This window comes from Sparus aurata, chromosome 4 (genome assembly GCF_900880675.1).
Source record: "Sparus aurata chromosome 4, fSpaAur1.1, whole genome shotgun sequence".
Taxonomy (NCBI): Eukaryota; Metazoa; Chordata; class Actinopteri; order Spariformes; family Sparidae; genus Sparus; species Sparus aurata.
In genome coordinates, this window is record NC_044190.1 from 11660821 (window position 1) to 11804999 (window position 144179).

Sequence of the window (144179 nt, forward strand, 5' to 3'; positions counted from 1 at the left end):
AGAGAGCGAGAGAGAGAGAGAGAGAGAGAGAGAGCTGCCTCGTGGAGAACTCCACGTGCACGTAGATGAGACGTGACAGCAACTTAAGCCTTTGTGAGTTATAAATCCATTAACATAACTTCCTTGTGGGGACTAACAAGTCGCTTTCCACTTATTCAACATGCTTAAATATGAGTCATATTTCAGAAGAGCGCCCATTTGTGCTTGTTAAGCTAACTGCTTGTTAATGAGAGTTGATAATAATCTGACAGCTGTCTGTGTCGGCTGTTTATCTTGCCACAAATCTTAAACTTCTTTCAGATATTAAGTTTACTGCGACTTTGCTATTGTAAACATTACTGTTCCTACTAACGGTTTTGTCACATTTTTAGATGTGTAGCATGTATTTCTAGTTTGCCCTCCAATAAATAGCCTAATAATAAACCAGTGTTTTATTGCTTTTAAGAATCGCAGCTGAATTGCATGTCTTCCAAACCCCATTATTATGATAATATGAATAAAATCATGTTGACAATAATTTGTTGACACAAAAGAAATGGCAATTGCATATCACTCACAGCTACACAGGTTACACAGCTAAGTAGTTAGTTTTCTATGAGTACTTTGTTTATTATTTTTACATTAATTAATCTACATATTGTGTTATTAAGGCCTGAAAAGAAATTGGTGCGCGCTGTGCGTGCGCACGTCCTGGCCTTTCTTGACTTTGAGCCCCTGCCCCTCTATAATCATGTGCATGTCCCTGCTAAAGAGAGAATGAAATGTCACGTTGTGGATTAATACATTATTAGTAAATCAGTATGGGAGCTTAATCTGAAGACAAACTCTCATCATTTATTTGTTTTAACAGGTTATGACTGAAAAACAGGAAATCAATAATCTATTACTTAAAATAAGACTCTAACTGTTCAAAGAAAGAAGTTATTTGAATATCTTACTAGACTTAGACTTTGACAAAAGAACTTTGAGAAAAGAGGAAGTCTACAAATGTCACAATGACAAAAAAAGTCAAGTCACAATGGTCAACAAGTCAACTGACACAAGTGGAAGCGAAACTTAGACCTGCACAACATACTATTTTCCAAAACTGGCAGCGCAGATGGGGAAATGAAAATAAATAATTCAATGATATGACTTCAATGATTCATAACACCAACTCATATGACTACAATGATTGGCAACATGAGACCATTGCTCTACACTGATAAATTATAACTTTATTCAAAAAACAAATGTACAACATTCAGTAGCAAACCGGTTTATCTTAATGACAGGATTGACTTTAAGCTGACAGAACCTAAAGCTAATGTTTTTATGTGTTTATGTTAGGACAGTTTTAATGGTACAGAGAAACAGAGACCTAATTAATTACATGACTTTTATATGTGTGAGTTACAGCTGCTATGGATAAAGGAAGTGGGATTGCTATCAGTAAAGTGCACTTTAACATCTGGACTAATGGCAGGAAAGGGGATCTAATCAGATTTGGTTCCTGAAGTCTTGCCAGGAGATGAACTCATTCTGTCCTCCATATCTCTCTTCCTCTGCTTCTTGGCTGACAGACAGATCCACAGAAAGATAAAGAAACCTTGACAGAGAGACAGCATGAATTGAATTCTAATCTTGTCAAAGGTAAAATTAACAAACAAACTTAAGGCATAAAACATTTTTTAACAGAGACAGACATGACTGCAGACCTTGTGTGGAGTTGAGGATGCAGAAAAGATAGAGGATGGGGTAGTTGATGTATCCTGAACCCAGGAAGGCCAGGCCCCAGGTAGTCCCCATCAAGCAGGTAAGACCTAAAATGGTGAGGCCACTCCTGCAGGACTCTCTGAACCTCTGTGGATCTCCCCAAGTCTTTCCCTCAGCCTTGCCTCCAAGCTTTGAGTTGCTCCTGAATGCCTGTTTCATCTTACAGATGCTAGAGGCCACTGTCATCAATATGCCAGTGTTGAAGATGAATATAAGGGTGAAATACACCAAGGTCAGGGAGTAGAAGAAGGACTCATCTGTGATCCAGCAGCTGTTAGACAGGCAGGAAACCCAATGGACAGTCAGAATACAGTTTGACAACATGGAAGAAAAGACGGCGAATATCCATGTATACAGGATAAATAAATACTTGTCTTTGAAAGGAACAGAAACACTGTCTCATATTTAAAGTTTCAAAGATTTTTATGAAATGAAATTCTGGGTTTGATATTTTTAATAGTTGGCATTCAATGTATTTGTAATTTGTAACATTTGTAACATTTATAATTAATTCTGTATCAAATAATAGTCCGCCATTTCCTGGCTGGATTGAGTTTACTTTCACTCGCATGTTAATATTTTTTGTTGCAGTAAATCACACTTAATGTTACAGCCAGTGCTTACAGGTGTTGTCAAATGAACCAAGATATTGATTTTATCCCAATGTATCTTATATTTATATTTATATTTATATTTATATGTATGGATGTAGTTATGTATGAATGAATGAGTGCATGCATATACTCATCTGATGTACTGTATGTATGAATGTATGTACCCATTTTGTATTTATAAATGTATATATGTGTGTATGTGCATGTATGTTTGTATGAATGTATGTATGCAGGTATGTATGTACGTATGTTTGTATATATTTATGTATGTATGAATTCATGTTTTTTTTTCTAAACGTATGTATGCAGGTGTGTATGTATTTATGTATGTTTGTATGCACATCGGTTGTATTTAAAAATGTGTGTATGTGTGTATGTATGTATGTATGAATGGTTATATATGTCACACCGCGGTGAGGGCTGTCCTGTCTTGGGTTTTCTGTCTTGTGAATTTCACGTTTTATTTTGAAAAGTAACTCTCCTCTCATTTCAGGTCACTTGCCCTTCCTCTTGTGTCACTGGTCTGACGTCTCCCCTGATCCCTGATTTTTTCCACCTGTGTCCCCTACCCTGATATGTATATCATATACCCTATATAAGAGCTATTGTTTTTCCTCCTTCTGGAGCGTTTTTGATTTGTAGTTTTCTTAGCTCTGTGTAGTGTAGTTTCTGTTTATAGCCATTTGCTTTTTCCTCATTTTGAGAGATTTTCTATTGTGTAACATTTCATAAATTATTCGTTTTTATTCAGATCAGTGTAGATATTGCCTTTTGTTTTTCCTCCCTCTGGAGCGATTTTCTGTTTATTGTTTTTATGCCTTGTGCCGTGTTTGTTCTTGTTGTTAGATCCTCGTCTGAGCAGACAAGTTCAGAGTTTATAGTCTGTTTGGTTATCACTTTATCTATCTGAATTAGATACGAAGAATTTCAGAATAAAAGCCTGTATTCACCGTTCTCTGTCTGCATCTGAGTCCTCATTTTGCCCAGTCCTGACAATATCTGAATGTTTGTGTGTGCATGTATGTATGTGTGTATGTCTGCATGAATATTTGTATGTATTTGCGTGTATGTATGTACATATATACGTGTGTGTGTGTGTAAGAATGTTTATATGTATGTTTGAATGTATGAACATATGCATATGCAGGCTATGTGTATGTATTTTATGTGTGTGAACATTGTATGCATGTATGTACCTGTGTATGTACTGTATAAATGTGATATTGAGATGTCATATGCAGAATAATCTTGTGTACAAATCATGTACAAGAACATTTTGTACTAAAGCCATATGAAAACAGCCAAAACCCTATAATACAAACATAATTATATGAACGATTATCATGTATGGAGGACATAAATGCAATACTTCCCATGCTCTGTGATTGTATGTGATCAGATTGGGATTTTTCTTTTAAATGCTTTGGATTCATGGTGCTAAAGTTGATTATTTCTATTGTCCTACCCAAAATATGACAACAGAAATTATCAATTTATTGAACACAGTCAGGATTTGCTTACATGGCGCTAGTTTGGTTGGTATTGGCCATGTTCAGTTGTGTAACTCCATAGAACTGTTTGAAGTCCTTCAATCCCAGAGAGACTGCCACAATTACACCAGGGATCCCTGAGAATCACATGTAAAGACACACACACACACACACACACACACACACACACACGGTTTAACAACATGTTAATTATAAGGAATCCCATCAAGATATCTATAGCGACACTACAATGGAGTTTGATAGCAGAATCAGTCATCTAAAACAAAAAAGGGAAATGATCATCAGGTTTTTAGGGATATTTACCAAGTGTTGAGTACCCTTGAAAGATGTTAAACAATTACATTTGAAGGATAAAGTCCAGCTATCCTCTAGGTCAGTGTCTTTCAGTGACAGCTCAGTGGATTTTCATTTGTTTATCAGTCATTCTGAAAAACCGAACATGTTCTTGGGGCTTCCTGTCCTTATTCTAAGTTTAACTGCCGTCATCATTTGAGTCATCACACAAAACCCAAGCATGTATCATACAGTAGATGCTCTTGCAGCACTCACCCCAACCAGCCAGAGACAACTTGACCAGGTAGTGTTTGTAGTAGGTGTTAAACACCTTTATCAGCAGTAGATAGAGGTGAAGTGCCTCTATAGCCATCCAAGTGAAACAGCAGAGCAAGGAATAATGCATTAGCGCTGCGATAAACACACACACCCAGTCTGGCTTCACTGTCGCCCCCCACTCGGTCAGTAGGAAGGTTGTATTGAGCAGTAACAGGGCCCCGCTAAGAGATACATGGATAGAGATGGAGTAATCCATTTTGTGGTTTCTGCAGGAGGGAACGAATGGAAACAGGGCATGACAAGAATACCAGCACAGGCAAGATCAGTGTTTTATGATAATCAGTAAGGTTGTGTTTGGTGCTTCATGTGATGACGTAATCTGCCTCTGCGTATAGACAACACTGAGACTACCAGCAGTACTAGTAGTGTTTAATTGATGTCTGATGTCAGTGCCATTTTTTGGACATCAGCTATCATCTGGTCTGAAAAAAAAGCTTAGATTACATGTATACATACCGGCTGAAGACATACATCACAAGGGACAAAGCAGTGAAGAAGGCAGACAGGCCGCAGCCTGTGTAACTGATGTATGACAGTATTTTCCAGTGGATTCCTGAAATGTTTTCTCTGATCTACAGAAACAATTTGATAGTGGTTACAATACGGAATAAAGATGATCAAAGATAACATGATAATCTGCTGTGTTTATGTCTTGTATGAAAGATGCCAAATTAATAAAGCCTTGACTCATTGGTAAATATTTCATCAGGAACAAGTCAGTCCAATCAAGTGTGTCTCCTTACCAGTAGGACAGCAAATGGCGTTGCATGGTTACAGTTGCAAATAATGTCAGTCTGATTATTATTGGTAATGTTGAGTGTCTGACATCCATCTGTTTTCCACCTTTTTCCTGGGACTGGCAGGGAAACAGCAGAATTTAGTTAACTTAATCAGGCCTAATTCTGCTAATTCACTTTTTGACAATTCTCTAGATGGACAAGGTATACAAAAGGCATACCATTAGACTATAGACAATCACACAGAAAACTTTTCATGTGAAAAAAGGAATGGTGTGAAAATTATTTTATCATCTAGTGCAACCTTGACACATGAAAATAAATACTCCACCTTATGTCATTAAATTTCTCGTCATGCAAATTAAAATGTTCTCTTTCCATACAATATACACGGCATAATTCAGCCTATATCAAGAGTGATCCTGCAAATATGTTACCTCAAAGGCATTATATGATTGTAACATACATACATGCTTGGATATTTGGAGATATACGTTTATGATATATATTTAATCACAATGAAATAACATTTGTATATGTACATATATGAAAAATGGTTATACATTGATTTTTTTATATGGTATTATATGCTGCAGCCATACATGTTAACAATATGTGATTAATATGTAAAGACATGTCTTTAACATATATGAAATGCCAATAATAGAATTAGTAAACACATGTATTAAAAGAATGATGCATTTTCCATAACATTCTATGCATGTGTATATAGCTGGTGTGTACATTTATACAAATACATATATGTAATATGTATAAATGATTATATACAGTATGTGACACATGCCAAAATATGTTACTAAGATACATAAACATACATATTTGTATGGGCTGGACATATATCAATGTATGTATGAAATTGCTCCAGTTTCTATTAGGTTTCATACGTGATCTGTACACTGTTTGACTTAAAAATGACATTTTAACATAGATAATTTATGGCTGATAAAACATTGATACTCTACACACGATTGTGAAGCTGTCTTAAGATGTATCCTGCATTCATTTTTTAAAAACTGACAAAGTTTAAAGGATCATATTCGGAAAGTGAGGTTCCATGTCTTTTTTAAGTTATAAGCAGGTGAAGGTGCTATATGACTTATGTCAAAGTGTGAAAACGCTCAGTCCATGTAGAAATGCAAAAAGCCCATCCTCATAGACTGTGCCCTTAAATGAGTTGTGAGGTCTTACAACTTGTGGGGTTGGATGTCACACGAATACAGTCACTGCTAGTTAGCCCCAAAGAACCAGCTGTGGTTGGTGGTTTCAAAAACACCGGTAGAACGGATGTGAAAAGACAGTGGACGGTGCCTGCTCAGGCTTGTTATAGTTGACCAATTAGAGCAGGCAGGGATTTTCAGGGGCCCTAAAAGAGACCTTAAGGATGCACTTAGTAGTTTTGGGAAGAGGCAGATTTTCATTGATTAATTTCTTTTCAAACTTTCTTCATATTCATGACTGAATAAACAAACTGATCTTAAAGGACTGAACAGTGTGATGTGATTTCCAGCAACAAACTTGAATGTCTTTCTAAGAATGTCTTTGTCTCTTTCCATAGTGGTGTTGTTGTGGGCAGGTGCAACTTCTACGAAAAAATCACCTAAAATATATTAATCAGTACACCTCAATGACTAACGTATTATGGGACCTTTATATTTTCTTCAATTTGTCAAAGAGTGATAAATGTAATAAAAATGATAAATAGTAACAATACAGTAACAATACAATTTGAATGTTTTTCTGTTTATACTGTAAGCTAAAACTAATAAACACCTACCACTTAGATGACGTTCATCAAAGTAGTGACACTGAAGCCATGAGTCATTCTGTAAAACAACAAACATTTGGAGCTACGTTGAAAAATACAAGAAGCTGCCCAGCCAAAAGAAGAAGTCAAAGAAGCTTATCTTGTCTAAGGTGGTTGAAATAAAACCCTAGTGGCACAAAATTGTTATAAAATTCAGTAAAATTAGTTCAATTCACCCAGTTTCCAAAAAAGTTGAGACACTGCATAAGGGAAATGAAAACAGAATGCAATCTCTTGCAAAAAAGCTATGTTTACCAACAGTGGTTTCACGAATGTCCCAGAGGGCATGTAATAAATTCCTTCAGAAATCATTTGTTTCCCCTATATATATATATATATATATATATATATATATGTATATATATATATATATATATGTATATATATATATATATATATATATATATATATATATATATATATATATATATATATATATACACACATATATATATTTAAAAAATCATCAGAAAAATTTGAACATTCTGTTTTTATACATCATCCCATCGTGATTACGCCCTCAAAAGGGATCCACTTATCAATGAATATCAATAAACACATAGTCCTTTAGATCTGATTAACATTGACTTGGAGTTTGATGAACTGCAGATCTGAAATTGCTCAGAGTGAAATTGCTCAGATAGTATCATTGAGGTGCAACTAACTTTAAACCAAATTTACCAATGACCAACTCTCTAAAATGCTGCATCAGCAATGCCTACCATTTGCTATACATCATAAAATAGCACAGCATGCATGCAAAAATAGACTTACATCCATGTTTCTGAAGATCATCTTGATATGGCTCTTGAGATTATGGAGACTTTCCCCAAGTACCTCTATCCTGAGAACCATTGATGAGATAACTCCATCACCAAACTAATGAGGAAACAGTTTCAGTGCAGTCATGAAGAGAAACACAGAGCACTATAAAATATATATTCATATACTAAGAACATAACCATGCTAAATATAAATGTAAATTAGAGATTGTGTCATGACAGCTTGAATGTGTATTGGAGTAAATTGGATAAAGGATGTACTTGGAACTGGCTGTGCTGCATGTAGCTGACCAAACCAATGATGCTCTTCTTCGTCAGGGCCTCCACAGGCAACCAAACGTCAGGGATGGTTGACTTGTTCTGAGGCAGCAGCTAACAGTGGGAATAAGAAGATGTCAAACTAAGGAAGTCTGTGGTTTCCAATTAAAGGGTAGCTACACCACATTTTACACATTAAATTGTGTTTACAGGTCTTGGGGACTACTTCTGCATATGTGAAGAAAGTAGTATAAAGCCTTTTGTGGCTCCAGAGGAAGCTGAATGTAATCTGATTCACTGCCTCCAGTATGATACTCAGTGGCTTTGGTGCATTATGGGTAATAAAGGTGCCGGGTTCTCAAAAGGCAGAAGAATGTGTGGAATAAAAAGGTTGTATCTCTGGTCCTACTATGTCGATTTTCATCAAATACTTTTAAACTGCCACAATGAGTCGAACAGCATCATAGTAGTGCAATGCTAGACCAGTTGACTGCTTTTTAAAACCTATTGCCTAAATTACCCACAATGAGTGATATCACTGAAGGCAATTTATCAGATTACATGAATTTTCCTCTGCTGCCACAAATAGCTTTATATCACTATTTTCACACATGTAAGACCTAATGTGTAAAATTGGTGGAGCTATCCTTTAAAACAAAATTGACACAGCACAGCCAAAAATTACGACAGCACCATTTATCATTCCAAACAGCTCATGTACCTGTGGAGCATCCATCGATATTAAGGAGTTAGTTTCCCGAAAGTTGTGGTCAGCCTCACTGACGTTGGTCACATTCAGAGACAGGACCTTCAGGTTATAGTGTTTGGAGCCTCCAGCCTCTAGCTGGGTTGCTCCCATGATGTTATGGATTATCTGCCTTTCCACACTACACAGGGACAATAAGAAGGAATTCATTTGGATTTGAATTGTTAATTTCTCTTCACCATCTTCTCATCATCACAGTTTGGCAATTTACTGAGGTTATAGTTTATATATTTAGAGATACATTTTTAGAATGTTATTTCATGCAGTTTCCTCATGTTCCTTGTGATTTTCACATTGAGTGCTTTCGATTCTGTTAATAAAGCTTCTTCTTGCCATCAACTCCTGACCCAGAGACTGATCAAGGTTGGCCATTATCAAGGATGCTTTTAAATTCAAGAAAGAGGAGAGAAGAGGCTTTTGTTCTTCCAGTAAAAAACATATTTCTATCAGTAACATTCTGTGACACTGATGTTAAAGTGCATCTATATCCTGTAATGTATGTCAGGTGCCCTCAAGTGGGCTGTGAGAGTACTGCAGGTATAGAGGTCTTTAAAATGTCGATAACTAATAAAACAAGGGAGTTAAATTACATGTTATTCTTCATTTATCTGATCTTTTTAATCTGGTGCTGTGTTAAAGTTTTTTTTCCCTTTGATATGAAGGCCATCTACCGACCTTAACCTGCAGTAATGGGTGACATTGTAGAATACACAATTATAACTGGAGGGCAACATAATTTGATTTATTTATTGATTGTTACTTGTATTGTATGAATTCTCAATTTGCACTGCATCTGCTGCTTTAGGCCAACGTTCATAAAGAATTGTTCCTGAACGGACAAAAAAAAAGGAAAAATTCTTCATCTTAGTCTTGTGTGTTGGTCAGAGTTGTGATTAGAAGTTTGGGTAGGCCCACGAAGAAGATACTAAATCTGTCATGTTTTTGACCTCTGATATCTGACAGCAGGGGAAGAAACCAAAAGTGAGAGATGAATTTTTTTTTCCCAGCCTCCATTCATCCTCTGGGAACCATGAATGTCTGTAACAATTGTTTTGTTGTTATTGAGATTGAGACTGACAGACAGAAACAGTGTGAAGTAATGTATAAGTCTACGGAGCAGCAGACAAAGGAGCACCTGCAACAGGTCTGAAACTTACTTGATAAAGGATGTGTTGACCTCAGAGCTGCTACTGAAGAGCTGTGGACATGAATCCCGTGCGGAGTGGAGATATATAATTTCCTTTTGATAAAAGCTATTTCCATCCAGTAGAGTAATCAGGGGTAAAATAATATTTGCCTTACAGGGGTATAGAGTGCACTTTCCTCTATCTGAAAAGTGAGAGAGGAATCAGACTTGAGAAGCAGACACAAAGTAAAACCACCCTGATTTTGGGGATAGTAGTTGTGGATGGATATTAATCAGAATCTCAACAACAACATTCATGTCTGTACGGACTGTACTGCAGTTTCTGAGACCTGTATGTACAGAGTCAACGATCTATTTGAGGTACAGTACACTTACTTTCAGAAAAGCTGTAGACGATCTTGTCAGTAAGGTTATTCACATCAGCCTCTAAGTAAACAGATGATCCATTGAACCATGGCATGCTCTTGAACTCAACACAGTGAAAGAAACATTGAAGATCTCCCGCCACACATTCGACATTACCAGATAGGTCATCTACGATGTCAACCCCCGTCATGTTAACACGAATGCTACTATTTAAAAAGTGGAGATAAACTGGAGACAGAAACAGAAGGAAAAGGCACAAATGCAATTTTCTGTATCTGACATGTCTTCAGTCGCAGTCTTAAATCATGGTTTACTAGATGTTTTATTGTAAAGAATTCCAAGTTCTCACAAAAAATCTTGTTTGAGTTGATTTAGTTTTTCTGAGTTAAAGGTGCACTATATAGTTTTGGGGAACAAAAATTTAGTGAGAAGACAAAGAGCTTCATTGGCTGCTTCTTTTCTGCTTAAACACACCAAATAAACAAACACTCCTTGTTTTCATGACTAAATAAACTGAATAAACAAACTGACCTCAGAGGGCAACACAATATCATGCTGTTTTACTTTTTTATATGTGGTGGACCCTGCCACTTTTCTAGCTTCAGACAGTGTTCTTGGGACCCTCTTTTCCCCTAACAACAGCTTGTTTATCCAATTATGGAAAATACATACAGTGCCTGGTAAAAGTATTCACCCCTCTTGAACTTTTCCACATTTTGTCACATTTTAACCACAAATGTAAATGTATTTTTGGGGGGATTTTATGTGATAGACCAACACAAAGTGTAGCATAATCGTGAAGTGGAAGGAAAATGATACATGGTTTTAATTTTTTTTTTACAAATAAAAAACTGAAAAGTGTGGTGTGCAAAAGTGTTCACCCCCTTTACTCTGATACCCTTAAATAAAATCCAGTGCAACCAGTTGCCTTTAGAAGTCACCGAATTAGTAAATGGAGTCCACCTGTGTGTAATCTAAGATCAGTGTAAATACAGCTGTTCTGTGAAAGACTCAGAAGTTTGCTAGAGAACATTAGTGAACAAACAGCATCATGAAGCCCAAGGAACACACCAGACAGGTCAGGGATAGAGTTGTGGAGAAGTTTAAAGCATGATTAGGATATGAAAAAATATCCCAAGCTTTGAAAATCTCACAGAGCACTGTTCAATCCATCACCTGAAAATGGAAAGAGTATGGCACAACTGCAAACCTACCAAGACATGGCCGTCCACCTAAACTGACAGGCCGGGCAAGTAGTGCATTGATCAGAGAAGCAGCCAAGAGGCCCATGATAACTCTGGAGGAGCTGCAGAGATCCACAGCTCAGGTGGGAGAATCTGTCCACAGGACAACTATTAGTCGTGCAATCCACAAATTGGGCCTTTAGGAAAGAGTGGCAAGAAGAGAGGCAATGTTGAAACAAAGCCATGCAGTTTGCCACAAGCCATGTGGGGGGCACAACAAACATGTGGAGGAAGGTGCTCTGGTCAGATGAGACCAAAATTGACATTTTTGGCCTAAATGCAAAATGCTATGTGTGGCAGAAAACTATCACCTTGAACGCACCATCGCCACCATGAAACATGGTGGTGGCAGCATCATGCTGTGGGGATGCTTGTCTTCAGCAGGGACAGGGAAGCTGAACCAGAACCATTGCTCTGGCCTTTGGATTAAAACTGGCTCTGCGCTCCAACTATATTTCGCACGCTCAGCTCCCCGCTCGCCGCTCCGCTCACATGCCCTGACACAGACAGCTGGGTCACTCACTGCTGCGAGCACAATTTCACACTTTCGGGGCAATTCACGTAGTCATTTTACCGGTTGTAAGAGATTGAAAAAGGCATGTTCTAAGTAACTTGCTGAAAAAAAGTGGACAGTGAAAGTTGGCACTTAAAGGAGAACTTCGGTCGATTTAAACATGCAGCTTCATTGCTCAAGCTACCCTTGACTTGCGAGTACCAAAGACGCAAACAAATTTGGTCCAGCCATTACAGAGCTCCGTGAACGGAGATGTAGCATTGAACGCTATCTGCATGGGGTCAGAACTTCACGCTGTGTTTTAAGCATCTTAACATGCTCCACATCTCATACCAGAAGTTATGCAACATCAGCAGACACCTTAGCACACAGCACTGTAGCGTGTATGACTCAAAATGAATAAAAAAGTAGTTAAAATAGTGTGTTTGTGCAAGGAGCTACTTACCTGTTTGTTGACATCCGTGTGTTCCGGTAGCTAGACCAAACTAGTCAATCCGTCGAGCGTGCACTTACTCCCTCACTGGCGGAGACGGAAACGTATTCCAGCATTTTCGTGTGTATGTTCATAATGTACATGTCCATGTTACAACCTGTCATGAGCCATGAGCCTTACAATAGCCTGTTAAGCCTGTTAAGTGCACACTCGGTGGATACGCTAGTTTGGTCTAGCTACCGGAAGACGCGGATGTCAACAAACAGGTAAGTAGCTCCTTGCACAAACACACTATTTTAACTACTTTTTTATTCATTTTGAGTCATACACGTTACAGTGCTGTGTGCTAAAGTGTCTGCTGATGTTGCATAACTTCTGGTGTGAGATGTGGAGCATGTTAAGATGCTTAAAACACAGCGTGAAGTTCTGACCCCATGCAGTTAGCGTTCAATGCTACATCTCCGTTCACGGAGCTCTGTAATGGCTGGACCAAATTTGTTCGCGTCTTCGGTACTCGCAAGTCAAGGGTAGCTTGAGCAATGAAGCTGCATGTTTAAATCGACCAAAGTTCTCCTTTAAAAGACGTAGGGAGATAACATTAGAATTTATTATCTCTCCAACCAGGACAAGGACCACATAGCTATCACTACAGCAGTCATAGGACATTTCCGGAGAGTAATTTAATAACATCCAGTTTAAGACTCATTAGATGTTTCTTCGTAAGACCATGAGCTTTACAGACGGGGAGTCTCTCCCGGCAAACACCCTTTCACTCGCGGTGCCAAAATTTTTATCATCCTTGTTAAAACTTCCAATTTGAAACGGCATTTTGAGACGAAGCATAGGAATTTTGAAGAGACATTTCCTCAAAATTCAGAGGTAAGCACAACACAAGTAAATGCACTGAAATCGTCATATCAAGCTGCAAGCAGGATTCTTGTCACATCTATGACACAACAACAAAAAGCAACAGAGTGCTCACTTAGAGTGGTGTGGATTTTGGGTAAGCACAAGAAGCCATTCTCAGATGCAGAAATAATAAAATAATGCGTGACTGAAGTGATGGACACAATGTTTGAAGGCAAACAAAAAGAGGAAATATTCAACTATGTATTTTAATTTATGTTGAAATGAAAATGACATTATATTTTAGTTCGTAATTTTCTTGTTGTTTTGAATGAAAAGGAAATTTTGTTTTGAATATTACAGTATTATTGCACGTGGCCTGACCGACCTCAATACATGGACCTTTGAGTCATTGAAAAAAATCTTTGTGGCCCTTTAAGATTTATATTTGAGTACCCCTGGTTTAGATCAAAGAATATTCATGTGTTAGAACAGCCCAGTCAAAGTCCAAACCTAAAACAACTTGAGAATCTCTGGTAAGACTTGAAAATTGCTGTTCACAGACACTCTCTATCCAATCAGACTAGGCTTAAGCTATTTTGTAAGGAGGAATGGGCAAATATTTCAATCTCTATATGTGCATCGCTGTTAGAGACTTATCCCAAAAGACTCGTGGCTGTCATTTCAGCGAGGTGGGTTCCACAAAATATTGACTCAAGGGGGTGAACACTTTTGCACACCACACTTTTCTGTATTTTATTTGTAAAAAAAACCCAAAAAATTTGTGTTGGTCTATCACATTAAATCCCAATAAAATACATTTACATTTGTGGTTAAAACATGACAAAATGTGGAAAAGTTCAAGGGGGGTGGATACTTATGCAAGGCACTGTATTTCTGAGTTTGTATTAGTTCCTCATTAATATTGTAATTGTTACAGAGCTTGAACTTCTTATCCAAAAAGACATTGTGTCCCTTTCATTAATAGTTTAATAGATATTTTATGGTAAGGTCAATCTGAAATTCCAAGCAGAATATACAAGTTCAGCATTTTTAGATTTTTAGTTTCAGACACAGGCTGAGGTACATGAACAGCAAGCTAAATGACTTTTACTAAAGGTAAAACATACTTCAAGAGAGAAGCTTATTTACTTCTAACTTTTGTCTATCCGTGTTTTATAACACACTGATTTAAATACAGATGGATGGCTTAAATAGTATTTACGTCCCTAATCTCATTATTCATTCTTACATTCAGAATGTTAAACATCACTCTCAGATGTCGTGGAATTCTGTGTAAGTTTCTTTATTTCAACAGAAAGATCACAAGAAATTCAGCTGCAAATGTTCTCACTGAAAATCTAGTTTATCAGGATTTTTTCTCAGTTAATGTGTGGGGAGTTTCAGTGCTATCTCAGTTTAAGTGGAATTACAGTACTTTTGTCACTGTCACTGAGTAAAGTTACAAGCTCTTCTTGTTTTTCCTTTCCTCTCATCTAACCAGTTCTCGGCCAGTTCTGTTGTGTGCTGTTTCACCTCTGTTATGACTGATGTAGGTAATGAGATAATAGTTGTTTTTTGTTTTCAGGTACCTTGTTCCTTTTAGTTTTGGATTAACAAAAATGTATATCACAGCTGGCTTCAAATAAATATATTAAAACATCTGTCTTACCTTTGTCAGCCAGCGTTTCTTGGAGCAGCATGAGGAGCAGTAAGGGGACCATTGTATTTCCACTGAACATGTGACCGATGAAATAAATAACAAAAAAAAATAAACCACATTTTTGTCGCAGATACATGCAGTTTATCTCAGCAGTGAGATGCTGATAACAATAAAACATCAAAAGTCCAAAAGTTTTGTAAGTTACAGGAAATTTAATTAACACAAATATTACAGTCCAGCTCCCAAAATCAGAAAATAAACCTTAAAGAAAAAAAAAGATTTTAAATATTCAAAAAGGCACAGAAGTTTTTCTTCCATTTCTTTATAACTCCCAGTAGTCCAGCCCACTCCTAAATAACATAGACAAAAATGGGCGAAATTCTCTGAATGGTAAAACAAAATATTGAACAAGCAAAACTTGAACATACTTGCCATGGATGTAGACCATATCATTGACCAAATAGAGGAAAATTTGTCATACAGCTCCAACCAAAGGAAAATCTTAAGTCCATGATCAAGATTTTGTCAAAATCCATATAAATAAAACTAATTGAAATATCAACTTTTAAACCTTTAACAATTACTCAGTCACAAATTTCACAATATGATCACAGAAATACCCAGTGTACACCCAAATAATAAAAAAAGACAACATTTTCAAACATTTACATCATTACTCAGTGAACATAGAGTTGTTCTCTTCTTACCTCTGAGGTTACCCAGATGAAACAGACCACTGAGCAGTGCTGGTTGTGTTACTTCATGATTGGGAACTTAAAGTCAAATACAATTGTGCTTGTGTTCTGATGGAGGTATTTGTTTTATGCAAATATTAGTTTTTATCACTGCAACAAAATGAGTGCAGGTAAGTTTGTTAATGTTTACAGGAGAAGAACTGATGTCACTGTCAAAACTCCACTATTACAGCAAGCCAGGTCTGTCAACAAAGATGTGATATATTCTACAATAACATCATGGTTTGGAAAAAAAAGTTTCATGATGTTTGCATTAGGTATATTAACTTTGGTGAATTATTAATGGTTAACAAACTGCACTGCAAATATTTAAATACACACACACACACAAACACACACACACTGGGATTGTGGAAAATATATAGGCTAAACATGATGAAAATGCTGAAGAGCTGCTATGTACTCAAGATTGGCAAAAAACCCTCAGTACATTTCATGAGCACACCACCATGTGAGACAAATGACAACATTTGTTGTTGTTAGAATAATTCATGATATCATTCAAGAGTCACCTACATGAGTCAGGTCCACAGACACACACACACACACACACACACACACACACACACACACACACACACAAAACACTTGGTTTGTTGGCTTCCGGCTCAGCTGTTGATGCTGTGTGTTATACCGCTCGTCTCAGCTGATTTACCAATCTTTCTCAGCGACATCGCAAACCACAGGAAGATGAAGAAACCTGACAGAGACAGCTAAGTGTTAGAGAGCGAACACACAGGCGGACAGGGTCATGCAGATCATGCAAATGCTTCTGATAAAATCTGACTGTGTCTCTTCACTGTTTATCAATATACAAATAGTAAGGCCAATGTCCACTGCACACAGAAGTATGTATTTTAATATGACACATCATTTATTATTGACAAGGGTCTCTCTGTCCTTAGTATTCTTTTCTCTTGACATTTGAGTGATTTTGTCAGTTTGCAACGTGAATAAAAATCCTCGACCTGTCATAAGATCCAGAGACTTTGACCATTTATTTTGAAATATGATACAGCTATACAAAGTAGTGACTGGGCATAAACATGTAAGTAGTTGCTATATTAAGCTTTCTGTATAAAAGTTACACACTGTTGTTTCCCATCGGACCTTGATAAAATGTAAAACCAAGAGGATCAACTTTGCATTTACAGCATTTTTAATATTTGACACATATAACCCTTTCTGTCATGCTTGAAGTAATATCACCACATGCAGGATAGAACTGAACATGTGGAGGAAGGCTGTGCAGACCTTGCAGTGAGTTCAGTATGCAGAAGGGATAGAGGCCCGCAGTGGTCAGGTAGCCGAAGGAGAAGAAGACAAGGCCCCATGGTATGCCAAGCAGAACAGTGATTCCTAGCAGGGTAAGGATCTCTCGCTTGGCTCTGTCATGGTTCCTCTGTCCAAACTGCAAAATAGAGTGTAAATTGATGCATTAGCACGTAATACCTCTGATGATCACAAACCAGATCAAGAAAAGTCTCTAGTCCTGAAAACCCCTCTTGAGTGGAAGCAGAGTTCCATCCATCCATCCATCCATCTTCTTCCGCGTTATCCGGGGCCGGGTCGCGGGGGCAGCTGCCTGAGCAGGGACACCCAGACTTCCCTCTCCCCGGACACTTCCTCCAGATCCTCTGGAAGGATCCCTAGGTGTTCCCAGGCCAGCCAAGCAACAAAGTCACTCCAGCGTGTCCTGGGTCTTCCTCAGGGTCTCCTCCCAGCGGGACATGCCAGGAACGCCCCCCGAGGGAGGCGTCCCTGGGGCATCCGAAACAGATGCCCAAGCCACCTCAGCTGGCTCCTCTCGATGTGGAGGAGCAGCAGCTCCAGCCTCTCTCAAGGTGTTGGGTTCCAGAGCCCGGACTGTGCGTGAAGGTGAGCCCGACTATCTCTAGCCAGTACCGCTCAACCTCCCGCACTAGCTTTCCCCCCAGCGAGGTGACATTCCATGTCCCCATGTCTAGAGTCACCGCCCAAGGATTGGGTCGTCGGGGGCCCCAGCCCACGACTGCCACCCAAATCACACTGCGCCAGCCCCTTCTGAACTCTCCTGCGGGTGGTGAGCCTACTGGAGGGCGGGCCCATGTTGCTCATTCGGGCTGTGCCCGGCCAGGTCCCGTGGGGACGAGCCCCAACCACAGGCCTGGCTCCAGGGTGGGGCCCAGTGACGCCATTCCGGGCGAGGAAACAGAGTTGTCTTCTTAATTTGTTTAAAATCAGGAGTCATCCATCACCATTTTGAATGCCTTACATGCAGTGTTGGGCAAAAAAAAAAAAAATTACTTAAAAAGTAATTAGTTATAGTTTCTAGTTACTTCTCCCAAAAAGTAACTGAGTTAGTAACAGAATTACTCCACTATAAAAGTAATTAGTTACCAGGAAAAGTAACTATTGCGTTACTTGTATTTCTTCGCCCTTTTGAGCTCGGCAGTCATTTTAGCGTACTCTGCATCTACATATGTATTTAGAAAATGTATTTCTGCATGGCGGACCGGCACCTGCTCTCCCCGATATTAAACCAATGAGTGCTCTGAAGGAGTCTGAGTCAACTGTTGATAACGGGAGCAAGTTCTCAACAACATACCTGTCTATCATTGCATTCAGTTCAGCCTGTGTCACAAGTTTTTGTGAAGCTGTTAGCGGAGCTCACGTAGCCACACCTGACCTGCTGTCATCATCAACAGCGTCAGCAACAGAGTTTTTGGCCAGTGTTAGTTTTGTGCCGTTGAGAGATGCTTCATTAGATTAGAGTTGCTTACAACAGACGTGGACAAAGGAGATTAAAGTAGTGTCTGAACTTCCACTTAGAGAACGTTAACTTTCCCTCCGGACTCGCCATTGCTGCAGCTCACCTCTGCTAGTTTGTGTGTGTGAGGCTGCTGTGTGTGTGTGTGGCTTATGTGTAAACCAAACATTGCCACTGATTGGCTTAAGAACTCTCACTCAGTGTTAGAGAGCCAATCATCATCACTTATGCGGATGTCTCACCCCTCCCTCCTCCCTCACCGGAGGAAAAAAAAACAGCTCTGCAGCTCCAGTGGCTGAGAGCCGAGTCGGCTGACAACAGCTTCAATGATCAGCTTCAGTTTGTAATGCGCCACATTTAATAGTCGGTAACGGTAACGGCGTTGTAACGATGGAAATAGCAATTAGTTAGATTACCCGTTACTGAAAAAAGTAACGCCATTAGTAACGCCGTTTATTCTAACGCCATTATTCCCAACACTGCTTATATGAGAGACTGTAGTCCACCTTTACAGGTTGTATGCGTAAGTTCGGCAACTATGATTTTAACGAGTACATATTTAACAAATTTAAACAAAGTCCACTCCATTAAATGGAGCTTTATGGCACAGAGGAATAAACCGAAAGTACTTGTTAGAAGGATCAATTAATTGTAAGTTGTTTGGTTGTTTTAGGAAGGCTGATAGTGAGAAGTGAATGAAACATCAGACTCATCCTGCAGATCATTTTTAAAGACAAGAAGAGCTGGCCACACAGAATGCAGGTTCACTCTCACCTCTTTGCTGTGGCGGAGGCTCAAAACTCGTCGGACCATCACCCCCAGCATGATCACATTAAAGAGGAACACCAAGCTGAAAACTCCCACTGTAGTCACCTTCTTCACCATGTCGTTGCGTAAATAGCATCTATAAAGAAAGGGAGTATAGATGTTGTCTCACACTGCATAATCAAACGTGAATTCTGGATTAAAAAGGTCGGTGACATTTCATTTTACAGGTCCACAAATATCTTGGTGAGTGGGTGGTGATTGCCAAGTGGCATATTAGAATTTGTTTTTAATTACCAGGTATACAAAACTCTCAGCAGTAGACAAAGACCAACTACGAAGACAGTCAAAGTATGGACTGAGGAAGCCACCTCAGCCCTGCAGGACTGCTTCGAGGACACACACTGGGATGTTTTTGCTGAGGGGACGGACCTGCAGGGACACACACCAGCTGTCCTTTCATACATTAACATCTGTGCTGAAACCATTTCAGAGACAAAAACTGTTACAGTGCTCCCCTACCAGAGACCGTGGTTAAACAGACCCTGCTCAGAACACAGGATTCTGCTTTAAGTCTGGGGACCTGCAGGCCTACAAGCAAGCACGGCAAAGCCTGAGGAGAGGCATCAATGAGGCCAAATGCAGGAATAAGCAGCGCATAGAGGATCACTTCAACAGCAACAACTCCAGAAGCATGTGGCAAGGGATAAAGACTCTGACTGGCTACAAGGACAGCTACACAGCCACCAACTCCACAGACCACACATTGCCAGACTCCCTCAACTACTTCTTTTCTTGCTTTGACCACCTGATTGCTGCTGAAACACATCCGGCACTACCAGGTAAGGTCAACGCCATTCAGCTAGGCCAACATGAGGACAGATCCACCCTGCATAGAGTCAATGTGAGGAAAGCAGCTGGTCCAGACGGCAGCTGGCAGGATTCTCAAGGCCTGTGCAGACCAGCTAGCAGAGGTTTTCACCACCATCTTCATCTCGCTACTACAATCTGCAGTCCCTACCTGCCTGAAGTCTGCAACCATCATCCCAGTCACAAAGAAAAGTACAGTGAACTGTCCTAATGACTATCGCCCAGTTGCTTTCACCCCCATAATTACCAAATGTTTTGAGAGACTCATCCTCTCTCACATCAAATCTGCCATCCCTGCTGACCCGGACCAACACCAGTTTGCTTACCGTGAGAAAAGTTCAAAAGAGGATGCTGTCAACACAGCACTCCACACAGCCCTTACACACCTGGACCAACCACCAACACGTATGTAAGAGTGCTGTTTCTGGACATCAGCTCAGCATTTAACACCGTCATCCCCCACAAACTAATCTACAAACTGAGCAACCTGAGCTTAGGCAATTCACTGTGCACATGGATACTGGTCTTCCTCAGCAACAGACAACAAAACGTGAGGATGGGAGGCCACTTATCATCCACCACAGGAGTTTGTCCTCAGTCCCCTCCCCTCGACCGACCTCACCTAGAGCACTCACATCTCTCATCAGGTGGGGAAGGCCCAACAGAGACTTTACTTCCTCAGGAAGCTAAAGCACGCTCACCTCCCTCAACACCTGCTGTCCAGCTTCTATCGGTTAACGATAGATAGCCTTCTGATCAGGCACGTGCACACATAAGGCCCAAGGGGTGCTTGAGCCCCTGCCCTTTTTGCCTCGTATTAAAAAGTGCCCTTTTTGTGTGTTTTTTAAATATATATCAGTCACAGCTACACAGGATACACAGCTAAGTAGTTAGCTTTTTATGAGTACTTTGTTTAATAATTTTGCATGAATTAATCTACATATTATGTTATAAAGGCCTGAAAAAAAATTTGGCGTGCACGTACTGCCCTTTTCTGACTTTGAGCCCCTGCCCCTCTATGATCATGCGTACGTCCCTGCTCCTGACCTACTGCTGCACAGTGTGGTTCTCCAGCTGAACAGCACAGGACAGGAAGGACCTACAGCGGGTGGTGAGGGCAGCGGAGCGTGTCATCGGGGTGACACTACTCCCTCTCAGAGACATTTACACTGGCTGACTCAAAAAGAAGGCCAGCTGTATTGTTAAGGACCCCAGACATGACCTGTTCTCCCCTTTGTGCTCTGGGAGGAGATATAGATCTATCAGATCAAGGACAAACAGACTGAATAACAGTTTCTTCCCACAGGCAGCTTCTTTTTTTTTTTTACTGTATACATTTCCAGGAAGCTATTCTGTGCTTAAGTCCTGCTGATGATGTCATTTTACTTTTTAACTGGTTGGAAGTTAAGATGCAGAAAGTTTAGCAGAAACCAGATGGAAGTTTCCTGGAAATCCATTTTTTTTTTAAGAAAAATACCAGTTATTTATTAAATGCTTATTCAAAATAGCAGAATATTACTATCAAATAATATTGATGTAATCTTCAAAACATTCTGAGGTAATTATTCTGGTTATTTGAAAGAAAATTCAAAAATACGCTGCTTGGTAATTAACACTTATTTACCCTGAAATTTTAAGACCTGTGAAATAAAGTGTTACCAAAATGTGAAAAAAAAAATGTGAAAAAAGCTTCTGCTGTATGCAGTCAAAATATTCAAATTCCAAAACCCCCAATGCACATGCAACACCAATAAATACAAGTTAATTATTAGTCTAGATTCCACATGCTTGCAAATTTTGATCCTGCTACTCCCGTACATCGCAGTGCTGTTTGAGTTAGATAAGTCCAGAGGCACGCGTCCATATGTGTCAGTGTCTATGATGACCACCAGGGATACAATGACTGCAGGGACACCTGAAACAAACAGATTAAGAGAGAGATTTATCTTTTAACTTAAGGGTTGAATCAGTCCAAAGTTTGTTGACTGATACCTTCATCTCACATGTCCCTGTGCTTGGTGGCTCTACTCACCCCATCCCACCAGGCTGATCTTGAGCAGGTATCTCCTGACATAGATGTTAAAGACTCTGATTAACAGAAGATAGAGGTGGAACCCCTCAATTGCCATCCAGCTGAAAGTGGCCAGCAAGGAAAAATGAAGAGTAAGGGCCACATACAGACAGAGCCCTGTGGAGGACAGCTCTGCCACTGTGTGACTGGGGAGGAAGTGCAAGTTGAGGAGGATCAAGGCAATAGCTAGATTGATGTGGACCTTCATGGAGACGTCTGCCCTGATTGTTCTGTCAAACGGAGGAGAAATTATCTGTGGTAAGTGCTTGATAATGTGCAGATTTCATTGTCATACCATGGTTTTAATAAAATTAGGTCATATAAAGTGGAGGAAGAAAAGAAGGCTGGAAGGAAGGATGAGAGAAAGAAAATAAGGAAGGAAGGGCACACAAAATGTGAATAACAGAAAAGAAGGGAGAGCACACTGTATTCACAGGTTAAGATAAGAGAAGAAAACAATTGGACAAAGTCATCAAGAAAGCGCAGCCAGAAGTCGAACAAAGGAGGAAGTAGAGAGCTGGAGAAGTGATGGGAACAAGGAGAGAAGGGTGCTGTTGTGCCTGAAAATATATCAGAGCCGAGGTCAGATGAGGAGGAATGAAGAACAATAAAAAATGACAGGAGAGTCATGCACCAGGGAAGAATATATTACTTATTTGTGATGAAGAGCAGGATTGTGAGGACCAAGGCAAAAAGAGAAATACTGCAGCCTATCAGAGTGATTAATGTCAGAATCTGCTGGTCTTTAGGGCTGATATTAGCAGACACCTGTGGAGAAAGAACAAAGATACAGAAAATGTTGGCTTTAAACTTAATACATTTATAACTTAAGATGCGGCATTAGTAATTAAACCACTCGAATGGATATAATGTAAATTAAATTAGCTCCACTTTCTCTAGCTTTAGTACAGAGGCTTTGTGTTGATAAATCAGTATGTCAGTGCATCAGTAATAATAATCTAATAAATATAATTATAGCATCTGTGTGCATGATATAATGTAATAAAATCAGAATACCCAGACATTTTGCTGATGATGGAAATACTGATATCTTTATGTGTATATTGTATGTGCAGTATTGCCAGTTTTACTTAAAGTCACTTACGAGTAGAATTGGATTTGTTTTTCTTTGTCTTTGACATTTAGTGGTTGCAACAAGAATGAAACTACAGTACATAGTAATTCTTAATTCCACGAAGCAATGCAGAGTATCACATTTCATAACAATGATGTTTCAATGAAGCATACTTTTTAATGTCAGAGAGGCAGAGTTAGCAATTTAAAAACAGTTTGATTCTTTTAATATTCCACATAATTAATTCACACATTTTAATAAAACCCAAATGCTATCCCTGCCAACCTCCCCTATTAAACAGGATACCACAGGGCAATTCATTGTAGAATGGCTACAGTATCTCTGCTACACATTTTGCAGTAGCCTTATTTGCAGCAGCCAAAACTGCACAATTAGAATAATAGGAGGTGACTTTAGAAACTATTTTAGCAAGGAGCACTGTATGTAGGCCATGTACCATAAAAATCAGTAAATAAGACATACTGATCTTAATATGTTTGCAAACATGGGTTGTTCTAGAAACTAGATAGACTATTCTAACTACTGTCAGTATAATATCACATTCTAATTTTAAAGTAAATACAGTTTGTAGTGTACAGTACATTTTATGTCCTTGGCTTTTTTTTCACAATTTCACACCAGAACCAGCAGCAGCCAGTTTCAACATGGAGAGAAAAGTGTTATTTTTTGGGTATCTAAATTAATCTGGTCACTCTTGTAGTCTGCTGTTTACATTCCTTTAATAGGCTATTTTCACTGAGAGATTTCACCTTGTCACAGTAGAAAGAACACAGGTGGAAATGATAAAAACAATAGTGGTTATATTTGATTAAGCTACAGAGCACTGAGATGAAGAAGCGCTCACTTTGGGAAGAGCCTGATCCCATCAGCTATAACTACCCTAAATGATAGGCCTCACTGAACAGACCCAACCTGAACAGTATGGTTTTGTAGCTGCTGTTTGTTATTGTGTTTTGTTTATTTTTTCTTTTTTAGTGTTACAGTTGTTGTATGTACTGTTTTTGTATACTGTCTGTTGTATGTACAGTTTGACTGATGGGTATAGTGTTGTGAAAAATAATTTCCCCTTAAGATAAGAAAGTCAAGTCCAACTCTAGCTGCTCCAGTGTCGGGTCCTGGTTGAGCATGCTGGTTAATTGTCACAATGTCAGGTACATTTGAATAGACACATTGTTAATCTTCTTATTAACACCTATGCTTTTCCTACTGTGAAGTCAGAGTGTCTGCTATGAAAAATATCTTTTTTGCAGAATATTTGTACTGTGTTTTATGATAACAATATCCCATTTTACTTTTTAGACATTTTAGAATGGAGTGCAGATTCAGTTTCATATTCACTTGTACTGAAAACGCAGTCTTGATAAACTGGTTGCTTTGTTGGGATTCTCTCTGTATAGTTCCTCTTTATGATGAAAAAAGCCAAGCCTACCATGAGCACACCGAAGTATGTCAGGTGGTCACAGGAGCAGGTGACGTGATTCTGACCATGTTTCCACAGGGTTTCACAACCATAGCTGCTATAATCTGGTAAGTCAAACAAACTGATCATTAAACAAATGATTCTGTTACATTTCCACTACATCATGTGGTTGATCATGTGTGAAAGCATAATAAATCTAATTTATCTTCTTCATAACAAATACATATTATTGTTATTTATTATGACAGATGTGATGCACTTACTTTGTGTTGAAAAATTAAAGAATGCACACATGGGTTCTCTGGTCTCCTATGAAGCAACAATACATCAAGTTTGCATTATATAGTTTTTATATGTATACATTATATATATGTTACAGAAAAAGTGGTGAATGAAAGTTGTTGTTACATTTTCTTTCAAAGTGAGATTCATGGTGATGTTGACACGTTCCTGTAGTCCGGATACGTTCTTGCCACGTACACTCAGGCCGATCAGTCTGCTCTCGTATATTTCACCTGGGGCTTCCCATATGGTCTATAGTACAACACACAATCAGTTAGCTGGACAGTTTCTCCAAGACAATTATAAACCATAATCATTTACAGTCATTTACATGTTCTAGAAATCTTGTACCCTTTACTGTCTACCCATTGCCATTCATTGGAACCTCTCTCAACTAAAATGTTGTTCTATTACATTTTGAACATTACTGCAACCCCAATAGTGAAGACCAAAAGAGAAACTACCTCTTAGTTACAAAAGAATTCTGTTTGTGCACGAAGCAACATGTGTTGCAGCATTTGAGGATATTGATATATTTAGTTGGACATTAAAACCACTTCCTCTTTTGTGATAGACTTCCGCCTGTGTCATTGTGGCACAGTTACTAACCTTGAGAGACCTTTAGAAACACATAAAAAACACCTAGTTTATGTGTCATATTACTACAATATTTGTCCTATTACATTCAATAGCAGCTTTAGTGTTTAGTGTTTGTCTATTTATGTAGTTTGTAACTATATTTTATCTAATTTATTTAATGAAATACAACTCTGGTCATAGTATCAGCATTTTGAAACAGCCCATTTGCCAGAATATAATGTTATTTTTACATTTCTGCAAACTACAGATATCTCAGGTTGATGTAGTAAATTTGGTATATCACATTTACATCTTATGCTTACTGTTTTAGCTGACTCCAGGACATGGAGGGGAAAGTGGAGGTGTTATAACAGCCAACAAGGCTGTCAAATGACTGACCGTCTATTGACCAGTGGATATTTTCACTAGCACCTTAAGATATTTCCTCCCTTTTTTTCAAGTCAAACCATCTCCATCCATTATCGTGGTGACCAAAACAGGTATTTTGTGATGTTTTCCTAACCCTGACCAAGTGGATTTCATGCCTTACCTAAGCTGAGCATTAGCACAGTGTTGTGACAACAGAGAAATAGAAAATTCAACCTAAAAAGACATAAAGTTACAACAGCAAAAACATTTATCCTGGGAATTGGGCTGCTTGAAATGAATAAAGCTATGCCCAATTTATCTCACTTAACTTTTGTTTTTCTGTGGTTAAAATGAGAATCTAGTGTCTAATTGGAGAAGAAACATTGTGTCATTCCAAGATCAATTAAAGCTGCAAGTAGCGATGAATGAGCCCTCGCTCGCACGTTGGGCTGCGGCGCTGTCGGAGGGCACGCTCACCTGTTACTTGCATGTCATGTGGTAGTGTATGATGTGGAGAAAAGAAGCAGTAAATGTCATGTAAATTGGATGATGTTTGTGTGTCTTCCTGTGTCAAGTGGGTGGCGCTATGGATATGACACAGTACTGATGCATAGACATATTCAGGGCGACAACCTCTACATGTTCGAGCAATTTAGAACGTTTAAGTTATAAGGTTTTCCTGCTTTATGGTGAAACATCGAAATGGACTGCCATCACCCCCACCAGATATGACGTATTCAAATGTTTTTGACAACTTTTCATCCTCAAGGTCTGAGAATGAAGCAGACAGAATGTGAAGTCTGGAGGAGTTTGTTAAAGTACGAGGTCTGGAAATGGGTCAAAACGGCAGCGAAAATCTAAATGGCTGACTTCCTGTTTGACTGTGGGTACGGGTCTAAATAGGTATTTTGTGCGTCTGGTCATGATACATATGCATATCGAATTTTGTTCATATATGTGAATTTTGACATATTCCAGGGGTGCTATAGAGTCCCCAGGCCACACCCACTTCAGAAATCACTTATAAAGTTTCTCGAGGTGAATTTTTTATAAGGATGACAAAATAGCGTATATTGGATGCTGCTTCAAATATTTCTAAATTTTATATGTTTATTGTCAATAAAATGTTGTCGACTTTTATAAAGGCTGGTACAGTGATGCCATGACAAAACAGTACTTTTAACAAGGAAAGAAACAACTTAAAAGTGTCAACGGTGATTCTGGAGAGAGATAGCTGATTGTAAAGTCTCATTCCAAGGTTGTCAGTTCTAACTAAAAGTGTTCGTACTTGACGACCTGGGAATGAGATCAATCAACTTTCTTTCACCACATTCGCCTTCCCTACCTTTGATTATTGCACTTAATGCTAAATTTAACAAGGAGGCATGATTAATTTCAAATTTGCCACAGCTGTTTCGCAAAGTTTTATTAGTTTACAAACTGCAAATAATGCACTTCAGTGGGTCTGGGTATATGGCGCAACTAGTTCAATGGTTTGATCAGGATGGTTAGATTGCACCTCAGTGAACCAAATAACAGAATCAGAGAGTTCATTATCCATTATGCCGCTATTGTGACTTCTTCTTGTTTTGCAGAGGATGTCATTTGAGTTGGTGATCCATCAATGTGGCCATGGGCACATGTCTGTACACACTGCTAAAAGAATGTGCTCACATGCATTTCAAACCACCTCCGAATTTGGTGTTAGTGATCAGATCTAAAATGCGTCTTGTTAGCATTCAAACCTGTACTGAGATCTGTCAACTTGTGATCAGATAACTCAAGATAGATTTGCAACATTTCACAGTGTTCCTCTTTTCAATTACAGAGCCCCAACCTTGTTCACTCTTCTATGAGGCACAAAAACTGCAATTATTAAATCATGCATGCAGTAGAGAAATTTATTCTGGCAACAAAATGATTCCTTATACTGCTGTAGGGTAGATTGTTCCTTTAACCACAATTGACATATTGTGTCAAGTAATAATGGAACTTCAACTATTTGGTTCATTTCCAAATGAAATGAACCTGTAATATGAGTGTGAATACAAAGGTATCCAGGCCCAAGTAAGTTTCGGCGCCTACATCCTGTGACATATAACACACATTTGTTTTTCACACATTGATTTAAATTTCCTGTATCCTGGTCGGAGGCAGGCATGTGCACACATAAGGCCCAAAGGGTGCTTGAGCCCCTGCCCTTTTTGCCTCGTATTATAAAGTGCCCTTTTTGTGTGTTTTTTAATGAATACATAAATTCCTGTTGTGCAAAGGGATGCCAAAAAACCGGCGGTATAAAAATCTACCGTACGTATTTCCTCATAATATGGTGTTGTGAGTGTGTTGAGCCTAAAGCCGCTTCTCTGTCCGCTGCGGCTCCGCTCTGTCTCTCTCTACGAACTGTCGCTACTTTCAAATTAAAAGCCCCCCCGCTAAGAACCCAGTTCTAAACACCAATGGGGTGCAATGTAAAGCTCTTATTTTGAAGACAAAGATAGAGAGAGAGAGAGAGAGAGAGAGAGAGAGAGAGCGAGAGAGAGAGAGAGAGAGAGAGAAAGAGAAGCCGCTGCCTCATAAGAACTCCACCACGCACGTAGATGAGACGTGACAGTGGGGCGACTTGAACCTTTGTGAGTTACAAACCCATTAACATAACTTCCAAATCGCCTGTCACTTATTCAACGTGCTTAAATATGAGTCACATTTCAGAAGAGTGTCCAGGTGCTTGTTAAGCTAACTGCTTTTTAATGAGAGTTAATAATCTAATGTGACAGCTGTCTGTCGGCTGTTTATCTTGCCACAAATCTTAAACTTATTCCAGATGTTGAGTTTACTGTGACTGTGGCTGTTCCTACTAACATTCCTACTAACATTCACAGTAGTCATTTCTTGGTTTTGTAACATTTTTAGATGTTTAGCCTGTATTTCTAGTTTGCACTTGCCCTCCAATAAACAGCCTAATAATAAACCAGTGTTTTATTGCTTTTTAAGAATTGCAGCTGAATTGCATGTCTTCCAAATCTCAGTATTATGATGATGAGAATAAACTCATGTTGACAGTAATTTGTTGACACAAAAGAAATGGCAATTGCATATCACTCACAGCTACACGGGATAAACAGCTAAGTAGTTAGCTTTTTATAAGTACTTTGTTTACTAATTTTAAGTTAATCTACATATTGTGTTATTAAGGCCTGAAAAAGATTTTGGCGCGCGCACGTACTGCCCTTTTCTGACTTTGAGCCCCTGCCCCTCTATAATCATGTGCACGTCCCTGGTCGGAGGCATATCTACAACATTTTAAATGGGATCCCATTTAAAATGTTGTAGATATGCCTCCGACCTGTTTGAGGCCTGTTTGCAGTAGAAGGTCAGGAGATAATTTTTTTTTTTGTATCTTTGTAAACAAGCCAATGAATAGAAATGTTTAATAGAAGTATTATAGTCAAGGTCATTCAGAAACTTAAATCAGAGACAAACTCCTATGCATGTTTTAGTTGATTTTTTGTAATTTACTTTGACTTCGATACTTCTATAAAACATTTTTTTATTCAGTAGCTTTTAAAAAAAATTATCTTCTGACCTTGTACTGCAAACAGGCCTCCCATTCAAAATGTTGTAGATATGCATCTGACTAGTATCTAATAGAATAGTATAAAGTTAATAATGTATATAAAATTAATATACACTTATTTGAACTATAGCTATAGATTATTGTCTTTAAAAACAACATAAAAAAATGTAGTCTCTGACCCCGTTTGTTTCAGGCCAGGTAAGCATGCAGAACACAATCGTGTTGTCTGATCCGACGCACAACTCTTTTGGCAGTTGAACTCTCACTTTGCTGTTGGTGACAGCCACGGCTGACATTGCCTACATCAAAGGCACAAAGCAAAAACAGGGAGAGGATTTAAAAACCTGTAAAAACCGCAACTCCTACATCTAAGTTTGTGTCAATGCACACTGCATAATACATTCATAATTCATACCCAGTCTTGTAAGTTGCATCACATCCTAATTTTTACACAAACACATCATGTGGAATGGATTTCCAGTAGGCAGTGCGTTATCGTTTTAGAACTAACACAAAGCACAGCTGAGGCTGATGTGAATGTGTAATGCAGGTATTTGAGTTACAATCTTGTTTCTTTTCTCCTGATGGTGCTGCTAGAGGCAATGTTAGAAGATCAGCAAAGTAATTTGATTGCACCCTTTGGGAAGCATGAATGACTGTAGCAAAATTCAGTTATTGAGGTTAGTGACATATGCCGCTGGCACCACAGGACATGTCAGAGAATCACCAAAGTCATGAGGATGCATGGTCTGCTCACCATGACTGTCTGTACAGAAGTTAATGTGTTCATGCCAACCCATCCAGTAATAATCAATAAATGTGCAGCTTGGATCAACAACCAAAGCATGCATTGCAGACAATACAATAGCTTAAGTTATGCTGCTAACATGGCAAAAAAAAAGAAGAAACAAAAAAAACTCTACAACGAAGTAAAAAAAATATCATTCTGATTTTTAATTTTAATATAGTCTTACCTTTGTCTCATTTGCATTAATTTCAAGGCCTCTGAAAAGGCCTTTGGGTCTGTGCAGGATGGCCACTAAGCGTTTGACGGATATGGGTGTAGTCTCATTCACCTCTGTTTCCTCTAGCATTCGTTCTAGACTCTTTATGGCGCTTGTGAAAAAGAACAATAACATTATAAGCAATAAGCCGTTATAAATCCTAAACACTGGACCTTTGAATCTGATTTTCTTTTTGGATTACTCTAAAACACACACACACAAAACAGATCTTTACATGACAATAGGATCTTAACACTTGTCAAATTGGTTACAGAATCAAAATACATACTCGATAGTATTGCGCCCAGTTCCCTTTTCCAAAATGTTGTTTATATCTTCCATACAACAACTGGTATCCCAAATCCCTGTAGAGTAAAATAACGATTTAATCATATTCAAGATATACATTAAATGTGTATTTCCAAATACAATCCTGATAATAAAAAAAAAAGAAAAGAAAAACCAATTAAAGTGTATGACCTGCTTTTTTTCCTTTGGAGGGTGTACAGCGACTTGAGCCTTGACATTGTTTTGAATTTCGATCCTGACATGAACTAAGACTATTTTTATTATCCCGGTTGCAACTTTGATTGTTACCCTTATGAAACACCAAATACAGCACCAGCCAACAGAGGAGATACCGCTTCACCCTGTTAAGTGAAAAGCATTGATTTAGAATAAAAACCGTTACTTACAGACATATGTCATTGAAAATGTATGGCAAAGAAATAGAAATAAAATCTGACTTTGAGATTGAAATAAAAGAAGGTCAAGTATTTGTGCCATTTATTCTCAAAGGGAAGTAGAAACAGAATCACTCAACCAAATATATTGATGCAATCAACAATTGCAGCAACAGGCCATATCCATAGTCTTAGTTAAAAAAAACAAACAATAGATGGGTCTCATATGAGCATCGGTATAAATAGGTAACTTTAATGACTCTGAGAGACACATCAAAACACAGCTTACCTTTTCATGTTGCTGAGTTAATGTCAAAATGATGTTGTCTCACAAGAGTACTCTGCAGTGCAGCTGATATGATGGTGGAGCAAATGCAAGTGAGGAAACCTGTTGAAATCAAAGAGGTTCACAGGAAGTACAAAAAAAACATGTAAATGACATTCTGAGAAAAGAGGAAGAAGCAGCAGACTGAACTCCTGTTTTCCTTGTCTCTTGCATCTGTATCCACTGCATTTATACTGAATATGGGATCACATTAACATTATATTCAAAACTGGACACACAGATATGTTCCATTTAGAAGCTAATTTATCATAAACTTCATAGCAGTTGAGCATTGGTTAAAGGGCAACGCCACCAACACAGTACAACTTTTCAAATGACTCCTTCCTTGTTTTTTCACTGTGGATTTACTGCAGGTTCACTGTGAAAAATTTTAAAAATAATAATAATAATATTTGCATTGTAGGTAATAGGCACACAACAGGAGTGCAATCCTAGACTAGTGGAGGGTGGAAACCTGGTGAAAACTTGACCCCGACATTGCAACTTAATCACTGATTGACTTCACTGGAGAAAATGTATTATAACATGCAGCTTCCTCTGAGCCACTGAGAGATTTATACTATTTTTGTCACATATGCAGATGTACTCCCCAAGACCTGTTAACACATTTTAAAGGTCTACTTTGTGAGAAAGTTGAATTTAGTCTCATTCCCAAGTAATCAGATACTAATGCTTTGGAATGGTGGCCGACCCGGCCTACAGCGTTTGACGAGTTAGGAATGCAACTCATAAATCTACTTTCTTACAAAGTGGAACTATAATGAGTAAGATTGGTGGAGTTACCCTATATTGCACAATGCTCGGCTTATGGCTGCATGTCACAACTGCAACCAGCAGAGGGGAGTAGCACATCAAAAAATCAAATGAAAGCATGTTGAGAATTAAGCATGCATTTAATCCTGGTTATGTTGTGATTTGTTTTCCCATTGTAAGAAGAATTCAAGTTGAAAACAAAGCCTGGAGAATCAGTAATTGCACAAATGTATTACTGTAACTGGGAAAAAATGTGAAAGTGAATTGTGTGTTCCCTGATAATTTGATCAACAATATATATTTCTATTATGACATTCAATGGAGCAAATAAAATAACTCTCTTCATAAAACTCACAATCATTATCATAATCATTATTTTTTCTCACTTAAGAATAAAATATCTGTGGTCCACTGACTATAGAAGGATCTCAAATTTTTACAAAATTAAATGAACTAAAAATAATTAATAAATAAACAGGACAATATATAAGTAAAACTAACATGAAATCCAGGTGTTGGGACAATTACATTCAGGAAATTTATACAGACTTTTGAAAAAGGCAATTTTGAAATAAAAAATTGTAATATGAAATAAAAAGGTTGAGCTATAAAGACCTTTAACAAAAATAAGAAGTTTGAAGACATATAACATTTAAATGTATGATAACATTCTTATTCAATGTAATGTATTAGTTTTTGACCATTCATTTAGCTTTCATGAACTTAATTAATATTGAACAATTCAGAGGTCCATGGCCAACTGACTTGAAGAAAAAGTGATGGTGATGGATAAGAGTCTGAATTCAAGCCATCTGTTTAATGCTAATACAGACCCATGTGTTTATGGACCCACCTGTAGCTTCTGACAATGTGCCTGCGTTCCATGGCTGTGTATGTGTGTGTGTATGTGTGTATGCTTTTCTCATCAGCAAGTGTAGTGGCCATGCAGGTGGCCTGCCTGCCAGGTGGCCAGCACAGCTGCATAGTGTAAACAAAACAGACAATAGCAGAACAAGTTAGACTAGACAATTCCCCGCCGGGAAATCGCGAGAGTGGGCTGTGCGCTTTGCCCCGTGACGAAAAAGCAAACATGGCATCAGCAAAGTTTCCTCACCATCAAGCGGGAAAGGCCTTAAGGAACACACACATCAAGTTTTGTGGTCCTAGCTTCAGAAATGTGGAAATGGCAGCGAGTTAAAAAAGGGTGCAGTTTTGAGATTCCTCCTCCCGATTTACATCGGAGTAAATGGAGCATTTGAGAGCTACTCTTGTCGGTTAGCGGTCGATAATTCAAAAACAGTAAATCCTACCGATAAAGTAGACACACTGGGAGAAAGATGACAAGTGTGGCTACAACTCTGGAAAATATCACTGTTTTTGAGCCTAATTTGTGGCCAGGATCCTCACGGAAAGAGAAAATTTCTGAGCAAATTTTTTAGTCTCTCTCACTCTGTCAGTTGGCCCTCTCCACTCTGCTGCACGAACATTCCGCCATACACAATCATTGAAAACCCTGAATTTTTCCAAAATCACTCACTGTCATTCAAGGATCACAGTTCAAAAACTACACATCATAGCAAAAAAGTTCAAATACAACTTAAATACTCAGGACTTGTGCCTACATTTTAAAGCTGAAATGGTGTTTCTACGTGAACGTATGCCAGAGCAGGAGATGTTTGAAAAACGTTGCAGATTTGTGACTTTTTTGACCTTGCCCCCTTCATTCCTTATGGGAAACTTATCGCAGTTTTTCGCGACTTATGTCGCGAAAAATTTATATTTCGTAAAGCTGAATAATTAGCAACCCGAGTCCGAATGAGCCGCACATTGAATGAGCGAAAAAATAATCATTAATGTAGTTTAAATGTTAGGAAATATACTGTGTGTGTGCGTTTGCATGTATGTGAGTGCAAGCTTAAGCATTGCTGTGTGTGTGTGTGTGTGTACATGTCTCTCTGTCTGTCTGTCTGTCTCATGTGTGTCTCCTGTCTGTCTGTCTGTCCGATGTGTGTCTCCTGTCTGTCTGTCTGTCTGTCTATCTGATGTGTGTCTCCTGTCTGTATGTCTGTCACTCTCTCTCTTTGCCCAGCTGATTTCGGTTGCTAGGTGACAGTTGGCAGGGGCCGTAGCAACGGACTGTGAGGGAGTCAGTTGGCCCTCTCCACTCTGCTGCACGAACATTCCCCCATACACAATCATTGAAACCGCAGAATTTCTCCAAAATCACTCACCATCGTTCAAGGATCACAGTTCAAAAACTACACATCATAGGAAAAAAGTTCAAATACAACAAAACTACTCAAGACCTGTGCCTACATTTTAAAGCTCGAATGGTGTTTCTAGCTGAATGTATGCCAGAGCAGGAGATGTTTGAAAAACATCGCAGATTTGCAAGTTTTTTGACCTCATCCCATTCATTCCTTATGGGAAGTGTCTCGCAGCTGTTCGCGTCTTACGACGCGAAAGATTAATATTCTAGAAAACTGAATTATAGCATACAGAGTCCGATCAAGCCGCACATTGAATGAGTGAAAAAATGATCGTTTAATGTAGTTTAAATGTTGGGAAATATACTGTGTGTGTGCGTCTGTGTGTGTGCGTCTGTGTGCATGCGAGAGCACGCTTAAGCAGCTCTGTGTGTGTGTGTGTCTACATGTCGCTCTGTCTGTCTGTCTGTCTGTCTGTCTGATGTGTGTCTCCTGTGTGTCTGTCTGTCTGTCTGTCTGTCTGATGTGTGTCTCCTGTGTGTCTGTCTGTCTGTCTGTCTGTCTGTCTGATGTGTGTCTAGTGTCTGTCTGTCTGTCACTCTCTCTCTTGGCCCAGCTGTTTTTGGTTGCTAGGTGACCGTTGGCAAGGGCCGTAGCAACGGACTGTGAGGGAGCTGATTTGAGAGCAATTTCTGCCTCACATCTATGACGTCAAACTAGTGCTATTTGGTCAAAATCATACATGATATCTACAATTTTTTTTCACGATCGAGCCAGAAAGGCCTTAAAGAACACACTCATTAAGTTTTGTGGTCCTAGCTTCAGAAATGTGGAAATGGCAGCGAGTTAAAAAAGGGTGCAGCTTTGAGATTCCTCCTCCCGATTTACATTGGAGTAAATGGAGCATTTGAGAGCTACTATTGTCGGTTAGCGGTCGATAATTCAAAAACCGTAAATCCTATCGATAAAGTAGACACGTTGGGAGAAAGAAGACAAATGTGGCTACAACTCTGGAAAATATCACTGTTTTTGAGCCTAATTTGTGGTCAGGATCGTCACGGAAAGAGAAAATTTCGGAGCAAATTTTTGAGTGTCTCTCACTCTGTCAGTTGGCCCTCTCCACTCTGCTGCACGAACATTCCGCCATACACAATCATTGAAAACCCTGAATTTTTCCAAAATCACTCACCGTCATTCAAGGATCACAGTTCAAAAACTACACAACATAGGAAAAAAGTTCAAATACAACTTAAATACTCAGGACTTGTGCCTACATTTTAAAGCTGAAATGGTGTTTCTACGTGAACGTATGCCGGAGCAGGAGATGTTTGAAAAATGTCGCAGATTTGCGAATTTTTTGACCTCGCCCCCTTCATACCTTATGGGAAATTTATCGCAGTTTACGCGACTTACGTCACGAAAAATTGATATTTCGTAAAGCTGAATATTAGCAACCCGAGTCCGAATAAGCTGCACATTGAATGAGCGAAAAAATAATCATTAATGTAGTTTAAATGTTGGGAAATATACTGTGTGTGTGCGTTTGCATGTATGTGAGTGCAAGCTTAAGCATGGCTGTGTGTGTGTGTGTGTACATGTCTCTCTGTCTGTCTGTCTGTCTCATGTGTGTCTCCTGTCTGTCTGTCTGTCCGATGTGTGTCTCCTGTCTCTCTGTCTGTCTGTCTGATGTATGTCTCCTGTCTGTATGTCTGTCACTCTCTCTCTTTGCCCAGCTGATTTCGTTTGCTAGGTGACAGTTGGCAGGGGCCGTGGCAACGGACTGTGAGGGAGTCAGTTGGCCCTCTCCACTCTGCTGCACGAACATTCCCCCATACACAATCATTGAAAACGAAGAATTTCTCCAAAATCACTCACCATCGTTCAAGGATCACAGTTCAAAAACTACACATCATAGGAAAAACGTTCAAATACAACAAAAATACTCAAAACCTGTGCCTACATTTTAAAGCTGGAATGGTGTTTCTAGCTGAATGTATGCCAGAGCAGGAGATGTTTGAAAAACATCGCAGATTTGCGAGTTTTTTGACCTCATCCCATTCATTCCTTATGGGAAGTGTCTCGCAGCTGTTCGCGTCTTACGACGCGAAAGATTAATATTCTAGAAAACTGAATTATAGCATACAGAGTCCGATCAAGCCGCACATTGAATGAGTGAAAAAATTATTGTTTAATGTAGTTTAAATGTTGGGAAATATACTGTGTGTGTGCGTCTGTGTGCATGTGAGAGCACGCTTAAGCAGCTCTGTGTGTGTGTCCGTCTGTCTGTCTGATGTGTGTCTCCTGTCTGTCTTTCTGTCTGTCTGATGTGTGTCTCCTGTGTGTCTGTGTGTCTGTCTCTCTGTCTGTCTGATGTGTGTCTCCTGTGTGTCTGTCTGTCTGTCTGTCTGTCTGATGTGTGTCTCCTGTGTGTCTGTCTGTCTGTCTGTCTGTCTGTCTGATGTGTGTCTAGTGTCTGTCTGTCTGTCACTCTCTCTCTTGGCCCAGCTGTTTTTGGTTGCTAGGTGACCGTTGGCAAGGGCCGTAGCAACGGACTGTGAGGGAGCTGATTTGAGAGCAATTTCTGCCTCACATCTATGACGTCAAACTAGTGCTATTTGGTCAAAATCATACATGATATCTACAATTTTTTTTCACGATCGAGCCAGAAAGGCCTTAAAGAACACACTCATTAAGTTTTGTGGTCCTAGCTTCAGAAATGTGGAAATGGCAGCGAGTTAAAAAAGGGTGCATTTTTGGAAATCCTTCTCCCGATTTACATTGGAGTAAATGGAGCATTTCAGAGCTACTCTTGTCGGTTAGCGGTCGATAATTCAAAAACCGTGAATCCTACCGATAAAGTAGACACATTGGGAGAAAGAAGACAAGTGTGGCTACAACTCTCTCTCTTTGCCCAGCTGATTTAGGTTGCTAGGTGACAGTTGGCAGGGGCCGTAGCAACGGACTGTGAGGGAGTCAGTTGGCCCTCTCCACTCTGCTGCACGAACATTCCCCCATACACAATCATTGAAAACCCAGAATTTCTCCCAAAACACTCACCATCGTTCAAGGATCACAGTTCAAAAACTACACATCATAGGAAAAAAGTTTCTACGTGAACGTATGCCCGAGCAGGAGATGTTTGAAAAACGTCGCAGATTTGCGACTTTTTTGACCTCGTCCCATTCATTCCTTATGGGAAATTTGTCGCAGTTTTTGCTCCGCACAGTCCACTATGGACACCTATAGCTCTGCTATAGAGGTGTCCATAGTGGGCTGGTGAGCACAGCCCACTAATAAGAAGAGGCGCTCCGCACAGCCCACTATGGACACCTATAGCTCTGCTATAGAGGTGTCCATAGTGGGCTGGCGAGCACAGCCCACTAAATATGGGAGAATTTATAGAACAGAAAGAAGGGCATTTGAGATCAGATATGACACTTGACCAAGTAAGTAAACAAGTAAGACTGCTGGCTCACTGAATGGATGTATGATTACATTTCAAAAGTTTTATTTTTAATTTTTTTTACAATAAGTTAACATTTATGTGGATGCCACAAAGTCATCCAATCCAAGACCAAGTACACCTCCCCATGGCAACGGCACTCCCAAATGCACCCTGACACACCACAAAAACTGATCAGGAACATGACAAAGGGATCATAACAAAGAGCCCTAGGTGTGGTTCTGGCCTCCAAATTCCCCAGATCCCAATCTGATCGACCAATCTGATCTGATCTGTGGGACCTGCTGGAACAAGTCCAATCCATCGGGGCCCCACCCACATACAGAACTAAAAAGGTCTGCCACAAATGTCCCATAGCCAGACACCACTGGACACCCCCAGAGGTTTTATGACCACATTGACGGGTCAGAACAGTTTGGGCTGCACAAGGGGAACCTGCACAGTATTCAGTAGGTGATTGTAATGTTGTGACTGATTGGAGTAGAATAGCACTCAGTAGAGTGCATGCCTCTGTCAAGGCCAAACAGTCCCCTTTTACTCATTCAAGCCTAATCCAATTTCAAACTTGATAGCTCTGTATCATTCTAAATTTTAAATCACTCATAACTGTTTAAAAATATTTATGGATCTGTCACTTTATTCAGATCCACACTAAAAGTCGAAAGGGTCTACTCTGGGCTGAGATTCCTCCTTCATCTGAGTTTCATGCAAATCAGTTCTGTAGTTTATGTGTATTCCTGCTGACAAACAACCAACAAACTAACATGCCATCCAAACAGACATTGTTATTGTATCTTTCTAAAGAAAAAAACATCAAAGGGTCAAAGACAACAATAATACATACAGTATTACTATTCTAAATCTACTACGCCTAGGTCATTGTCTTATGAGTGAAAGTTTTCTTGTTGGAAAAACAATAAAATACAGTTTTAAAAACTCAATCAAGATGGAGTCTGTGAGTGGGGGATTTCTTTGTGCTGTGCATGCTGATGCCAAGACAGGTGAGGTCAGGCATTGACTGATGTTAGCCTCTGGGGTTTGATTGTACCTGTGACAAATCGCTCACCTGGAGAAAAAGCAACCAGCACAGCAGAATGACTCACACGCAGCAGCTGATGATGCTCATTATGACTATTGGGAAAACCCTGGGTGATAAAACACTGTCTCTATTTGTTCACAGTATTTTTAATTGTCAGCAAAAGTGGCCACATTTTATAAGCCAAGGTTTGGAATTTCCAAGGTTTTTACCTCCATCCCAAGTTGTATTGCATGAACATTTGATGTTTTGTATTGATTCACTTTGTACAAACCTACATCATACTACATTTAAAACTCTAGCTGGGACACATAATAATTTATAACAGGCTGAGGCTCAAATACTGAGGAAAAGTATTTTAAGGAGGCTTTACCTGCCACCATTGTGTGTGTTCAGCTGACTATGGCACCTATTTCCCTGTAATGACCTCAGGCCACAAAGATCAGTGAGTGGTTTGGACATACTGCCCTCCAATACCAAGCAGCAGAATGTGCATAACTGGTGACTGCCTGCCAAAACATCTCTTCAAAATGTATCTCCTGGTCCTAATGGCTTCACATGGTCCCATCATGTTTTAGGTTTGAGACCTTCATCATAGACTCCTTAATGCATGAGTAATATGACTCTCATACAACGTCACAATTATTAGCCTTTAAACTATAAGGATAATCTGAATCTGCAAAGTTACCGTTAGCTTAATTTATCAAATAAATGTAGTGATGGGTAGTATAAAGTATCAGAAAAAAGGAAATACTCAAGTAAAGTACCTGAAAATTGTACTTAAAACAGTACTTGAGTACATTGTGCTTGAGTTTATGTCATCACTGGTTGCTTGATATTTTGACACAAAGAACTTAATTCTTTATGCAAAAGAGAGTTAGTTTCAAATAATCAGTATCAGTATCGACGAAGAAAAAGACGAAATCAGTTGACCCCGATAAACCAGTAATCATTGCATATCCATTCTGGAAGTAGCTACTCCCTTTGCCTTAGATCGGAACCATTGATAGGGATTTATTTAGACATGTCTCTCCACAGACACTATCAAACTGAGGAAGCTAATGACAGTGACTGCCTGAGGAACAAAGATCATTCTCTGCTATCCTTTTAACCAATCTGCTGTGATGACAGGTGTTTCCTGCTCACCTGTGCACATGCTGACCACCACTATTCGATACCCATGCCAAGAGTGTTATGTTTTCACCTGAGTCTGTTTGTTGGTTTGTCAGATAGACTAAACAAAAATTAGTGTACAGATTTCCAACTTGCATGGAGGATAGGTTTGGGCCCTGAATAGACTCCATTAACTTCTAGTACGGATTAAGAAAGCTCTAGGAATTTTTTGCCCCTTTCTTTAACAATTTAAGATGGCTGGTATTTATGAGTGAGTACAATTTGAGGTGGATTCTAGATCTGGTGAGCGAAGTTTATAGTTAAGCAATTATGGGTGGTTTAACATTTATAGCTATACAAGTCCATCAAGCTTTTTGTGAAAAAACTAAACAGGGCTGCCTCATTTTATGATAAGGATTTCAAAGTGACAGATGTATAAATGAACACGTAGTTACTGGAGAAATTACTTATTATTGCTTACAAACATGGCAATTAATGGAACAGACATAGAATATATGCCATTGCAAACACAGAGTGTAACCATTGCTGTGTATTTGTGCACATGTGCATCTGTGTGTGACTGAAGGAAGCATACAACATTGCTATATAAGTCAATGAATTGTGAGTTTATAATCAGTTTATCACAATTTCGGTTTTAAATCTCCTATCTTGTCGGTACTTTCCTGTTAGATTCAGATAATGAACGTGTGCGTGCGTGTGTGTGTGTTTGTGTCTGTGCCCTCCACCTTGTAAAGGAGCTACAAAGTGGGGGGAGGGTCATATTTGCTGGCGTCCGCCTCGGGCTCTTTCTTTGCTCCCTCCCCACTCCCACCTCCGTCCGTCCGGTAGATAAAAGCCTTGTATTGGTCACATCTATCAAGTCAGTAACAGAAAGAAAAGACAAATCCGGAAATAATTTGCCTTCAAAATAAAATAGAAATCGTATTAATACCTGGGGGAAACAGCTTTCATGAACTGCTTAGCTTAGTTCTTATTACCGAAGACATGGGGGTTTCAGTTACTACATTATCGATTGCTGTCTATGTCACATGTTGGCACATTTATCAAAGAAGCTAGTTCCATGACTTCCTGAATACAATTTTAAAGTTTCAAACGTTAACATTCGCTGTTTTTAGGACAAGCGGTGTTTAGGGGACACTCAGTTTCGTAAGCTATAGATCTCTTTTAAGGTTATGTCTTGTCATGATTGTCACTACGAGCAGAGTAACCTTTTACTTTGAAAGTCACAACAGCTTGTTCCCGTGCTCTTCAGCTTGACGCTGACATCTCCACGTTTGGTACCGAAACACTGCGAACAGAGGACCACTTCACCGCCCTGCTCCGGTAGGAAGACCATACAGAGACACTGACTCGGGACGTGAATGATAGCAACTAGCTAAGTACTGGAGTCCGACAACATTACCTATTTGAGAAGGGAGAAACCGGACACAGAAGGAAAAGAACCCGTGAAATAAGTATATTTTACTCGAGAGGTCGCGATCTAACACAGCGGAGTTCGCTTACAGCCACGAACCCAACGTTACTTGATGCTGCTGCTCAAGGAGTCGGTCAAGTGCGGTGAACTTTGGTCTTATAATATTTGGGTTGTTGTTTTATAGTTTGTAACGTTCTCAGGGTGAAATTAACCGCACTCCATCGGACATCACGAGGGGATGTAACTTAGCTAACCTAGTGAAGTTGAACATGTTAGCTGTAAATGATTTACTGAGGCATTTCTCTCTGATTTCTCTCTCCACTCTGCTGCTAAGAAGGCATTGGGGGTGCCTTTGAGGCTCTGTTTAAAGTGCACACTCAAGGTCACTAATTAGGCAGCGACTTTGGTGTGAAGTGAATAAAACTGAATGAAGTGTGTTCAGAAAGGTGAGGCGCGTCTTTCAACGGTGCAAAACAATTTGAATAAGAAAGCTTTATGAACTCAGCCTCACAAATGAGTGAAGAATATTCTCCGACATATATGGAAAGCCAGTGTATCATGCGGCTCTGACTTTAAATCTGGAAGGGAGCCCTTTTCTAGGATGCAAGTGCACTGTTGAAGACTGTTGTGGCCTTCCTGCACGGGAATAGTTCGCTACGTTTTTTTTCTTATATCTGGGCTTTTTACCGAGCAAGATAGTAAAAGAGCGACTAAAAACTCAGTGACATCTTATCGCACCGTCGAGATTGAACCGCAACGGACGTGTCTGGTTCCCCTCGTGCCCAGACCATGGCCTCCATCTCGCGGAACAGCTGCCTCTGGTTGCTCTGGAGACGGACCTTCCTCGCGCTGTCCATGTGTGCGCTTGGGGCGCGTGGAGCGGAGGATGAGAGCGCCTTCAACGCAGAGGTAAAAACACATCAGCCTTATTAATGATAGGACTGAGTGATTACTCATTACTCTCTGCAAAAGATGGAAATTCACTATTCCATCAGAAAAACAACAATTCGACATGTTTATTGATCTAGTCAGATACATTTTAAGAACCATGGAAAAGTGTTCTGAAATGTTACTCCTTTGGTAAGCAATATAAGGTAGGATTTTTTTGATAAACATGAACCAAAAAACTTAATTAATGCAGGATTATCCAGTACACAACATTTGGTTCATGTCACTGATGTTAATTGCTATTATAATACCTTTGACACACACCTACATTCTTATGTGGTGACTTTGGGTAGCAAAGTATGTTGAATGGCATGTGCACAAAAATATAACCTAATCCTCAGCAATGACACTACAGAGTTTGTGTGACATAAACATTTATATATTTAAATTGTTGACCTCACAAGGGTTTCAGAAAACTTCCGGTCAGGACCCAAACTTTAGACCACTTTAATGTACTTTACTTTCCTCTATATCTATGAGAGGGTGCTTAGTAGTGGAATGTGTGTTGGTTGACACAGACAGATGGACAGACCGGCTGCCCGGTCATTAGAGGTGAGCTTGCATTACCAAACTCAGTGACCAGGGGCTCTAGTTGCCAGTCAAGTTGTTACATGTTCTGATGGGGTATTAACATAGCTGTGGTGTGTGTGTGTGTGTATGTGTGCGCACGTGTGTGTGTGCGCGCATGCAGGTGTGTGTTAATGTTTCCTACTGAGACAGACTGTTTACACAATGTGTGGACTGATGAGAAATTCCTAAGCACTTGTTGCTCAATTTGCACATGTGTGTCAGCTGAAATTTGTAACAATTGCACTGCCAATGTTGTCGTTCTAGCAGTTGATTGCACCATACAAGCATAGATCTCTGACAGTTTAGAGTTTACTTTTAAGTGTTATATTTAGAGCTGTCCCAAACGATTATTTTTCAAACGATTAATCTAACGATTGTTTTTTCTAACAATTAATTTAACGTTGCATGACCAAACAAATGTAACGTACTAACTGTAACTGTCATTGGTAACTTAAATGAGGAAAAAAATACCGCAGTTGTAGGCGGAGCAGCGTCTGTCCTCCTGCCTGTCCTACCAACTCTTCATCACATTTCTGCCCGAAAAACAGCGTTTGTCACTGGCAAAAACCTTTAACTCACTTAAGTGGTTGTGTTGATAGAAATCACCGCAATGGTCAGCACTCCCGACCGAGACTTAATCGAACTTTCCCCCAGAAAACAGCCTCCGTCCCCGCAAGTGACAGAGTCACGCAGCGACCAGTTTAATGATGGCGATTATGTAGTAATGTAATTTAGTGCGAAAAACGTAACTCTTTCACCTTCCAGGATGTTTAGGGGGCCGGGTTCTCAATCACTACACATTATAAAAGGTCCGTGGGTTTAGATTGACAGGAGGGACACCTGGGAAACACCCCGACGTCATCATCATGACGTGTACTGTCACATCTCTTTAGGAGCGGCAGCGCAGCTTTCTGTGTCGATTAGCCTACATGGCAGTTCGTCTTTATTCCAGCGGTGCTTGGGTCTGTGTGAATTGACGAACCGCCGCTGCGGCGTTAATGCAGCGTCTCTGTGTGAGAGGGGCTATTCTCAGCCTCCACAGGGACTACCACTTCCTGTTTGGGACGATGCGTTGACGCAAATTATTCATGTCGACGAATTTATGTCTTCGATTACGTCGACTACTTCTATGCGTTGTCTCAGCCCTAGTTATATTGTAACAAGTCACCATAGTGTAGTTTGAATTAACATTTAATTTACATTGTGTACAAATTATAGGACTGCCTTTACTTTGGAGTTACAACTGGTTTCACCATATTTTCATAACATCTATATGAGGGTATCCCAAATGTCAATATTTTCAGGATGTTGCTGCCATGCCATATCTGGAGCAGATGTGACTGAAGCCTGTGATGTAAATTGTAAGGGATTTCACAGTAATGAAATTGCCTCGTTGGAAATAGTGATAAGAACCAGTTGTCTTTAGCTTTCTATTTGACAAGTTCAGATGATGTTAAGGTGCTTAATATCAGCAGTGCTCTGACAAATCTGTGAAAACACGAAGGAGTCTATCTGTTAAATTTAGGTAAGACCTACCATAATCTTTATGGCTGGACAGTCCCTGTTTTTATGAAGTCACTGATGGCCATGCAGTGTCTTTGTGGGTGATGAATGCTTCTCTGTTATATGAGAAGAACATTAATTTTAATTTGCAGCAGCTACAATAGGGGTTTTCATGTGTGAACAAGCTGAAAAAGGTTTGAATTTCACCTGCAAGTAGGTGGTAAAGAACCTACTGTATAGTCTATTGCTCAAAATAAAGGAATGGTAAGGCTGTCAAGCTAAGGATGGTGAGGAGGCTCAATTTAATCAACATATACATACAATTATATAACATGTTAAACTGATACTTTTGGTTTGTTGCAAAGCAGCCTCTAACATGTAAATCAAACACAGGCTTTGTTGGATTGTGTTGAAAATACATCATACACCTACTCAACAGTATTTATCATACTGAAATACATTGTTCTGAGTTTAATCTGATCCTCACTTTTCAGATGGAAGGCCGTCCATGTGTAGCAGTTGGTCTGAGACCTCAACTCCTACTCTGTCTGGAACAAAAAGAATGAAGTAGGAGGGAAGAAAAATGAGGGAAAAGGAATTAATAGTGTTTTGATTGAAAAAGGGAAATGTCACAGTAAGAGAAGTCTATGGAGTAACCCGTGAAAGAGAGACAAAGATGGAGGGAAAGTTGACGGTAATGGTAGCGGTCACTCTCAGCTGTGCAGCATGTGATGGCTGAATGTGACAGCTGTTTTCGAACTGGGACACACACACACACACAAACACACACACTGTGCACAGGCATGCTGGGCCTGGGACTCCGAGGCATCTTAGGAAACACAATGGACACTCTTGTCTGAAGAAAGAGAGCTGGCGAGAGAAACCTGTGAATAGGAGAGAAAGAGGATGAGAGAGCACGGAAAGAAACATGGCCATGATTTGACAGGCTGTGCAGAGAGAATGCAGAAAAGTGTGCGACAGCAATTTGTAGAGAAGGCGGAGTAATATTAGAAAGGAGAGGGGTAATCAGTGACTTAATTCGACACATAACGAGACAACTTCCTCAATCCTCCTTGTATCCATTTAATCTGCAGCGTGCGGTCTCTTCACATTCCTGCCACATCCCCCCTGCTCCCCTGTGATTGGCTATCACCATGTCCTAAAAGAGTCACGTTGCTACAGTGATGGGAAACGACAGCATGCCATAAGATAGGATGTATCTCTAAGAATGAGTTAATTTATATATTTTGGGATATTTCCTGCATTTGTTGCGGGCATCAGTCTTGAGGTATGGATAATTGTCTTGTGTACATAAAAGGAGACATGTCTGTTTGCCTGTCTTACTCCCGTGTGCTTCATGAAATCTTCGAATTGAACACATTCAGTTCTCTCTGTCCTGTCTGTCCATGTCTCTTTCTTTCTCTCTCACTACTCCATTTACTTATCCATCCTCTTGGCAGGACTTTGGGGGGTAAGAAATGGCAGCAGACCAAGCCTCGGAATAAAAGCTCTGTTAGTATCTTGGCTGACATTGTGGTGGACACACACACACACACACACGCAAATGTACACACTCACACTCTTGGCAGGTTTTACAACTCCTTGTATATTGCTCGGTCTGGTTTTGGCAGGTAAGCTCAAGGACTCTTTGAAAGACCATTTAATAGACGAGGCTTAGTGCACATGCGCACGCACCCACACACATACGAGCACTTCCCTTTTCCTTGTGTTGTCTAAGACTTGTTTCGTATTCAGCCCAGCTGATGAGGGAAGGTGAGCAGCCAGACTGAAGTACTTTACTGTTTTAGACGATCGGTGTAAGGGGTGGCAGGGGTTCATATGCCTCCATACATCTTCCAAACAGCACTGCAGCTCTGCCCTTGTACCTGACTACAGCCAGTTGTAAATACCTGCTACGAAGGAACAGAAAAAGAGTATAGAGAGACACAAAGACACCCAACACAAAGACTCAAATGTCAACAGATATGAATGCATTTCCTTCTCCCTCAAGAACTATCACTGCAGCAATGAGGACCATGTGGAGATGCTGGTCACGGAGGAGCAGGGAGGAAGTGGACTGAATAATAAGAGATGCATCTTGGAGATTACATAGGACAATAACTTTGTTTACTTTAAATTATTTTTACTGGAATTCTGCTGGGAATTGCAATTTTACTCCAATGTTTCTCCTGCAGTGTCTGTTGTGATTGGACAACTGTTAGTGGATACATTATAGTGAGTGCTTGTTTTTATCAGCATGAAATATGAATGGCAGCAGCTGACATGGAACAACAATCAATATGGCCCATTACTAATCAGCTATTGAAAGACTTTCTGTCTTTTCTGGACATGTTTCGTGTCATTTAAGGATTTCAGTTATTTGCTTCAAACCATCTACTGGAATCCAACGAAGACTTAAAAAGGTGTATGTATGCAGCTCTTGTGATAAAATCAAAGCTGACAATGATGACTGTGTTCAGTTATTTATTACCTGATACACTGATGTTGGTGGTGGTGCCTACTTAGGTGTTGTGGAATAGCAGAAACATGTACTCTGAAGTTATCTGAGTTGAGAAGAGTGTTTCCCTCACCTTGACTTGATGGTGTTTCAGGAAGTGCATATTTGTATTTCAGTGTTTGTGTGTGTGTGTAATTGTGTGTCTGAGTGTTTGAAGCTTTCTTATCTTAAGGCAGAGGTGGGTCATGGTCATGCCCATGTTAGCCCTATCTACAACTCTTCCTACTCCTAAACACAAACACACACTCACCGAGCTGATACAACTACTACATCCACTCCCAGAGAGCTGTAAACAAAGAGGAGAAATAATGGTAAAATATAGAATATTCTGGGTTCCTTTTACAGCTCTACTCCCACAAGAGAAAACAACAGAGGTGTAAATAACAGACAAGTAGGGGCTTTAACATAACATTTTCTTGATTGGTGATGTTGGGGCATACATTGTATTTCTTGCAATTGTTGTTTCAAAGCAATATTAAGGTGCGTGTTCAGGACTGACTCCTATCATGTAGTTTCACATTTGGGGGAAAATGTAAGTGGAATTATATAATATAATACAATATAACAAACCTTCACAGTCCTTATTGTGGCAATTTTTGTTTCTTCACAACAGCTTTTTTAGGAAGGTGCCAGGTAAACTACTGTTGGTTTGGGTCTGATCCAATTAATGCAGTGGAGATAAAGCTACTTAGATTACGAATTATATCGTGAATATACAACAGGCATTAGTAAAAACCCATTGGAGGGAGTGAAACAAGCAAAACCTGATGGAACAACAGACCACAAGTGTGTTTGGAGATTTGATATAAAGATGAAGTAGGGTTTGAACGTTGGAGCTTCTCAAGCTAAGTGCTCCAAAGCCTGAGGGCTTAGATACTGGAGGTATACACCCTTGACCACCTGATGGCTCGACTATAAAGACATGACATCTCAGGTGGAGAGTAATAAAGAATTTTGCCTCACTTCTATGAGTTTATCGTCATTCCACTTATGTTTGAATTTGAAGAAAAGTCTTCTGCATTGACTTTATTAAGTTATATAATATTCTTTGTGAATATGTATTCTAACTTTAAGTACAGAAAGTCAGAAAAAGCACAATATTGCAGTAAGGTAGTAGGGTTGGGTGATGTCAGCCAAGCTGTTGGATGTCTGTAGTGAAACATTGTGATGGACGATGACATCGTTGTTCACGAATTTGAGGCAGCATGTCCCCTCAGTGTTGTCATAACTTACCACTGTACTGTAAGCCATCGGTGATGGATGTTTGAATCATCAACCTACAGTGCCTTGCAAAACTATTCACCCCCCTCGAACTTTTCCACATTTTGTCATTTTGACCACAAATGTAAATGTATTTTATTGGGATTTTATGTGATAGACCAACACAAAGTGGTGCATAATCGTGAAGTGGAAGGAAATTGATACATGGTTTTAATTTTTTTTACAAATAAAAAACAGAAAAGTGTGGTGTGCAAAAGTATTCACCCCCTCTAAGTCAATACTTTGTAGAACCACCTTTCACTGAAATGACAGCTGCAAATCTTTTGGGGTAAGTCTCTAACAGCGATGCACATATAGAGACTGAAATATTTGCCCATTCTTCCTTGCAAAATAGCTTAAGCCTAGTCTGATTGGATGGAGAGTGTCTGTGAACAGCAATTTTCAAGTCTTGCCAGAGATTCTCAAGTTGATTTAGGTTTGGATGTTCAGGCTCACTGTCCTGCTGGAAGGTGAAACTCCACCCCAGTCTCAAGTCTTTTGCTGACTCTAACAGATTTTCTTCCAAGATTGCCCTGTATTTGGCTCCATCCATCTTCCCATCAACTCAGACCAGCTTCCCTGTCCCTGCTGAAGACAAGCATCCCCACAGCATGATGCTGCCACCACCATGTTTCATGGTGGCGATGGGCCATTCAGGTTTTCTGCCACACATAGCGTTTTGCATTTAGGCCAAAAACGAGCACCCCAGATATTTTTTCATATCCTAATCATGCTTTAAACTTTTCCACAACTTTATCCCTGACCTGTCTAGTGTGTTCCTTGGGCTTCATGATGCCATTTGTTCACTAATGTTCTCTAGCAAACCTCTGAGGCTTTCACAGAACAGCTGTATTTACACTGAGATTAGATTACACACAGGTGGACTCTATTTACTGATTAGGTGACTTCTGAAGGCAACTGGTTGCACTGGATTTTATTTAAGGGTATCAGAGTAAAGGGGGTTGAATACTTTTGCAAACCACACTTTTCTGTTTTTTATTTGTAAAAAAAAAATTAAAACCACGTATAATTCCTTCCTTCCAATTCACGGTCATGCACCACTTTGTGTTGGTCTGTCACATTAAATCCCAATAAAATACATTAACATTTGTGGTTAAAACGTGACAAAATGTGGAAAAGTTCAAGTGGGGTGAATTCTTTTGCAAGGCACTGTAAATGTGCGTGCTCTATGGCATACAAGCCTGATAGCCACCACCACAATTGAAGTCTGATTCTGTGGGAAACACTGCTGATTCCATGCAGTTCCTTACCAGAGCTTAATATGCTTTAAAGATATAAAACCTAAATGTTCAGAGAAAAAGAGGAGAGTTGCTTCTTCAACAAAGGCTATTGATGGGTGACAGTCGTCATTAACTACTTAAATTGATCACAGTGCATGAGATGCCTTCACAATTTGTCAGACTCTGCTCAGCAATTGACAGAGATTGATTGATCATCAGCAGACTAGAAGGAATGGTCTAATGGTGGTAGAAGGACACAAAATATTGATTTTCTCTAGCTGGGAATGTTGGAGGCAGAGTACTTGTGTTGAAGTTATGTTGAGGGTTGATACCACCAGATGGGCTGGTATTTTTAAGGTCAGTAGCTTTGTGTTGACAATATCAGGTCCTCTTATTAGTGGGTGATTTCCAAGAGCAGCAAATGCCCACACTTTGGCCATTTGCACTTTTTATTAGATCCAGTCATATTGTAGTTTTGTAGACAGTGTAGAATGTGCAGGGCATTCAGGCAGAGAGTCAATAGAGTGAATCAACAAAGGTGTAGGAGACCATTTTTAATTAGTTTTTATTGGACTGTGAGGATATTTGGTATGTGCAGGACACACGTAGATCAAGAACTAATAAACCCTTCTGAGGTGGGTGGTTACCACCTCCACTAACCCCATCTGGTTGGCAGTACATAAATGTGACAAGAGCATTTATGACCAGTATTTCATATTTATTAAGAAATGTTTTCTGTGAGAGAGATCGGAAGTGATGAGCTTGTATTTATGGTTTATGGCAGTCGTAAACTACAGATTACCAAGTATTGTCGTACATTGTGAAAGATTGGCGTTTAAACTGGAGACCTGAACACACTTACACTCACACAACTACTGTACATGCATGAGCACAAATGCACAATCAGACACACACCCTTTTACATACCCTGCACCACCATGGAGAGTGTGGGTTATCTAGTATCTCAGACTACCCAATATGAAAGTGTGAGTGGGTATGCGTGTGTTTGATATTAGGTTTCTACATAACAGGTGGGACAGACTTTGTGTCATTCCTGATTAGACCAAATATCACGTTTTCTCCCTCAAGTCTGGCATCAACCCCCACCCCCTAACCCCCTCACTTTCATACTCGTACAGGGTTTCCTGCAGGAAAAAACTTTGGCCAGGGGGGGTTCAACCCAAGAACGGTTGCCAAGAACTGTTCTCGGCGGAAAAAAAAGGATAGATTAATTAATTAGATTGTTCTATTATTATTTTTGCCCTCAAAATGAAAGAGAAGTTGCTTAATCAATTATCATTTTTGGCTCTCAAAATATGAGAGAAGTTGCTAAACAACGAACCCAAAAACATGATGATGGAAAACACGAACTGTTTATTTTTGGGGTCATGGCCTAATAAGTTTGAGAACCCTTGGCACACAAAGCAAACAGAAAATTCAGAAAACAGAAACAGAAACAGGTATGTGACGCTGTTACTGTGATGATAAATGACACTTAAATATTGAATCTGTGTCTATAATAACTACACCCTGACATGTAAATGTGACATCTGTCTTGGTTCATTTAATTTAACTTAAAATTTGGACAACTGACTGCATAATATATGAATCAGAAGCAGAAATGCTTTACAGCAGCTCCCATTCAAAGTCAAGAATATGCAGAAAAATAGTAGTCGTAATAAAAAATGATAATAATAATAGTAATAATGAAAAACTATATACATGCTGCATATTTATAATAGAAGTCTCCTGCAACTGTACTTTTTTTTTTTTTACCATTAAATGTTATTTTATACATTATCATATTTTATAATGTTCTGTCATGGACTATGTCACTTCACTGCTAACAGAAAAGAAAGCAGGCTCACTGCCAGTTGCAGCTTCTTATCTTGGTCTGCAGTCTTTGTTAATTTTTTGTCATGATTGTTATTAGTACTTAGATTATCAAAAATCACAGTTACATGTCAGGATGTGGTTATTATAGACAGATTCAATATTTAACTGTCATGTGTCATCACAGTAACAGCGTTACATACATTAGCAGCTGTAAACACATAAACACATAATAAAACACATCATGTGGTCCATCATGTGGTTCGCCCTTTTTACGTATCGCGCTGCTTTCTGTCAGTCATCACACTGATGATCGCCATGACTCAAGTGCAGCAAACTTTCTGTCTTAAAATATGCAGAGGAAAACTCGGTAGAAGCAGCCGCTAGATGTTTCTCTGTCAACATCAAGAGAGCGAAAAAATAAAACTGAGCTTCAGCGTCTGTCTGGTGGAGGGAGGAAGAAGGCTGGCGAGGAGCTTCAGATAAACATGTGGGGATGAGTTATCAGCAAACGAGCACGCCACGTGTCCTGCAAAATGATCAGGTCCACGGAGAAACAAATGTCCGCCACCGTGAGTGACAGCAGAGATGAGGAGTTTACAGCGAGTGCTGGTTGGCTGAATCGTTTCCTCCGCCGCAACAACTTCACTCGCAGAAGACTACTGTTGCCCAGAAGGATGCCAGAGAATTCACTGAGAAGCTGGAGAAGTTTGTGACATTTTCATCCCGGATTTTTGTGAGGAGGGAATTAAACGCCTGTCCCAAATAAACACCTGGTCTGCTAAAACCTATTGGTGGTTAATGGCGGTCCTACGCACCCCCACCACCGTGGATTTGCATGATTCACGAGGGTCGCATTTTCATGTCGAAAAATCCGGAAAAATCACATGCCTGATCTATGTGCGCTGGTAGATTAGTTCTTAAGCGCTGCCGTGTTGCTTGCATGCATTGCATCAATTTTTTGTTATTTTTTTTTGCCCGACATTCTAGCCCGGGCGCTACAGATTTCAGGCCGGGCGGGGCGCCTGGCCAAATAAGGTCTGCAGGAAACCCTGTCGTATAATACAGTCAGAGACAGAACGGTATCCTCTTTCAGGCTTCCAACTTGTTGTCCACTATACACTCTTGCTTTTCTATACAAAACTTTTTAAAATACAAATTCAGTCTATTCCACAGTAAAATGCATTGTTACGTCAGTGTTACTTCACATAACTTTAGTGTAAACCCTAATAAGTTCTGATTCAAGTGAGTAAGAAAAGCATGACACAAAAAGATGATACCTCTGTATTCCTCCCAGATTCCTTAATGTTTTTCTTGCTGTATGTCACCAGTCATGGCTGAGAATGTATGGTTACCTGCCCCAGGCCAGCAGACAGATGTCAACCATGCGATCGGCTCAGATCCTGTCCAATGCTGTCAGTGACATGCAGCGGTTCTACGGCCTAGAGGTTACTGGACAGATGGACCCTCAAACCATCAGGTCAGCAGGGTGTTTAATGTTTTTGTACATTTAGGCTTACTCATAAAAGAATATGGCCCGGTATAGTAACATTGTCCTGAAACTCATTTTGGGTCCCAAACTCATGTACAATTGTTACTATCATTTTTTTTAAATCCCCTAGAATGCATAAATAGGATGATCTGACCAAGAATTTAGAATTATAGAAAGGGTTTGCTGGTCAACTCATGAGTGGGGTAATGATTTCCTGTTAAGCAAGTTTCCCTCAGTTGCTTATGAGGAGCTGCTCAGTAGCCTGGCTGTTTTAGCCATCTTGCAGGTGGACTTTAAATTAAACAACAACTACTGAGACATCGAGAGGAGAAAGTTGGGGTTTTAGCGACATTCTCTCCTTCATCTCTAGTCATGGATGATTTTTCCTTTCATCACACCCGCATGTATTTTTTTTCATGCTCCTGACTTCTTTCAACTTCTTCAGTGCCATGAAGAGACCCCGCTGTGGTGTGCCTGACAAGTTTGGTGGCCAGATCAAAACCAATGTGCGGCGGAAACGCTTTGCCCTCACTGGACATAAGTGGCTCAAGAGCCATCTCACTTACAGGTAAAAAAATATGCTCTATTTGTTTAGAAAGTCTTACCTGTCAAAAATCCACAGCTATCTATTATCTGTCTATCTAACTATCTAACTATCTATCGATCTATCGATCTATTATCTTATTTAGTTTAAGTTGTGTTTTTCTTTGGTTTTGTTATTTTGTTTTTTTGCTTAAGAACCAAAAATGGAAAATGTTTTGAAACTTGTATGAGTCTATATAAGATTGTTTTCCTCTTCCCCTTTTTGTTTTAATAGCATCCAGAACTACACTCCTAAGATTGGAGAGTATAACTCATATGAAGCAATCCGGCGGGCATTCAAGGTCTGGGAGGGGGTGACCCCATTGACCTTTGATGAAATCCCCTACCAGGAGATAAAATATGGACGACGCAAGGAGCCCGACATCATGATCTTCTTTGCCTCGGGTTTTCATGGAGACAGCTCTCCCTTTGATGGGGAAGGAGGCTTCCTAGCTCATGCGTACTTCCCTGGACCTGGAATGGGTGGGGACACACACTTTGACTCCGATGAACCATGGACCATAGGAAACCAGAATGTACAAGGTAAATAGATAAAGTCAGTATAATTTGTACTTTCTATCATCTTATAAATTTTAGTAATATAGCAATTTAGGGAAAAAAATATTCGAAAGCAAAAATAACAACTGGAAAAGAAAAGGATGATCCGGGTATCGTTATCTACAACAAACATCTTTCTAGGTAGTTAGAACTTTAAAGACACAGTCTCATGAAGCTTCAGGTGGGTGGATGTTGAGTTGAGTTGCTGTGTAGTTTTTCTTTACATGTGTGCTTTAGGCTGCAGCTTGCTGTATTATAAAGCTCTTGAGGGCTTGGATGATGCAAAGGAGTCATTGGTAGTGAGAAATGGAGGACTGAGAGCTTCTCAGGTCATGGATCATTTCCGTGACTGTTCGCCTGATGAGCAGTCTGCAGCACTTTCATTATGCCATGTTGTTTAAGTTGTAATGGTTCTATGCAATATTGCGAACAGCTGTTCCCATCACTGTCCTCCACACCTAACTAGACTTGACATGGTGCAGCCTGATACACCATCTCTCATTTGTCAGGCTCCGCTATTCCATTTACCGCTGTAAAAGTTCAAAGGTGACATAGTCTTTGCCCCAACTGCACCTCCTTATAGTTCTCAAAGTTACCCCAATTATGTTGCTTAAGATTTTATACTGAATTACACTTATCCATAAAAGCTGTGATTCATTGACCATGGTCTGCACTAGGGCTGTAATTAACCAAAGAAATCCTTGGTCGACCAAAGCCGTGAAATTTCAACTCAAAATCGACTAATTGGGGGGGCGGGGGGAAAGGGTTAATTAAAAATAATTAATTAAAGATAAACATTAAGACTAGTAGTGTATTTGCTTTAGATTAAAACATTTTGACCCCATTATTTTTGCACTGAAATTAATTAATTTAAATGAATTAATTAATAAACACACTCGAGTCTGTAGGCTCTGGCAGCATTTTGCATCACGTGCTGGGGTTGCTGCCGTTGCGGGTGGGTGCGCCTGCAGTTATAAAACGATTATTATACTAAAACATTGAAATATGCCAATTCTGATATGTTCATATACTTAAAATGGATGGAGCAACCATACACAGACAAGTTAGCTTACCGTTTTTAGGTGATATGCCATGTTTGTAGTCAAGCTGTGATATACAAACTGTTGTTTGCAAACTTTGCATTCAACTTTCTATTTTTATAAAATGCTGCCACACTGCTGATGTCTTTGCTGTAGTAGAACAGGAATGACTGTAAATGAAACGCTTAAAAATAAATAAATATTTAACAAACCACCGGACCTAGGCCTTCTAATACGTTCTTCAGTCTGTTTGTCTGTTGTGGGTTGGGCTAATCCAAAATAGTGAAAACAAGGGGGGTGTTCTGAAGACACACTGTTACATGTGAAACAGGTCCTCTGAAAACTCCCCCATTAGCACTTGGTACTTTCCTCCTGAAGTCAAATGCCACATGCAGGACACACAGCATTGGAATGGATAGGACCCGCTGCGTGTTTACGCACTGCCATAGCAGCATGTAATTAACACCAAAAATCGACCAATCAGAATTTTGGTCGAGCCAGAACGTATCGACAAATAAATCTACCAGTCGACTAGGAGATTACAGCCCTAGTCTGGCACAAGATGCATGGGAGACAAACACACACCCATGCAAGGTATTCGTACTTGTGTGCTTTTGAGGACTTCTTTTTTGCTTAAATCATTGCATCGATTGAACCACATCCTCCAAACCTGTGCACTTTTTTAAAGATGAACTCTACAGTCAGTGACAACTCACACCAACACCAATGTCTATCACTAATCATATGCAGAATTACGGATTAAGGTATTATCTTCACTTTTAAGAAGCTTCCAGTGTTCCTCTCCTTGTAGTGCAACCATTAACCTTGCTGACTAGAGAGGGTTATTTGCGACAATGGGCTTTCCTGCCCTGTTATCTACATACACACAGCAGACACTGACAGCTAAAATGTGTGTGTATGGACAACTGACCATGTGTGTATGTGCCTGTATCTGTGTGATCAGCTGTGTGTGGGATGTGTTGCAGGACAGATCACAGGGATGGTGCAATACCACAGTAAGTGGGAGTGTGTTCCACTCGGGAGATCCGTAGACGGCTCTCTTTGTTGCACCACGCTACTTACACAGCTTAAAAGCAAAGTCCAAACAAATTACAATCTTGTCTGACTTAAGTTAGACACGTGTCCAATTAGCTGAACCTTTCACAGATGTAGTCTTCATTCAAATCTGGCATTTGTGCTGCCTTTCAATTGCATTTGTGCTGAAACAAATCCCCTGCCCTTTGTGAAATTTAAATGTGTAATTTCTTTCTGTAAAACTCACGAGATAAGTCCATTGGCTATCTGACAATACAACAAAACTGAGAGTGTCTAGTAGTCAGCATTCAGAACTCACAACAAAACACAACTTTGAGTTTGTGTTCTATCAGAATCAGCTTAAGTGGCTAAAAATACACAGAATTTGATTTTTTTTGTATTCTCTCAGTGAACCTTCAGAAAAATAGACATACAGCTGAAGTCTACCGCAAGCTTGATGGTTTTGCTGATATTGAGCTTTAGATCCATGTGATGAAGCTCCCTATCTGTCTTTCTCTATCTGTATTTCTGTTTCAGACATTTTATAGACTCGACTGTTAGTTGCTACCGTCAGTATATTGAAATATTGTCTTTTTTGGGTATGTTAAAAAATATGGATATTCCTCCTGAACTACCACTTTTCATTTGATGGTAAAAAACAAAATTAAAGGAGATTATACTGTAATCTCACATGAAGCAGTAGAATTGTATGAAGTAAGAAGAAGACTTGAAGAGCCTCAGGTTGGATCATCCCTGCTGAAGTGTCCTGAAGCAAAAACAGCTCTGACTTCTGACCTCCTTTTGGATGAGGTTAAACAAAAACAGACTCAAGCTAAGGGATCAATATTTACACATTAAAAATAGATATGCGGGCCATTGATTGTAAAAGCACAAATCCATTGAATCTGTTCTTTGCAGTAACCGTGTCTTTTTCCCTTTTCTGTGACCTAAGTTTTATGAGTCAGTGAATAAAAATTCTATTAGACTAATCATTTCTGGTGTAAACCTTGTGATAGGCAATGTGATTAATCAGCCCTCCTGCCTTGGATGCTCTCACAAAAACAGATTTAGGGTTTATCCAACGCACTTGCTGACATGCACAGTCAAACACACCTTACGCAGATGATATGCTATAGGCCAGTTGTGGGAAAAGGTCAGACTTTTTTGTGGTCCTTTGTGGTCAGATGAGACCAGTGTGAGTAATTCAATGGCAAAAATCAGAGCAAACTTGGAGAGTGCATTCTGGTTGTCAGGGTGCTGCTTTTGTGCTTCTTTTTCTTTACTGGGAACCCCCACTACTGCTGATGAACGAGGTATGAGACATGGTAAACAAATGAACAAAGTTTCAGAGGGTTTAGATAGGACTTGATTGACAAAGTGTGTGTATATCTTTGTCTGTGTGTGTCTGTGGTGTGTGCGTGTGTGTGTGTGTGTGTGTGTTTGTTTGTTTTAGTGTAGGCAGGTTGCTAGTTTAGGTTTTAGTCAGAATTAGCAATAGATTCATTGGCTGAACTTCTAACTTTGTGAAGACTATTGAAGTTTACTCCTTTTTTCTGTCCAACTGCATGTTGTCATAGTTACCTCACAAAGGCATCTTTATCTACTCTAAGCGCTCTCACTCTCTCTATTTCTCTCTCTCTCTTTTTATCCTCAGCTAGCCCTAGCACATTGGTCTTGCCCTAAGCTGTTTTCTCAGCTTGAGTGTTAGCTGCAGCTAAATACGCCATGTCATATGACTCTGAAATTATAGATAGCAGGGGAGATGAACTGTGTTTGTCCTTGTGTATGTATGTGTGTATGATTTGCAAAGAGGAAATTGGGGATGCATAAGCAAAGGCATCTAGAGGATCTCCCTTTTCCCTGTATGCACAACAGTAATATTGCCAAGTCCCAGACATCCAACAGCCTGATGTCACTGGCACAGATCTCATCAGTCAGCATGAACCATTGGCCCAGACCTATGACTAGCAAGTTCAAAGTTCACAGAGAGCAGAGCCATACAACAAAGAGGTATTGATTGAGAGAATGTACCCACATGTATGCAGGCTTCACTTCAGAGGCAAATTTATAGGAATTTGTTGGTAGAGAGGAAGTTGATACTGTGGTCAGTGTGTCACAGCCATCTTGTGGACTTGTCGGTACGTAATTGTCGCAGTGGCAGTGCACAACGGCATCCCTTCATTGGTTAAAAATGTTAGAAATGTATGCTGATTCATATTAGAGGTCATTAGACTGCCTTAGTGTGATTATCCATTAGATCTGTGAAAATTATTGTCAACAATACTGACAGAGAACAATGCATAGCCAGTCTCATACATTGACTGCATTGATTTACTAGGACTTTCTTCTTTCTGGGGTTTGGAGCTAATGCAGCCAAAGTATTTTTCATACAGGCACACATGTATTTTTACAGAAGGACGTGTATTGTCACATTCTCCTTCTGTACAAACTCAAACAACCCTTCTCTATCAAACAATGAGGTGTTTTTACCTTTCCCTCTCCTAAACTTGTCTCTTTGCTTCATCATATCATTTCAGGTAACGACCTCTTCCTGGTGGCAGTCCACGAGCTGGGCCATGCCTTGGGTTTAGAGCACTCCAACAACCCTCTGGCCATCATGGCTCCATTTTACCAATGGATGGAGACTGACAACTTCCAGCTGCCTGAGGACGACCTGCGGGGCATACAACAGATCTATGGTAGGATGGTTTTTGGATCACTCTCCTGGTCGCCAGTCTGTATAATGTGTGTATTCCCAGCAAAAAAGACGACTCTGTCAGAGAACCATTTTCTTATAATTTTCATCCTGAAATATGTTTAAACTGTGATTTTGTTTTTTTCATTACTAATGTTCTGTGTCCCCATGCTCTTGTGTGCATTTATGCGTTTTTCTCTGTGCTTATGTGCTTTGTGCTTTTGTATGTTCATATGCCAACACCCTGCCAGGGACAGCTCTCATGGTCTGACGTAGTGGTTGTGTCATTTCACTTGTTTGTGCATATGTGTTTTTTTTTTTATGCCATCAACCTGCTAGGGACCTCATTTGAAAATCAGCCTATATGGCTAAATATTACACATTTACATGATAGAATCTGGTGCTCATGTTAATTAATGTTAACATTAATGTTAATTAATTTCCCCTTCTGTAAACAAAAATGCAATCCCAATAGGTTGCTACAATTTATTGGAATTACACAGACTTAACCTTCACCCTTTGGTCTTGTCTTCTTGTCTCGGTCTTGCGTTTTTCTTTTAGAGCGTCCTATATGTTGTCATCATACAAAATACTGAAAAATAGGTTGAACCTACCCTGTTCCTTTATCCCTCAAGGTCAACCAGACAGCGGCCCCACCCAGGCCCTGCCCACTGTAACGCCCCGTCGACCAGAGCCCAGGCCACCTCAGACACCTCCTCGGCATCCTGACCGCCCTAGGACCACTGAAAGACCAGACCACTACGGACCTAATATCTGTGAAGGGAACTTTGACTCGGTTGCGATGCTCCGAGGAGAGATGTTTGTTTTCAAGGTAAATGTTCTGAGGTTCAAGAAACAGGGCCACAGCTAGCATGATTTAAGTTATACGCATAAAACATTAGAAGAGATATGTTAACCCTCCAGATGGTTTACTGTAAGTCCTTGCTTGGAAATGAAGCTGGCCTACAGCAGCGTAGCCATTGTGACAAGTTAACTGTGTCAATAAATTAGTTATCCGTTTCTGCAGAATCAGTTTGAGACAAATGGCGTGTGCACGGCCAACAAGGGGTCTGTTTCCAATCAGGTCCTTGTGGATTGTAAACCGACAGGGCCAGAGTTTTTTATGAGACAGAGCACTGTTAAAAGTGTGGGGTGTTGTCAGGTGTCAGGTTAAAGAGCCTCTGGACCCACACAAAACACTAACAAGGGCCGAGGCAGCAGTGAACTATTGGTGGGGATTTTACCATTAAGAGATAATGTTGTAGAAAGCATTGTAATGTATGTGTTCATTCTCAAAGTTGAATCAACAGAAAATTCAGCAGCAAATATGACTCAGTTTCTTCCTGTGCGTTTCTTCTTCTGTCGAATAACACTATACATAGTGCAGCTCTACAAAGATCAGTAATAATGTGTTACAGTGGGAGAGGTCAGAGGAGGTGTGCAGTATCGGCAGTGTTGCACACTGAAGAGGTTTCCAGATATTAAACTAAGCTGAATGTAGGGCATCCAGGCTTCACTGTAAAGGAGCTTCAGCTTCACTTACAGAACTATTGTCATGCTTTCTGAAAACTTGACAATGAACCATGAATCGCAGGAGTTGGATTCAAACAGCTGTAGATATCCATCAGTATAAAACTCAACAATGAACACATCTTTAACTAGATCCCAGTAAACCTTTTTAAGCATGCCCTACATAAAGAGTGAATTTGACGTTGGGCTGAAAAACATACTATGTAGATGTTTGTGCAAAATAGAACATGACAGAGGTCTGCCCCTCCTGTCACACAGTCTTTGAATATCTCCTATCATGGACTGTAAGTGTGTGTGACACTGACCAGTAGTTATAAGATGCCAGCTGCCTGGACATGTGCTGCACATGGTCGGGCAGTTATATCTGTGTTCTTAGGTTTCATTTCAGCCAGCAATGTCTATGTTCTTAGGTTTCATTTCAGCCAGCAATGTCTATGTTCTTAGGTTTCATCCACAGTCATGAAGCTGGTTTGGACAACATTAATCAGTGTCCAAAATTAACTTTGTCTGGTAAGCAATTAACTTGCTTACCAGTGTTTCGTAAGATAGTATGAATGGCCAAGCAGTGTGGTCAAGGTCAAGGTAAACTTTATTATACCACAAGTGGGGAATTCATGTGGTGACCATTGCACGTTCCATTGCTATATACTGTATAGCATTAAAAGAAAAACACAAATACAAAGCATTAAGAGTAAAAACATGGACAAGACAGACAAAGCAGTAAGAACATTGGGGAAACATGACAAGCATGTATGAATAAATAAAAGATTGTTGAATGTTCATATGGAGTACTTTAAAGTGCTCAGGAGTTTTTTTTATCTTTTGTTGTGCAGGCTAATTGCGACAGGCACACACAACTTGTTGTACCTTGTTGTCCTAATTTTTCACTGCAGGATTCTTCCACTTGACCAGTTACTTCTTAAAAATGGTGGGTTGAGTCATTTAGTATTTGATCTTACTTTTTTTAAACTGAGGCTTTGCTTTCCAGGGACAAGCCAGCCGGAGACTTTGTAGGTTTCCAGAGTGTCCAGAATTTGTCAGATTTTGTGACTGAGATTATGAGTTAGGTTCTTTCACCGGAGCAGAGCTGATACTTGTGACATCCACACGGTAACTTACAGGGACCTGCCGAGAGGAGCACCACTTTTCTTTTTTTTTTTTACACTTTTTTTAAATGAAATAATTATAAAGATTTGGTGAGCAGATAAAGATGCTTTTGTGTGTTTACAGTTAACACAAGTTAGAGTTGCAAGGGAAAATTATCTGGAGGCAAACAGGTGTAAAAATAAGTCTTGAGGAAATTGTTTACATTTTGTTCACATATAGAAATGGGAGTACATATCAGAAAGATCCCATTGCAAGCGTTGATCCAATGTGTAGAGCTAAATGTTACCCCCAGATATCGGTCCAACAACGGCTTTAGGGCCTCATAAACTGAAGAATCAAAGTACCATATTTGAGCATATGAGATTAATCTTTTGAGAGATTTGTCCAAGACCATGGCATTTCCAGTTCTGATAGTTTCCAGCAGATCCTGTTCTTCCTTAAAAAAAAGACTCTTTGTGACTGATTTGGAGATATTAAAAAAAAATCTTAGTTAGGAATATTAAAATCACTTGTCCTTTGCTCACACGAGAGCCAGATATCATCAGGTCTATAAAACCTGATAGGCCCTTGGAACACTATCATATCAGCACCCCTATTACCCCTACTACAGCTACCAACAAATATTGAGTAGGGTTGGGTAATGCCGAATTGGAATATGACAATGTCTAAAGTGAACCATCATGATAGACGATGACGTTTATGAAACTGAGGCAGCGTGTTCCCTCAGTGTTGATGTAAGGCAGCATTTGCATATTAGCTCCCCAATGTAGTGGCAGCTGTTTCCCACTGTTGATCTGACATAAATGACTGTACCCTACAGAGGAAAACTATCTCCCATTATGAATGTTGGGGTACAAAAGTAGGACAGGAGTGGTTATTAGCAATTCATAATTACCAATATTGATGATTAACCATTGTGCCCTCCTCGGGCATTTTTGTAGATTTTTCTCAACTTTTTTTTTTGATTTAGCGATCATTTTGGCTGTGTTACAGCTTGTGGCATGGATTTTTGTAGGAACTCCTCTTTTTAGTCAAATTTTTGAAATCCAGTGTCTTTTACTCTTACATGTCTTTTATTTTCCTGTAATGCATTTTGCACCATCTAACCACCTTTGTGGCAAAAATGTACACGCACAAAATCTGCCATAAAATCCTCATACATCAATATTTTTTTCTGCCTTTTTTTTTTTTTGCTTGAATCCCTTTGTCAACTTGTTCCCTGATCAAAATGATCAAATATTCAATAATTTTCAGGATTTTAACCCTTTAAATGCCAGTTTTATTATTTGAATTACTAATTATTTAAAAAAAAAAAAACACAAAAAATGTATTATTTTCCATATAATAAGTAGTAGGCTGATGGGGCTTTAGTGGTGATTAGAGTCTTTGATATATCAAAGATTACCAACAAAATTGATTTGATTGCATTAGTTTATTTTATGTAGTAACAGATACTCCCTCTAACCACCTTTGTGGCCAAAAATTGTCAGGTTGGGGTAAAAGGGAAGACTATGGAAAAGGGGAAGGTGGACCCAAAAGCAGTTACGGACGAGAGGCAAGGATATGGGGAAACAAAAGGCGAGCTTTATTTAAAAGCTGAACACAAGAACAGAAGCAGGCAAAACGGGGGGCGAGAGGCAAAGTACAGCTCTTCATTACAGAGTTGCGTGCATAAACCTCTCATCCAACAACTGGGCCTCGCACTGTATTTCCCCGCACGCAGATCACCTGTTGCGCTAATGTGTTGGGATACGGAGGTTCTACGGTTGAGAAAAAGTAGTGCCAAAAGAAAGGGCGGTCTGACGGCGATGTAAAGCGGTGTGAATTTTCTCTATACAACGTAGTAGTGATGGGAACGAGACCGCATATGTCGAGTTCAAGTCAAGACCGAGTCTTTAAGGGGTCGAGACCGAGTCGAGACCGAGACCATAGGTTTTCAAATGCAGCCGAGACCGAGTCAAGACTGAGTCTTTTAGGTGGCAAGACCAAGTCGAGACCGAGTCTTTAAGGAGTCGAGACCGCATCGAGACCGATCAAAAAGAGCAGATTTTTTTTTCTTTGCTAGTTCACTGTTCAACCCACTCCAGAAGAATAATGTTAACTGCTGTGTGCAGTGTGTGCATGTGTGACGTTTGGGCAAACATTGTATCAATATCTTTCAAAATCGTCCTTTGATGGTGGTATGATATGGTTATCATAAACGGATATATTCATGTATGTTCAAAATGTATCTGAAATTAAACAAATAAAATTCCAAATCTGAAAAGTTTATTGTAAAACAACTGTCACAGTGGCATGACATATGACATTCAAATCAAACAGCATTTTTGTAGCAACATAAATAGCACCAAATAAATTACTAAAATTCAAATAGTCTGCTGACCTGCAATAGGTTTTATCTTTTTCTTTGGTGGCATTTTTGCGTTCTTCTTTCCTGCTTACTCGGGAAAAAACTGGATCTCGTTGGAAGCGCGATGTATGCACAGATGAAGTTTGGGCAAAATGGCGGATGCCATTCAATGTAGTTTTCATCACCACCACCGGATTATGTTTTATTTATTTCATTACAGCACATCCCCTGCACGTTAAAACGTAATCGACACGAATGAGCAAAAGAACAATGAATAATTTGGGGTCGGGGGGGGGGGGGGGGGAATGATAAATGACACTTAAAGTCCGTGTAAACCAAAATCAGCCATTTTCTTCTAAACACATTAAACGGGTCATAAATGTGTTTACTTAAAACATGTAAAAGCCATTCGGCCATGTAGAATTTAATTTTGGAGCTAGGCTCACAAACAGTTTTTCAACATTTCTGTGTTCAGGATTTAATGGGCGGGTCAGAAATCATGCAAATCATGGCCGCGTTACGTAACGCGGCCATATGATTTGCATAAACCCTGCCCTGCTGCGGAAGTGGTATAAATACGTTCAGCGCATCGGCTTCAGCTGTTCTCCCACTCACTCTCCAGTTTCGGATTGCATTGCTTACAATAGTTTGCAGCTAGCTAACCAGCCAACCAGTCAGCTAACCAGCCATGTCTCCTCCACATCGCTCTGTATCTTTCCTGGATGCCACAGTGTGCAGGGTGACTGCGCTGTTATCTTATTTAAGTTTCCTTCGGATGAAACGTAAGGAAACGGGGGAGTCCATTGACGCTGGTCAACTCCGTCCCCGGCTTGCATCCTCTCCTCCGCCACGAGGAGATGTGACCGCTGCTGACCTCCGCTGACACTCTCCGTCCTGCTGACGGCGGGTCCCACCGGCATGATGTGGCCGCGCCGTCCCGCTAACGGCGGGTCCCACCGGCATGATGTGGCCGCCGCGCCGCAGCATGCCCTCCGTCCCGCTGACGGCGGGTCCCACCGGCATGATGTGGCCGCGCCGCAGCCGGCCCTCCGTCCCGCTAACGGCGGGTCCCACCGGCATGATGTGGCCGCCGCGCCGCAGCCGGCCCTCCGTCCCGCTGACGGCGGGTCCCACCGGCATGATGTGGCCGCGCCGCAGCCGACCCTCTCCGTCCTGCTGACGGCGGGTCCCACCGGCGGTATGTGGCGGTAGTATCAGGGCCGCATTATTGGTGAGCCGTCCCAGTGTGAACGGATAATCCGGAGGCGCGGAGCGAGGGCGTGTCGGTCTGACAGTCTAACTGCACAGGTCCTTCACTCAACTAAATACAGAGAAATGTCCCACAAAGCAACGTTACATGACCGAATAAAAGTAACGTAGTAACTGTAACTGTCTTAAGCAACTTATGAGGAAAACAAATCCCACAGCTGTATGTGGAGAAGCGTCTGTCCTCCTGTCCGTCCCCTCCCTGTCCTCCCGACTCTTCCTCACATTTCTGCTCACAAAACAGCGTCTGTCACGCTGGTCACAAGAGTGTTTAACTCACCGAGTGTTTGACGAAAATAAATCACCGCGACCGCCAGCCCTCCTGACCGAGACTACAGGAAACTGTCCCCCAGAAAACAGCCTCCGTCCCCGCGAGTGACAGAGTCAGACAGCGTCCTGTTTACTGATGGTGATTATGTATATATATGTAATTTAGCGCGAAAAACTTCACTCCGTCACTTTCCAGGATGTTTAGTGGGTCAGGATCTCAATCAATACACGTTATAACAGCATCTATATGATTATAAACTGTCCGCGGGTTTAGATAGACAAGGGGAACACCTGGGGAACACCTGGGGAGACACCGACGTCATTAACATGACGTGTAGCCCCCGCCGCATGGGCGTGGTTCCAGCGCCTCTAACTGACACGCCCCCAGCGTTTCACAGCAGAAAGAAGTGCTTGTTTTTCCATGATTTAGAGACCTAATTTTATATACTTAACAATTTTTTTAATCTTTCAAATTTGGCTCAGTGGTCAATGATACATGTTTCTTTGGTGTGACAAACTCATAACACAATTTTTTTGCCGCTTTACACGGACTTTAAATATTAAATCTGTGTCTATAATAACCACACCCTGACATGTAAATGTGACATCTGTCTTGATTCGTTTAATTAAAATATAATATAATATTTATAATAGAAGCCTACTGCAACTGTACTTTTTTTTTTAAATGTTATTTTATACATTATCATATTTTATAATGTTCTGTCATGGACTACATCACTCATCGCGTATCAGGAGTAATCAACGTTTATAATCATCAGAGAACATTACAGACATTGTTTTTGGTTGCTCTACGTTTCCAGAGAATTCACAGAGAAGCTGGAGATGTTTGTGGCATTTTCATCCCGGATTTTTGTGAGGAGGGAATTAAACGCCTGTCCCAAATAAACGCCTGTTCTGTTAAGTGATTGAGACAAATACACGCCCGGATATTATTTGGTATTTTACGGCAGATCCCGCCTCATCAGCACGAGCTGAACAATAAATCTAACATAGCAAGAGAGGCGGGACTTAAGGCAGAACAGCCAATCATCAGCCGGTCAGTCCCAAAGCCGGTGTCATGTTTGAAGCAGCAACAGGAGAGGGAGAGGAGGCAGCTGCAGCGAGTGCAGAGAGAGGCCGGAGAAAGTGGCTCCTGCCGCAGTAAGGTGTTTGTGCAAAACTGCAGAAAAAGTGTGGATGTTGAACCCTCTCACCGGGAAAAGTGTGGGTGTTAAAACACACACATCCCCCACGGGTGCGACGCCCCTGGTTGAAAGGAAATCAGCGGTGACAGGCTAGTTGTTTTGGTAGCGGCTAAATTAGCATGTCGCGATACTTTGTACAGGGGATCACGTCTGCGCCGAGTAGATGCGCAGAGGATTAAATGGCGCTTGTCCGGTCTGCTAACAGCAAGGTCTCTTTTGCCAGTTACTGTGATTAAACACGAGTTATTTAATGTTCACAGTGTATCGTTTGTCATGGGAAAAATGAGGTGCGTCCCCGGGACGCATGGATAGTGAGTTTAGTGCGTCCTTTCAGATTTTGGTCTCGGTCTAAAATTACGAGTCCCCCTCCTTCCAATGAAGGACGAGACCGAGTCAAGATCGAGTATTTTTGCTTTGGAGACCGAGTAAGCAAAAAATGGTCTCGAGACCGGTCTCGAGTCCAAGACCGGACTCGAGTACTACAACACTACAACGTAGATTTAAACTGATATAGATTTTTTTTAGGTGGGCCTTGTTTTAGGCGGTTAAAATTCGCTTTGCATCTGGACTCCGTTCACTGCAGTACAAAGCTGAACATCTGGGCTGGAGCGTCTCTCTTCGACTCTAAACTGAGGCTGCGCTGATCGGCAGTTACGGTAGGGAACCGGCCGACTATAGATATGTACTTTATATGACCCCCCTTCAAAAAACCCGAACTATCCCTTTAAGCTCCACAGAGTGGAGAGGCTCAAATCAGCTAGTGATGAGCACAAAGAAAAGCAAGCAACAAACACAATGTTTTACTGAAAGCAGTAGCTTAAATGCATACAATACACGCTAATTTCTAGTATCTGCCCTGATTCTAAATAAGCCTCACTTGTGACTGCATTGATGGTTGGCATGTGTCCGTCCGCCTCCTCAAACCAGTTCCTTTCTTCAGCGTGGATGAATGCCGTTGACTGGCTTGAGGTGATGGGCAGCTGTCCAAGTGGAGAATTCTGCCAGACATTCCAAGACGCACATTGCAACATGTGTATCGGACGATACAGTTGGGCTTGTTGGGCTTTGGTCTACATGCAGGCCAATCCGTTGTTGGAACCATGTGGTGAGGATCCCAACAACACAGAGTTATATGCCTGTGCCAGGTTTAAAAGTGTTCTTGCTCTGCACCACATGTCCATAACTTAGCTTTGTTCAGCCTCATATGTGTAGAAGTGCATTGGCCAACTAGCCAAGGAAGCTAAGTTAAGAAAATGTATAAAACTATATAAAACTAACTATAAATCAAACGGCATTACTGACATAAACAGCGGCCCACAGGGAAACAATGCTGCCACAAATTAACTGAGTGTCTTGGGTTTGCCTAACTGAGCTGGTTTAAGAAGAATATAATAAATGGGACATGGAGACTTAATGCTCGATAATGCAACATTTACTTTCGCTACAACTCACCAACTCTTGCCCTTTGGCAGCTCTGATAGGACACACTACTTAATTGTGCTGTGGTGGTGGGATTAGTACGTGATGGCTGTCCATCAGCCCAACCCTATAATTGACAAGTGGTATTGTCTCTATTGTCTCTGATTTGTATGCTTTATTGTATTTTAGCACGTGGCTTGGGACTGATTTCTGACTGCACTGTTCATATTCATGTTGTCTGCATATACATTTGTGACATCTCCACTGTGTAGAAATTAAAGAACTCTTTTCTTTCTTCTACTACTCTGCAGAGGCATTATTATTCACTTTATGTACTGTATGATTGGGAGTTATCCATAGCACATTAGTACCACTCTCTCTCCTCCACAGTCGTGTCTATTTAAAAGAAGATAGGGACTGTCAATCTGGAGGGGCATTTCTCCTGTCATTTATTCACTTGTAGTATGTCATCAAAGCAGAGGGCTGGACATCAAGACAGCCAGCAGAAAGTCCCACACTGAGATCTCTTCTGTTTTTGCTAAGGACTAATATGGTCAGTTCAGTCCTAATCTGGTCAACGCAGCAAGCTATCAGGCCACCCAAATTAAAGAGCATGCAGTCTGTTCTCCTCGGTCCTGTTCCTGTTTCTCTCAGCTCAAGCCAACCAATGTCCATTCTGTTCCATTCCATACCATGCCGTGTCATCGTGTCTGCAGGTATGTCCTGCTTGAAGGACAAAACTAAGCGTGCTTGCCAGAAAGAAGCAGCACCGAGCACTTATCCAGGACAGGCAGGGCTACTGACTCACCACTTACGAATGAGTCTAAAGGCTCCTGGTATAAATATGTCTATGTGCTTGTTTACATGGCACATACAGTATATATGAATGTTCACAAGCCATAAGTGTCTTTCTGTGCTTGGATGTAAATCTGCTGCTGGTGATTTCCCTTGGTTCTGTGCTTGATTTGACTTGACAATGAAATCAAACAGTTCTTTATAAAAGTTATCTTGTGGCGGACTGTGATCAACAGAGATCTAGTGTAATAAAGGGACGTGACCTGCTAGTGTTCCGCTATTGTAAGTTTATTGTGCGTTCTGGTCTTGTTATCCTGCAGAGCTCAGTTTGCTTGACATAATGACCACCAAGCATTACTACAGTGCTAAATCAGTTGCGTTCTAGGTAGCTTTCTGTGCATTTGTCCTATCCTGCATACACTTCATATTCTTGTGCATAGCAGTGTTTTAAAAGGATAGATGGATATACCTAGATTGAGATGGAGACAGATGGAGAAAAAGAGAAACTGATTATAAGCGTGATGCACTCAAGCACACTTCTTGATTTTGTCTTCTCAGGGACGTTGGTTCTGGCGGGTTCGTAAGAATAGGGTTCTGGATAACTATCCAATGCCCATCAGTCACTTTTGGAGGGGACTGCCTGGAGACATAGATGCTGCCTATGAGAGACACGATGGCAGATTTGTCTTCTTTAAAGGTAAGCAGCATTATCTGCACAAACACACACACTGTGCGTTTACATGACACTTGAGAAAACCGAATTACTGGATCTGATTTTTAAGATGCATGTATACACCTTGGGCTGACTAAAATCGGACCGGATCAGATTTCTCATAGTTGGATTAAAACACCTAGATTATTCTATTGATAGTCGCATCCATCAGATTGGATTTGGATTTTTCGTTCTGCGCAGGCTTGAGATTCTTTTCCCGGGGCCGTGCGCTGGAAGTAGAAGGAAGGCGCGGCGGCGTCTTTCCTCTGAAATAACTGCAAGCAAGAGCACCATTGTGCATCTAGTTTGTGTAATTATCATGTACACCATATACATAATGTAGCTTTGTCTCGCTCTTCGTACGCCATCTTCCTCGAATGCCGAGGCAGAGTTTGTTGTTGCTGGTGATGTAAAGAGGTCAGCCGGAGGTGGCACTATTACCACTAGTTGAAATGGGTACAGCGCCACCTATCGTACCGGGGTATGACATGCTCCTGCCAATAATTCGATTTTCTCACAGGCATGTATACTCGGGCAATTGCAGTTGTCCGATTGAGTAGCATAGTCCAACTATGGCTGTAATCCGACTAAGCTGTGCATGTAAAAGTACTGACTGATGGATGCCTGCTCTTAAACCCACAGCTCTCAGAATTTGAGGTATGAGGTCATAAAGAAGTGTTGAATAGTCAAAAGCCAAATTTGCATGTTCAAAGTCAATAAGGTGGGTTTGCAAAGCAAGAAAATTAAAACACACCTCATAACTCTTCTCAAATGAGATAGCTGAAAATGTGTGGTGAAAAAAGAGTGGTGTACAGGAGAAGAGTTCTGCAGTGTCATTTTTTGTTGCCTTTTATATATATATATATTTATATATATATATATATATATATATATATAGATAGATAGATAGATAGATAGATAGATAGATAGATAGATAGATATCTATATAGATGGATGGATGGATGGATAGATAGATAGATAGATAGATAGATAGATTGTATCAACCCAACCCAAAACAAGCTCTGCATTCTCCCAAAGTATCTGGTTTTATGTTGGTGGTCGACTATTTGTGACACTAAATGAAACAGCCAAAAGTTAAAGGTGAATTGCCCACACTGATTATTTATCATTTATCCCTCACTACTATAAAGAACAAGAGCCGTTTATAGGTAATAAGTACATGTAGTTGTTACCTTTCATCCTCCATGTTTGTAAACCACATATTAAGCAACAATCCCACACTGAAACATTTCTGAGAATAATAATAATAAACTTTATTTATATAGTAGCTTTCAAAACACAGATACAAAGACCTTTAAAGGTACAAAAAGTAAACCCAGAAAAATTTAAGTAAAACAGAAACCAGAAAATAAAAAAAATCACTGAGAGCAATTTGAAGCGACCTTTTTAATATTGAAACCCACTTCTAAACTATTTTTTATAAATTGTATAATATTATGCTGATCTACATTGTATAAGCTTAGTCATATTTTTTTTTTGCAATATGATGGCTCATGTTTGAATGGAGTGGGTGAATGGGAGACTAGCTTTATCTGCTTTTGGGAACAAATATCTATGTTTCTGGTTATTGTTGCTGTAAAAACAGGCCTGACCCTGTTCTAAATAATATGCTTTGGGCATTATTAGCTGTCACTTAGAGGATGACAGACTCTCAGCAACAGCCATTGTTAAGAATATACCCAATTTTGAAATAAAGCTAGTAGCTACCTCAGAGAATGCAGGGCACTAAGATACAAACCCTGCCAGGCCAATACACAATCAAAGTTGGATTCACTGAACTCTGTGGTATAATGTAATATTAGAATGTTCATTTGTTTTCATGTTTATTGATAGGATATTACAAGTACCTTTGAGTACTATAGCTTATAACATAACTATGCTGTCCTTAATTGAAAACCCTCCACCATCTGGGTACTTCTATACAGCCTCAATACAGTTAAATTGCTCCATGTTGTAATATTCTCATACGCTAACAGTAAAAAGATTCTGGGTTTTTCTCATATCTTACAATAATGTGTAAGATATTCAGTACATACCCCCACCTTCTATAGAAAGCAGTGGCACATAATGTATTCTACGTGCCGAGTATAAATCTCTTTTAGTACAGGTCATTATTTTTACTGTGAGTCACTGAGAACAGCTTGTCTTTTATAACAGTGGATAAAGTTGTTGAATGAAAAAGACAGAACTTAGTCTTGCAGCCCGACTCTGGGAGCCTCAGGCTTTGGGGCAGCTGTTGATGATGGGGACGATGATGTCATTGGTAAGCCTCTCAGTGTGACACTTTTGGATGTACTTATGATCTCTGGGAATTGATTGCTTTGGGGGCTGACTTGTTTGGTTATAAGTTAAAAGTCTTTCACCCTGAATTAGCTATAATCGACAACTAAATGTATCATGGCTTTATTTCAGCAGATGCAACTTTGTTGTGTTCCAGCTGCGATGCTTGTGATTCCACCAGACCCATCACAGAACTTTTCAGGCTCTGTTCCAGTTCAAATCTGCGCATTGTCTATTGTTGACTGAAGCTGAATCTGGTGATTTTCAACATAAAACACCCATGCAGGCTCTTGATCATATATCACATTTTCAGTGATAAGTCTGTGCAAGAACAAAACCACATTGCAGACTCTATGTCAAAGAGCCATGGAACAAAGCGATCACTGTCTATGGTACTATATGGGGGAAGTTAATATTGCCACTCCCAATTCCCTGCTGTGCTGAGCTTAGTTTTCCCTTTTGGGGAGTGATGGGGCAACGACACTGTACATATTATACATTAAAAACGTAATCTTTTCCATACTTGTTTGTCAGCTGAACTGTTATTCCTACATTTATTTGGGGATATTGGCACAAATGTTTGAAATGCGGTAGAATTGTAAAATATGGCCTAACTTTTTTTTTGATATTTTGTGGGCCTGGTGGCAAGGGCAGTCGAGCTCTAGATATCAGGCCTCTCCTCCAAAGATTACCATCTGGTCTTCATGCAAACATTGCATGTAATGTATTTGGGAAAAAAAGAGAAAGAAAGAGTATTTGGAATGTTTGGATCTTGAATGGTGTAATCTAACCTTGGAAAGTATGGGAACATCAGAGACTTTCATGAATTCTCAGTACAGTAATATGCAAAAGTGTATTCATCCAACTGTCTGACACAGCTGTTGTTTTACCTAAAGGTTTCACAGCTGTTTTATCTCAAACAACCCAAGTAATAGAAACCAAACCATCTATCCCCATAGAGAAATAAGAAGCACACAGCAGGAAGGAATCAAATCTTAAGGTTTCTCTGGTGCTCTGCGTGGTTATTGAAAGTCATGGAATAAGTCATGAGATTTTGAATCAGAGCTGTGCACCAAAGGAACCCTAGGAAGCATTGCGTCAACTGCTTGTTCTCTCCAGATGCTAACTGTAGAGCTTTCAACTTAAACCAGGATGAAGGGGCTGGAGGTGGATAGATGTATGAGTGACTGGGTTGGTGGGTGTGGGTAAAAGAGGGATGGAAAAAAAGACTGAAGCCAGCAAGAGAGATGTAATGGTGCCAGGAGGAACGTGGTCCCCCTGTCTGACACAGTGAAAATAATAAAGCCCTCCCTTCAGCAAGAAATCTGCTTCAGCCTAACTACAGACAAGCTGCTCCTAATGGATAATTACAAGCAAAACCCAAACTCCTTAGTCAATAATGTTGTACTCTGCTTTTTGATCGCTTGCCAAAAAATCATTATTGCATTCATATAATTTACAAGTGTGTGTAAATGCTGGTCTGGTTCCTCCGATTGCTCTTATTGTTCTCTTTTTATAACTCATTCAATTTCAATTATTCAACATATTCTGTGCCAACAAAATAAATGTGTGTGCGGGAGCAGAGTGTGTGCGGGTGCTTGGTTCTATGTGAATGTGTAATTGTACATGGCATATATCGTGTGATTGTATATGTGTTAACTTTTTCCAAGTCTATAAGGATTATGAGTTGGAGTGAATACAGAAAGTACCAATGTATACACCAGAAAGAATCATAAAGAAATTCTCCTCTCTTCTCCTCTCCTTCTTCCTCAGGAAACAGATTCTGGCTTTTCAGGGAGGCTAACCTGGAACAAGGTTATCCACAGGAACTGGTAGACTATGGTCGAGATATTCCCTATGACCGAATAGACACCGCCATATGGTGGGAGCCCTCCGGCTTCACTTACATCTTTCAAGGAGACTGGTAATATAGTTTACAACCCGTCAGCACAACATAAAGCACAGCATGTTGATACACTAACTGTTATAGTTTGATTATTCTCAAATTTAAGACAGCCTTAACGTTGACAGGTTGAGCTTGATTTCAACTCGCTTCATTCCTTAAAATAGCTTACATTTTTATTTTTTTTTTAAATACGAGCACTGTGGCTCTGTGAAGGGCGGTGCCGATCTGTTAGTCCACTCCTCTGTTCAAGGCTGTCATATATCTACAACTATGAAATAGATTTGCATTAAACTTTGTACAGACATTCATTCATACATACAAACATACTTGATAAACTACTGATGTAACCATCAGCCTCAGCTTTGCTTTTTATCAGCTCTAATTAGTATATTATTATGAACAAACGTCTCCATTATTAACAAATTGGATTGATTTTGTGATTTTAATTTCAAAAATGTTCTTTCTGATTTTTATCAATGTATGTTTTGTATTAATTTTGAATTGAGGCAGACAAAAGGTTAACATGAACTGAATAGAGTATGAAGGACTTTTATTTTTCATTATGAGTACATGGAGTCAAGTGACTCAGATTGCATGAATAATGTCTTTTAGAAATTTTCATTATTGCCCCATTAAATTAAGCTAGGCAAGAGCTTAGCAGGAGATATATTTATTTATACTTTAAAATTTATCTTTGAACACTTCAAACATACTGAACAAGCTTTGCGCTGCTTTAGAAAAGAAATAACACAAGCATATGCAAGTATAATATATCATAGAAAAATAATCACACTTTAGGCCCAAATCCAACAAGCCCTTGGTAAACACAGTGTGACTGACTCCACTTTACCAGTGAATTTACACAGGTTTTATGCGGAACCTTTTTTTTTTATACACACCATAAGCCAGATCTTTTCTTATTGACAGTCAATAAACAGTAACAACCATCTTCTCCTTTGCTGTCTGCAGGTACTGGCGCTTCAACGAGCAGTCACGCTCAGCTGACAGAGGCTACCCAAAACCAATCAGTGTCTGGGGATCGTCAGTGCCTTCTACTCCCAAGGGGGCCTTCCTCAGTGATGATGGGGGTAAGCTGAGACGTGAAGAGTGGTTTCTCTCTCTATCTGTGTGTGTGTAAAAGTGTGAGAGGGGCTAGGGTAGACAAAGACACGCCTGAAACAAAGCATAAGGGTGTGGTCTTGCATTGCGAAGAGGGCAAAGAAGCATATTAGAAGTATGTTGAAGTATGTCTTCAGTTGTATTGTATATTATATCTTAATCTCCTTGTCTTGGCTGACATCATCTGCTGTCCTTTCTTTCTCTAGCATATACGTACTTCTACAAGGGTTCCAAGTACTGGAAGTTTGACAACCATCGTATGAAGAGTGAACCTGGCTACCCTAAGTCCATTCTGAGAGACTTCATGGGCTGCAGCATTGACCTGGACCCAGACAGAGACACGGACAGAGACTCAGGACGCAAATACCCAGACCTGAACCGGCCACCATTCAACCCCGATGCAGGACGTGACGCTGATAAGGGCAAAGATAAGGATGGAACAGATCGCAGTGGAACAGACAAAGACTCAGGCAAAGGGTCGGACAACGACAAAGACACAGACTATCGTGAGGGTCATGAAGAAGACACCAACGAGGTGGACGTTGTGCTGAAGGTGGATGACAGTGAGGAACGGACCATGAACATCCTGATAGTGACCATCCCACTGGTCCTGGTGCTGTGCATCCTGGGACTGATCTACGCCATCATCAACACGCTGCAGAGCAAAGGAGCACCACGGCTGCTGGTGCACTGCAAGCGCTCGCTGCAGGACTGGGTCTAACTCTTGACTTGAGGGGACACTAAACTTTGAACTTAAAATGGACCTTAGACACACCCTCTTTTAACCCAACTGTCCTCCCAGTGATCAATTTGTTTCCAGTCTCTGATCTCCTACAGCTTGTAATACATGTGCTAGTAGATACAATACTGCACTGACACACACACACACACACATAAACTAGAAACATAAATTATGTCTTACATATGAATACAACCCCACAGACACAAACATACACAACCCTAACTTCCTCCTGTCTCCCATGGTGCTCTACAGTGCATCGACTGTAGTCTATTTATATGAGAGAAGTTTGCACATTGTTTTTTTTCTTACTGTTTTAGATTTAGTTCATTTTGAGTGACTTTTTGTTGTTATTATTTCTAAACCAGGAAGGCCCTTCTGTTCTCTCTACCCTCTCTGCACCACCCTCCTTCTTCCCCTCATCTCAGTAGGGACTTTTTCCTTGCTGATAACTTCAGCTATCGCAGTCGTCAAAAAAAGAAAGAAATGCAAAGAGTCAGAAAAGAAAGAGTGATTTGTGGATGCGCTTAGGCTTCAAGTAGAGTTCAGCAGGGTTCCTTCCGCCTCCTGTTATCTTTTTCTCCATCATGCACCATCTTTTTTTTTTCTGACGTAGAGAGAAACAGGGTTTGGTCACAACAGACATTTCACTGTAGTTAACATTAAGAGGTATGTTGAGGAGTGCCTTGAGCCCAGGTATTATCCTCCCCTTGACTCTGATGATGATGAGATTGTGGCTGTTACCCTGAAAATGTGTTTATACTTACAAACTTATACGTCAGTTTGTTGGTCACACAGGCACTGCTTTGCTTTTAAAGGGTAATTCGAGTCTATTACTCTTTAGATCTTGTTTTTTTTCTTAATTCTAATATTAATAATTACCCCCCATAAAGTCTTTTGCTGAGGTCTGGTAATGCTTCATTGGCTAAACTTCTTTGGACACAGGTGGTGAAATGATTAGTCTGTTATCAGCAAAAATCTGTTTGTAGTCCAGCTTCCTGGTTCCACTTAGACCTCCCAAACTTGCCCTAGGTTTTACTTGTAATGAGGCATTATTTACTTTTCAGGTGTTCTCAATTTTTTGCTTAGCTCCTGATAAAATAATCTGTCGAACATGGGGGTCTGTTTATAGGAAACACATTTTTGAGAAATAGACTTTGAAGAATCAGTTTGCCTGGCTCTACAAGTACCTCTAAATTTGACCAAAGGCTTTATAACTTGCTGGATTAAATTGTACATAGTTAATAAAAAGTCAGGTTTCTGTAGCTATAAACAGAGGCAGCTTAGCTGTTTCTCCTGCTTTCAGTCTTTTAGCTAACTGGCAGCAGCTGTAGCTTTATATTATGTGTACAGACACAAGAGTCTTCTCAATTATACTCAGAAAGAAAGCAAATAAGCATATCTCAAAATGTTGAATTATTTTATCCATTTGTTTTTGTTTTTTTGCCCCATCTGGCTTTGTTGTAGCGATTTTGCCATGTTCCCCAATTTTAGCAGTTTTTAACAAGTGCAATGCTTTGATATATTATAGGAATGATGGCTTTGAAAAAAAGACCCAAGCTGAATTAATCCTTAATCTAATTTCCAATCAAATTCAGTCTACCACAGCTCTGTTTTCCACCTTCTATATCTTGCATTGACATAGTTGAGTCCACCTTTTTTCTTTACCTTATTTGGAAACAATTTAAAGACCTCTTTGACTGAGGGGTAAACAGACTTTAAAAAGGACCTGTTCCATTTGATTTCATTTATGTGGCTAATTCTCAGAAAGGCTCCTTTCTGTCAACAATACCTGACAAGACCGGTTCTTTGTGCTACAGGGCAGACAGACTACTGGTTAAGTTAAAAAGTCAGCTCACTGTGAAATAACACAAGTATGGGAGTATTCATTGTGTCTGTGTGTGTGTGTGTGCATGTGTGTGCGCATGTCTATGTGTGTGTGAGACATAAAACAAGAGAGAAACAAAGCAAAGCCACAGCCTTTAACTTCAGAACAGGATGTAACGCCACAAATACAACACAGCAGTGGCAGGGTGCAGCAAATGTGCCATGCAGTTTGTAATGGACTTGTTACCAGTCCTGTATTTTTGAAAGGACACGTTTAGAAACTTCAGTGAGGGCTTGCGGTCTATCTGTCATAAATATAGTGTAGCTGTAAGCAACAGGGTGGTCTCGGGCCATGCAGGCTCATGTGAACACAGACTAATCCTGTTCATTTAAAAGCAGCAGGTGTGTGCAGATTCTGCTAACCCCATGCGACCCCTAAAGTAAACCTTAAACTCTCCGATCCCAAACAGTCCCTGCTCCCTTTAATCTTGCAAAAACAGAGATGAGAAAATCTGAGAAAAATAAATACTTGTTAAATCTGTATGAGGAGCCATGCCCGTGTTTTTGAATGTTTTAGCTTCTTAAGTAGTAGTCATTGACAACCATTTTCCAGATAATTTCACTTGACCCATTTTCAAGAATTCATAGTCACTCATATAGTTGGAATGGAATGAGATCCCAATGTCAAGTCATTCAAAAAGTGTGGCAGCAATGGAAAATCTGAAATTGTCATAGTTTTATCGTAAACATACGATAGTGAATCTACAAAGCAGGCTAAGAGTGGACAAGCTAAGAGTGAGACTTCAAATACGAATGGGAGGACTGTTTATCTGAGGTAGCATTAAGAAGCTGCAAGTCTGACCCGAAGGGGGTCTGTACGCCAGACTCAGGTTCGGGAGGGGAGGGTGAGGAGAGATTTCCTGCAGCTGAGACACGGAAAGGGGGGGGAAGGGGGAGGGAGGCTGACCTCGACTCCCTGAGCTTGCAAAGGTTGGATCTCAGGAATAAGGAGGGGTGGGAAGATAGAGAAAGAGGGAGAGAGAACTTTGATGGCTCTATTCTGTTGGCAACAGCTCATGTGACCCAAATTCTCCTGTTAGCTCAACAACAGTGTTGGCCAAAGAGGAAACTTCAGCTTACAGTAGGTGACAGTCCTTTTTAGGAATGCATGCTGTAAGTGCTTTTCTTATAGTTGTGTATGTACCTCATGACTTTTTTAAAAGCCTGCATATTGGCTCCACCTCACAAGCAGTAGCCGTTTTGCTCTATCTGCCTCTCTGTTGACGGACAGTCCAGATAGATAACACTGCTGTTCTATAGGTCTCTTGCTAGTATAAGACAGGTTGAGGTGAGACACCTACACAGACAGAGGGAAAGTTAACAGGACACTTACACTGAAAGGAAGAAAGGAAAGAGCATAATCGGCCGTCACCACGAGTATCGAGATTGATCTGAGGCCAGTCGATAGCGGTTGCCAGGAAACGGTGTCTTGTGTCCATCGCTCACCTCTTCATCAACAGGGTCTGAGGGGGGTTGGCGGACGCAGCTAATCAGCGCTAAAAGCACCCCCATCCCCCTCTCCTCTCCTCTTCTCTCCTTCTCTTCCATGGCTCCTACAGGCACATCAATGAATGCTTAGACAGCGTAGTGTCTGGACAGGCTCACAAAATGCCGACTCATTGCACTAGACTAGAAGAACTAGAGTTCTTCTTTATCAACCCTCTGCTTCTCCTCCATAACTTCTACAAAGAGAGCCCATAGGGAGTTAACCACTTCAAAGCTAAAGTAACCACTTCAAAGTAAAAAAAAGTCAAGTGCACCTGAGTTTGATTCACTTGAAATAACTGACTGGGTGATTCAGCAGTTTGAGAGATTCTCTGTAAGGTGACACTGACAGGGATTGAATGTAGTGCAGCTCTTTGTCTCAGGACACCAAGCAGAAGAGAAGTAGTGAAAGGTTAAGAGAGAGAGCTGTCAGGGCTGATTGATGCATGTTTTTGTGTTTGTGTCGAGGTGTTCAGTTAATCAGCTCTCCTCTCCGTAAGCGAGGCCCTTTTTCTGACTGTAAATCTTCCACACTCTCCCCCTCTCTCTGCCTCCCCGTCCAGCCCTGGAAGCCCGAGGGGATCATAACAACAACAATGGCCTTCTCTCTCTCACTCTACTTCTCCTCCCCCTATTTTCTGTCTCACACACAAACACATTATTGTCTGTCTTACCCAACCTCACCTTCCTTCTCTCCTCCTCCCCCTTAGGAAAGTAGTCCAGGCCAAGGTCCAGCCTCACACAGCAGAGCCTTTTTTTTAGATCCACCTCCTTGTTCAGCAACATTGAACACCGGGGAAGGACTCACTTAAAAACACTGTGCCTGTCAGGTCTTGAGCTGGGTGAGTGCAGGCATTTGCAACAGGACGTCACGTTCGCATTGAGAGCTGCAGAGGCTGAAGTTCTTTTATGTTAATGCCTTGTTTGTTTTGAAGTACAGGGCCTTGATGCAAAGTTTGGGTAAAGTTAGGACATTGCTGAGCTTGTCTGAGCTTTCATCTCTCTCAGGATGTGTTTCTGTAAACACAAGCGTTCCTTACTCAACCCTGCTGTTTTGGCTTAAAACGTGGGCCTTATACTTAGTTTTTTCATCTTTTATTATAATGACTATGTCTGTTAAAATGTCCACAATTATTCAGAAGGCAGTTATTCTCTTAAGCTGTGTCTGTGTCCTCTATTCTGCACTTTTTATGTTTTATCTTCCTGCGGTCACTGTGTATCCTTGCAGCTCCTGTAAGCTTCAAAAAGTTGTTGCATCAGCTCTGTGCAAAGTCCAGACTGTGCTGGGAAAAAGCAGATCAATAAATAACGGACTGAGAAGATCAAAACGCAAAAGAGAAAAAAAGTCAAACGTGAAATACATTAAGACTTGTTCTGTTTTTGGTTTATAATGGCTCAGATGCAGAGCATTGTGGATCTTCCACGTTCTCTTTTTCCATAGTGTATTTCCCCTTGCTAATTGAACCCATCCTCTCTGAAACTAATTTCAAATCACCACTTGACTAACTCAGCCACTCACTGCGGGTATGAAACAGAAAAGATGGCGACAAATGACTTTCAGCGTTTTCATCGTTGCTTTTCCCCAGGCAAGTGCAGCGGATCAACTTTCGTTGTGCTTCAGATAAACTTGAGCAGCCGACCTAAGTAACTGTTTTCATCCAGTAACTGCAGCTACAGTAGAGAGTAGATTCTGTTGGATTCATCAACTGTGTAACTCGGCATCTCACATTTGAACTTCTTTTTCATTGCTACTTGAGTAATGATACAGTTACTTGTGGAAAAAAAACAAAAACAAAAACTTGACCATCATCACTTGCCCGGATGAGATGGGAAAAAAAACAAAACAACAAAAGCAGCAGCCGATCGAAACAGATGAGTTTATTGATTGTCTTTGATAATTTGTCTTATTTTGATTTAATTGTGTGAATTTCTTTTCTCCAAACTTGATATGACATGTTTTGTTGATAACATTCCAATTAGTTTTTTTGATTGGTTGTTAGTGTACTGTTTTGTTTTTCTGTAGAAAATGTAAGATTTTATACATTTGACTTGTTGTGTGTTCACCTCTAGTTGAGTGTGTTAACAAGCCATGCTGGACATGTACACATTAAAATTGCTCTGAAAATATTTAAAGTTCTGTTTCGTTTTGTTTTTTCATGCTGTTATTGGCAGTAGGTGATTTGAAGGGGGATGCCATCCCCTTGTTAACAATGTACCAAAAATGTATCCCCATTAACCTGCCATCTCCCCTCTCCATTCCCTACTAGCAGAGAGTGTGAGAGCAGTCGGGTGTAGTTGAATATGTTAGTCTAGTCTGCTTGACTCATTGATCCTTTATCTGACTGAGGTTTGAATCTATAGACAGAAGTGTCCGTTTTGAAGTCGCAGGTGAGTGAAATGAAACAGGTTGTGTTAAAAATGAACGGACCCCCTACTGGTTATTGGTGCAGCTTTATTATTTCTGAGCTATCTGAGGAGAATACAGAATTACAGTTCTGCACAGCCACATACAGCGCACACACCCTGTACTCTCTTCCTGCGGTGAGGTCACTGTCCATAGGGCCTTGCTTCCTGTCTCACACGGGACAGGCTCGGAGTGGCTTTATGGGCCATGGGAGGTGGGGAGTCAGGGAAGGCTGGCTGATCGCCAGGAAGTCACATGAGCAGAGAGGAAGTTAGCGAGCAGCTTGTAGAGCCTATAAGAAACCGACTGGGCAATCTGTCATCCCAGTGAGAGGAAATTCATTGTTCGCAGCACCACAATGTTTTTTTTAAATTTTTTTATGATTGATTTAATTCAAACACCCAAATTACAGAACACAGATTGTTGGCAGACTTTACTGAGATGTTTTTGTAACTTCGACAAAGTTATTTCCAAGCCCAAAAATGAAGTGACACCTACTCACATCCTGTCACAGGCGTAACTGGGCAAAATTGACACCAAATGATAGTGATTTTGTCTTCATCTGAATCCCCTTTATCAGTTTAATGGAGGAGCCTTGCTGAAGACCACAAGCTTTCAATAGAAAGAAAAGGTATTCAACAATGTGATGAGTAAAAGGAATGAAGGCAGGCCAGAGACATGTCTTAAGAGGTAATAGTGTCTGACTCAACAGTAAAATATCTCTCCAACTATGGATAGTTAAAAGTTTGTACAGATAACATTGCTCCCTGGAAGTATGCATTGTAACCATTCGGCTACACATTGCTTCAGCTTTGGTCTGTCAATGGGATTGGCTCAACAAGAATAATATTGGTTATCACTTGCTCAAACATATGACTTCTATGACCTGATGGTCAGGTCAAATGCTACATCTTACCCATCTGTTTCAGTCGTTAATTTTACACAGGTGTGTTTAATGCGTGGTTTTCTTTTACCCATCAGCACAACATTTTGCTTCCTGCTCATGTGCAAAGAAATTGAGTAACACAAAAATCAACATTTTTTATGTAGCAATTCTATCCCTCCATTCTCCATCCAAAAATCTTGGTGTGCAAACAGCATTGATTAATTCTTTTGTTGGCAGCATGGAATGTTGCACACAGAACATAGACAATTGGCAAACATGTTAGCAAATGTTTTTTTTTTGCACAAATAGCTTACACAGACCAACATAAGCATTCATCTTCATTCGTCCCTGTCTTTTAATAAGTTTCATGCTCATTTGGAACATTAAGCAACCAACTGTCAGACATTTGGTTGACCAGCTTGTTGCTAACTCGTGGCCTCCATGAGCTGTGCTATGCTAACTAGTTCCACTGTACACATCAGGTTTTTAAAGCTTAATTTGCCACACTAAGCAGACAGAAAAAATGGTAGGAGTGGTGACAGACTGTTACCAAAACAGCTGTGTTTGCAAAAATGCTCCAGGGTGATTATTATCTGTGTGTTCTGCACTACAAGACAATCTTCACCAATTATTCTTAGTAATTGTTTACATAAAAATATTAATTAGAACTGTTTAAATGACCATTACCTGTAGTTTAGGGCTACTACAGAGTTTAGCTCATTTGAGAGATGTAGTACTTTTACAGTACCTCTTAGAATAGTTGGTAACTATCAACATCTTAGATAGTGTTTTGCCCGTCTCATGTCAGATTATTTACTTGGTCCAGAAAATAACCTGCGTCAGGCCTGTTATAACATCTGAGAAGGATGGATACACAACTCGTTCCTCCACACTGACCTACTTTAGAAGCACTGTCAACCATTACAAGTTGGACATACACTTTGTAAACAAACAACTTAAATGGTGCATGTTTTGTGTGTACCCAGAGCTTGAGTTGATGTTGGCCTTTTTTGTGCTGTTTACATGCTTCTAATGCTTTCCTTCTGTGTATGTGTGTGTATGTGAAGTCTGGCCAGGATCATTGCTTGTTAAATCTATCTGCTACAGTTATCACCAGGTACACCCTGTTGAGTCTCGTAATTACTTTCAGTCATCTCTTTCCTCTGGGTGGAAAATTAACTTATCCCCATAACACACACACACACACACACACGCACACCTGCTACTAATGAATCAGCTGCTAATGTCTGAATGTGGTGAAGTTTAACCACCTGTTTAAGAATACTTTAACATTAATGCTCCTTGTTGACCATCCTGAGTCCTGTATATAAACAGACAGGGATTTAAATAGAAAGACTTGTGTATATCTTAAATTGAGTTTGTTGTCACTGAAACCTTCAATCCATTCAATTGTCCCCATGAAAAGATTTCAGCGTTACATACATGTTTACTTCAACATGCAAGTCTTCCAGATAACATTGTTATGATGTAATGAGTTTTGTTTGTAGTTAGCAACTACAGTTATGTCTGACAAACATTTAAAGACCTGGAATTTGTATGTATGACAGTGGTGTTGAACTCAAAAACTTTGGGGGGAGCCAAATCCAACAAAATGCCAATTTCTACATAATTTTGCTTTAACAAATTACAATACCTGATTAGCAAATGCAAAAATAAACAATGGTGAACTTGGTAAACATTATTCCTGCTGAACATTAGCATGTTAGAGTTACTAAGCCTATGCTTGTCGTCAGAGTTTGACATAGTGTTGGGGGTGCTGGATATATCACATGTGGATAAAGAGTGCTGCAGAGATGACTTTTCTTTTTGGAGGCTAAGCCAGAAATTAGCATCACTCTGGTTGCCTTGTCAAAATGCCCATATGATTTTCCAGTTGGATTTTTGATAATCTTCACAGGTGAACACACCTTTTGTGATGAAACCTCCAGAAGGAAAAAGCTAACCATAGGCTGTAAAAGAACTACATTGCGGTTGCATGACTTAAATGTCACTCCTACTAAGCATCCCACTACACTATACTTTGCAACTTTACTAGAAAATGATCGATCTATAAGTTAAAATATTAACTTATATATGAGTATATACTGTAATTCAAACCTGGGGTATTTATAGATAGATATTTTATGTCATATATGGAAATTAAACTTTTTAGATTCTTTTTATTTCAGGCATTTAACCCAAAGCCCATTAAAAAAATCCATTGACTTCCAGACTCGGGAACCGGAAGTGCTAAAATGCTAACATAATTCCAGTTTTATGACTCATTCCTTTGGCAATCCATAGCAAAATGTAGTCGAATTACATTTTAACTAGCAGCTATGGTTTGAGGACTCTTTGAATTCTTGTTCCTAAATCCTCTTATTCTCATTTTTGAAAAATTATTGATGAAAAGTTAAAGGTCGAAATTTGATTACCTACAGCTACACAATAAATCAGTTTGGAGAAATGTCAAGTAGATGTGGCTGGGATTAAATGTGCCTCAAATCCAAATATTCTTTTATTTATGTTCTATAGGTGTAACATAACTTATTTAGATTAGATGAAACTTAAATGAGAGCTGGAGGTGATGAGCCAGCAGATAATGGGATATGCCAAAGATGAGTAAGAATGGATGAGCGTCAATTAATTCAACACGGCAAATTCATTCACTCATTCAAACAAAGCTTAGTGTAGTGTTAAAAACATTTCAAAAGAACACTACTCAGTGAAAACAATTGTACGCTGAGGCAAAGTGAGTGGAAAAACAACATCTAGTATATGCAGAAGTACAGTGTCCTCACAAAGAAAAGAAAATCTGTCAAATAGGATGAAGCATAACAGTATTTGTAATACAAAACTAAATGAAGGCATATAGATATAATATGAATATAAAAGGTTTTATATTACTATTGTCATGTTCTGCAGGTCCCTAGACAAGTATCATGTAAGACAATCAACGTGTGTATGTGATGTAAATTCCTCACCATAAAAACATGTTTCCATTTTCCCCTCTCTGTTCTTCACCACCCCCTCCTGCTTTACTTTTACTGTTTCTCACTGAGGTAATGTTGAGGGAACATCTGGAGCAGTACGAGCTCAGTACACTGTGTTTTAGTGCTGGCTTTGGCAAACACCACCGATGCAGAGTGTGTGAATATGCTTGATGCATGGGAGCACAAGTTTACTAGTGTCTTTGCCAGTGTTTTGGTCACTGCCATGATACTTACAGGCAGGAATACAGGCAGCCCGGAAAGGGCAAACGAGCTGAACAGTAGTTTCAGAGGCTATCCACACGAAAACGTTCTTTTGCGAAAACACACATGTATTGCATCGTTTTGGCCAACCGTCCACATGGATCCTGAAAATGCAGTGGCTGAAAACGCACTTTTCTGAAACCGGGTCTCAGGGTGGAAAAATCTGAAAACGCAGCCCTCTCGTTCTCGTGTGGATAGCGAATCCATATACTTTCTGAAACGATGACGCCATCGCCCCACCCCTCGACCTCTTGCCTCCGACCTCTGACACGCCTCGATGTCTCATAACAACAACAACAACAATGGCGGACTACTGCCTGTGTTTGTGTTTCTTGCAACTTACTCGCCTTGTAGTTGAGTGAGTCGCAGCAGCAGTTCGACCTCATTAACGGTCCACACAAACAATTCTGGTTTCCTTGCACTAGTCATTTTCGTCTTCTTCTTGTTGTGTTCGGTTTCTCCTTCTCCAATCTGTTTGTAAACAGCGCGCAAGCTTTATGCGCATGCTTCGTCTCTTCTTCTCCGTTTTTGGTGAATTTCAAGCGCCACCTATAGGCCTGGAATATGAACTACAGCGTTTTCAGTTGTTTTTAGTGGATCCGTGTGGATGCAAATATTCTTGAAATGATGCAGAGGAAGACGGAGGAAAAAAAGATCGTTTTCGTCTGTGTGGGCGGCCCCTCAGTTCACAGCCTTCTGTCGTCTCCCTGACACCTCCAGACCCCGACACACCCCCATGCTTCCTCCCCTCCCCCCTCATTCCCCTGCTGTGAGCTCTCCTGTGCAGTACCTCTCCTCCTCCTCATCCTTCACTGAAGACACCAGCACCCTCCCCTGCATAACTGTGACTACAGGCCAGGTTAGGAGACAGCTGGAGAGACTCCACCAGCGGAAGGCTGCAGGCCTTGATGGTATCAGCCCCAGGATCCTGCAAACATGTGCCAGCCAGCTGTCTCCTGTCCTACAACACCTCTACAACCTGAGCCTTGGTCAGGAGAGAATACCAGTGCTCTGGAAGACGTCCTGCCTGGTTCCTGTGCCAAAGAAGTCGACACCATCAGGCCTTAATGACTACCCACCAGTAGCCCTGACATCTTACGTGATGAAGGTGCTGGAGAGACTGGTCTTGGCCCACCTGAGGCCGCAGGTGAGAGCCCTGCTAGACCCTCTGCAATTTGCTTACCAGCCCCAATTGGGAGTTGATGACGCTGTCATCTACCTGCTGCAACGAGCCCATTCGTACCTGGATGGTGGAGGAGGCACTGTGAGAATCACATTCTTTGATTTCTCCAGTGCTTTTAACACCATTCAGCCGCTGCTACTGGGGGAGAAGCTGCGGGTGATGGGTGTCGACGACACAGTGATCTCCTGGATTACTGACTACTTGAAAGGCAGGCCACAGTGTTCTGTCTGATGTGGTGGTTAGTGATACAGGAGCTCCACAGGGGACTGTACTGTTTCCTTTCCTGTTCACCTTATACACCACTTACTTTTAGTACAACACCGGGTCGTGTCGCCTGCAGAAGTTTTCTGACGACTCAGCTGTTGTTGGGTGTGTAAGTGAGGGACAGGAGGAGGAGTACAGGGCACTGGTAGATAACTTTGTGGAGTGAACTGGACAGAATCACCTGCGGTGAACATCAGCAAGACCAGAGAGATGGTGATAGATTTCAGGAAGAAGAAGAAGACGGCTCCCCAACCACTGTGCATTCTGGGAAGGGATGGGGAAGCGGTGGAGGATTACAAGTTTGTTGGGGAAACAGCATCGGAGCTAGCGACACCAACAGACTCAATAAACTCATCAGGAAGGCTGGCTCTGTGATTGGCTTTAAACAGGACATTCCGGAGGCTGTGGTGGAGAGGAGGACACTGAAAAAACTGTTATCCATCATGGATATAATCATCTCCTCCCTCTCCAACTCACACTGGTCAGACAGCGGAGCACCTTCTCCGAAAGGCTGCTTCAGCTTTGCTGTCGTAACAACAGATACAGGAAATCTTTCCTGCCACAAGCCATCACTTTATACAATAACTCTCTCACCTCAGCCTGACAGAGAACTCTGATCTCTCTACTGTTTTGTTGTTGTTGTATATATGTATATATATATTTTTTGTTGCTGTGTATGTATATATGTATATATATATATATATATACATATATATATATATATATATAAAATGCTGGTGAGGCAGATGTGTAGGTCAGAGCTATGGCATGGTGGTGCTCGTTATGCCTGGCTCATTTTCTCCATAACAAATAAGGGTACTTAAAGGAGTCATCACCCGAAAATCGCAATTTCTCTTGTTAAAACATGCATATTGGTGTTGGACCTCTGTTGAAACTTGCCTGAAAAGCTGGAGTTTGAAAGTGGCTCAGTTTTTTTGCTTTGGCTCTTTTTCTGAACAGGAATAGCACACAAGGGTGCGCATTCCTAAAGCACGAGATTTTGACTCTGCTCCTGTGGTGACGTTACCACAGGAGGCTACTTGCATAAGCATCGGCTCATATCCGTCCTCAGCCAGACTTTCTGAGTGAGCACGCCAAATCTGCTTATTTCTCTGTCATTTTCACGCCATACATCGTGACCACAAGCATTAAAACTCAGGTCTTACATGTAAAACACGAGTGTGAAAAGTAAGAAGGAAAAAAGAAGAAGAATTTACCATTCAGAGACATCCTGCTGTAAACGTATCTTTTCCACCATCTCTGCCTCTTCACTCTCCCGTTCAGGTTCCGACTCCGGCTCGTACATAAATGCCTGAATTCCGTAAGGTTCGTCATTTAGTGTGTGCGCCATGACAGGGGGCTGTTTATGTTTTGGAGTCTGTGTGCATGCAGCCTCGCCCCCCATTCCGGCTCTGTCCTTCCTGCGCGCAATCAACGCGCGCCTCATTACATATTAATACAATGCACATTCGGATCAGTCAAAACCTCGCACATAATCTCGCGTGAGAAAGTCGCGGTATGAAAAAGTGTCAGAACAAGCTCTATGTTTGATTTTTTTCTTTTTTTTTTTTTCTTTTTCTAATAAATTTTAAGAATTGATCCAAAGTGATCCAAGGGGGACTGGATATGTAAAAAAACAGGTAATGACTCCTTAAAAAGCAGCTACACAGAACATTTATTTCTGATTCTGGCGCCCCCTGTGGATGGAAAAGGTATGAGAAATGGCAATAAAGATCTTGAACTGGCTAGTGTGTGCATTTGTATTGAAAATTTCTGTTCTATGTTCATTTTTTAAACGTTGTCTCCCATAGCCAGACATATCTCCATATCTACAAAGATATTCTAATTTTTTACCTAGGGGAAAAGAAAAACATTCTAGCTTGTTTGTATTTCTTTTAATCAATCACAGTTGTCTTGTGCAGCACAAAATGCAGTGATGATGCACCTGCAAAACATGGTCGGGGGAAGTTTGCATGTAGGGAGGCGAGCACTGACATTAAAAGTGTTCAGGTAACTTTCTATTTTCAGCATGTCCGTTGCTAGCTCCGAGTTTGTCGTTGTTGTTTACTGTAGCAACGGGGATTTCGAAAACAGTAACAAGACAGAAAGAAGGAGAATGCCACCTGCCCAATGGCAGGCTTATGCTAACTGTCTTCATCCTGTGAGTCAGACTATTTCAAGGGCAGCTGTGTGCAGGATGCATCACAATGAAGTGTCTATTTGTGGCTGAGATTAACAACTGTAATATGACTGTGAAACAAAGTGAACTTTTTATTAGGGTCATATGGTACCACCAGACTACAGACCAGCTTCTCTCCTCATGAATTCATGATTCATGATTCATCCAACACAGATACGTATGGAAGCCCACCCTGTGACAGGCATTAATTTGACTCTGAATTCTGTTTTTTTTTTTTTTTTTTGCTTTCCAAATGAAAGACTTAAAATGTCAAAAGTACAAAAAGTAGGCGATTAAAAACAATAACATTAATATGATAAAAAATATATAGAGAAAATGTATCAACAATATTAGTACCGAAATACAGTATGATAATATCATAACTACATAGAAATAATCATGCTTGTATAGGTTGTACGGAGGCATCAGTATTAAATTAAGACTGGACTAATTTAAAATGGTCTCGACTTTATCTCTCATTATGGGGAAAAGTTAATATTATAAAGATGAACTGTTCTGCTAGAGTCAATTATTTACTTCAGTCTCTCCCACTGAATATCCCTGTAAAATACTTAAAAAAATTTGATGCACTTTGTAACAAGTTTTTTTGGAATAGTAAAAGACCAAGAATACATCTGCGTAAATTGCGAAAGCAGCAAAAGGTGGCCTGGGACTCCCAAATCTACTGTTTTATTATTATGCATTCAACCTGAGGCAATTGGTTCACTGGGCATTACCTCCAGAAAGAGCGCCACCTTGGTACACAATAGAGCAGTCAATGTGCATTTCCTTAACTCCATTGCTATTCTTATCGGCAAGAATGCCGCCGAATGCTCAATCCCACCCTGCTGTCTCTCATTTTCAGGGACTATGGAAAAAAGTGTCTTGTATATTTAAAATTAACCCCTTTCTAAGCTTATCCTCTGGTCTGTGGGACAACCCCAAACTCCTTATTAATAAATCACCACCTATATGGTGAGAGTGGGTGATTAAGGGGGTACATACTCTGGGTGATCTTTATAAAGATGGTGTCCTCAAGACATTTGACAATTTGGTTGAACAATTCAAGCTGGCCAACAATCAATTCTGAAGATATCTTCAGCTAAGACACCTCCTTATTACTACTTTTGGCTCTACACACACACCACCTCAGGGCATGGACCTCATGAAAGAGATTTTGCAGATCACAGAGATTTGACATGGGGCTTCCCATTATTACTCTATGCTTATGAACCATACTGGTTACCCATCCAACAAAGCTCTGAAAACCGTATGGGAGAGGGACCTGAACATAACAGTTGAAGAAAACGACTGGGATACAATTATTTGAATCACTAAACAAGTCTGCAGGGATATCAAAATAAGATTGATTCAGTTCAAAATCCTTCATCGTTTCTATTGGTACCCAAGTAGGCTATTCAGGCTAGGTATAAAGGAAACACCAGACTGTTGGAGGTGTGAAGGGGAGCTGGGTACACTAACACATGCCCTATGGTCATGTCCAAAAATTTAGAAATTTTGGAAAAGGGTTCATGCGAATATCACAGAGGTCATAAGAGTGGATTTTGAGTTTTCCCCCAGTCTTTACATATTAGGCAACCCTAAGCCCATGGCCCATATTGTAAAACCCCTAGCCAATTGGATTCAGACAAGTATAATGATTGGCAAACAGATGATAATGAGAAAGTGGAAAGATGCTGAAGGCCCGTTGTTTCAAGACTGGCTTACAGAGCTAGGCAAAGTAGCAGCTATGTGTGTACACTCTGATCATTGTGGCCTGCTCTTGGGGGGCTGTCACCGAATGAGGGTGGAGGTGGTCTGGGTGCAACACAGGGATCTGTTTACTGGAAGATTAACTCAACCTCACACTGGACAATGAATGGACACGTGGCAGCGTTTTGGTAGTCTCCTGGAAAGACTGCTTAACATGTCGTGCATGGACTAATTTTTCTTGTCATGGACTGTCTTTTTTTTAAAAATTCTTTTATTGGGATAATGAATGTATGTATGTATGTGTGCATGTATGTATATATGTGTATATATATATATATATATGTATGTATGTATGTATATATATATGTGTGTGTATGCATATATATATATATATATATATATTTCTTTTCTTTTAAATATAATTTCATATTATTATCATTATTTCTTTATTTGTATCCTCACTCTGATATTTCATATCTAGCACATACAGTTGTGTATTTTAATTCTGCCTTTGTTTGATTGTTGTAAAAACTGAAACTCAATAAAGTTTGAGTCATAAAAAAGACTGGACTAATTTAAAAAAACATTCAGAAAGTAAGTCATTTATTGAGAATAACTACAGGACAACGTGTGGGTTGATTTGATAGCTTACTGTAGGGGCATGCCAAGAGGGAGGCACAGAGGGAGATCTTGGAAGCAGACCTGTATCCTGCTTTAAAGGTCCTATATGAAAAACAGGTTTTCTCTGGTCTCTACATAAGCTTGTCCTCCCTGAGCCTGCCATCTCCCAGAATGAGGAAAGCAAACAATTCCGGCATGGTCTCTGCAGCCCATCCACTGTTAAAATGGAGCTCCTACAGGTTGTTCAAATTCAGCTCCTTTCGTTACGTAAAGAAAGGAGAGCTTTACATAGGCCGACCTCCTCTGCGCGATGATAGGAGATATCCGAGAGGGGGGCGTTCATCCCCGAGGTGAAGTTCGGTGTGTCCAGCAGTAAGATAGCAGTGTTTCGCAATGTCGTCACTCAGAGTTAGACACGCAAATTGCTCTGTTGTTGGTATTAAAAATCAACATAAGTGCCTATATGCTGTTTCAGCTAGAGAACAACAGAAGAGACAGTGGTTGCCTTTCATTTTTAATAGGCTAGCTAGTTAGCTCTGCTTCGGTCCGCTATGCAATGGCATTTGAAGCGAGTTTAATGTTAATAATATTACGATGGAGCTTGGTTGTCACAGTAAAAAGTCTTGAACCATGTGCAGACTAGAGACAGAGACTGTGCGAACAGTGTCCAAGAGTTTTGAGACTGTGTTGGAGACAAACACAGCTTTCGCTAGCTGTTAGTCATTAGCTACATGGAAGTAACTGTAACAACACATAGAACAAACTAACATTATTCAGACACACTAACCCTTCTGAAATGTCCTTCTGCAGCTGCAGAGTCTGTATTACTTAAGGAGTCTCTCCTTCTGGGTTTGATTCTGGGTCAAACTGGTTTGGTTGAATGACAGCATCTCAGTGAGCCATAGATACATCCACCATAACATTAGCATATGCTACCGCTAGCGGCATCGTCTCCCTGAGAGGGGTGTATAGCAGGCAAGGTAGGTGTTGACAGACGGGGCTCATTAGCATTTAAAGGTGCAGGCACAGAAACAGCCTGCTCTCAGTAGAGCTCACTTGAGTAACTTGTAGACAGCTGAAATTCAGGACCACGGATGGGTTTGGGGCAATGCATTTCAAATACAGTGTTGTTGGACCTCTGACAGCTGTGTGAAATTGATGAAAAACAGTATAATATGGGACCTTTAATATAATTTTAAAAAAGGCAAGTGACATTCGTAACACTATACTCAATAAAGTAACAAATCTGAAAACACTTCCAAATCACCAACAAACAAAAAATTATTGGCTAAAAAAGCAGCTAAATAAATCTGAATTAATTTATTCAAGAATAGAGAGCCTCCTAAATGTCAGCATCCGTGTTTGCAGTTTTACACACAGCAACACCAAGCTGGATCATTGATGTTTAAGGGTAATCAGACAGTCCTGGATTAATACCTAAAAGTTAAGTGTATGTCATTCCTCTGATGAATAGGCCCGTTGCCCCTCTTGAAAGTAACTAATTTAGCTAAATAATAATAATAAATTTTAATTTAAAATTGAGAGGTTTATTCGGCATGTACCTGTGTTAAATTATAATATCAAATCCCAGTGTGCTACACCTCGAGTATAATCTCTTCTGCCCACTCAGTCCAGATGGACTCCAGTATGGAATTACAAACAACACCTAGATGTGCTCGCAAAGTCCACCTGGACTCACAAACATGCAAAGAATGCATGAATTGACATGACCAGATGCAGGTGCATGAGTACCTTAGAAATGCAAATATAAAGACCACACATACACAAGTGGATGTCAGTAAAGCACATCATATGGTAAACAGATCCTTAGGGCTAGGTTTATCTGCTTATATAAAAATGATAAAATGATAAAACCCCAAAGAATTTCTTGAATTGACTTGGCTGCATATTTAACTGCTCATTTACTTCACTTTCTAATTGCAGAAGCATTTTATGAACTGCCAAAATAGCACAAGGATAATGTTAACAGTAAATTAACAGCCAGTGGACGTGTGAAGACATGGAATGCAGGTATATATTCTGAAAGACTTTGTAAAAAACAAACAAAATGAAAAACAAAACGGAAACAAAACTAACCCCAAATCAATTAGCACTATAGATAGAGTATAAATATAGACATAAATGTTGGCGTGTTAGTGATTTGTGTGGCTGATGTGGTCCAAATGCTCCAGAAGCAACTCCACAAAATGCCCACAGTCAGTTCATCTCCTTTTCCTCAGAGAAAAGTCTGACCTTATCTCCACAAGCAACCCCTTCCCTTCCCACAGCCCCTTGTGTTATGAGCCTTTGACCTCCGCAGACCCAGAGCAGATGAGACACAGTAACAGTGGACTTTTTCTCATATAACTGTGAAGCTGGGTGGCTGTGGCTCAGGTAGTAGAGACCACGTCTTGTTATCGGATGGTCGCTGGTTTGTTTCCCCTGGTCTGCCTGTTGAAGTGCCCTTGGGCAAGATCCCGAACCCCAAACTGCTCCTGATGTGCTGGTTGGCACCTTGCATGGCAGCCACCACCATCAGTGTATGTATGAATTATGTAAGTCGCTTTGGACAAAAGCACCTGCTAAATGCCCTAATATCTACAAACTAAGCTACTGTGTTTATCATTTGGAAAATTAAGAATAATTCCCCAATTTACAATTTGCTAAGACAGCCTTTCTTAATGACTCATTCCACAATAATCATACCACTGTATGATTAAGCAGATTCATTTTGTTTTTTATGATGATGTGAGGGGAAAATCTATTGCCTTTTCTCACAGGACTTCATCATTATTATACCCTTACAGTACATCAGTGTATCCTTAATGAACCAGAAAAAAAATTTGAAGCCTACACAGACAAGCTGTCAAACTCCACATTCAGCTCACACATCAAAGTCCACAGGACCTGTTCGTCATGTTCTCCTACCTTTATATGACTGCCTCTAAACTTTATTAAATCCCACAACGACCTTTTGCAGTGGTTGATGTGTAGCACTGTGTATTATAACTTATTATTGACTACACGGAGAACCTAGATGAGGTGGTGTGATGTAACACAAACCTGCTGTATCCGGTGTGTTTTATTATGGTATGTTGCTCCTCATCTGTACAATAAAACCTGTATCTGTGTGTTTAGACTGTTATGTGTGAATTAGATCATGTTTACTGATAAGACCTGCTCACAGTCTGTTTCACACTGATGCTAAACGTATTATGATAACAACTGGCAAGGAAGCTCATAAAATTATGGGATGTAATAAAGTTAATGAGCAAAACATCACAAGTCATGTTGTGTGCATCTGTAGCTGGATTTATGAGTGCATTTGCAGTGAGAGAAACGTATGAAGATGTACTCTGTTTGTGACACAAGTGTTATCCATAACTCAATAAAAAAAGATGTTCTCAGAGGAAAGCTAGGCAGGCGGCAGGGTCCACCAAATATAAACAAATTAAAACAGAATGAAGTTGTGTTGTCACTTAAGGTCAGTTTGTTAATTCAGATTATTCAGAACAAAAAGATTCTTTATTTAGTTTGTTAACCAAGAAAAAAAAGAACAGTCAACGAAAAGCTGTCTCTTCTGATTAAAATGTCTTCCCCAGAACTACATAGTGCACCTTTGATGTAAGTTGTCTTATTTACCTGTGATGTTCTTACCTGGCTAACTCTGTTGTGTGTCAGGTCCCTATTTGTCTCAAGGGAAACAAGGTCAGGTATACCTATGCTGCTTACTTAGGCAAAAAGTTTGTGCTGCTGTATTTGCTGGAAGTGAGAGCAGGCTGCTATTAAGTGGAGCGCACACAGCACACTGTATTGCAGCCTCATGTCTTTGGCACAGGACCCTCCTAATGACCAAAAACTACGAACATGTAGTGAGCCTGGGACCTTTGGGGTTCTTGGGTGTTTGCAGAGGGAATAAAAGATGTTCTTTTTGGTCAGTGGGACTTTGTACTTCCTGATGGCAGGAGTGGTAGAGGGGGTGAGAAGGGTCCTCTGGCTTTCCTTGAGGAGTTAGGGATGAGCGGATTGTTTTGCTGGCCTCATTGGTTATGCGAGAGAGTTTTTTTTTAGTTTGGTGGAGAGGAAGTTGTTCCAGAATGAAATGTTAAAGGTGAGAATTAATTCAATGAGTGAAATTAATTTGCCCTATTATTCTCAATACACCTCTTCCCTGGTATCTTTTAATAGGGTTAAAAAAAAAAGAAAATGCATCAGTCTATCAATGCATGAGATTCAATTTGAAGGGGTGTGTGATGAGTGTATTTATTACAGGTTAATTAGCAGATATTACAGAAAACACACACACACACCCACAAACACTCACTGAGCATCTGGATACAAAATTAGTCAAACATTGTCTGCTCATGAATTCTGGCAGTCCAGCAGCTGTTAAGGTTGTGTGAGTGCGTGCGCGCGCACACACACACACACACACACACACACACACACAGATAGATGCACAAACACACACCTGCAGGAACACAACACCTTCATCTGGTGAAACTGCCTCTATAGACAGGGACATCTGGAGCTGGCGGAGTCCAGCGAGGGGCAGCATTAGTGGGCCACACAGCAGGAGGGGAGCCCCTGGTCATGTAGAGGCTCTGGAGATGCTGTCATGTTTTCCAGGCAGCTGGAGCAGGAATGGTCGGGCGGTCTACTGCATTGCTAGCAGTAAACAAACAGATGCCAAATTGAGAATGGAATGACAGACACACAAGGGCATGTGTGTTTCTGTGTGTGAGGAAATTAGAAACTTTTATGTACCAGGTGAAGTTCCACCAACCTAATTGTGCTTTAGGAAAAGAAAGTGTTTGCCAAAACTGGATATAAAACATTTGCTGATGATCCAATGTTATTTTAAAATGGCAGGAGAGCTTGCAGATTACTTTCAACATTTGACTCTTAACCCTTAATTTCTGACTGCTGTCTAGAGCTGAAGGGGAAATGGGGAGTATTTGGTGAGTGCTGAGGGAAGTGAGAGGTTAACCTGAATTCAATCCATTGCTGCATGGCACACTTCAGGATTGCTTGAAGCCACACAACAGGACGATGTACTGCACTTTCATCATAAATATATCCAAGTATAGACATCCTGTTTATAAGAAGCAATGGGTATCAGAAAATGCGGTTCTATTTTGAGGAAATCTAGCATGAGCAATAGCCTGCCATGACACAGTAATTACTTGGACCACAATCTCATTTGTTTTTGGTGATTAAACCAACGTATTCAGAGTAATCTGGAACGTGTAATGCTACATGCAACAAATTAAATGCATGTGTATGAACTGCTTCTTCAGTCATTACATGTCATAGCCAGACAGCACTTATGCTCACAGATATAAGATTTTTTCTCTACATCTCAGCTCCCATTCTCCCCCATTTTCATCTTTATCCGTGGCAGAATCACTTCTCGGCTCGCTTCATCTCCCCCATCACTCCTGCTCATGTCGAGACGAGTCGGTGCTGTCTAAGTTTCAGCTTCTCTGTCAGATCCCGCCTGGGGCCAGAAGGATTCCTGTGATAGCGTCCTCAAAGTTAAGATATGCCTGCATACTGGCACACATGAAGGAGAGACGGGGAAAAGCTGCAAGTCAGTGAGGGAGAGTGAGAGCATCTGACGCACAGAGACTTGAAGTGTCAGGTCCCTGTTCACACTTAGTTTCAATTGCTACATTTAAATTGTTAAATTTAAAACTGGAAATTACAACATAATGGAAAACTAGTCTCATTTAGTAATGCTTTTAAGGATTGGAATTGAAAGATGTAGAATGTAAATGCAGTCTAGTTTTTGAATTTCCATTTCCCAGATTTTAATTGAACGAAGTACACATTGAGCCAACGCCTGCTTCAGAGATGTACCTTGCTGTTTTGTTGTAACTTTACTCATTTTCTGGCTGGCTATCAGTCTCTTCTCACCCCTCGTTCCGCTGGACTAATAACTACTGTGCCTTTCACTCATGTCCGCCTGAGAATAAAGGGTTATTGTGCAGAGTGAGAGCGGTCTGGCCTGACTCTCGCCTCTTCATGCATTCCAGCCTCCGTCTCATCTCAGCCCAGGGCAATATCTTCAGTCTTGATGCACTTCTGACTGGCTGAGTGGGCTGAGTAGGTGGGTGCTTGTCCATCTGCAGCCTGCTTGCATGACAGGCTAATGGGATTGATAACTAGCTAATTGTGGGTGTTATACTGACTTCAGGTTTTTGCTTGCAGTATCGGACACAAGCCCCAAGCCAATTTTACACAGCGGCTGACTTTTTACATTCATCCAATTGAGTCCAACCCAGAGTTTGGCCTTTTGTAGGATGTGCTATTGAGGTGATGGATGGAAATACCCAAGACCTGTGATGGTTCATGTCAGTCTTTGCATTTAAATAGATAGTGGATAAGGGGATTGCGCTACCAGAAACAGTCTGAGAAATCTTGATGGTTTTGATACTATTTTGAAAGTGAAACCTTGTCAGAACTGGACCAGTATAAATTTGTCTGTGCACTGTCAAGGACACGACAAACTGTTTACAGGAACCTGTCAAGCCAACAAGAGTTAGCGTTTGATGCTTACAATAGATTTTGGGTGGAATTCTACTTTAACATTTGAAATACACAGTGTCTGCTGTCCAGGAAGTGATTGCTATCATGTTGCAACTTTGTTAGGAAAAATAATATTGTAAATATATGTAAAAATGATCAACAATAGTCTGTGCAACACAGGTGACAGAGTACATTTACCTAGGGGTGTGAATCTCTCGATCTGATTCTTGGTTGGCAATTGTAGTTGTTTCAAACAAATTATTGATTGAATGAATAGGAAAGAGGGCCCTATATTCAGTCTTTTCAGATTTTCCTTTAACCTTGTTGAAAGATTTTTATATATATATATATATATATATATATATATATATACATATATATATATATACATATATATACATATATATATATACTTTTTGCACCACTGACTGATGAGCTGCATATGTGTCACTCTGTATCCGTCAACTCAGCTATTTCTACAAGTTCTCTTTCTTGGGGATGAATTAGTGATGAGTGTTGAGGAGACAGGCATATTAGGATGGAAAGAAAATGTCATTATTATATTAAACAATTTTGCTCATCTAGGATTTTGTCCAATTCCAACATTTGTTACTCTAGCAGTAGTTCAAGGGTTTAGGGACATTGAAAAGCTAAACATTTGGCCGTTATTGTTTAAACCTAAAAATAATGGCAGTGAAATGACATTACACTTGCCCCATGGCAGTTTGTATAGCTTATAATTGCCTTGGTAACATTGATGACGCCACCGTATTTCCTTTTAATTCAAAGCAATGCACTTTTGAAAGCAGAAAAATATTTTTGTCAGTGAAAGTACTGCTTTGTTCAACAGTGCAACGTAACCAAAAACTGTGAATTCCTGACACTGTTTTTCAGGCAACAAAACATTTGCCATGGAACAAGGGTAAACTTGTTTTTAGCTCTAGACAGCTGAAATTTTTTTTAGTTTGCAGTGACAAAAAATATTTGGCCTATTTTCCAGACCACAGAATGTTCATTGTGATATACTGAGTAGATACAGAGTATATGCTGTTGTACTGGAGCTTATTTCCAAAATGTTACTATAAATACTATAAAATCTCTGGCCATCTGTGCTTTCTTTGGGTGTCAACAGCACCTCACATGACTACTGCTGGAATAACAAAAAAACAATGCATTGACATGAGCTGAAATCGTGGGTTTGTACAATGGTTTAATGCTGAGGTTTCCCTCTTGCAGCCAGGTTGCAATACCTGAATAAATTAATGTTCAAACAAACACATCATCAAATACTCTTTAATTGACTCAGATTTGCACATTTCAGAGGGTGTACATGACATATTAAAAGCCTCTGGCAGTACGGCTGGAATGTAAATACAAACACGGCTGTCCCAAAACTAGTGAAATACAAATTAGTGTTTGACGGAAAATATAGCTGTGTGGGTGTGTTTCGGACATATGAATATGGAATTAGCTTTCTAATGTTGATACAGTAGGTCTGTCTATTCTCACTGGTGAACTATCGCTCTCTAAACTGTGTGGTCTGGCGAGTGGAATGCCTCATGCAGTTGAAAGGCAAGTGAAAAAATAACTGTGTCAGATGTAACATTAACTGGAAAAAAATAATCTACATTCTGTTTCAGTGATAGTGTTTTAGAATTGGTACAGGAAATCGCCTCCAGCTTTCTTAGCAGCTGATATGCCTGTGTTAGTCAGTTTCATCATTGAGCATTGACTGATGATGATAACGATGATCGACATATATCCAAATGAGGGTGTTTGAATCAGATCGGAACTGAGAAAAGTGGATTTTAGCCAGTGGTGTAAGTATCGGCGCCATCAGGGGCCCATGAAGGAAGAAAAAAAACAAAAAAAACAGCTGTCCAGAATTGCCACTGGCCCTGTTTTGGTGAATGAAATATCTGGGGGCGGGTCGGTAAGGTAACACTGAGTGGCTTTGATGCCTGTCAGTCATGATGAGTCGCGTCTCGTCACCTCTCTGCTGTGCCTGCAGCTGAGCACTGTGATGCATGTCTCTCTCCCCAGCCGGGACAGTTATCATACCGTAAATGACAAAATAATAGCCGGGGCGTTTATTTGGGACCAGGTGGCAATTTGGGACAGGCGTTTAATTCCTTCCTCTCAAAAATCTGGGATGAAAATGTCACAAACTTCGCCAGCTTCTCGGTGAATTCTCTGGCATCTTTCTGCAAGTGAAGTTGTTGCGGCGGAGGAAATGATTCAGCTAACCAACACTCGCTGCAAACTCCTCATCTCTGCTGTCACTCACGGTGGCGTACATTTGTGTCTCCATCACCCTGATCATTATGCGGGACACTCTCTCGTGGTGTGCCCGTTTGCTGATAACTCATCCCCACATGTTTATGTCAAGCTCCTCGCTAGACTTCTTCTTGCCTCCACCAGGCAGCCTGGCCCTGTTGCTGTCCTCCTCGGACAGACACTGATGCTCAGTTTTATTTTTTCGCCAATCTCTCACTCTCTTGGGGTCGACAGAGAAACGTCTAGGCGCAGCAGAAATAAATAAATAAATACATAAATAAATGAATAAAAATAAAATTAAAAACGGCCGTCCATCGGCCCATTATTGATCGGCCCACCTGCAATAGCAGTTCTCTACAGTGGCTGTGCGTGTGTCCAACCGTGTGTGTGTGTGCGCGCGCATAGTGCGCTTGTGTTTAGAGGCACAAAAACAATATTTGCACCGGGGCCTATCACCATCATGCTACGCTACTGATTGTAGCCTTTCTGGTGCTAAGCTTACAGCCTGCTGCTTTTAGCTTCATATGTGAAGCTATGTTGAAGTTTTTCCACTTCCAGATTGTTTTTCCTATTCTCTGCATTATTCATTATCTACATGTATTTTGCTGTCTTGCAATTTGCATTTTCCTCACAAAACTGTAGCTACACTCACTCACACTATTTTACTGGCATCTCCAGTTGCTGTGCAATATGTAATGTACATTTGAATATGAAAAAGGATTAGAATTAGAGCCATAATAAGCCGGACTAACTGAGAATAAACTGTTAAAACATAGTTTTACAAAGACAGAAGGCTTGGCAGTTACCTGTAAGTCCTTGATATTCAGCAACAACATTATAAACCTCTGGGGAAATAGCACATCACCATCTTCTTTATGATGATATTATTATTTGGTCGCATGAGACTCTTACATTAAAGTCATGCTGTTCCTCAAAAAACAATAATTTGATAGTATTCCAATTCGAAGGTTGCAAAATAGAGTTAGAATCAGATGGGGTGTGGGATAGGAGACAGAAGATAGCATGCTGGGTGAAAATTAAATGAAACTCCACTATAAGAACATCTCTGCCAGCCCAGTAAGTCTCTGTTGCGTGGAATGTGTTTGCATTGGTATTTGTATTGTGCTGTCTTGTTATTTCATCTGGCTCAGGAATGCAGACGGATAGTAAGTTACAGCAACCACCTCTGTTATGACCACTAACTTACATCCCTGTGGTGATGCAAACAGACAGTAGGCAGCCTGGAAGATTTAAAGGGCTATTTATCGTGCCAGTTAGCCGTCTGTCTAGTCCTCATCTATTCTTGTCATGCAGCTGTGGAGGTGTGGATTAAACCTCTTCCTGCATGGTGCACACCACGAGTACATCTCACTTAATGAGAATAGATGCTATCATGGCTAGACCTGGCCGGAAATATTGGGAGCAGAATGTCATGTTCTGCATGGTGCAACCATTGCACATGCTGAAGTAACCGGAGACAGTTCATGGGAAATTGCCTTTCTTGGGTTCCCCGGAGGCATAACAGACTATAAGAGGCATATCATACTGTCTGGTTCTTGACCTCTGTCGTGTGCCATCTTCTCTACCACTCGTGCTTTGTTTTTACCTCTGTGTACAATCCACTGCTGTGAAGCAATGATCACAACAAATTGTATTGTGTCTTCATGCTCTGTAGCCTGTGTGGCAGGTGAAGCAATAGAAGCAACAAGAGGGATGCTGCAACATAAAAACATGACCAGCACGTGTGGTTTTAAGATAATTACATCAAAACAACATTAAGTACAAAATGAGAAGGCGAGTTAAGAATGTCAAAAATGAGCCTAAGGATATAATGAACCTCAACCACATGCTTACACAAGGTGGGGGGAGAGCGGTGAAGCCAAAAAAGGCTAAGTTATAGGCCTCCTGCTCATCAGGGGAATTACTATGAAGCCTATTATCTAGTATGGTACACAATGACTTGTGTTTGTGTGACTGTGTGCTTGTTTGTATTGCTTTGAGCTCATGTGATGTTTTCCCTATTGGTTATAAGTTGCAGTCTGATGGTGACATATTTACTGTATGCAGCAGAAAACTGCTGGTACAACATAGTGTGTCTGACTTTGCTGTGAAACAAAAAACTGAAGGACAATCTCGCCAGTTTGAAGAATCCTCTTTATGAATAATTCTCTCTTATTTTTGCTGCATCTCAGCGTAAGGTAACCTGCACTGACAAATACAAGACACAAAAATGTAGTTCTGTAGCTTTTCAGAGTCTAGTGAGCAGATCTGATGATGATTTAATATGCATTAAGTGTTTTCATTAAACTTGTCCAGCTTCATTTGTTCTTTTGTCACAATTCAAACATTGATAAGAAAAATAATGAGGACGATCAAGAAAAACTGGGAAGGACGATATTTGATCCCACTTCTTTTTTCCTGTTCAAGATACAGATGGGGATTTAGGCATTCAGTGTTCTCTCTCCCTTGGTGGAGGCTTTAAGGCTACACTTTTATCAGCAAATGCCTGAACCTAAACACAACAACGCAACTGTTCTGTTAACATCAACAACATACCGGAAAGCATGAATTAGTTACTCTTGATGGTACTTGTTGGCTTGTGGAAAAACAACAGTACTCACCTTGTACATTTAAAGAGTAATTATCAGCTATGGTGTGTGTGTGTGTGTGTGTGTGTGTGTGTGTGGCAAAATGTGTTCCTGGAGACAGCTATTGTTGTTGGAACTATACATATATATGTATATATATATATATATATATATATATATATATATGTATATACAGTGTTGGGAAGATTACTTTGGAAATGTAGTTGGTTACAATTACAAGTTACCCCGTTGAAAATGTAATAGTAGTGTAACTATTTCAATTACTTTCTCAAAGCAATGTAACTAATTACATTTGATTACATTATGATTACTTTTCTTAATTTTGAATGAAATCTCTCAACTAACCATTTTCACATTTTAAGACCTATAGTGTGATAAACCTTTCAGTTCAAAGGTTTAACCATATATTATGAGTCTGACCTTCGGCCTGTACTGTGAAGGAGGCTCACTTCCTCACTAAATGGAGCGACAACGGGCTGATTTCAGCCAAGAGGAGCAGGTTGTTTTAATGGAGAGAGTATGAGCGATATAAAAAAGCCTGATCACAGCCTGAAGCAACAGTGTTGCTGCAAATATGACAAGAGGAGGCTGATTTTAATTTCTGACAGCTCTACATTGAGCTGCTTTTAAATATGAAGCTTTAGAGCAACAACAACTGTTGTTTTAAACTGTGTTTTATATTGTTTTCATATATTTCACTGATCGCAATTATAAAATGCCAGTGTGTGTTTTATTGAAAGCAGGGCTGGTGTGCGTATGAAAATAGGTTACAGTGGGTTTTTAGGTGCTGTAGCTACAAGAAAATCTCATGTTGTCTCTGTACAAAGACCTTTTTAAATGTGAGAAAACAGAGTAGACTACTCAAGATTTATGTTTGGACAACACATAACAGGCGAAACAATTAATATATTCATGGCCACATTAAGTTAAATTATCTGTCCTGCTGCGAGCGCACAACTTCTTTCAGTGGTGACTGACTGTATATAAAGTAAATAGGCTATAGCCTAATAAACGACCTCCTGACGCGAGTCGGATCAACAGCTGAGCAGCGTATCCCCTCAGCTGAACATCTGTAGGCGGAGACGCTCAGAGAGAAAGTAAACAGCAGCGGATCAGCGCGATCTCTCCCTCCGTACAAATGTTCTGATCCAGCTCCACTGGACTTTCAAAGTAAAGGTGACACCAGCTGTAAATGAGTTAAATAGTGAAACAGCGGCGCTTTTATAGCCGATTTTATGATTAAACTCTGAACAGAACCTGGTCGGGACCAGGTTATGAGGTAAGCATAAATTACCATGGTGATCTAGCCGGGTTAAAAGAGAGCCACCTTTGTAATACAGGGAAGCCTGGCTTCTGTCTGTATGAAGTGTTTTTTGTATTTCCAGCCCAGGAACATCTTGTGTGCCGCCGACACTGTTGCTGCTGAGTCTGACTGCCACCGTACGGTTTGACGGTTGAGTCGAATGGCACATGACCAGAGAGAGCCAATCACAAGCGTCAGTTTTGGAAGGAGGATGTTGATATAAAAAAAAACTAAAAACAAACATGAATCCAGGGGGGCGAAAAACTATTTGATAAATCCGAGCTTTTGCGGCGATTTTTCAAATGTAACTTAAGTCGTAATCATTGAAATTTCCAAAAGCAACTGTAATTTAATTACATATTTTCTCCCAGTAATGTAACGGATTACAATTACTTAAATTTTGTAATTAAATTACGTAACGTCGTTACATGTAATTCGTTACTCCCCAACACTGTTGGGGAGTAACGAATATATATATATATATATATATATATATATATATATATACATATATATATATATTTAAATATATATATATATATATATATATATATATATATATATATATATATGTATATATATACATACATATATACATATATGTTTTGCAGACAGATTTGTCAACATGATATCATCAGAAGTGTGCAAGATGTGTGATGTCACGGTGAAACTTGACGGGTGTGTAGTTGAGATCAAACAAAAGTCCAAATTCAAAGATGGGCAAGGTTTGGCCCATGAGTAGGCTACTGAGCAGTCATCGGTCAAAACATGAACATTACAAGGCGTAAAGGCTGGTGTTAACTTATAGCAAGATGGTATCTAGTAGCTCCTGCGAAGCTCTGCTCTGTTTTTATTCTTTAAAATGTTTTTTGGAAAACAGCTTCCTGGTGCTGAGCTGACGATTTCCATGAGAGTGAAGTTTGCAGGCCAGACAACCAAAACAACCAGCTGAAAGAGGTTAAACGGTAAAATTAGCAATTTGTAAGATACGGACTGAAGTTTATCAGAAATTTGAACCAGAAATAATTCATTGATTCCCATGGGGAAATTGCATTGTTTAAAACATTTGAAAAAGTGAGCTTACATCAACTGAGTGTGAAGAAACAACATTGATGACGTTATGTCAAAGACATCTATGTTCTGTGTTGCAGAGATGTCTGTAGTTAGCATGGTAACAAGCTATCCCCGGCAAGAAGAGGTAAACTGATAGCCCCCATAGTTTTAACTACAGGAAATGTTCTATGTGAGCAGTGAGTTTGCTATTTAGTAAACAAAATATACATACAAAATGTCAAAAAGGAAATATCTCTACACTGATTTTTCTCACTAATCAGAAAAATACAACCATACACCAAAGTGAATTCAAGCCAACATAATGACCTTGTTACCACATTGTAAATCACAAAATGTAAATGTAACTAATCAGGAAAGTCCTGGTTTGTCTTTCCACAGTCATCTCCGGTTCGGTTGAAAAATCCTATATTTAAAGATTTAAATGTTAAAATATTCATGCTCTTTACACATTTTCATTTGCTGCTGATACCCGACTCCCCTCTGCCGCTTCATGCCTCTCCTGTCCCCACTTGCTGTACCTGTTGTCACTGGAGTCAAAGTCCTGGTCAGAGCCGCTTTAAATCACCTCCATAATGTATCCACTGTCTTCAAACTGGCACCTGTCAAACTGTACAGTCCTATTCTGGCATCCACTTTCTCTCCATGGTTGCCTAAGCTACTTGCTTATGGCAACTTGTTACCATCTATGGGTAAAGAGCATACTGAAAGTACGCTGCCCTCTCATGTTTTGGAGCTACCTTTTCAATTTTTGCAATTTCTTGCAAATTCTTTGATGGTTCATCAGAAAGATACTCATAGTAGTGCACACATCTGAACCACTATTAATATTAAAACTGTTAATTATTATCATCTAATGTTTTACTCCATTAGGTTTAATATTAGCTTAATGTCATAAGCTTAGGGGCTAATGCCAGGTTTCCCTGGATGGAGTGCAGCTAGATGCTGTTGCTGAGACAACTTATATTAATTTTTTTGTTTGATTTGTTTGATTCCTCACTTTGCTTTAGTAATCCTAGCAACCTGAAACACCAACACTGAATTTGAACAAACAGTGAACTGATTTAGTAGGGAGTGACTTTCAGCTCTGTGTGATTTAAGCTGGAGTTTGAAAGTGGCTCAGTTTTTTTGCTTTGGCTCTTTTTCTGAACAGGAATAGCGCACAAGGGTGCGCATTCCTAAAGCACGAGATTTTGACTCTGCTCCTGTGGTGACGTTACCACAGGAGGCTACTTGCATAACTAACTGTTAACTCCTAACTGTTGATAATTTAGCAATTATCATATTGAGGTGCTTGTATCTAACTACAGGCAAGGTGAGTAGACTAAAAAAAAAGAATTTACCATTCAGAGACATCCTGCTGTAAACGTGTCTCTTCCACCGTCTCTGCCTCTTCACTCTCCCGTTCGGGTTCCGACTCCGGCTCGTACATAAATGTCTGAATTCCGTAAGGTTCGTCATTTAGTGTGTGCGCTATGACAGGGGGCTCTTTATGTTTTGGAGTCTGTGTGCATGCAGGCTAGCCCCCTATTCTGGCTCTGTCCTTCCTGCGGCCAATCAACACGCCTCATTACATATTAATACAATGCACATCCGGACGCGGTATGAAAAAGTGTCAGAACAAGCTCTATGTTTGATTTTTTTTTTTTTTCTAATAAGTTTTAAGAATTGATCCAAAGCGATCAAAGGGGGACTGGATATGTAAAAAAACAGGCAATGACTCCTTTAAGCTAAACATACAGTTTACAAAGTCAGTGAATTGTTTGAAAATCTATCTCCCACTCATTTCCCATTCATTTTTTTTGTTGTCACCCAGCTTTGCCCTTTTCTCTCTGTCCAGACTGTGTGAAGCAAGTTACCTTTTCTCTCAAATGTTTATATTTTAGTCAGTGGAGATGCTGTATTATGTATTTTTCAGAAGTTTTTTTTTTTCATGAATATCTCTTTGATCTCTTTACAGTTTTTGCCCCAGGTCTCTGCTGATTGTCAGAAGCTTTCTATGAAGAAATTTTAGAGACTTATACACAATGACGTAATAATAACACTGAGGGATGAATTAAGGGACATGAAACAAGTCAAGCACTATCCCTAAACTACATACAGTCACGGAACACACCTCATACCTCACAGCCTAATGGAAAATTGATTCAGTCATCAACCCCGTCTGCAGCAACATTAAGAGCTAAAAGGAGAACAAATAAATGCTAATGTTGCTCTGTGTCTGCCACATGTGTAAACAAGAGATTAACAAAGTTATTGCCATGTCAGTTTTTCAAGGTACGAAAAATTTGAATATTGTGTGGGCATGTTGTCCTACCTTCAGATAGCAAAAAAAGCAATTAATGCAGGTTAAAAGGCCCTGCCCGCCCAAGGTAAACATACACAAATGATTTTACTGTTTTGTATGATTAGACCTCATATCAGTACTGTGCTTAAGTGACTGATCCCTGACTCTTCTGTTAGCTTTCTTAGACCTGTTAGGGCAGAAATTTAGACCAATTTTATTCTTATTAGTACATAAAGTCTGGTTAACATATTTCCAGCACCTGAAGAAATGTGTAAATCATTTGCTTATTTTTTTATGCAGAGGTACATTTATTTAGTTATTATTTTGGTTGTATGTCAGTCATTATTTTTAATGACCTACACAGATTCCTAAAGATTGTAAAGATGTAACCCATTACCTTCTTCAAATCAATAAGAAAACAGTCCATTTGTTAGAAAACTGAATCAGTCTCAGTCTGCATCCCTCTTTTGCCCTTTGTGTTTCTCTCAACAATACTGCAGACATGACTCACGTATGTACAACTGCCTATTAGAGTCAAATTTCCATTAGAAGGCTATTCATTTGGTGATTGAGCACCACTTAAGCACAACTGCGGTCTCAGTTTGCCACACATGTTTATATGTGAAATAAAAGAAAGAGGAGAGTTAGCTAAGTTATGAGGTCAGCCAATTCGCTTACCCCTGTCCCCTTGCACATGGGATTGTGGGAGGTGAGCAAAACTATCGTCCTTCCTGGAAAATGGATAGATATTTGTGCTTTGATCCTGGCTGTACTCTTTCCAATAAACACAAACCAAAAGAAGTGTGGGACATAATATGTGTGTTAACTGGCAGCTTGATCTTAACCCGACTCTCCCTGGAGCGTTCCCTTTTCATGTCCACTACAGCAGGTACTTTCACAAGCTCCCCAGTCAGTAAACCGATCCATTTTCAACCTTTACTATTTCTAATATAGTATGTATGTTAAGTCAAGGAAAGTAATGTGATGCAGTCAGTCAAGGACTTGCAAAGTACTATAATTTGTTTAAAATGGTGCTATCAATCTTTTCGTAAAAGTAGGTGTCACTTTTGTACAAATGGTGGATATGTCATTTTGGAATGAAACTCTTTAATTATTTAGAGACCAATTAGTCAAACCCCACAGCCTGGAGCAAATGCAGTTGTTTCGAGTGAGCTGGGCTGATCCATAGGGGATGGAGGAAGATATGAATCTACACAGGCCTTGTTTACTGGAAACACAGAATAGCAAAAAGGATTTGCATTAGAACAACACCTCAATACATTTATTTTAGGAATAAAAAATTGTGGGGAAAATGAATGACCCAGTTCTGTTGAAAACCAGAGAGCACAAAATTCATTTGTGCATCTGATGAGTTAAGAGTGTGTGTGATCTTTATTATTAAAGGTTAACCCATTATTTTGAAATGTCAGCATACAGCATTTGATTGGTTGAAAGGTGAAGAGGTGGAAAGTGGTCACAACATCTCAGTTATGAAAACTGCCATTATGAAATGAAAGTGTCAACACAAAATTAGAATTTTGAAGGGCAATACAAATCACCACCCACAGAACTGCAAAAAGAGGTGGAAGACATACAATGTCACAATAGTGAGTTGAGTTTTGATGACTGATTAAATATTTTATAATTTTTGGGTTCATATTTCATGTGTATATTCACTGTATATTCATTACTCATGTGTCAATAAATTATTAATTTAATAATGTGTTGTCTTGTTTATTTATTTAATAGCTGCCATTTTATCATTCAGTTTATTCCCACAGTGTGAGAGAGGGCTAGACAGAGTTCATCCTGAAGATCCCAAAAGAAACATTGGTGGGCTAATATCATCCAATCAGACTAATCAGGAAATGGGTCAGTGTTACCAAGGAGACCAGTTGCCAGGGTCACAAAATGCAAGGGCACAGAGGATACACATCACTCTCACTCTCATTCACACACACACACACACACACACACACACACACACACGCACACACACACGCACGCACACACACACACGCACACAAAGCTAGTTTAATTTTTTTAATCTGTGTGCTGTAAAAGACTCTAATAACTTCACCCATACCCACCCGCTGCTCGTTGAGCACAGTAACTGCAGAGTGATACGTGCTTTCACGTCAGAGTCTCCAAACACCAAAAAAGTCTCCAATAACACCAGCAAAAGTCGCTAGATTGGAGATTTGTTTGTGTGTTATAATAGTCCAACCACTTGTATTTCGACATTGGGGGAATTTTCGTGAATTTTTTTTTTTTTTTAATATAATCTTTTTTCCGATTTTTTATTTTTCATGGAGCACAACCTTCGCTGTAGAAGTAGCCTATGTTTCAGACGCCGATCTGGAAACGGCTGTGATTACTTCTATAAACAGGGTAGGCTATGTGTGTATGTAGCCTATAGGCATATACTGATAAAATAGCTATTGATTGACATTCTGCTCCGGAACATTAGCTCGTCCGGTCTGCCCCCGTCTCAGGAGAGAAAGAAGGAGAGACGGAGCAGCTCCAACATTTTAAGTGCGCCCTTACTTTATGGCCATAAAGTCTGTAATAAGGGTGCACTTAAAATGTTGGAGCGGCTGGCTTGACTACGCGGAATTTTAACCAAATTCCACAACCTGTTGTAACCTACACACACGGAGCGGATCCAGTGGAAATTAAAGGTCACCCTCTCCAGGAGTGAAGTCCATATTAGGAAATGTGCGTCACACACCGAAGGTGGACGTGCGCGAGTAGGCTACAGGATGGAAGGGGAAAAAAAAAAATCGGAAAAAAGATTAAAAAAATAAAAAATAAAATCACGAAAATTCCCCCCATGTCGAAATTCAAGTAGTTGGACTATTATAACACACAAACAAATCATCCTTCTGGAGACTTTTTTGCCAAAAGCGACTACCCACAAATAGCGACTTTTACTGGTGTTATTGGAGACTTTTTTGGTGTTTGGAGACTCTGACTTGAAAGCACGTATCACTCTGCAGGTACTGTGCTCAACGAGCAGCGGGTGCTGCCGTGAGTCCCTCCCCCGTCCAAAAGCACTCACAGGCGGTCAGTCTCTCAGTAGCCTCGTGCAGCAGTCCAGTCAGAGCAGAGAGGAGACACACAGCACTCCGCCTCCAGACTGTAAATGAATCGCGGATGCGCATGCCCGCCGCCGCTCCGGCGTACAGAGCGCGGTGTAAATGTACCATTTATTACCAAATAAAAGCCGGGTTTCAATTAACCGCAGGGTCCCTTTAAACGCTGGGTGCAGGTGTATATTTTGATAAATAACCGCAGGGGAAACACCCCGATCTCATCATCATGACGTCTACCGTCACATCTCTTTAGGAGCGGCAGCGCAGCTTTCAGTGTGAATTACATGAATTACAATTACTGCGCTGCCGCTCCTAAAGCCGATTTTCCAAATATCACAAAAACAAAACAGTAAAAATCAAAAAACTTAATTTTCACGTTATTCTGTTTTTGTTTTAAAACAGAATAACAGCTACAAAATGTGTGATTTTGTGTTATTCTGTTTTTCCGTTTTCCGTTCTGGTTTTAAAACAAAATAACAGAAAAACAAAGTAGTTTTTCTGTTATTTTAATTTGGTTCTGAAACGGAAAAACCAAAGAACGAAGGGTACACGGATTCAGAGTCCTGCATGGGTCTTATTTTGCAAACCCGCACCGGCTGTATCTATGGAGCCAGAACGGTGACTTTAAAATTTGGCATCCAAAAAAAAAAAAAATTGGCATTGAAAACAAAACCAGTACTGAAAAAAGAAACATTGTCATTGAAACATTTGTATTGAAAACAGTATTGGCATTGAAACAAGTATAGGCACTGAAAAAAGAAAGGAATTCAAATAATTCAAATCCAAAAATCTTATCATTTTATTTTATTGGGATTTTTTTGTATTTTTCAGTGACAATCTTCAGATTTTTTCTTCATGTCACTTTTTTTTCAGTGACAGATTTTTTTTACAATGTCAGTTTTTTTTCAGTGTCACTGATTTTCAGTTTCAACTTTCTGTCACTGTTTTGGCGTCGAGAGGGAGGGGCCTGAGGGGAGGGGCAAGAAGAGCGTGGTTTGCATATCATTTGAGAAGGTAATGGCAGCAGCCTGCGGGAAGGCGGGGCTGGACGGTCCAGCCACAATACCGTTGAAGCCGGCCGTCTCTGGGCAACACAGAGTCCAACTATCTCGCTGACTTTTCTTCAAGCTCTCTCCTGATGTGCCCAAGTCTCTGTGTATCTGGTTCTGTCCCGGAGCTCCCGAGCTCCGCTCTCTACATTTGTATGGAGTGTGGTAGTACCGGGGCGCCGAGCACGGAGCATTAGCCACAATTAGCACAACAGTAGAACAGCCTGTTGTCCCGAGCCGAAGCCAATAAACTCAACAAGTCAGTATGCGGGGAAAGTCAGCTGTGATTGTGCTACTGTGGTTCATAGTAAAGTACAACAGACGGCTGTAATCAAGTAACAGACACATATTTTCATAACTGACTGACTTTTCTCCAAGCGCTCTCCTTTATTGTCCGGTCTCTGTATGCGTGTACAGCGGTGCGGTGGCACAGAGCTCGGGGAGCAGACGGAGTGCTGCTGTCGGCGAGGCAGCCCCGGCTTGAAGCGACACAGCTGGGGCTAATGCTCGTTAGCTACGTACTACTACCACACTCCATACATACGCATATAGATACCAGAGCTCGGGAGCTCCGGTCTCCGGTAGCAGTGCGGTGGCACAGAGCTCGGAGAGCAGACGGAGCGCTGCTGTCGGCGAGGCAGCCCCGGCTCGGAGCAACAGGCTGTTCTACTGTTGTGCTAACTGTGGCTAATGCTCCGTGCTCGGCGCCCCGGTACTACTACCACACTCCATACGCATATAGAGATCGGAGCTCAGGAGCTCTGGGACAGAACCAGATACACAGAGACTCGGACACATCAGGAGAGAGCTTGAAGAAAAGTTCGCGAGGTAGTTGGACTCTGTGCTGCCCAGAGACGGCTGGCACACGGGCCCTAAAATGGTGTATTATGGCTGGACCGTCCAGCCCTGCCTTCCCGCAGGCTGCTGCCATTACCTTCTCAAATGATATGCAAACCACGCTCTACTTGCCCCTCCCCTCAGGCCCCTCCCTCTCGACGCCAAAACAGTGACAGAAAGTTGAAACTGAAAATCAGTGACACTGAAAAAAAACTGATATTGTAAAAAAAATCTGTCACTGAAAAAAAGTGACATGAAGAAAAAATCTGAAGATTGTCATTGAAAAATACAAAAAAATCCCAATAAAGTAAAATGATAAGATTTTTGGATTTGAATTATTTGAATTACTTTTTTTTCCAGTGCCAATACTTGTTTCAATGCCAATACAACTGTTTTCAATACAATGTTTCAATGACAATGTTTCCTTTTTCAGTACTTGTTTTATTTTCAATGCCAATTTTTTTTTTGGATGCCAAATTTTAAAGTCACCGTTCTGGCTCCATAGTATCCGCCATACTTAAAACCGCATCTGACCCGTTTTCCGACTGTATCACAAATTACATTACGCACCTGAGCCTACCCTCTATAAATTGATACCGACGCGCACCTGAAGCAAAATTGGACAGACGCAATTTTTAAAAATGAAAGTAAGTAATGAAAGTGTGTATGAGTGTGCGCGCGCCACCTACGGGGGGGGGTGCAGAGCCGACTGACTGGGAGTGAGAGGTATGGAAGCGAATTTGTACCATAATTCAAATGAAAATGCATTTACAGAAATGCATTTACAAAACTGCTCATTTTGTTACACAAAGACAAAGAAAACTGCTTTTTCGTTTTGAAGGGCCCCCCCGCAAAAAAGGTCCAAAATTCAATTTGAATTCGCAATACCAAGCAGCGCAGGAGAGTGACGTCAGCGGCCTCTCTTCTTCTTCAGCCCCCAGTCTGACCGACCGTGCTACGCATCTACGTTAGGGGGCGGCGGTGTGCTTATTCGACACTGGAGCAAGAGAAGGGACAAGAGGAGAGTGTGAAGGCTGTGTTGGTAGCATAGACTGTGGTACATGTTTTCAGAAACAGCGGGGAAATCACCAACATGTCCAGTTCTGTACTGCAGTCAAGCCAGCCATGGTTCGCGTTTGCTTGGTTAAATCAGCCGCACATTTTTTTTTCCAGTGCGAAATTCTCTAACATTTACGGTGATCGTAATGAAGCTGCTCTGAAGAGCTGCTGGCAGTGACGGTGGGTCAGACTGCAGACTCACAGTCAGACCCATGAAACACACACGGTACTTTACAGTCAGTATTCCCGGTAATAAACTGAAGGTATCAGCTGGACCGTACGTCGACGTCGCCCCCATATTGGATGTGGCAGCTCAGCCCCGTGAACTAATACAAGTCAATGAAGTGAACTTTATAAAGCTTCTTCTACAAAGTGCTATAAGCTAATGTCTCTCTCTCTCCCACACCCACGCACCTGCAGCGGGTCACAAAATCACCGACCGCTTTATAGCCTGGAGCCCCGCCTTTCCGAAACCCTGCTGTTCCGACCCAGATAGCAAATCATTTTGGCTCTTTTGTGGCATATATCTGGCCTCTTTGGGGTTGTTTTGGCAAAGGATTATATTTGTGGGTCAGGTTTGGTTTTGTTATGATCTGCCATAATAAATAAATGGCGCAATGTTATTTTGGCCGAGTTTTGGCTTATATCTGGTTAACCAGCCAAAAAGGCAATGAGCGGGACCATAATGTTTTTGAGCGCGTTCGCATTCATGATTTTACGGGAGCGCTTTGGCATCCCTCTGGCTTGCCAAAAGTCTGCACAGAGACCGGCAACTTTTTAACGGTTACGAGAGATCGCACATCATTTCTCGGCGTGATCACTGGAGGTGAGTACATGTTTTCCTTCTCTCCAAAGTCGTTTGTTTCTGCTAACCACAAGTTTAATGGTTTTGTTTGATCTGTTCGAGACGCGAGTCATGTACGCAACTTGCATTTTATATAGCCTAATGAATAACATGACTGGCGGAGGTTTAAATGCATTTTTGATCTGATCGTTTGTGTAGGCTAACGTTAACGTTAACGTTAGCCTACACAACGCTAGCTAGATGATGATGAGGATAATTAAATCGTCTCTGAGCGCTGGTGGCAGTGGCCCTGTTGTGGTGGCTGTCAGATGTGTGTCCGAAGCTAAATAAATACAGCCCAGGCGAGGCGCGGGGCTCTCTCGAGCGGGCCGAGTTGGCTAGTCCCGGCCGCCGAGCCGAGTTGATGGCGGTGGGCTGGGCTGTATTTTCTTAGCTTCGGACACACATCTGACAGACATGGACGCGAATCACAGCCCGGACGCACTGCCCGCGGGACTGACAAATATTTATAGACGGACAAGCAACAACTTAATTAATCATCATTTAAATATTTTATTTTGAAAATTGACCGGATTCTCTCGCCTTTTCTGTGCCCGACTTCTTGTCTGGTACGATCGGGTCTATCCAGCTTTCAGATAGGTGCATATGTTAACCGGTCTGCCTGGTCTCACATCTCGCGCTCTGGAGTGCAGTGCGCGCGCCTGCAGCGCTTCAGATCGGTTCAGTTCTTTTTTTCACGCGAGCGCCGAGACAGGAAGACGGGCACAGATAAGGCGAGAGAATCCGGTCAATTTTCACAATAAAATAAATAAAATGATTAATTAAGTTGTTGCTTGTAAAATAGTAAATGGTCTGTATTTATATAGCGCTTTTCTACCTGGAAAAATGACATGTGTGTGTGGAAAATCGAGTGAATACGAGTGGGCGCGGAGAGAGGAGGAGAAGTACCCTCCCAGTACAACCACCCGCGCACAGCTTCCGCATGCAGTGCAGTGCGACCAAGGGGTCAGATAGGTTGTCAGATTACCGGTATATTTGATAAAACAGAGATTAGGCTACTTGGCAGGATTACATTTTAAATTGAGCATAGCCTGCATACAAACACAGGTGTATGTCTCCCACAATATACACTCCACCTGTTTTTGTAATTATGTGAACATGTTTTTGTTGGTTTGTGTTGCCATGGTTTTGTAGCAGTTAAAGCGGAGAGAGAATAGTTTAATAAACTATCTGAAGAATTTTGCCTATTAGTTTGTCTTATAGTGTTATCGATCACTAGATAGTTACAACTTGGAGTGAAGTTAGTTCATTGTTTTTTCAGAGCAGCAGCAGAGCAGCAGCATGGCAGAAACAGCAGCAGCCCAGCCTATCAGTCCACCCTATCATGGGTACATGAGAGGCTGCAACCAAATGTGTGGAAGTAAGTTTGAAGGGTGCCTTCTTCCAACTGTTGTCTTGAGATCTCTCCACAGGTTTTTTATGGGACTTGAATAGACTCATTGATGGCCACTTTAGGATCATATCTGGTTACTTTTTACTTTTTGGTGTTTTAGGTCATTGTCCTACTGAGATGACTAATAACCTTGCATTATACCCCTTGATGTTTATCAGTCTTTAGATTTCATAATGCCATGTACACAGACAAGGTCTCTGGTGAAAAAGGGTCCCAATATTTTCATCCATGATTGTACATGCCTTGATAATTTAAAACTACCCTTTTGAACTAGACGATTCTTTTTTCAGCTCTTCTGAAAGAAGTTCTTGTCAATCAACAAATTCTGATGGATCAGCAAAAGAACATAATCCGAATGATCCAAGACATGCAGAGATCCACCAATGCTGTCACAGGGATTCCCACCACTAACGTATTTCCCTTGAATGATAAGCCTGCCCTGTATGCTCTTGAGAGGGATCTAGGAAGTCAACCAGACCTCCGTAACAAACTGGTGAGCTGTTTTCTTTCTTATCTTTCTGCTTTCTTCTTTTCTTTTTTAAATTTATGGTTATGCCGAATAGATGATGGAAAATGGGACTCTTTTATTTTGAATTCCTAATTTTGTTGTTTTTTTCTTTTTGTACTTTAGGTCATCACTCTTGGATTGGTGGGAGGGGCAACAGTTAAAGAAACTGTGTGGCGCATTCTGAAGCAGGCATCAAAAATGATCTTGCGAAGACCATATCATGGCGCGGCCTGAATGGGAAAGTGCCGTTTGAAAAGCTCCACCTCAGGGCAGTTGTGACAGGTAAGGATTATCCTGCACCCATGTTGACTGATTTTATTGTATTTATTATTATTATTGTTATTGTTATTGTTATTATTATATTATTACCAGATTAAGTTTTTCTGCTGAATTGTTTTTCTTTTATTTGTTATGTCATTTTCAGATGCTGTCAGACGTAACCCTGTATGCATTGAAGCCACTGATCTGAGAATCGCTGATGCAATTAAAAGGTGGTTCTACTGGGCAGGGGATAGGGAGGGGGGGAGGAAAAATCGGCTGCCAGGCGCCAGCCGGCCGACAGTATAAATTTGTGTTAAAAAAAACAAATGTCTTAAAATTAATTGATGAGCAAGAGACACCAGAATAAAAAAAATAAAATAAATCTATTGTCTTTTTGTTTCGTTTTTTATACATACAGTTATAACACATAAATAGCACATGAGCCTAGGATACTAGGACATAGTTTCCACATGTATAAATGAATGAATGAATGAATGAATAATTAAATAAATAAATAAATATAATTAAAAAATATATTGTGGCATCACTTTGGTTCAATTATGGCATCCTTTTGGATCAGTTTAGGCTAGTTTTTGGCAAGGTTATGGGGTTTTGGCCTCTCTTTGGGATAGGTCTGGCAACACTTTGGAATTCCAAAATCCCTTTTGGCTCACTTTTGGCTGAGATTTGTTTTTTTCTTGGCATGCCAGAGTTGGGCCAAATTTGGGCCGTACATCATTCCAAAGCTTATCCAAAATGGCAAGCCACATTTGGTCCAAATTTGGGCCATAAACAATTTGTTATCTAGACTTCAATTCATCCTAATGGCGGGGTTTCCCTTTTTTTTCAAAGACCCCGCTATTCCGAAAAGTCTATTGGGGAAACCCCTCCATTCCGAAAACCCCCCACTCTGAACGGACTCAATCAGAAAGGAAACGGAGGCTGCACATTTATCCTTTTTTATTTTGTGGGTTAAAACGGATCATGTGGCTGATTAACCGCAAAACAAGCCTACTTCATATTAATGACATAACGCTCATTATGCTTCAGCTGGACAAATGGCTGTGTTGAATTGAAATTATTTTATCATGCTAAATATCCGAAATTGTATGAAAATTGCTCCAATGCGTTATACCGATCTTCGTGCATATTCAGACACAGGCTGATATGGGTTCTGAGCAAAGGAATGTCTGTTTTCTCCCCCGGTCTGTTGTCAGCAGGAGCGGGGGCTGCAGGCTCGCGCCTGGGTGAAGTGGGCTCAGGCCAGAGTTCAGCCGAGAGAGAAAAAATGTGTATTTCTTTTGCTCTGTGGGAGATCTCCCACAACAGAGTGGATGAGAAAGCAAGGGGGACAGATCTGCCCAGCAAACATCAGAACGCAGAGTGCAGCCTTTGTCTGTCACCTGGTTCTGCACCCTGGACAGCTGCCTGCGTAACTGGATGTGGGAATTTGATGCATTTGAAGCCGCGACATTTGGTTCAGAAACGTCATATATAATAACATTGTTTCGAGTCGTAAACAGTTCTGTAAGTGGAAGAAATAAGAATCAATTAGGCTATTAGTGTTAGTCCTTCTTCATATAGAGTTGTGTTACAGTCGCACAGCTGGAGACCGCTAACAAAGTTAGAGACAAGAGAGACAATGTATGAAATCCCGCGAAATGATGTGCGGTCAATATGACCGCTTATGGCTGAAATAGGTAAAACAAATCACATTTTCTTTTCCTTTTGTGTAATTTATATAAAAAACTATTCTCAATTAAAATACAGACACTTTTAGAAAATGGTTAGAAGTCTGTAATGTTTGCATTTTCTTCACATCGCACATTGATAACTTAATTGTGATAATGTTCAAAGTTATTATTATTATTATTTCACATAAACACACACACAGCAAGTATAATGGTACTGTGCTAGGTATTCTTTTCGTGGTTCTTGGTGATTCCTATAGACTGATAAGTGTTGTGTTTACAAATGAGCAATGCATCCAGATTTCTTGAGATTTGTATTGTAAATGGGAATTTAAATTTAAATGTCTGGCGATGTTTTCTTCATGGAAATTATTTTTCGGGCAAACAATTATAAGAGAGAGAGGGAGCGCGGACGGGGGATCCGTTGTGTGACAGCGGAGCGGAGGGTCAGCAGCTGGATTTTGCACGCAAGGTCAGTATTATTAGTAGGTGTTTGAGGTTTATTACGTTTGCGGACATTATTACATTCAATGTAATAATGTAACAGCCTCTGCGTGCGCACAGTTTGCGTGTGTAGGCCCGTGGTCATGATAATCCGTCTATGGCTATAAGAGATGGATACACAATCAATTTCATGTAGTTTTTATTGAATCAAAAATGCATAGGTAGCCTATTGTCTTCTCCTCTGCTTTTTTTATTTTTATTTTTTTCAAAGACAAACTGAGCAGCACTGCTCAATCCACTCAATCCGCTCCAGCTCCACCCGCCCGGCGCGCCTCCGAGTGCCGACAGGACTGCCAGCTCTCCGGCGCCCCGGAGCGTGGCTTCCCCGTGCACACCCCCTCCTGATCTGACTTTGTCCGTGTTACAATAAACACTCCATGCATCCAGCTAAAGCCTCCTGTCCGCTTCTGGGTCTCACCTTTGCTAAAGACACTTAACATTAACAGATCAAAACAGAGTAAACGGCAGCTATCCGACATCAGATCCACGCTCCTGCCTGCCCCAGCCAGCCCCCACACACCGGCCTGTCGCCTGCGCAGCAGCGCGGGAGGGGACAGGAGAGACCCCGGCGCTGCTGCAGAGGAGCCGTGGACTGCGATAACTCTGAGCAGCATGTGAATTACAATATAATCTATTTCTCGCCTTTCCCCCGATGATCTGAATAAGTCGCTAAATTTGTCGCTAGTCGCTTTTTCGAAATAATGTCGCTTAGAGGGTCTGAAAAGTCGCTAAGTCTAGCAAGACAGTCGCCATGTTGGCAACACTGAAGAAGAGAGGCCGCTGACGTCACTCTCCTGCGCCGCTTGGGATTGCGAATTCAAATTGAATTTTGGACCTTTTTTTTGCGGGGGGAGGGCTTCAAAACGAAAAAGCAGTTTTCTTTGTCTTTGTGTAACAAAATGAGCAGTTTTGAAGAAGAAAATGAAAATGCAATCTGGATGATTTATTACTAATTTTATTTATGAGTCAAAAATGCAGCTCTGACTTTGAAATGAGAAAGCATTTCTGCTAATGCATTTTAATTTTCAAATTTGACATTTCAAATTGAATTTTGGTACCTATTTGCTGGGCCATCTTTTGAATATTAAATCTTAAATGTCCTTTTCTTTATCATTTGAATTAAGTTACAAAATGAGCAGTCTTGAAGAAGAAAATGAAAATGCAATTTGGATGATTTATTACTAATTTTATTTATGAGTCAAAAAATGCAGCAACATTCTTAAAATGAAAAAGCATTTCTGTAAATGCATTTTAATTTGAATTATGGTACAAATTCGCTTCCATAGAGAGATGCTTTGCTGAAGCTGCAGCGCGAAACACAAGTTACAGATTTTTTCGGCTCACTCTCAGACTGTGGCGGGACAAATTAGACCATGGCGGCCCGCCACAGTCTAAGTAATTAATAGGAAACACTTAATGCAAGTCGGACCTGCATTTTCAAAGTCTTTACTCGCCAGGATGGTAGTTTTTGAGATGATGAAAATCTTTTGCTGAGGTTCTCATCTTGCAGCGCGTCGGATGGAATAATCTCGTCTGAACTGGTAGCGTGTGTGTGTGTGTGTGTGTGTGAGAGAGAGAGAGATATGGCGCAGAATGCGCTGCAGGAAGACAGCGAAGCACTAAAGAATCAACATTAATTCATTATAACACAAATCTATCTATGTGCGCTGGTAGATTAGTTCAAAAGCGCTGTCGTGTTGCTTGCATGTATTGCATCAGTTTTTTTTTATTTATTTATTTTTTTTGCCCGACATTCTAGCCCGAGCGCTACAGATTTCAGGCCGGGTGGGGCGCCTGGCCAAATAAAGTCTGCAGGAAACCCTGGACCATATTATATCTGTTGTTTAGTAGCAACCTCTTGTGGCCATAGTAATTATTGCAGCAGCAAAGGAGCAAGTCAAGTGATGAAGTACAAAGTTAGTAGACAACTCACCTCATGTAAACAACATAACTTATGTACGTTAAGTAGAGACATAACCACTTGAAACAACTTAGAAAGTGCAATTCGCTCCAGTATATTTATGTGTTTCCTTTAAAAACAGGCAGCAGCTAATAGTGTGGAAGGTACATCATGGAAGAAACTCAATAAATCACACAATCTCCATCATTGTTCAGAGGCCGCGCACAACCCTGTGAGATACGGAGCCAGACATATGTGATAAAAAAAAATGTAAACGGTGACTTCATGGGGACACATGAATGCAATAGTCGTTTAACCCAAATCAAAACCTTTTCCTAAGTCTAACCAATTAGTTTAAGTGCCTAAACCTCACCCAACTGTGATTCTATGATGAAGGTCCGGTTTTCCTGTTGTGAACTGACATGTTGTTTTGGGACTCAATGGCTCAATTGACCTCTTCAGTCACTCAGTTATTAGTGGATTTGCGAAACTCAGTAGTTTCTGATATATTTGGAATATCATTTTGAATTTCTGACATACAGTTTAGGCTGTGTTGTGTGCAATATGTCAACAATGGTATGAAACATTACTGTTCATCTTGTTTTTGTTCATACTCCATTCTCCTTTTTCTTTTGATCGCATATTCATCCATCCAGCCATCTCAATCTCTATCTCTTGTGTAGGTTGGTGGTCCTGTAATTACCACCTCCTACTTTATTTCTCACACTAACACACATACACACACTTACTCACTCACACACACACACACACACACACACACACACACACACACACACACACACACACACACAAATCAGACAATAAACACAAGGCTTTTTACATTTCATTTTATCCTTTCATGTCTCTCATCCCCATTTATGTAAATTACAGGGCTCCATCAGATTGAATCTGCCTACCCTGTCTGACTGTAGAGATTCTCTTGTTTCAGAGGATTTCCATATGAGTCGGATAATTATGTCTCGCTATTCAGCCTACGCATAGGGACACTGCACCATGGGTGGTAGACCGAGCGCAGTTCATTAGAAGGTCAACAAGTAAACAGGCGTATCTTGATTCATACAGTCCTGCTGCCTGTTCAGCTCATGGGTGTGTCTGTGACTCTACTCTGTGTTTGTGTGACCGTGATACGTGAATTTTTTAAGAGGACTGATCAAATCCCAGGAGTTGAGTGAAAAGGGAAAGTCCCTTTCATTGTCAGTGACCTCATGGTTAACCTTAACCTTAATTCAATGGCTATTTCCTCCAGAGCGATCAATACCATCATTCAGTGGCGATTTGTCACTTATTGACTGGGCTGCAGGGGTGTTGGAGCTGTGAGATTCAGCTCAGGGCCTGCTGGAGACATCTACCTGTACAGATCATCAGTAATCATTTATCAGCTGCAGTTACTCATGTAGTGGTAATTCAAACAATGCGTCAGCCATAGTGGGTCCTCCACTGTCAGTCAGCGACCATCGTGAGTCAAATTTGTTCGAACTCTATTACATTTATTTGCACCTTTTACATAATTTCATTTTTTTCATTTTTCATTTTCATACAAATCTAATGATATGCATAGAGTTGGCAGTTTCTAAAGTACATTGTAACATTTTATGAATGCTGGTCATTAGTTTTTTTGGCTTGAGATCCTTTATAACCAAGCAATATCTAGTTTTGACCCATGTCAAGAGTGATCCCTTCACTAAGTTATACATTTTAATAAGTTTTGGTGTCTGGCTATCTTATCTTTAAAATTCTCTTTGGACTCCATACTCCTTAAGTAATCCTCACACAAGATAGGGAACCACTTATCAAAATAACAAAAAATCCAATACAACAACCTTGCAATAAATATGTTTATGGATTTAACTCTGTGGTCATTTTGTGACACATATGTATTGATATACAGTCTACATCTCTCTATAAAAGCAAGGAATCTCTGTCTGTCTGTGTGTGTGTGTGTGTGTGTGTGTGTGTATTCCTCAAATATCTCTGCGGATCAGGATCAGACTGACCTGAGAGTTTCAACATGGCTGCTGCGTGTTTCAAGGGTGTGCGACTTCGCATTTGTTTGGACTGCAATGATACCGTTAATAAATTATATCATAAATGCTTTACAAATTGCACGAGCATTGTCCACCAGAGCCACCACAGTCACGTGCGCACCAGAGCCAATCACTGCAGAGCCCACCTTAAGAAACAAGCGGATTTATACCTGCAGCAGCGCGAGCTGGACCGGGATTTTGCAGGCGGTTCGGTCCCGTTCTGTGCATCTAAACTAACTGTTGTGGATTAATGAGACTAAACGAGTCCGGACCGAGTCTGTTCGGGTCTGAGGAGATCCAGAAATGCGCGGACAACAAAGTGGAATCAGAATCTGTGGATGTTCGTGTGTAGCTAGCCGCTAGCGGCTAGCGGCTAGCTACACGGCCCACCTCCCAAGTCGACGGACCGGACCCACCGGCACGTCCAAAACCGGACTTAGGGTAAATAATGTCTGCCACGCTTTTTCACGAACATTGCCGTCACGTTTGCTTTGTGTCTGGTGCAGGAAGAAATGGTAAAAACGGGCTTTTGTCACGAATGTGTCCAAGCAGCAAGTTTGGTTGTTGAGGAACAGGAAGTTGTGGGAGGGACCTAGGCGGATGATTGACAGGCAACGACGGTAGAGACAGCGATATTGAGAGTTGAGAGATTTGTGACATTTAGCTGTTTGGAGTGTATAGTTAGTGTGTTATGTAGTGTTTGGTGTAGTGTGTTAAGTGTGTAGTGGAGTCTTTTTTTTTGTTTAATGAGTCAAAACAGTGAGGGGACTGCTGAATGTGGAGCAGGCAGTGCAGCTCTTCATTCAGCTGGAAGGAGCTCAGGCAGACCTGAGCATTGCCTGCATTTAAATGTAAATAGTTACATATAAATTTGTAAATGTTTTAAATGTATGCACATATTTAGCAAACAACAATTTATATCTGCATTATAAGTAATAAAAAATGGTTTGTTAAACATATTTGTGGTTTTCACAGTAAAAAAATTAATTTTCTACTCAGATTTTATGTTCTTTTTTTGTGGTTTTAGATCCATTGTGTTAATACAGTATGTCAAAATAAAAAAAAAAACTGTACAGTCTCACATGTGAGGTTGTGCTGAAAATAATGACACCAAGGAAATAGTTTTTAAGGTGAAATATAATGGCAAAATCAAAAATAGTCAAAAACGGCAAATTATACCCTGGAACATATATTCAGATATGTAAGCTATAAACATAGATAAACACATGCACACCCAGGAAATAATTTTGTAGTGCACTTCTTTCATCTGCGTCGGGGTGAATGTAAACAACAGCAACAAGGTGTTGATGATAATATGGTCAGCAGCTTCACATTAAAAGTCTGACATTGGGTGAACACTGTCCACCAAATCTGACTGTGTTTGAGCACCTAGCATTAATAATATAAGCACAGAGTCCACCTCTCCTCAACCTGCTGTTGTCCTGCACTCTATCAGCTCGAAACGTGTGCAACAGTTTGATTCAAGATGTTATGGTGGTGACTGTCTCTGTAAATAAGAAACTCAACAGTCTCTGATATCTTTTTGATTTTTTGGCCTGTCTAACTACAATTTTGCTCATTTAATTTCCTTGCAACTCACTTTACTTGAATGTTGCCATTTGATGCTACTTTTTGCTGCCACTCAACTACTTCACAGGTGCAAATATTAACATTTTGAATCCACAACATTTGTCTGACAGCTTTAGTTACAAATTACTTTTCCAGTTACAATTTTTCCTCACCCTCGTGTCCATTGAAAACCATTCGTCTCCAGAATTGTTGATTTTGAAGTGCTCCATAATGTGTTTAAACTACTCAGCAGTATGAGCACAACCTTATATATCTACAGCAGCTAAATGCAACAAATGCAAAATTTCAGTGTGTTGTTGAAACAATGATGAACTGATGAAATCAAAAAACTTTGGAAGAAGGACTTTCCAGGTTCAGAAGCAAAACTAACCGAGGATCAAGAGAATACCACCAAATTACATATGACGAGATCACATTAGTGCAAGAGATTGCAGTGCTGAAAAAAAAGCCTTGCCACGGAAGTCTATCTGAGTGGACGATTTTCAACCAGATTGAAATTGCCCTAAAGTGGGTCATTTGTTCGAACACCCACATAGGTTAGGTGGGAAGCCTGATAAGAGTCTTATCCATGTTGCTGCACTTGTGTCCCCTACAGAGAATTGGCTTTTAAAACCATGAGTTGGGGTGATAGCACATGCCTGTCTGCAGTCTTATAAAGGCCAACAGATGGGTGTCTCAAATTAAAAGGAAACTGTGCAAAAATCCACTAAAAGATAAAATGAGAAATAGCAGCCATGCTGTTTGATTGACAGGTGAGCTCTCGGACATGAACACATAATCTGAGTTAAGGTGGATTTTCTCTACGTGACTGGCTGGAACTTGTCCTCTGCCTTTTTTGTATTACCCACCAGTTCGCAGCACAAAGCTATGAAAGTGTCCATGTATAGACTCTCTCTGGCAGGTTGTCTCCTCTGGAAGAACATAAGGCAGTATCAAAGGCAGGACGCCTTTGATTCCTCACAAGTATCATAAAGGAAGTGCATTATGTATCGAGCCCCAGACATCCCAGGATGCCTCATTGATTCGCTTATTGATTGCTTTTACTTTGATGCTCATCACCTTTGACACTTCAGTTGATATAATAACCAGCCTTGCTTGACTGTTTTCATTGCAGTGTATTAATTGCTGTCATGCCCAGTGGGTATTTAAAGGAGAACTTCGGTCGATTTAAACATGCAGCTTCATTGCTCAAGCTACCCTTGACTTGTCAGTACCGAAGACGCGAACAAATTTGGTCCAGCCATTACAGAGCTCCGTGAACGGAGATGTAGCATTGAACGCTAACAGCATGGGGTCAGAACTTTACACTGTGTTTTAAGCATCTTAACATGCTCCACATCTCACACCAAAAGTTATGCAACATCAGCAGACACCTTAGCACACAGCACTGTAGCATGTACGACTCAAAATGAATAAAAAAGTAGTTAAAATAGTGTGTTTGTGCAAGCAGCTACTTACCTGTTTGTTGACATCCGTGTGTTCCGGTAGCTAGACCAAACTAGAGTGTGCACTTAACAGGCTTAACAGGCTATTGTAAGGCTCATGGCTCATGACAGGCTGTAACATGGACATGTACATTATGAACATAAACACGAAAATGCTGGATTACGTTTCCGTCTCCGCCAGTGAGGGAGTAAGTGCACGCTCGACGGATTGACTAGTTTGGTCTAGCTACAGGAAGACGCCGATGTCAACAAACAGGTAAGTAGCTGCTGCACAAACACACTGTTTTAACTACTTTTTTATTCAGTTTGAGTCGTACACGCTACAGTGCTGTGTGCTAAGGTGTCTGCTGATGTTGCATAACTTTTGGTGTGAGATGTGGAGCATGTTAAGACGCTTAAAACACAGTGTAAAGTTCTGACCCCATGCTGTTAGCATTCAATGCTAAGTCTCCGTTCACGGAGCTCTGTAATGGCTGGACCAAATGTTTTCGCGTCTTCGGTACTGGCAAGTCAAGGGTAGCTTGAGCAATGAAGCTGCATGATTAAATCGACCGAAGTTCTCCTTTAATTGGCAGGTTTTTACTGGTATTTGAGTAAGGAGTATTGAAAAAAATTTCATTCACAACTGCAGCCAGGCTTTCCCCCCTGACAGCCACGAGGGCATCAAGCAAAACCATGATGGATTGGAGGGCGAGAAGGAGAAGAAGAGCCTCAAGGAGAAAAGGAGGTTAAAAGGAAGAGTGGAAAGAAGAGGGGAGGAAGGGGAAATGTGGGTTTATTATGTGACCACCATGGTTCCAGACCATTCGCTCTCAAAGTGGAGGTCCTCAAGCAAAGTAAATAATGGTTCCAGTTCACTAATGAGCCCTATTAGGGAATGTGCTCTGACCATGACCTCTGTCCCCATCTTGATTCTGTTTTGGCCTTAATTTTCATCACCTTCCATGTATTTTAGTGCAAAGACCAACAGTCGTGTGTCTGTGTGCAGCTCCATATCAGTCTAAACTGGACTGGACTCTGATGTGTTTTCTAAATCAGTCAATGACATGAAAATATTTGGAGTCAAGGTTCACAAATAGATTAGATGAATTTAACTGTGTGAAAATACAAACATGGTGTGAAACATATTGCTTCCAGTGTGGCCTCACATATACCTGTCTCCATAGCTCTGTGTCAGTGCTGGAGAAAGCTCTGGCTTCACCAATTCTAATTCTGACATACATATATTTATATTTTAAAAAAGCTAAATTTTTAGCTTTAAATTCCTTTTAACCAATCACAACTGTCTTGGGGGGTTCTACACCCAGGATACAACAAGGTAGCAGCTTGGAGGTTCTTGTTTGGATGTTCTTGTTTTTCAAAGAGCAACATATTTATAAACTGTCACATGCCAGTAGCAGAAATGAAACATTCCCCCAATGACCAAAGGAATACGAACAATCATTGATAATACCAATATTTTGCTGGGCTTGAACTAGAGTTGTCCTGATTCCGATACCAGTTTCAGAAATGTCGCTAATACTGCCGAAAAATACCAGTATTGGCAAGTGTATGTGAGTCTATGCACTGATCCGATGCCACGCAATTTAGAAACAGGACCCTGCTACTTCCAGTTAGCTCCATTAGCTCTGCTTACCATTACACGCCAGAAATCAATTCTTCTTCACTGCACTAAAAGCCAACACAGGAAGTTGCGCTGTGCTGCCCCTGGCAACTACTGTTTTTAGAGCGACGAAGAAGAAGTTGATTTCACATGAGTCAGACGGAGCTAGCAACATGTCAGCTATTTGGCAATATTTGACTCTAGATAACCCCACCATTAAATTTGCGACATGTTCAGTGTGCAAGGTTGTAATTTGGAGGGGTGGCACAAGTAGCACCGATTTTAACACCAGCAACCTTATAAAGCTTTTTGAAGCCGCATCGCGCAAAAGAGCACGAAGAAACTGCTCTCCCCAAATTTTATGAGACATTGAGGGAACACATTACATGTAGGCAGAAAGACATGCAGGCAGTAATCTTTACTACTGACATTATGACCTCCAATGTGTGCACCATGTCTTTGCTGAGTCTGCACACTGCACCATATTTGCCAATTCAAAGAGCAGTGCTGCAAGCAAACAAGTTCCATGTGTGAGTTTTAAGCAGGAATGTCCCGATCAGGGTTTTTTTTACCCCGATCCCGATCCGAGTCCTTTAATAATTAGTATCTGCCAATACTGATTCCCGATCCGATACTTAGCCTGAACTAGTATTTTCCTAGATAATACAGCTGCATTAAAGGAGAACTTCAGTCGATTTAAACATGCAGCTTCATTGCTCAAGCTACCCTTGACTTGCCAGTACTGAAGACCCGAACAGATTTGGTCCAACCATTACAGAGCTCCGTGAACGGAGACTTAGCACTGAACGCTAACAGCATGGGGTCAGAACTTTACACTGTGTTTTAAGCGTCTTAACATGCTCCAAATCTCACACCAAAAGTTAGTAGCTTCCGGTAGCTAGACCAAACTAGTCAATCCGTTTGAATGTCCTATTGCATTCAACAGCCAATCAGAGGCTACGCAGGTCACGTTCAGCCTGCCAGTCCAGAGGTGAATGTAAATGGTTGTTTACCATAAGTGTTATTGAAATCCTGTTCATATGTATAGTTGAACATGTACTTGAATGCTAGTTCTCATATTTGATATACTTGAATGTTGTACAACAAAACTGAAGAATTTAGATTTTGATAAGAGAGAGTCATGAGGTTTGATGCAATGTTTTGCATTGTTGATATTTAAACCTTTAAAGATGCATCTGAGAACTGAATGTAATTGATATGACCTTGTTTATAGATCAGGTTTTTTGAGAGGACGGGAGAGTCCGAGGACCAGGACCCGGTTGTGACAGATGGCGAGCTAGGAACCTTGAAGACGCAGACAAGGAGATACACACTCACACGCACATTCTTTCGCACCACACGTCCATGAACTTTTTAAAAACAGGTGCACATGCAACAAATTTTTTCAAGGGCCCAACAGACAATTTATTTTCCTTTGGTGTGCACACATTTTTTTTGTTTTGCTATTTGGGTAATTCATGTCTATTTTTGTATGGAATGTCTATTTTTTCTTAAAGTCATTGTAACAATACAAGAGTTGTTACTCAACAGTATACCTGTGCCTGACTCATCATTGCTGCTCATCCACATGGCTCCAAACAAATTTGGGTTCTTCTGATTCTAGCCATTGTTATTACTAGTCCATCTTGTTATTACACTGTAATTCACTTTATTCATCAGTAAATTGGTTACAGAAGTGGCGAGCTAGCCAGGAGCCATTTGATTTGAGCATCAATTTTGAGACAATGACCAGTATTGATTTCATACAAAAGTCTGGTATCAAAAAACACAGTTATTGTCAGTGGAATAACCGAGGTAGCTGAGAAAGATGAACAAGTGATTGACTTTCTAAAAGAGTATGGTAAAATTGAGAGAATCCTGTCTGTTGATGATTCGCTGTCCGAGTTCTACCAAAACCTGATCGTTGAGTATTCCAGTGGTTCAGCCCTAGAAGGTTTAGAACCTCACTTACCGTACACATGCACAGCAAAAGGTGACTCCACCGTTGTCTATGAAATTAAGACACTCAGTAGCGTGTACACTACCAAGGTTGGAGGTAATGTCACTAAGACATATTTAGCTGAGCTCAAGGAGTTAGCCAAGCTGAGTGGCAAAGACTATGGTGAGGTGTTGAAAGAGATGATGTCTCAGATTGGGGAAGATGTTGAAGCCATGCAAACCACAGCTGCAGAATCCTCCCCCACCCATGTTGAGACCACTGTCTTATCTCCTCACGCTTCAAAAGAGCAACAGCCTCCCACCTCACTCTCAGATGTCACACCAAGCAACAATGGCGCCACCGACCATGTCCTCCTCTCTAATGAAAAGAGAACACCGTCCCTTTCAGTAAGTGACATGAACCCACCTGACATTCAGAAGGTCGTGGTCGAGCATATCGTACGGAGACGAGATGTTGTCCCACACATGCAATCCCAGGTGAGACTACGTTCCTTCTCTAGAAAGACTCCCAGACCTAACAGTGAAACCGATTATGACACATGGCGCACACACATTGAGTTGCTCCAAAATTATCCCAGCATGTCCCCCCTGCAAATATCCAGAAAGATTCTTGAAAGCTTGCTCCCTCCAGCAGCTGATGTAGTTAAGGGTTTATAGCCCGAGTCATCTCCTGCAGCCTACCTACAGCTCCTAGACTCAGCCTTTGGTACAGTGGAAGATGGAGAGGAACTTTTTGCTCAGTTCCTGAACACTCTCCAGGACCCAGGCGAGAAACCATCCACCTACCTCCATCGACTCCAGCTAGCAGTAAACCGAGCCACGAAAAGGGGGGGAGTTACATGTGACGAGTTAGAAAAACATCTCCTTAAGCAGTTCTGCAGGGGATGTTGGGATAACGCCCTGCTCAGTGTCCTGCAACTTGAACAAAAGAAGACCAGCCCGCCCCAATTCTCAGACCTCTTGCTAATGATTCGCTCTGAAGAACATCGACAGCAGGCAAAAAAACAGTCGTATGAAAAAACACATTGGCACCACAAGGCAAAGAGCTCAGTTGCAGTCCCATGATGCATATGTTTTTGAACCAGAGGAGAAACATGAAAGTAGTAACAGTGCTATTGAGGATCTGAAAAAGCAGGTGGCAAGTCTGCAAAGCCAACTATCTACATTCATGTCACAGAAAAAGACTAAAGGGGCTAACAGAAATGGACCTGCATGGAAGCCGCAGAGCCAAATGTTAAAGCCAAATGCCGCAGATGCAGTCATGCAAAGTCAGACTAAAAAGAAACAGACATACAGACCCAGGCCTAGAGGAAAAACGGCAGAAGTTGGAAGCACAAAATGATTCAAACCCACCTTTAAACGGCTAACAGTTCCTGTTGTGGGACAAACAGGGGTTGAGGAGAGTCAACAACGTCCCCCAGACGTAAACAGTGAAGACAAAACCCCCGCTGAGATTAACCAAGGCAGTATACCTGCAGAGAACGTCAAAGCTCAAACATGTTCCGGCCTACAGCAATCAAAGCAGAATCAATCTTTCCGACTCCCCAAACGGTTAGTTGGCATCAAGAATACAGCTCAAGTCACTGTGAGAGGTGAAGAAGTCAGCTGCCTTCTTGACTAGTAACAACCGTACCTGAGTCATTTTACAAGCAGCATCTTTCAGAGCAGAAGATTCATCCCCTGCATGACCTCTTAGAAGTGGAAGGTGCAAACGGCCAGTTAGTGCCTTACTTTGGCTACATAGAAATGACCATAACCTTTCCAAGGGACTTTATAGGAGTTCCAATAGATGTAAACACACTTGCCTTGGTTGTCCGTGACACTTAACAATCCCTTGTGCTTATAGGCACGAACACCCTAGATGTACTGTTCGACATCTACTCAGAGACTGACATGACCGATCGTCAGTCCCTCCCACATGGCTACAAAGTAGTCTTTAAAGTTATTGAGTTGAGACGGAAGCAGGCAAGCCACAACCACCAGGGGGTAGTAAAGATGCAAGGCAAAATACCTGCTAGTAAAAGCTGGTCGAGTTGATTTCCCTCAGTTATGGCCCCATAAGCTGCCAGTTGTCATAAGTAATAAGTCTGACCACGACATTGTCATCCCTGCCAAGTGCACTATTGCAGAAATTAGTGCTTACCAGACCATCTTGTTAAAGGAACATTGTATAGCCAAGCAATCGGAACCCCTCCAGAGACCGCCAGAGACCCTGTCACCCCAAGAGCCCACCTTAAATTTTAATTTTGGTCATTCCCCAATCCCACTTGAATGGAAGCAACGCATCACTCAGCAGCTCAACATCATGCCTGATGTGTTTGCACATCATGACCTGGACTTTAGCCGGACAGATAAGGTGAGATATCACATAAAACTCTCAGCTGAAACTCCCTTCAAACTACGTGCCCGGCCAATACATCCACAGGACATCGAAGCTGTCCGAAGGCACATTCAAGAGCTCCTTGACGCAGGAGTTATCAGGGAGTCAGAGTCGCCATTCGCATCACCCATAGTGGTAGTCCGGAAAAAGAACGGTCAGGTCCGGTTATGCATTGATTATAGACATCTAAACATCGAGACTATGAAAGATGCATACAACATTCCGAAGCTGGAGGACACATTCTCAGCCCTAAATGGTTCTCAGTGGTTCTCTGTTCTCGACTTAAAGTCAGGGTACTACCAGATCGAGGTTGAAGAAGCAGACAAACCGAAGACGGCCTTTGTGTGCCCTCTCGGGTTCTGGGAGTTCAATAGAATGCCTCAAGGTGTGACAAATGTCCCAGCACTTTCCAATGGTTAATGGAAAGATGCATGGGGGATATGCATTTGAAAGATGCGTTGGTCTTTCTTGATGATGTGATAGTATTCTCCAGAACCCTTGAGGAGCACGAAGAAAGACTTATGAAAGTGCTCACTCGTCTCAAAGAGTTTGGGTTGAAGTTATCACCAGAAAAGTGTGTCTGAATCCAGACATCAGTTCGTTATCTGGGTCATGTAGTCTCCAGAAATGGCGTTGAGATGGATCCCGAGAAGATTGCAGCTCTTAAAACATGGCCTGTTCCCCAGACCCTACGAGAGTTAAAGTCGTTCCTCGGTTTCGCTGGGTACTATAGGAGGCTCGTCAAGGGCTACTCCAGCATCGTAAAACCTCTCCACAACTTAACCTCCGGCTACCCACCTTTCCACAAGAAATCAAAAGCAAAACCAGCTAAAACAAGACAGAAAACAGATCAATACCATGACCCAAAAGAGCCTTTCGGAGGTCGCTGGACGCCAGCTTGCCAGCAAGCTTTCGAGACAGTCATTCAAAGCCTCACTTCAGCCCCTCTATTGGCCTTTGCTGACCCCCAAAAACCCTATATACTGCACACTGATGCCAGTACCACCGGGCTCGGTGCTGTGTTGTATCAGGAGCAAGAGGGCCAACTTAGAGTCATAGGTTTTGCAAGTAGAGGGCTGTCAAGAAGCGAGAGTCACTATCCAGCACACAAGTTAGAGTTTTTGGCACTTAAGTGGTCAGTTACAGAAAAGTTCAGCGACTATCTATACGACAACCACTTCACTGTTGTAACAGATAGCAATCCACTGACCTACATTCTGACCTCAGCAAAACTTGACGCGACCAGCTATAGGTGGCTAGCAGCACTATCCACGTTCTCATTCAAACTCCTTTATCGTCGAGGAAGGCAGAACGGAGATGCGGATGGATTATCCCGCAGACCACATGGAGTGCTAGCAGATGATCAGAAATACAAAAGGAAAGAGAACGTATACAACAGTTCACTCAAGATCACCTGATCCAAACAACATCAATGCAGTAGATCAGTCTGTTGTGAAAGCAATCTGCAAGAGACAGCTTACTTACAGCCTCATCCCCGATGATGAGAGAGGGGGAAATACAGATCGTGTTGCCTTAGTGGAGGTTCTTGCCTTGTCTCCTAGTGCTGTGCTTGACATCTATGGGCAAGAAGAACAGTTTGGAGGTCTGCCCACCATCCCTCCTCTAACTGAAGCAGGGCTAGCGGATAAGCAAAGAACCGATCAATGTATAAAGCATGTCATCCACCAGATGGAACATGGGGACACACCACCCCCCACATTGCGCACCCAACTTCCAGACCTTCCACTCCTCCTCAGAGAACTGAACCGTCTCGAGCTCCATAACAACATCCTGTACAGGCTACGCCAAGTGGGATCTCTGACAGCTTACCAGCTTGTACTCCCAGCTGAGCTTCGCAATACAGTTCTCACCAGCCTTCATGACCATATAGGTCACATGGGAGTTGACCGTACAATGGACCTCGTGAGGACCAGATTCTGTTGGCCAAAGATGGCTATGGACGTGGAAAGGAAAGTGAGAACATGTGGCAGGTGCGTGCGGAGGAAAGCACGACCTGAAAGAGCTGCCCCATTGGTCAACATCAACACTACTCGACCCCTTGAACTCCTCTGCATGGACTTCCTGTCCCTTGAAGCTGACAAAAGTGGAACCAAGGATATACTAGTGATCACAGATCACTTTACTAAATTTGCGGTTGCCATCCCAACACCCAATCAAAAGGCCTGTACAGTAGCAAAGTGTTTTGTGGGAGAACTTCATGGTATACTATGGCATCCCAGAAAAGCTACATAGTGACCAGGGTCCAGATTTTGAGTCCCGCACAATCAAGGAACTCTGTCAGGTGGCTGGTATCCACAAGGTTAGGACAACCCCATACCACCCTCGGGGCAACCCTGTGGAGCAATTTAATCACACACTGCTTGACATGTTGGGCACTCTCCAAGATCAAGGTAAGTCCTGTTGGCGTGAGCATGTAAGACCCCTGGTCCATGCCTATAATTGCACCAGGAATGAGGTGACTGGCTTCACCCCATACGAACTGATGTTTGGGCGCCAACCCCGCCTGCCAGTTGATCTTGCGTTCAGGTTGCCAGTACAAGAGGGTCAACATTCATCTCACACCGAGTATGTGCAAAACCTGAAGTCACGTCTCAAAGAAAGCTGCAGGATAGCTATGGATAAGGCTGCAAAGATGGCTCACAAGAACAAAACGAGGTTTGATAAACATGTAATTGCCTCAGACTTGGAAGCTGGAGATCGGGTACTGGTCAGAAATATTCGCATCAGGGGAAAACATAAGATTTCAGAAAATGGGAACCCATTGTCCATGTAGTTGTGAGAAGAGCAGGCACTCTCCCAGTATACACAGTAGGGCTGCACAAAAAAAATCGTTAAAAAATCGCGATCTCGATTCACACATACATGTGATCTCATTTCTACACACAGTGATTCTGAAGCATTTTATATCTCGAGCTGAATCACAAACAAATGCTCCTATTTTCCTCCCGGATTATTTTTTAAGCGCCCCCAAATGCAGCACCGCCGCTGCCTCCTCCCTCAACCTGTGGTAAAGCGTCTTTACAACACGTGATTCAGTGGAGGGAGTCCGCCTGCAGTGGAGTGTTTGGAAGGAGTGAGTGAGAAGCCGTTTTTAGACGGGGCAGCAAGCCGCCAATCTGCCCGTCCTTTTGGCGGCTAGGTCGCGGTTTTAGACAGGAGGCGGCAAGTTGGGGGTCTGTTTTGGTTTGCCGATTTGCCGCCTCGGAGGGTACACTTATTTCCGCCTCGCCTGCTAGATGAGCAACTGGACAGCCGCTGAAATCCGGGAGATGTTAGCGTCTCTCTAGCTGTATGGTTGTGTTAGCTTGTTGTTGTAGCGACAAGCTAGGAAGGGTCGCTACTTTCAAATTAAAAGCACCCCGCTAGAACCCAGTTCTAAACTCCAATGGGGTGCAATGTAAAGCTCTTATTTTGAAGACAAATTCGTCGTCAACTGTTCACAGCCCAACTTTGAGCTTCACGTCACGTCACATGTTTACACCTTCCTCTGAGGTGGCTTTTGGAAAAGGAGGAGTATTATGCCTCCGTTTTAGAAAGCCGATCACAGCAGCTATCACATATCACCTAGCCAAAGATACGGCCCCTGTACAACATGAGGTATTAAAGGATGCCCAAATTTTTTTTTTTTTTACTTTTGTAAAAATCATTTCTCATCCAATGATAGAACTTGGTACAAAACAAAAAAAACATTGCTTTGGCAGAGGCATAGTAGTATGCCTCAGCCATTCTACAATGTTTGTTTTGTTTTGTTCAAGTTCATCAGTGCAATAAACATTTTGTGAAAAAAAATCGTGCCAGAGAATCGTGATCTCAATTCTAAGCAAAAAAATCGTGATTCACATTTTTTCCAGAATCGTGCAGCCCTAATACACAGTTAAACCTGAAAACAGGGATGGTCCCCTAAGGACATTACATAGGGACCTGTTACTTTCATGTGGGTACCTACCTGTGGAGGAAAGCAAAGAGCCTTTACAAAAACCTGTATCACGCAGGCCAGGAACCCGTGCAAACCCTGAGGTAGAGGAAGAGAATTCCTCAGATGAAGGTGATGGAGTACTCGTTCCAGTTTATTTAAGTTCCCCTGTCCCCACAGTCTGTGAAAAACCTGTACAGCCTGATCTACCTATGACCAATGTCCAAGACACTCAGCCTACTGAACCTCCAGACATTTTTCTTGACAAATGTCCTGTAAGTGCTCAAAATGTTGATACTACTCCTGATATTGACAATTCAACCGATCTTGACAACCCACCTGATATGTCCAATAGTGCTTCAGATGGTCCTTTGATGCCAGTTGAGTCTAACTTTCATCAGAGTGATACTGAACACTTACCCACCGATAGAATCACACCAACCGAACAAGCAGATGAAACAGGCTTGGTTCCTAATGACTCACCTGATCATCCAGCCACCTGAGCAGAACAACTTCCAGTTGCCTCTATGTCAGACAGGGATAAGGAGAAGGATGACATTAGAGGTCCAGAACTTGAGGAAAGAAAAGAGGAAGCAGGTGCAATGGAAGGAAAGGATGAAACAGTCCCAATTGATAGAGAGGAGACAGAGGAAAGAACGGACACAGATGATTCTGTCAGGAGATCTGAGAGAAACCGTCAGCCGCCACGACGGCTTGATTATACTGAGTTAGGCAATCCCTTGATCACAGCAGTGAAATCATTCCTTCAAGGACTGTCCACAGCCTGGGCTGATGTTATAAGTGATGGTGAGGAACCTGTTCAACCCCCTACCTTGTTCCCTCGAGTAATTGTTATTTAACTGTCTACCATGCACAGGGACGTGCATGAGTTCAGGAGGGGAGGGTGTAGCCCAGGTGGAAATAACATATAATTAGATGAGATCAAAGAAGAGAGAAAGTATTTATTTATTTATTTTCATTTGTTTAAATCAGCAAAGTCTGAATGTCCTATTGCATTTGAATGCACCACTCAGTTCGCATGATCCCACGGGGGGAGTACCGAGCTTTCAACAGCCAATCAGAGACTACGCAGGTCACGTTCAGCCTGCCAGTCCAGAGGTGAAGTGCAGACGCATTGTTCTTCCGGCCCCTTCTGGTCTCAGCTGCGAGAGTGAGAGCAGCTACCTGCTAAAGAGGACCGAAAGAGGAGAAAAACCCAGAGTTAACCTGTGATAAGTGAGGAGAGCAAGCACACTTACCCACTGCAAGCCCGGAGCCGAGTGACCGAACGAAGGAGACGAGCAACGTCGGTAAGACAAGTAATTTACCGGACAAAAATGCTAGCTGGCGCTAACTGTCCTCGTCCGTGCTAATGCTAGCTCTGTGTCACGCAAGCTAAAGCCACTTGCCCTCTATGCGGTCAGCCGCTGCAGGCTGTGTCGAAGGTGTGCTCAGCGGTGAAAGACAGAGCAACGGTGAGAAACGTAGCTCTTTCTCTGGTGCTATTTTCGTCGTATCTGTGTGCTAAAAGAAAGCGGTACTGAACTGAGGTGAATAATGGTGCAATGTTTTATACCAAGTATATTGTGTTTATTATTTTATGCTGATGTATATATTAAAGGAGAAGGCTGTCAAATTTAAAAGGTAATTTGATAAATAATAAGAGCACAATTATATTTTATTTTGTAAATGCAAATTATTGAGTGATGTCGTCTCATTTCAACTGTAAGTTAAGAGTAAGTTGAAGGGTAACTTTTGGTGCAGTGTCTCTGACACTAGTAGGCCTATAGTGTAGGAGTAAGTGAGCACACTTATTTGATACCTCTGAACCAACTCAATTCATATGCTGTTATTTCATTTGCACATGTTATTCTGGTTTTGATATGGTTATACGTTTTGAATGTAAATGGTTGTTTACCATAAGTGTTATTGAAATCCTGCTCATGTGTGTAGTTGAACATATGAGTACTTGAATGCTAGTTCTCATATTTGATATTGGTTTGAATTGGTTACATATGCCGAGACGGTAGGGCATACCAGCGATTCAAAAACTCCAGATGACAAAGAAAACCCTGATCCTCTACCACTGAGATGAGCTGGTTATCCTGAGCGATTAATTTAAAGGTCCCATATTATACTGTTTTTCATCAATTTCACACAGCTGTCAAAGGTCCAACAACTCTGTATTCGATATGTATTGCCCCAAACACATCCGTGGTCCTGCATTCCAGCTGTCTAAAAGTCGCTCTGCTGAGCTCTGTTCACAGTAGTCTGTTTCTGTGCCTGCACATTTAAATGCTAATGAGCTCCGTCTGTCAACGCCTACTTGGGGAGCCCTTCCTGCTACTCACTCTCAGGGAGAGGATTCCCCTTATGCTAACGGTAGCATGCGCTAATGTTTACGGTGGATGTAACACTATGGCTCGCGGAGATTTTTTCGTTCAACCGAACCAGTTTGACCCAGAAGGAGAGGCCCTGGAAGAAATACAGACTCTGCGGCTGCAGCAGGACGTTTCAGAATGGTTAGTGGGCCTGAATAATGTTAGTTTGTTTGTATGTGTTGTTACAGATCTACCATGTAGCTAATGGCTAACAGCTAGCGAAAGCTGTGTATGTCTCCAACACAGTCTCCAAACTCTTGGACACTGTTCGCATCGTCTCTGTCTCCAGTCTGCACATGTGTCCAGACTTTTTACTGTGACAACCAAGCTCCATCGTAATATTATCAACATTATACTCGCCTCAAATGCCATTGCATAGCGGACCAAAGTGGAGCTAACTAGTTAGCCAGTTTCCAGCTGACTTCACCATACTCGTCGGCGACTGTAAATACTATCAAACCGCGGCGACACTTATCGGTGGCTCGGGTGCAGTTGCTGGGTCCGGTTTGGTTGAGACTGATCCTTTTACGAGGGTCAGTGTCGAGGCAAAGCCAGCTTTGTACTGACCCTCGTTACTGAAGCAGTCCGATGTAAAGAGGTTAGCACACACATACAAGCTAACACAAACCGCAGCCGGCAGGTTGTCGTTAAAAATGAAACGCAACCACTGTCTCTTCTGTTGTTCTGTAGCTGGGACAGAATATAGGCACTTGTGTTGATTTATACAACCAACAACAGAGCAATTGCGTGTCTAGCTCTGAGTGACAACGTTGCTGTCTCTCCGCTGGACACACCAAACTTCACCTCGGGGATGAACGCCCCTCTCTCTGACATCTCCTATCACCGCGCAGTGGAGGTCGGCCTATGATAATGACTCCTTTCGTTACGTAACAATAGGAGCAGAATCTGAACAGCCTGTAGGAGCGCCGTTTTACCAGTGGGTGGGCTGCAGAGACCATGCAGGACTCGCTTGTTTTCCTCATTCTGGAAGTTGGCAGGCTCAGGGAGGACCAGCTTATATATGGAGAGACCAGACAAAACGTGTTTTTTATGATATGGGACCTTTAATTACCTTCTCCGTAATATTGTTGGCCATGTCGCTGTCTCAAGGATATTTCTCTTTCCTTTTTAGATTGTAGGATAACAGCAGATGTCAAAATGTAAGAAGTAAAAAACCTTAAAGTATAAGGTTTTGTAAACAAGCATCATATACTACTGGACATAACAGAGCAAGCATGTTGCAACAAAACCCTTGAGTGTTATGAAGCAAGCAAAAGGTGTTTTTTTTGTTTTTTTTATTGATTATGAATTGAACTTTTGTGTATAATAGCAAGAATTTGGTTGTTCATCTTCAGGATATTTAATTTCTGCTGCTTTGATTTTAACCATTGTATTAATCTGTACCTCACAAGTTCCCCAAACTTCATGAGGGCAGTTCAAAATTGCTAGAATATCCCTTTAAGGCCACATGCCTTCTTTGCAGTTTTACCCTGACTTATGAAATGGTTTGCATGAATATGAAGAAAAAGACTGTTCATGTTTTTATATTTGCCTGCCTGAAGAGCTTTTGTAACAGCAGTGGTCAGCTGTTGTCCAACTGAATGCTAAATCACATCCTTAAAAAGCCATTTTATTTGTTTTAAAGTGCTGTGTAATAAAAGCCTTTCTCTGATATTTTACCAGAAGTCATTCCAACGTAATGATTTAGCTAGCAGAGATGCCCACGGGTATAACTCACCCACAGCTACACTGATCGCGGGGTCACAGGTAACACCAATTCCTCAAAGGCAGGTGGAGTTGAGTAAATGATGGAGCAACACACACACATGCAAAACTCACACATATGCACACATATGAAGAGGCTGCTCACTAATGTCAGGCTTGCTGATTGAGTAAGAAAGTGGATAGGACACATCATCATGCTATCTCATAATAAATGTGTGACCCCTTAAGTCACACTGAGGTAGATGCCATAGCTTATATGAATCTGGTTTTACATGTTTTCATAGGGACTTTTACTTTACTTATTTGATTGTTCATTTAACATAGATTTAATTCCTTCCTTTCTTCCATTTTTGCTTTTATCAAGACATAAATGTTCCATAGAAAGGGCACTGTCTTATCTGGTTCATTGCTGTTTAGTGAAGTTCTGGGTGGAGAGGTGTGAGTTATTTCCCTTACGCAACTACTGAAGGTTTATTCAAGGGAGGGGAGCTGAGGAATGGAGGAAGAGGTGACAGGTGACATCACCTCCTTCCTGTTACAATTACGTTTTGTGACTACGTGCTGCTACTGGGGGAAGTGGCCTGTCTGTTGCACCGTGTATGTGTTTGTGAGCAAAACGTTTGATGGGTTTCTTTCCAAATCTTGAGGATAGGCTGTGGTGAGACAGGATGATATGTAACAATAGTAAGTCACCACCCTGCCCGTCAATTCTCACACCTTAATGATGTCAAATACTGGGAAATAATAAAACATTCTCACAGTGTCCAGTAAATATTTGCTCCCATTAAACCAAGTTCAGTAGGAATTGTAACCAAATGGCTTGTGGTTGACTTTTTTCTCTCGGACACTCTTCTGATGGGCAACAGTAGACACACAAAAAAACTCATCACATTTTATCTGTGAAGAGCAGATTATCTGTGTTCCTTATTTTACTATTTACATTGGTTTTTAAACGTAATTTATAAGAATAGTTCAATACTTGGAAATAAGCTTAGCCTATTCTTTTTTTTTGTGAAAACCACTGTATGCGAAAATATTAAGCTAGAGAGAGCAGGCAGTTTGCTTAGCTTCGCATAACCCTAACCCTTCCAGAAATGTCAAGCTATTCTTTAAATGCTTTACATTCTCAGAATTACTTCAGAAGCGTTTCACTACTTGCAGAAATGTCATTTTTTCTGAAGACTACAAAATTCCAGATGTATAACAGTCAAAATAACAGTAAAGCTTTTCCTTACACAAATTGAGGGTCGAAGGATATAGGGTGTCATTCACTGTACAGATTGTAAAGCCCACTGTGGCAATGTGATTGTGATTTTGGCCTATTCAAATAAAGCGACATCCTTGCAATACAAACCCCAATTCCAATGAAGTTGGGACGTTGTGTAAAACTTAAAAACAGAATACAATGATTTGCAAATACATTTCATCTTAAATTCAACTTAATATACAGCAAAGACAAGATATTTAATGTTCAAACTGAAACTTTATTGTTTTGTGCAGATATTCACTCATTTTGAATTGGATGCCTGCAACACGTGCCAAAATAGCTGGGACAGGGGTAACAAAAGACTGGGAAAGATGAGGAATGCTTAAAAAAATAACCTTTTTGGAATATTCCACAGGTTAATTGGAAACAGGTGAGTGCCATGATTGGGTATAAAAGGAGCATCCTCAAAAGGCTCAGTTGTTCACAAGCAAGGATGGGGCAATGTTCACCACTTTACGAACAACTGCGTCAGCAAATAGTCTTACAGTTTAAGAACAACATTTCTCAACGTACAATTGCATGAAATTGAGGGGTTTCATAATCTACAGTCCATAATATAAAAAGATTCAGAGAATCTGGAGAAATCTCCATGTATGCGACAAGGCCGAAAACCAACATTGAATGCCCGTGACCTTCTATCCCTCAGGTGGCACTGCATTAAATCATTCTGTCAAGGATATTACCACATGGGCTCAGGAACACTTCAGAAAACCATTGTCAGTTAACACAGTTCATCAAAAGCCAGCATCTGTGATGGTATGGGTGTCTTAGTGCCCATGGCATGGGTAATTTGCACATCTGTGAAGGCACCATAAATGCTGAAAGGTTTTTACAGGTTTTGGAGCAACATTTGCCGCCATCCAAGCAATATCTTTTTCAGGGACGTCACTGCTTATTTCAGCAAGACAATGCCGAGCCACATTCTATACGCTTTACAACAGCGTGGCTTCATAGTAAAAGAGTGCAGGTACTATACTGGCCTGCCTGCAGTCCAGACCTGACTCCCATTGAAAATGTGGTGCATTATGAAGTGCAAAATACGACAGCGGAGGCCCTGGACTGTTGAGCAACTTAAGTCGTATATCAAGCAAGAATGGGAAAAATTCCACCTACAACACTTTAACAATTAGTGTCCTCAGTTCCTTGAGTGTTGTTAAAAGGAAAGGCGATGTAACACAGTGATAAACATGCCCCTGTCCCAGCTCTTTTGGAACATTTTCCAGACTTCAAATTCAAAAACAATAACGTTTATTAGTGAGAACCTTAAATATCTTGTCATTGTAGTGTATTTAATTGAATATAACTTGAAAAGGATTTGCAAATCATTGTATTCTGTTTTTATTTACGTTTTACATAATGTCCCAACTTCACTGGAATTAGGGAGTGTACACTGAATGTACGCAGAATGTTAGTACACAACTCAACAAAAATATATGACAATGGTCATTTTTAGACATTTTAATGCAAAAGTCCCCAAAAAATGTTAATCTCATCATCAGTGCAAAAGCTGGCTTCGAAACATTTAAACATTAATATCCCTGGTTGTCATTTTGTTGGTCAGATTCACTGTGAAATGGACCTGATAATCCATAGGTTTTTTTTGGCCTTTGAAGACAGTTCAGCTGAAGAGATGACAGGAAACAGGATGAGAGAGAGGGGGAGTGACAGGCAGCAAAGGGCCTTAGGCCAGGACAGCGAGGACAAAGCCTCTGTACATGAGACGCCTGCCCTGATGTTTCATTTTGTGAGGATGAGACATCCCCTCATGATGGACATTATCAACTCATCCCTACAATCTGGCATGGTACCGTCCACCTTCAAAACAGCTTCAGTGACCCCCATCCTCGAGGAAGCCAGGTCTGGACCCAGATGACTTGCATAACTACCGGCCGATCTCCAACCTTCCATTCCTAAGCAAAATCCTGGAAAGAGCAGTTGCCGCCCAACTCCAGCAGCACATGTCCAACCATGAGCTCTATGAACCCCTTCAGTCTGACTTCAGGGCACGCCATAGCACAGAAACTGCCCTCATCAAGATCACCAACAGCCTCCTCATCCCTGCAGATTCTGGCCACATCAGTATTCTGATTCTCCTGGACCTTTCTGCAGCCTTTGACACAATATCCCACACCATCCTCCTTACACGCCTATCTGACTACCTTGGTCTCACCGGTACAGCACTCTCCTGGTTCCAGTCCTATTTAACAGGAAACAGTTTGTCACCATTGGAGACTCCAGTTCCACCACAGCTCCAGTCAACCAGGGTGTGCCTCAAGGCTCTGTACTTGGACCCCTCCTCTTCACCATCTACATGCTCCCCCTTGGTCAGATAATTCGCAAACATGGTCTCAACTTCCATTCCTATGCTGATGATACTCAATTATATCTCTGCACCAAACCATCCACCCAGCTATCCCCACAGTCACTCGTCAACTGCCTGCATGATATAAAACTCTGGATGACATCAAATCTACTCAAACTTAACACCAATAAAACAGAGCTCATGGTTGTGGCCTTCAAGGCGCTGCTCCAGAAGGTTGGAGATCTTCTCCTGGACGTGGATGGCTGCATGGATCTCCCCATCCACAGAAGTCCACAACCTGGGTGTCATCCTTGATTCCATACTATCTTTCCAATCACACATAAAATCATCACTAAATCAGCTTTTTACCATCTCAAAAACATCTCCAGACTCCGGCCCTCTCTCTCCGAAACTGTGGCTGAGACCCTCATCCATGCCTTCATCACCTCCAGGCTCCAGTATGTGCAGAACTCTGCTGCCAGGGTTCTCACCCGCACCAAGCCCTGGCAACACATCACCCCAACTCTCATCCGCCTTCACTGGCTCCCAGTTAAATCACGTGTCAATTACAAAATTCTCCTCCTGACCTATAAATCTCTCCATTCCCTCGCCCCCCAATATCTGTCTGACCTCCTCCACCCTTATACCCAGTCTCGGACACTGCGCTCATCAGGCACACACCAGCTCTCCATCCCTCACACCAAACTACAAACCTTCGGTGACAGAGCCTTCTGTGTGACAGCCCCCACTCTCTGGAACACTCTCCCGGCTGAAACCCGCAAACTGACTTCTCTG

The 144179-nt window shown here is 40.9% G+C and overlaps 4 protein-coding genes across 5 annotated transcripts; 2 read left to right on the forward strand and 2 right to left on the reverse strand.

Annotated features, from left to right (window-relative positions):
• Positions 1-819: 819 nt before the first annotated feature.
• Positions 820-15137, reverse strand: LOC115580381 (adhesion G-protein coupled receptor G2-like). Its single transcript, XM_030414667.1, has 13 exons — positions 15083-15137; positions 10383-10601; positions 10018-10189; positions 8816-8981; positions 8098-8208; positions 7829-7933; positions 7025-7073; positions 5236-5348; positions 4949-5064; positions 4430-4698; positions 3891-3996; positions 1698-2026; positions 820-1588 (listed from the first exon to the last, which is right to left on the reverse strand). Exons 1-13 carry the CDS (start codon positions 15132-15134, stop codon positions 1476-1478), a joined length of 1920 nt encoding a protein of 639 aa, XP_030270527.1. The 5' UTR covers positions 15135-15137; the 3' UTR covers positions 820-1475.
• Positions 15138-15265: 128 nt separating this feature from the next.
• LOC115579813 (adhesion G-protein coupled receptor G1-like) lies at positions 15266-31670 on the reverse strand. 2 transcript variants are annotated; one of them, XM_030413494.1, is made up of 14 exons: positions 31580-31670; positions 31088-31257; positions 30897-30972; positions 30578-30719; positions 29783-29902; positions 25208-25333; positions 25063-25108; positions 24809-24903; positions 22936-23051; positions 22245-22513; positions 22031-22127; positions 19352-19481; positions 17083-17239; positions 15266-16528 (listed from the first exon to the last, which is right to left on the reverse strand). In XM_030413494.1, the coding sequence occupies exons 1-14, from the start codon at positions 31585-31587 to the stop codon at positions 16437-16439; spliced, it is 1644 nt and encodes a 547-aa protein (XP_030269354.1). In that variant the 5' UTR covers positions 31588-31670; the 3' UTR covers positions 15266-16436. The 2 variants fall into 2 exon arrangements, with proteins under 2 accessions (XP_030269354.1, XP_030269355.1); XM_030413495.1 differs by lacking the exon at positions 29783-29902.
• A 10762-nt stretch (positions 31671-42432) lies between these two features.
• mmp15b (matrix metallopeptidase 15b) lies at positions 42433-81136 on the forward strand. The gene is made up of 10 exons (XM_030414367.1): positions 42433-42552; positions 52848-52996; positions 53454-53576; positions 53826-54133; positions 58761-58922; positions 59554-59750; positions 69419-69557; positions 73647-73797; positions 74749-74867; positions 75105-81136. Exons 1-10 carry the CDS (start codon positions 42433-42435, stop codon positions 75617-75619), a joined length of 1983 nt encoding a protein of 660 aa, XP_030270227.1. The 3' UTR covers positions 75620-81136.
• Positions 81137-114131: 32995 nt separating this feature from the next.
• LOC115580620 (uncharacterized) lies at positions 114132-116866 on the forward strand. The gene is made up of 5 exons (XM_030415161.1): positions 114132-114457; positions 115758-115856; positions 116180-116382; positions 116521-116679; positions 116822-116866. The coding sequence occupies exons 1-4, from the start codon at positions 114241-114243 to the stop codon at positions 116629-116631; spliced, it is 630 nt and encodes a 209-aa protein (XP_030271021.1). The 5' UTR covers positions 114132-114240; the 3' UTR covers positions 116632-116679; positions 116822-116866.
• The last annotated feature ends 27313 nt before the right edge of the window (positions 116867-144179 follow it).

Bases quoted from the DNA above. Each gene is read 5' to 3' on its own strand.
- LOC115580381 (XM_030414667.1), bottom strand. From the start codon at position 15,134: ATGGTCCCCTTACTGCTCCTCATGCTGCTCCAAGAAACGCTGGCTGAC. The intron at 10,190-10,382 runs GTAAGTGTACTG...CTCACTTTTCAG, and splicing joins CGTCTACAGCTTTTCTGAAA to ATAGAGGAAAGTGCACTCTA. The intron at 7,934-8,097 runs GTACATCCTTTA...TTTCCTCATTAG, and splicing joins TGCAGCACAGCCAGTTCCAA to TTTGGTGATGGAGTTATCTC.
- mmp15b (XM_030414367.1), top strand. From the start codon at position 42,433: ATGGCCTCCATCTCGCGGAACAGCTGCCTCTGGTTGCTCTGGAGACGG. The intron at 58,923-59,553 runs GTAGGATGGTTT...TTATCCCTCAAG, and splicing joins GGGCATACAACAGATCTATG to GTCAACCAGACAGCGGCCCC. The intron at 59,751-69,418 runs GTAAATGTTCTG...TTGTCTTCTCAG, and splicing joins GAGAGATGTTTGTTTTCAAG to GGACGTTGGTTCTGGCGGGT.
- LOC115580620 (XM_030415161.1), top strand. From the start codon at position 114,241: ATGGCGCAATGTTATTTTGGCCGAGTTTTGGCTTATATCTGGTTAACC. The intron at 114,458-115,757 runs GTGAGTACATGT...TTGTTTTTTCAG, and splicing joins TCTCGGCGTGATCACTGGAG to AGCAGCAGCAGAGCAGCAGC. The intron at 116,383-116,520 runs GTGAGCTGTTTT...TTTGTACTTTAG, and splicing joins CAGACCTCCGTAACAAACTG to GTCATCACTCTTGGATTGGT.
- LOC115579813 (XM_030413494.1), bottom strand. The intron at 25,109-25,207 runs GTAACAACAACT...GTTGCTTCATAG, and splicing joins ATCTCACTTTGAAAGAAAAT to GAGACCAGAGAACCCATGTG. The intron at 23,052-24,808 runs GTAGGCTTGGCT...CTTTCTCCACAG, and splicing joins CATACTTCGGTGTGCTCATG to GTGTCTGCTAATATCAGCCC.